This window comes from Colias philodice, chromosome 18, assembly GCF_061535455.1.
Source record: "Colias philodice isolate Cphi_HAF_F1 chromosome 18, ilColPhil1 Martin Lab GWU primary, whole genome shotgun sequence".
Taxonomy (NCBI): domain Eukaryota; kingdom Metazoa; phylum Arthropoda; class Insecta; order Lepidoptera; family Pieridae; genus Colias; species Colias philodice.
In genome coordinates this window covers 5,001,048-5,123,178 of record NC_143103.1, presented here as the reverse complement: position 1 = coordinate 5,123,178, position 122,131 = coordinate 5,001,048, and the positions used below count along the sequence as shown (strand labels likewise).

At 32.8% G+C, this 122,131-nt stretch overlaps 1 protein-coding gene and 1 long non-coding RNA gene across 2 annotated transcripts; both read left to right on the top strand.

The window, feature by feature from the left end:
* The first annotated feature begins 603 nt into the window (after positions 1-603).
* Positions 604-98,566, top strand: LOC149480418 (neural cell adhesion molecule 1-like). Its single transcript, XM_089706323.1, has 18 exons — positions 604-710; positions 6,088-6,733; positions 69,617-69,749; positions 74,640-74,848; positions 77,560-77,670; positions 79,853-80,059; positions 81,160-81,305; positions 83,023-83,173; positions 84,679-84,809; positions 85,528-85,687; positions 89,575-89,736; positions 90,342-90,476; positions 91,720-91,926; positions 92,391-92,540; positions 93,746-93,863; positions 94,364-94,491; positions 96,619-96,707; positions 98,367-98,566. Exons 2-18 carry the CDS (start codon positions 6,646-6,648, stop codon positions 98,475-98,477), a joined length of 2,436 nt encoding a protein of 811 aa, XP_089562449.1. The 5' UTR covers positions 604-710; positions 6,088-6,645; the 3' UTR covers positions 98,478-98,566.
* On the top strand, positions 34,032-36,404 carry LOC149480419 (uncharacterized). Its single transcript, XR_016317059.1, has 3 exons — positions 34,032-34,289; positions 34,725-34,861; positions 35,643-36,404. It is a non-coding gene; the product is annotated as an uncharacterized LOC149480419 (long non-coding RNA).
* Positions 98,567-122,131: the final 23,565 nt, after the last annotated feature.

The following is a 122,131-nucleotide window of genomic DNA, read 5'->3' as shown; positions in this document are numbered from 1 at the left end:
AGTAACCAGATATTCCTAATAAGTTTTTTGATTAAATTAGTTAACTCAGTAAAAATATGTAGCATGGTTTATAAAATAACGTTATTATTTTGCCCTTTCATTTAAATAAAAATTGTAACAACTACAGCATAACCCTAATACAAAGATAATATTATTATAATAAGATATGTATATTCAACCGCTATCTTCAAAAGAGACAATTAGTAAACCGAGGCTGCTCGTGTAAATAATTACTTGCAATCATTAAACATGAATGCGACACTAATTACATTAATCTTACGTTCGCGAACTGTTAATTAATAATTTATATCGAAAAATTGCTTCTACAGCATTAATTATACGCGTGTCGAGGTGAAGCGAAAGTCAAAACAACTATTAGAACAATTCTGGAAATAACGATTTATTCTGGAAAGCATTTTGACAAGGTTTAACGAGAGCTACGGTACGGTCAATGCGCTAATTCGGTTCGCAGCAATTAATATGTAGCTGGCAGTGAGAAAGCTTACCTGGAGGCGAGTCAGGCGTTCGGTTCGCGCACCGTAGCTCGTAGGCACTACGTAGCGAGGTGGCGATACGACGCGCGGCTCAGTCAACCGCGCGCCACGCGCTTTGCCGTACGCGTGTGCTACGAACTTTGTGCCTCATTGACACGCGATAGTGCGCCAAGTGCCGTACACATGTTTGTTTACCGGACTGATAGCGCTACTTAGGTTTGTACTGAAATAAACAAACTGTTTAAAAACTTAATTTTTAATGGGATTTTTACCCGACTGCCAAAGAAGGAGGGTAATGTTTTTTGAGTGTATGTAAGTATGTATGTATGTCTTTTCCTTTGTGACCACCTGTAGCCTAAACGGCTTGATGGGTTTTGATGTATGAGGTATCGTTAGATTTGTCTTGATTACGGGAGTGTCATAGGATACATTTTATCCTAAAAGTCCCACGGGATAAAGACATAATAATATTTTTTCTAAATTTCCCTTTATTTAGTGTGCAGTCGGGTATTTTGTTTTTTTAATAATAATCTTGTTATTTACTAGTAGCTGTTTGAGTCAGAGTTTTGAATGAAGTTATTAGGATGTAACTTCAATTTTTTCTTGGTACCTTATCATCTGTATTTAATTAAAAACTTTCTTATAGTTTAGAAATTAATTTCATGTTGGATTATTCCGTAATTAATGTAAAACTGTGCTACGTGTTTTCGTAGCGCGTGCTACGAAAGAACAAACAATTTAAACTTATGAGTTATTAGAGATGCATTACTAACCTCGAAGCCTTTTTTCTTATATTATTTTTAAAAGTTATTTTGGAACTCAAATAGAAATGTTCCTAAAATATAAGCAGCATGTAAATAAACCATAACCATCATTCTTTGCTTATAATCAAAGACATCAAAGGAACGTGACAATAAAATCAGTTTTATAAAATCATTCTAATGTCTTTTAAATTGCTGTTGTTGTTTGATTACTATTTACTACGTCATTGTTGATTCTATAGTTGGAAATGCAAATATAATACGGCAGTCATTTATTATAAGTATATACTTAAATAAATTATTACTATTTGTCGTTGTATTTATTCTTCTTTATTATATTTTTCTTTTCTTAATTGCTTGTTGTGACTTTTGTTTTTCCTTTCGTAAATGAAAAAGTGATTTCACCTGTCTATTTCTTTCTATAAACTTTATATAATTTATTATAGTGAGATAATTTTGATTCCAGATTTAATTGTGTTTACAAAAATATTTGTTTTAATAAATTATAATAATTGCGTTTACACTTTATGCATACATGATCAGAGCTTAAATAAAGCTTTCCGATGAATTGTTTAATTAATCACATAGCATATAGTTATATTAAGTAGTTCATTTTAAATATTTTAAATCTTTCATTATTTAGTATTGAGAAATATAAACATGAATGCTGCTACAAACATAAAATAAGGTAAGATGTACCTATATTCTATAGGCTTATTCATAAAATGCTTGAATTATTCATATCAATACATTACAAAAAAAAAAAAAAAAAATGTGCGAACGAGGCAGCGTGCAAGTAATAGTTTGTATTGTTTCCACTTGTATTCGCAAAATCTGTTCTCTGTTTATATGTATGTTCTACTAGTATGTTAATTAACATTATCGACATCTGTTATAATTAAATAAAAAGCAGTGCTTTATTGCGGGAGTTCTCATGTAATAGCTTATTTAGACCAAAGTTAATCTTTCGTATATGCGTAGTAATGCCAGCCTATAAGTAGCTTCTGCCTGATTGAAAACTATTTTTGTTTTTAAACTTTCCACTTTACAATGTTTGAAGGGCATGTTTATAATGTCTTAATTGACCTTGACATAGCCTTTTATTAGAATTGTAAACACTACTATTTTAATACTCAAATTCTTGTTTTCCTTTAGAAAAGTAAAGACAGATTCAAACATAAAAATAATTAATGAAAACACATTCATGAATTTGTTACACTGCTCGTTTTAAATAATGTATACGACGCGACGTGGTATTATTTTAGCAATTTTTGTTTATTTATGTGCTGTATCACAAGCTTGTTAATTAAAATTATAAAAATGCTTTTTCCTTTCATTCAATAATCCATTATGTTGCTGTCATCAGACAAATGCCAAAGAAGAAAATATACGATAGAAAACCACGCGGTTAGAATTCATTTTACGCTATTACAATAGAAAGTAACCGATTCAATGTACGAGCCAGTAATTGTACTAGCGCAGAACACAATATCGAACTTCATTTTCCTTTTACGCGGCAATTCTTGACTATATTTTGCAACACCATCACGTAACATGTTTCTTAAAAGCTATACAGGGACACGATGTCTCCTAAACTACATTAGCGCTTCGGCACTCGCTCCGGGTCGTTGAGCTGCTTTGATGAAGGATTTGCTTCTTGAAAGCTTTTGTTAAATTTTTCTTAGAGAAATTCCCTCTTTAAATAAATAGAAATGGCTTACTGGCGACAGAATTGTACCGAGGTTGTTATGGCTTCATAATAGTTTCTTTAGCTTCTCAGGTTTCTGGGAGCGGCCAATTACTTTAAAAGCAATTTTTGTATTTGAGACGTATTCCATTTTTGTGATGCTATATTAAACAAATGCAGAATAATATTTGTGTCGTTAATGATATTACATTTTTAACATTTTTACGCAATACAGAACGATTTAAATATGAATGCAATGTTACTTGCATAAAATTTTTCAATTCAACTAGAATGTTAGTTCTGCAGTTGTAAAAGAAATTTCATATTTCCATACTTTGTTTTGCTATTTATTACAACACAAATCTAGTTTTAAGATGATATTTATATTTCTATATTCCTAACTAAAGCGAAACTAAAAGCCCTTAATTATAACGAATTCAACGCAACAAGTATAGTTAGGGAGCCAGGTGCAAATTGGGTTCATTATTTCCTCTCAAGAGATAATTCGTCAGAAGCATCAGAGTATAGTATTATAAAGCCTCGTGAACGTCAGCTGGCGCTCGGTTGGGGGGGTGAGCGGTTGTAGCCTCCCACGCACGTAGGAAAAAAAAATACATTCATTCATTTCCTCTCAGCTAAAAATTTGTCAAATTGTAGCTAACCCAATATCTCAACGAAAAAAAATAATCAGCTGGTTACAGCATGGTGTATTATACGTCAGCTGGTGGCTCGAACATGAAAAAAAAAATATTATTTTCCGTGATTTCCTCTCAAACAAAAATTTACCTGATGATAGCTTATATGTAACTGTGGATAAATATATAAGTCAGCTGGCTGTATCTTGGTGGAAAAACCGTCAGCTGATACTTTGAAACTTATTACATAGGAGTTAGACAGAAGCATCTATTGCCAATTTATATGCATCAGCTGACTAGATTTTCCTCAACTTATTGCTAGCTGATTCTTTTATTTATCGCATCAATATATTTTTAACACTCTCACTCACAAATTTTCATCTGAGAGGAAATGACGATATCTTTAATTATTCGACATTACGCTTCAATATAAGAGTTGAGTTGAAATAAACATTCAGTATCAATATTTTTGAAACGAATAAGTATGTAATCAAATAATTTTATATATTTAAATAATTAAATAATCAATTAGCAATAAATGAACTAGTTACTCGATAAAAAAAAACAATATAATAAACTCTGCTCTTTTACGCATATCCAATTGGTTCACTGCTAATAATTTATTATTAAATGCAAAAAAAAAAAACAAATTGTGTAGAATTTATCCTTCCAAATGTAAAAAAGGTGAAAAGGGATATTATTTTAAACGGGGAGGTATTATACTTACCCTGTGGATTCCACTGTTTTTCTTGTGATTGGTTTGACACTAGATGAGAAGCTACAATGGGGGGCCCATGTTGCCACCACCGCTGCTAAGCTTAGTTCAGCTGCATATGCAGTTCGAAGAATAAGGCATCTCACCGATGAAGACACGGCTAGATTGGTTTATTTTAGCTACTTTCATAGCATTATGTCCTATGGAATTCTGCTATGGGGCAGGGCTGCAGATATAGAAACTATATTTATATTACAGAAAAGAGCCATACGCTCTATATATTATAATTTACGTGCTAGGGACTCACTAAGAGATCTCTTTAAGAATACTGGTATCCTCACTGTACCATCACAGTATATATTTAATAATATTTTATATGTACACAAAAACGCAGACTTACACACAAGAGTAGTAGATAAGACACCGTTATGGCACAAGGAACAGAAATAAAATTGAAATGCCATTTTACCGGTTAGCTAAAGTTAAAAATTAATTTATGGGCCAAGGTATACTTTTTTACAACAGAATTCCTCATAGTATTAAAGAGTTTAGTAGTGCTAAATTTAAAAATTATGTAAAAAACGTATGAGTTCAGAGAGCCTATTACAGCATTAAGGAATATATGGAAGATAAAAACCCATGGAGGGTTGTCAGAGCGAAAACGAATAAATCTCATTATAATGTTTTATCAAGTTTATATAATAAATATTATTTATCGAGTAACTAGTTCATTTATTGCTAATTGATTATTTAATTATTTAAATATATAAAATTATTTGATTACATACTTATTCGTTTCAAAAATATTGATACTGAATGTTTATTTCAACTCAACTCTTATATTGAAGCGTAATGTCGAATAATTAAACTCAAACTCAAACTCAAACATTTATTTATTCAATTAGACTTCTTCCAGAAGCACTTTTGAATCGTCATTACATTCTTTAAATTTACCACCGATTCGGAAAGCAGTATCTATGGAGAAGAACCGGCAAGAAACTCCATAAAGATATCGTCATTTCCTCTCAGATGAAAATTTGTGAGTGAGAGTGTTAAAAATATATTGATGCGATAAATAAAAGAATCAGCTAGCAATAAGTTGAGGAAAATCTAGTCAGCTGATGCATATAAATTGGCAATAGATGCTTCTGTCTAACTCCTATGTAATAAGTTTCAAAGTATCAGCTGACGGTTTTTCCACCAAGATACAGCCAGCTGACTTATATATTTATCCACAGTTACATATAAGCTATCATCAGGTAAATTTTTGTTTGAGAGGAAATCACGGAAAATAATATTTTTTTTTTCATGTTCGAGCCACCAGCTGACGTATAATACACCATGCTGTAACCAGCTGATTATTTTTTTTCGTTGAGATATTGGGTTAGCTACAATTTGACAAATTTTTAGCTGAGAGGAAATGAATGAATGTATTTTTTTTTCCTACGTGCGTGGGAGGCTACAGCCGCTCATCCCCCCAACCGAGCTCCAGCTGACGTTCACGAGGCTTTATAATACTATACTCTGATGCATTTTACTAATTACCGCTTGAGAGGAACTTGGTCATAAAATCTGCTTCTGGCTCCCTAACCAGTAATTTTAGTACATATTTATTGACAACTCTTGGCTTACACGCTCGTAAAATACGATCAAACGAGCAGCCGTTAAACTATAGGGTACACGTACAATCATCTCCGTCCATCCCCTAACTAATATCAATGTATCCCTTCCATCAATTTTATATACTACCTGTCAAAATATGCGCACATAAATGAGGTACTGTATTTTGTTCCAGGTGTCCATTTGTCGTGGAGCGCACACCGTTGCTAAAAGAGTCTTGAATTATTCATCGGCATATTAAGCCGGGACCCAAGCGAAGCCGTGCGTGTTACACATTACACTAAATAGCGCCAGTGTTGCCAGCATATTAAATAAACACATATCATTAATTTAATAGAATAAGGCCTCATTATTTTTATCTGGTAAAGATAATTGTGTGATCGCTTATTCAATTTTGGCGCGATGGAAACGTGCCCTATAACTCTAGCCGTTTTATAGTGTTCAAATAAAATAAAAAATGTGCTGAATCAGAGACTATTACGATTATATTGAATGACTAAAACCGAAGCCATTATCAATAGAATAATGAAAGTAACCAAAAAGCGAGCGCGGAATGGACAGTCAATTTTCGTTTTAAAAATTTTCCTACCATTGAAAACGATATCCTTTTACGTAAATTAGGCACACGGGTTGAATTTGAATCGACAATAATTAAGTTAAGTAATATATGCGCCAAAGTTTAATTAGTAAATAGTGTGTATAGTGGCATAACGTATATTATATACGTGTTAAAATGGCGCTAAAGTACTTTTTAGTGATTTTGACGTCTGCTGCATTAGTGCTGGGGACGGGCGAGTGGAGTGAGGATGCTGAAGATTTAGGTAAGGGTTTTTTTGAGTTATTATTCTTTATTTATGTCTATGTAATACTTATAAATGAGAAAGGTAAGTCTTCATAGTTATTAAATTATTTTGATTTATGTTAAGACACTGAACTATTTGCCAGTTTTCATTTATTTTAATTTATTAGTATTTTATGGACATTGTGGAAATTATATTTTTTCGTACTCGCCAAATTATGGAATGAATGAAGTACATGCCAATTTTTTACTGTTAAGATAGATGTATAAGTTGAGATGCGCGAGAGAATATTGATTGTTAGCTGCTATCAATCAAATTTAATATTTTACTAAAATTTTATACAAATAAAATACTTTTATCTCTTACCTCTTAAACCTGGCATGTTAAATCACGTATTACTATTAAATAAAAGAGAAAGAACTTACCGAACTTACTTATTATTTCAGTGAGAATGCATGATTTCAAATGAGTAGTTAAGTCTACATAAATAGTTACCTTCAACCGTCTTTTAAAGCGATCACGCAACTTCAAAGTGAAATGAAATAAAAAATATATTACAAGCTGTTGATTCTCAGAGAGCTTTTACAATAGAGCGCCAGATCTCGCCTTAATATTCACAAGATGTGCTGTTTGCAGGTGGAGTTGATTTGACTTTATATTCTTTCTTCATTGTATTTTATCGCTACGTGCTGTCTGAGGGTACCTCTAAATCAGGCTGAATTTCTTAGACGAAATTACCTAACGCGCGGAAATATTATATCATTTTTGTTTGAATACCAGAATATTCGCCGCACACACGAATGCCTTATCGTGAGTTTTTGTTACACTTCATTGTGCCAAAATGATAACAAATATAAAATACAATAGAAATACTAAGAATATGAATAGGTACGTGAATCCATACTAATATTATAAATGCGAAAGTAACTCTGTCTGTCTGTCTGTTACTCAATCACGCCTAAACTACTGAACTAATTTGCATGTAATTTGGTATGGAGATATTTTGATACCCGAGAAAGGACATAAGCTACCTTTTATTGCGAAATATGTACCACGGGCGAAGCCGGGGCGGACCTCTAGTTGTTTATAAAAGAAATGTTTTCATTTTTATAGAAACGTTATTTATCTATTTATATATGTTTCTTCGATATCATCACCAAAAGAAAAGTCGATTTACATAAACAATATTAGTTATCTTTTTAGTTGCGGTTCAAGATCTAAAAACGTATTAAAATAAAACCATCTAAATGATAATATGATTTCTGAATAAGCAACATAAACAAACAAAGTAAGAAACCAGTGGACTATAACATAATCCAGCAATTAACACGACATTCCTTGTTGTGTATAATCATGAAAAATTAGCTCAGCTTTAAATGAAGCGGCCTTATTAATCATAAAAACTCGTGCAGTGAACAGCCCTAAACAGTGAAATAAACAAAAGCGGAACTATTTAAATGTTTATTTTCGAAACTGCCGGTTTCAAACAAGAAAACTTTGCATTATTGTCGTTTTAAAACAGAACAATCTTTGATCGTTTCGCTTTCCAGTATTTTCATACTCTTTACTGGTAGGAACTAAGAAGGCTTCTTGCAGGAAACGAGTTGGCATATCGCCAATTTCTTTGTCTTGTTAAGGCTTTTTAAATGTCAGTGAGAATGTTTTTATTATGGAATTAGTTTAAACTTGTCTATTTGTCTGTCTAAAGTCGCACATGAGTTTTTGTTTTAAATTGGATAAAAACTTTAACAAATTCTAAATAAGTAGCTTTAGTAGTTCTGCCTAATTAGGCATTCAAAGATTTTACCAATTAAAATTTTAATATTTTTAATGAATATTTAATTGATCAAGTCTTTGAAACAAATATGATTTAAAGAATACACCTTGCTTGTGCTTCTACAGTATATTTATCTAAAACTTGAAATTCACTTAATTATAATACATGACCTTTTATCGAATGTTAATCACTTATGCATACCGCTTCTTGTATTGTATTTTACAAAATCATATTATAAATTCCGTCTATCTAGTTTCAGTGTTCCAAATTGTACCCATTACAAGGTGCGGCTAAACTGTGCAAGGTGTGGAATAAAAGGTAAAGATAGGAAATTGGATACCTTTTAAGTAGCGTTACTTAGCAATATTTTACGTGATTCCGAAATGCTCCGAAGAAAGATTGTTTTGAGTGGAATGTTAACGTTGAGTCTATTAAAGCTTTTGAATTTGTGAAAAACCATCAAAACAGAGCTGTTAGCAGTATGCCGGTTGAAGTACTTTACTTTTTAATTTAATGTAATTTTGAAAATGACTGAAAACTGATAATGAATTCCATAACATACCTATAATAAAAAAAAATATTATGTTTTAAGCCACATAATTTTACGTAATTAATATTTATTTTTATGTCTTCACTATTTTAGTGAAGCAAGCTTACCACAAAATCTAGGTCTTAGCCTACATGAAATTGTATTTAGTGTATTAACTATTGATGTTTCAGTACAGATGCAAATCTTAATGGGCGTGGGTGATTAATTGATTAAATGATACAAGATAAAACGCCTCATGATTTGCGTGCTATGAGTTATAGTCAGTAATTTGAATTCGTAGATTCATTACCGTGAAATACGTGAGTGATTTTCCATTAATTTATTTTAAAACAGTTGATAAAAACTTTTATGTATATTATCGAGCACAGTATAAATAATTTTTTTTAATAATAACAGCGTCGATTTAAAATATTATTTTTACGCATCACCGATTACTTAATATTTTTTACAGTTGTCTATCATTCTGACTATACCTCTTTAAATAGTATTTTTAACTTCAATGCCCACATTTCACATTTAATAAAAGTTACAGTTTATTAACAGGTGATGTGGTTGTATTATTTTCGTTAAACAGGATCAAAATATACGCTATAAAGTGGAGCGAGTAATTTACTTCAAGAAAGAGGCTCTTGACAAGACAAAGTGATAGTCTGGCGTAATGCCAGACGGTGATGTGAAATGGCAATAGTTACGTTAAACGTCTGACGAATGAAAACTTCATATATATTACTTTAAGGATCTGTTTAACGCCTGAATAAAAGATGAAATAATTATACGACGAAATGAAAGGGCTGTATTATTTTCGCTTGAAATATTTTATTTAATACTTTTGATATGAAGTTGTACTTTATTTTATAAAGACCAACGACTTGATACAGTGGTAAATGCGTGAGCGTAGTACTGAGAGGTCGTGGGTTCGATTCCGAGGCGCAGAAAATTTCGCGGTCTAGCGGCAAACAATAAGCTGATCACTTCTCTCTTCAATCAGTGACACAGATGGATGAATAATAAATCTGCCATAATATACCCAACAGGGTACATAAGATTTCGCTTTTCATATAAAACTATTATAAAAACCAGGATGATACAATATTAAAAAAATTATATCAAGTTATAACCCAAGAATGACTGAGCAGAATTTAGTCAAACTGTTTCAATGTAAATCACGAATACAGTTAATATCTGACCAAGTAGTACTACATATTACATTTTGATCGTATATTACTAGATTCTCGATCAAAGTAATTTTGTATTGGTTCTGTATTGTGAACTAAGTCTGCGCTTCTAAAGCAATCAAAGATGGCACTAAAGTTTAGAGGTGAACAACTGAACAAGAACGTGACATCTGGAGTTAATCACATATTGCCCATAGGTGTCCGTAATTATATGTCGGTTGTACATTTGTGTGTACGGTATGAATAAAGTGCAATTCAGTTTTTAAAGTAACAAACAGATTGTTTTAACTACCTGTTTTTATAAAGAAACTGTCCAAATTTTGTCAACTTTTGACTCTACCAATCCATTCTTTTTCTACAGTTTTCTAAATTGTTCGTATAAATTGCTATACCGAGCCATAAAAGCTTATCCACAAATAAATAACAATATCAAGTGGTAGAGCACGGCATACGAAAATTTGAAAATTGTAGAAAAAATCGTTTTTACACAGGAGAAGTCGGGGCGAGCGGCTAGTATAAAATAAATAGAGATGTCACGACTCACGACCCTTCATATAAAAATGTACATGAATTTTTTGCATACAAATATCATGAACCTCAACTTTAACTTGACATGCAAAAAATGCATATGGAACGTTTCTATAATATCAGCAATTACTTAAAGTGCATTTTTGCTACACTTCAATTTATTTACATATGCAAATGCAATTACATTAGAGATCTCTTTACGTATAAAATTTGAATTGTTAATAATGAAGCTCAGTATTCATTCGTACACTGTCTCCGGTAATTTGCAATGCAATATTGTACAATTATCGAAACTACATTATTTATACAGTGCTAATAAATTCTATCGTAAACACCTAGCGTAAAATTAGTTATGATTTATGGCTGATGTAAACAAATGCAATAATTAAACTAATTTACAGCTATTCAGTACACAGTACAACTGAAAACAACATGAAACATCCATTCCATCCAACAAATAGTAAAACTTAAATATAATAATAATTAATAATTGATTAAAAATGAATTTGTTGTTTATAGCTTTATTATAACTTAAGCACACTATCTTTTTTATTGATATTCCCATGGAATGTCCCTCTACAATTCGTATCGTCTACATATTAAAATAAAAAAACATATTGTGTATTTAATATTATAAAAATTATTGAAGAATTAGATTTCCGCCCGCGGCTTCGCCCGCGTTTTCAAATGAAAACCCGCATAGTTCCCGTTCCCGTGGGATTACCGGGATAAAACCTATCCTATGTGTTAATCCAAGTTACCCTTTATATGTGTGCTAAATTTCATTGTAATCGGTTCAGTAGTTTTTACGTGAAAGAGTAACAAACATCCATACATCCATACATCCATACAACCATACATCCATACATCCATACAAACTTTCGCCTTTATAATAGTATTAAGATAAGATTAAGATTAAGATTAAGATATTAAGATTAAGATAAGCGAGATATCATCAATCATCATCAATACATATAATAAAATTCTAGAAAAGTGGTGTCTGTACAATGAAAATATGTAAAAAAAAATTAGCAGGGGTTATTACTAAATCGATCCCAAACCCAAAGCTGTTGTTAAAAAAATTTTTGTCTGTTTGTCTGTTTGTCTGTTTGTCTGTATGTTTGAACACGCTAATCTCAGAAACGGCTTATCCGATTTAGATGCGGTTTTCACTAATATATTGTGGTAAGCTTCATTTAACATTTAGTGTTTATTTCATGTCAATCGGTTCATAAATAAAAAAGTTATGACCATTTAAGTAATCACAGCGAACATTTGCTAAGGCATTCTATACATGAATTACTTTATTACGTAAATTATACGCTAAAGTTATTCCTTGACATGTCCAGATGATCATATCGAAAGTCCCCAAGCGTGGGGGGGGGGGGTGGTTATGCTGAGGGGGTAGTAGGGGGGGTCAAAGGACCTTTATTTAGATTTTTGCTCATAAGTCTAAAACCTGCACAAATAGCATTATGGTTACTTCTAGGTAAATTTTCTATATAAAAGGCCTTTGAAATTATGTCGTAGGTATTATATTTTTAACCCCCGACGCAAAAAGAGGGGTGTTATGACCGCTATGTGTGTATTGCATGTCTGTCTGTGCCACCGTAGCTCGCTAACGGGTAATACGAATTAGATGCGGTTTTTTTGTTACATTAGTTGTTTATTATATTATATAGGGGTGAAAAAAACGCATGTTAGTTGTTAATAGAGGTTGTTAATGTAGGTTATACCCAAGTGATATATCAAATGAAAATAGACGACATGTCAGAAACAATTAGTCAAATTTTATCAAAATCGGTTCATCCATTTATTTGATATAGGGGTAAAAGTGGGAATAAATAAATGAATTTTATCAAATATACTCAAGTGACGTATCTAATGAAAGACATGACGTGTAAAGTACAATAAGACATATTCAAAATTGGTTCATCCATTTATTGGATAAAAGTGGCAATAAAAGTTGTCAAATATACCTAAGTGGCATATCAAATGAAAGGGCATGACCTGACGTGAGAAGTATAATGAGGCATTGGTATTTAATCAAAATCGGTTCATCCATTTATTATATAGAGGGGTAAAAGTGGGAATGAAAAAAACGAATGTTGTCTGTTATACCCAAGTGATATATCAAATGAAAAAGGACGACCTGTCAGAAACAACAAGTCAAATTATATCAAAATTGGTTCATCAATTTATTTGATATAGGGGTTAAAGTGGGAATAAATAAATAAATTTTATCAAATATACTCAAGTGACGTATCCAATGAAAGACATGACGTGTAAAGTACAATAAGACATAATATTTTATCAAAATTGGTTCATCCATTTATTGGATATAATATGTAGGTATAAAAGTGGGAATAAAAGTTGTCGAATATACCCAAGTGGCATATCAAATGAAAGGGCATGACCTGACGTGAGAAGTATAATGAGGCATATTTAATCAAAATCGGTTCATCCAATAATTATATGTAGGGCAAAAGTGGGAATGAGAAAAACGAATGCTGTCTGTTATACCCAAGTGATATATCAAATGAAAAAAGACGACCTGTCAGAAACAATTAAGTAGTCCAATGTTATCAAAATCGGTTCATCCATTTATTTGATATAGGGGTAAAAGTGGGAATAAATAAATAAATTTTATCAAATATACTCAAGTGACTTATCTAATGAAAGACATGACGTGTAAAGTACAATATTTTATCAAAATTGGTTCATCCATTTATTGGATATAGGTATAAAAGTGGGAATAAAAGTTGTCAAATAATATACCCAAGTGGCATATCAAATGAAAGGGCATGAACTGACGTGAGAAGTATGATGAGGCATATTTAATCAAAATCGGTTCATCCATTTATTGATTTATAGCGGTAAAAGTGGGAATGAATAATCGAATGTGGTCAAATAATATAATCAAGCGGCATATCAAATGACGTGTGAATTACAATTAGTCATGTTTTATCAAAATTGGTTAATCTGTTTATTACATATAGGGCACCTTGGGGTGATAGTGGGGATACATAATCCAAATGGAGTACCAAACGAAAGGATATGACATGTACATAATATATAGGTATGATTAGACATGGTTTAGAATTTAGATCCAAATCGGTTCTGCCATTTACTAGGGGTGAAAGGGAAAAGTTGAAAGTCTGTGAAAGTAGAAGGAATATGGGAGCGGGAGAATAACCACATCCTGGAAATTTTGAACTCTTCTGTACCTAAGTTTTATAGCTCAGTTTAGTAATAAATTTTACTAACAGTTCTTTTGTGTTATTTTTTAACTTTATAATAATGTGTAAGTACTTATAATTTAGTTGTAGGTATATGATAGTACGTGTTTCAAGACGTGTTTACTCAATAATTGTGTGTTAAGTAGTAACTACTATGCAGTCACTATTCCACGCGGACGAAGTCGCGGGCACAGCTAGTCTTAAATAAACTCATAAGTTCTAACTAAATTTCAATAAAATCTGAGAATGTAGACTTGAATACTCCGACAGAGCGTAGGCAATTATAATAAATCATTTCAAAGGATTTTCGTTTCTGCCATTGAAATACTTTCAAAATCCAAATAATCTTATCATGATGCTCTTGTACACTAATAAATTCATAATTATTTGTACAATTTGAATTCGCAGAATGAATACCAAATTATATGTATCGTTTTTTGCCACCTGATGTCCTAAAGTTTTTTAATAACGCATCGTTCAACCCCTACTTTTAGTTCGAGATCACGTCTCAAAGTTTTCGATTGGCTGCTGCTTTCCTGAATAATGTTCTCCGCAGTTCTCATCTGGCATGCTTGACGTCATTGCTCATGTATATCTGTAAAAAATACGTCTATATTTTGCAGACGAAATTTTGAAATAATCCTATGATCTGTTTATAAGTTTCTAGTTGAAGTATAAAATAAATTTTGATTGAAATTATATTTTGCTTTCTTTTACCTTTATAAGATTTAGATAAAAGACGAATGATGTCAAAAGAAAAGTTTTTGATATCCATGTAATACGCAATTAATAATGTATCAAACAATTAATTTGACAAACAATATATTTCTCAATTGAAATTATTGTATTTATAAACTCAGGGCTACATTAGGAATTTTCCACTAACGCAATGAACGAAACAACGAACGAACAAAAAATCGACGAAGGAGAGAATAATCCTCTTAATAAGGTACTATTAACTAAGTCTTTCTTTGTGGAAGATTTTATTCCATTTTGAATTAACGAACATATAACCGGTCAAATGCGGGTGTAAAAGAGTATAATAATATACAGATATTTAATTTATGATTCTATAATACTTTTTTTATAATTCTGTTTTGTTTCCATTGTATCATACGTATGTATACCTACTAGCCTGGTTGATAGATCATAGATGTAACATGTCATCAAACTTTTGACGTGACAACGTCTTACAATTCGATAAAGCCGGCTGCACGCACGAAAAAACATGATTCAAGCGGCGTTACCTCGCTCTGAGGCGTTCCATGTAAGGCTTGAAGTGCAAGCGAGAGCGCGGAACGAGCGACAAAGAAGCACAATCGGACGTTGTCACGTTCAACTATCGTCAGTAAACCGACTTTACAGACAATTATTTTTTTTTTAATAACTACTTCGACATAAACCGTTTCATCATAGTTTACATTTAGCTAATTTTAACTTACTTATGTGATTATATAATTACTAGTTTGATCCTTTGATGTGACATTCACAATCTGAAGCCTTTACTATCGAGCCACCACACTGAAACACTCGTGATATATTATGACAATTTTATAGTATAATTTTGCAGCATTAAACTGCAGTCAGTTTGATCTCGAACCATTAACCTGAAACTGAACAGCTATAAATGTGAAGAATACGTGACTGTATGACATTGTATTTTATTGTAACAGACCCGTGAAATGTCAAGAGGAAATTGTCTTTCTCTTGTAGGAGAGATAAAAATGAAATTGTAACTTTACACTCATTTATGTGGAGAAATTTAGTTTCTTTCATGTCGAAGAAACGAGTGAAACTTTATTTGATTCGTTGTTCGTAGAATATCACAATTATAAGTAGACTTTGTTTTTTTTAAACGTCGCAGTATTGAACTTATGACAATATAAGATATTATATGTACCTGATAGTATAGAGTCAAAGTGAAAACAACATAACTAACGATGACGTATCAGAAGAAAAAAAATTATATATATATATATATATATATATCATAGAATAAACAAACAAATGTTTTCGTGTGGAAATTTTTACGATAACGTAAAGTATATTTTTTTCACCTCACAATGATTCCCTCTCTGCACGCTCTTAAAGCACTTCTATTGTTTTAAATGGGGAAATGACAATACAAGGCTGAAGTCATGCCTATCAGTCTGTTTTTAGACACCCTACATTTACTATTGTTTTTTTATACAAAGTGATCCTTTAGGCTTTACATTCAAATTCAGGCTCGACGGGTTTCCATTTAGACATAAGCTTAAAAAATACGTATTTTACATTTTAAGTTTGTGATACCTTTCAATTTACCCTATTTTATCCAATGCATGGTAAAATGTAGTTTTATCAAATTATTGCATATTTTCACTTAGACTAGACCTGAAACAAACAAAACACGTGCTGTAAATCGTAATTTCATAATTTGCTTAGGATTAAAACATTCATTAAAAATTAATCCTTCATACAGTCGAGCGAGCGAAACGTAAATAATAATTTTAGACGGCTGTGCCGCGGAGTTATACAAAGTTAGTATCGAGTTGAGAGTGGCGTCCGTCGCCACATATTTGTTTGCCGAAAATACGTGAGTTTAACCGGCGTAAATTAATTACATGTTTGCCCTGCTGTAATTACGCAGTTCACGTGCTTCTGATGCAACTCAATATGACCCAGTTTTTACATAATGCGAACGAACTGGCGCATGTTAAACGCTGAATAATTAGGGAGATTTAAACGGTCATGGAAACAACGTAATTATCGGCGACGAGCCTGATTGTTCTCCGATTCAGATCGTATCTTTATTGATATTATCTATTGAGAAACTCGAAATCCACTTGAAATTCAAATTAATAATTTAGTATCGTATTTACGTACGCGTGAACAACCGCCGTTAATTTTATAGCCTACCTACTGTAAATTCTGAAACATTCAAAGCTAAATTAATTTAGTTAGTAAAATACATATTTACTTAATGGTATTCGACTAAGCTTACAACATGTCACGCGTGAGTATGTATTGTGTAATTTAAATGTTACTGAACGATCTAAAAAGAGGTGACGTTTGAAAAACGTCGCGGAGTGAGAGGTCACCGCATTTTGTTACCCGTCACTGCTAAAACCCTATTCTGCTCAATCCTTGTACAGAGTGACGTGTGACAGCGTTTTTAGTTATTCTCTGAATTGGGCGTATTCGTTTATTCTAACTGTCAATTTGGTTGTTAGTTAGTGCTTTTAGTGCAGAAAGGTCTATTTCGGCGACTTAATGATACGTCGAAATAATATTTTGGTGAATGTTGAACATGAAGATGTGTGCAAAAAAAAACATACGTTATATTAACATTCATGTTGCACATAATTATAGCACTATTTACTAAGACATTGATTTGAATAATTGTTTTAAGTAATGTGAATATAGGTACATAAAAGATGCAGTTATACATCTTTTAATAATAATTGTTAATACCCTTCGGAGCCGGGTATTATCGTATGTGGTTTGAGCACACGGGCGAATACATAAATATTTTGTGTTTACGAGGTAAGGTCAGGTCGGGATCCAGGATGCTTCCATGCATAAAAGGCGATATACTAATGCATTGGTATACACAGGTATACTACAATTAAGAACTTAATAATATGTTATATGAACCCATGCCCAATAAGAACCAATATTTAACGGGACATTACAGAACAAAGCATGAAAAGAAATTACGACAATTAATGCTATTTTGTGCATCAATACAGGTATGCAACCGGAGCATTTACCGTAATTGTCCATTCGCGAGTGCATTTCACGAGATAGCTACGTAAAATTACACACTCCGAGTTGTGGTCGAATGTTGCTTTTGCAAATATTTCCCGACTAAAGCCAGCCATTACCTTTACGCTCTTCTGAAGAAATACAATTGTTTTTAACTCGCCCTATAAACGTTATTGTTATTGCAATGTAAGTGTGGCAAGTTGAGATTTCAACTGCTTTACTGTGGGAAATGATCGTTAGATGCAAGCGGTTATAATGTTATCATATTAATGCAATTATTAAGTAGAATGGAGGTTGAAGTGGTTTCATTTAATGTTAGTATATTAAATGTAGTTCTATTAAGAAGTAAACATAAAAGCTATTCAATATAATATCTATTATAAATCTCATAATACAATATAATCAAAAGCTCTACTTACAAAATTTTGAAATGCTGTAATGAGTGTGCATTTACCTCAAACTGTAACGTTAACATAAAAACGAACCTAAATCACGAAATTTCATAGTTTCATAATGACAGTGCATAAAAATATTTCTAAATAAATAGAAACGAAGTGTTTCCAAACATTTCTGCACATTATGCTTCAAAGTAAAATCTCACATTCACGAAACTTTTAAAATAGCGCGGGAAATATAACGTGCAATATGGAAAAGATTAAAAAGAATCCCAACGTTTACAATCTTTTAAAAGTAGAATAAAAATAACTTATAGTATTTAAAAGTAGTGTCTAGACATAGTCGTAAAAGCAAGTATTTTTACGGGTCTTAAAATTCTGTTGACATGGTAAGAAAGAATTAAAATTAAGGGTTATCGAACGATATTTTTAAAGCACTCTAACTCTGTTATCGATCGCGTGGGACAATGTTAAATGAAAATCAAATACGACTAATAAACTATACAATGAAAGAGGTCAATTTAAAATGAATGGAGATATAATATACAATTATACATTTATTATTATAATATATAATAAACAATTACATAGACTTTATTCATCTATTTTTCTTAAAATACAGATAATATTTCAAATAGATATCGCTTCTAACTTTAAACTGGAATGCCACCTCGCAATTAGTTTGAAAAAAAAAATAATATAAATGCAATCAAATGATAATCATAATGATCATCTTTATCTACTAAAGTATTTTACAGTTTCCACTCAAAGTCTGAGTTTAAAGTTCTTTTAACACATAATAATTAATAAACCACTAGAGGTTTGAGCATTGCATGTCGGTTCACGGCTCACAGCGCGCCAGACAGACACAAAGTTTGTTTCGTATTAACCTGAATTAGCTTTTTAACGTTCACTTTGGTTATGCAAACATTTCTATTGAAACTTTAAATCCATGTGGTATAGAAAATAATCTTTTTTACTTTAAAAACTTTTTTCACGATCATTTAGTTAATACTTACTTGAACACTTTATGATAAGCATTGAAATCATTCAATACAATCTTAAGTTAGCTTACAGCTATACAAATTACCAAACAGTTTTTTGTCTTGCATAAAATACATTTTATTAAATTATTCTTCATAGTTTATCTTCTTTTCAATCAAAGCTAAGAAATGTAAAAGTTTTTCAACAACCATTTCCATTCAAATACTGAAACGATTATAAAAATATATTATTGCGTAAAAAATGTTACTATTAACGCTGTAAGAAGTGTCCAAATTTTTAAGTAAATCGAATGTCGTGATTACGGCTACATTTAAGTGCCGTAAAATATTTCAAACTTGAAAGCAATTTTTAATACAGACTATAGAAAACGTAAAACGAAATGAAAATGAAGATTATACAAAAGTGGCTTGAAAAAATCTGCTTTTAGATTATAGTAAAAGTAATCAAAGTATTTTCGTTGAGGTATTTTTGGATAAGATAAATATTTAATTGGATCTCTAAATTAGTTTACATAGTGCTGTAATGGAAATGAACATCAAATAATAAATTCTATCATCTGTTCAAACATTACTCTTTGATCACAGCGAGAGTTTATTATGATAATGTCAATTAAGAATTCTAAATTCAACTGTTACATTCGTAATTCGTAGATGAGAATGGAGTAAGTATATTTCTTAATTACAACATTTACATTGGGAGAGTAATATTATATGTATTGTATTATAGGTAAATCCATACTAATATTATAAATGTGAAAGTAACTCTGTCTGTCTGTCTGTTACTCAATCACGCCTAAACTACTGAACCAATTTGCATGAAATTTGGTATGGAGATATTTTGATACCAGAGAAAGGACATAGGCTACCTTTTATTGCGAATTATGTACCACGGGCGAAGCCGGGGCGGACCTCTTGTGTAAAATAAAAACTTTAAGTCGTAATATTCGAAAGAAATTTATATTGAGTGTTCACAAAGGATATTTTTTTACAATTCTCAAACTGCTTTTAGTACCTAATACAGGACTTATTCGCTTTTACATAGATTTGGTTAATACTTAAAAATATTTTGTACATTTGAACACTTCACTATATAATTTATTTTCTTCGTTTTCCATCATTGAATTAGTTCTGAAGTCGACTTACATCGCTACATATTCAGTACTTTCACTCAACTCCTTTGGAGCTTTGTAAGAAAGTGGGCATTGTACTTGACATTGTAAGAAACTACTCATAAAGAACTATTCAAGGTCAAAGCTTTACTGAGGAAAGTCGAACTCCCTCAGAAAATCGATATCAGTGAACACAGATTTAGTATCGCATGTTTAGCTAGTCGACTCAGCTCATTAAAATCTCCTTGAAACTCTAATTAAGCACTGTTTAAAGTATTCAGCCGCTTCGACGTCGACACAGACCGTCTGCATCTCAATTAAGCAATACAATCTCATTTTAATATCATCTCTTGAAAAAGCAATTAGAAGAAATTTAAAAGTGTTTCGGAAGCGTCCATCGAAAACTATTTTTGTAATTTGTCGCTTCCAAGAATTTAGGGCGTGTTTTTGCCTCATTAAATTGTACGTCTATTAAATTTGAGATGTTTGTAATTCATTCTACTTATATTACAAGTCGGAAAGTTTGTATAATGATAAATTGTTTTTCTCTTTCTTGAAAACAATTATTGATGTTTGCAATGCTTTTAGATTATGAACGGAATTAATACACACTACGTTTAATTCCTTAACTAGTACTAAATATATAAGAAATATTTATGCTTGGAATTTTTCTTACACAAATTGCGCTACGCTCACATTGGTATAAAGAAAATCGTTGAAGAATATTTCATATTTGTTCAGTACTTGGTTGGATGATTGGATGTATTTATTTGTAAATATTTTCCTTCTAATCCAACAATCAATTCTTTGATACAACATACTCGAACTTTGCAAGAAAATGTACTATTGCTTTTTATGTAAGAGTATGTTGGATTATATGGTTGTAAAAAATCGGAAACATATTAACTTGGCGGTTCTTAGTAAAAGAGATTAAGAGCAATTCTGCGTATTTTGCAGTTTATTCCATCACATACCCATTCGTTACATTACTTCACATAACTATGTATTAAGAAAATATATACACGATTTTATCATCGTATACTTCGAACAATATAGGGGCTTCATGCAAAGTTCATGATAGTAACTTTGAAGCCAAGTAAAGGAACTTTGTAGAGATACCTAGCTTTGTTCCTCTCCGCCATGCGTCCCTTACTTGTTAATCCCTTTAGAATCGCGGATCCATTGTGAGCTTAAAGATTTTTGGAATCAAGTTCACACCCACATTTAGCTTACGAGGATTTCTTTTGAATCTTATTTGCTCTTTCCCAAGAATATTTAAACAGCAAATAAAGATTTAGCAAATCATACTAGTAACTCGAGAACAACAACAATATCCAAGTAAATCTCTCGAGTTAAACGACAATTTGCAATATTATTTAGAAGAAGATTACTCAAGTGATATAAAACTCGGAACTTGTAACACTGTTCATTTTGTCCCATTTCTCGGTATTAGTAGCACGGAGCGATTAGCGTGCAAACTTTGTAAAACAATAAAGACTTGACTAATGTTAAGCAGATAGGAAGCCCTCCTGAATAGCCGACTCAAATATTCTTACTTCAAAAAGAAGTCATTAGGGAACTTTGGACTTTCCAACGCCCGCGGAGAATAAAATATATTTTCTGAGGATAGGGGAAACAATAACACTCCAATTTTGTTTAGTTTCTTCGTATCGAATTATTTGAAAGAATTCCCAAGAAATTACAAAGTTTTTATTGATGCCATAAAAGGTATTATCAAAGGTAATAATATTATGGAGATATGAAGCTTAAAGGTAAATGGTTGTTTTTGAATTTAAGTATGAAGTTTTATTTGCAAAGTATGGCAATCTCAGATAAATTGTTACAAAATTCCTTTGAACGCTACAAACATTTATCTGGCATTTATCCTCGATTGTTTCTATATTTAATCGTATTATACGGTTACAAACTTACACGTGCACTAATTAATTATGGATACATTTTTATTAAGGAAAAAAATAGAGTAAGTAAGTATAAAATACATAAAAATGATAAAAACAAATTTAATTGAATGAAATTTACGCAGCAGTGAATTTTACGCGCCATAATTCGTACACTACATAAATGCCCAATAAAAAAGGGCCTTTCTTGCGGGCCAAGTGTAACAAGGAGGAAGGAAGACATCGCCGTGACGTTAGTTTGATATACGAGCGGGTCCTTTTGTGTGATACTCGTTAATACGGAAACACAATGCGTCGCCGACAGCTCAGAGTTACGCTCGACTTAAGAATTCTGCGTGTGACAATGACGCGTGTCGCAAATGATTCGCCGGTTTTAAAACTGCCGCATAGTTTGAGATTTAAGCTCATTAGAGAAAGGTCGTTACACTGTCTATTTATCTTTTACGTTATTTGATTTATGGTTGCCCCTGTTATGTACACAATCTGTATACAAATATTAATGTTTAGGTACATTAATCAAGTTGTATTTTCTTTACGAGTAAAACAAACGTACGATTTATGCCACCTTTATAAGTATTTAAAAAATAAAGTTCAAAGATTATTTAAAATACAGACTAGAATATTATTTAATAATCGGATATCGTAATTTGTTCTCAACAAATTAAGATAGTGGAAATGGATCGTAATAACGCAAATTAGGTCATATGGCCACCGGGGACGTTACATGTTCACAGAAGATAGAAGAAAAGATATTTCAACTGGTGAATTTGATTAATGCATATGTGCAAAATACTACTATGTATAATTTCCTAATCTGCTTACATTTGATTATAAAGTTGAGTAGGTACAGATTCAAAAGCTCTCACTGTAAGAGCAATATAGTATATTTTATTTATATCTCATTCTGACATAGCGAGCCTATAACAAGAATGATCCGCGAATTATCCTTGTTAATATTATAATTTTATCATTATCTTTCCTAGAATTCTTCTAATATACCTCGAGGCTTAAATCGTCAGTTCTTTACAGGTCCATATTAAATGTAAAGAACACAATATTTTATTTTTTTATTTTTTATTATTTGAACACAGCTCGTTTTTCCCGGAACAAGAAAACTAAAATCTTACGTACCTCATGTAAAGAAGAAACTTACAACGTAAAATCCATACGCTAACAAATAGGCGAGCGTATTAATAAAAGGATTTCAAATTAAAAGGCTCCGAGCGTCTCGTGGTTAGGGAGCGTACAAACGCTTAGAAAATAATTGTATGCACATAATTATTTGTGCAACGCCTGCTTTGTACGGTCGGACACTCCGGAACAAAGCGAGACTTTGGCAAAGCTCTTACTGGATAACTGAACGCTAGAAGAGCCAGTATATGTTGCGGATAATCGTTTTACTTGTGATATAGTGGCTCCGGCGTTCATTTATAATGTCACTCGAATTTGGTTAGAGTAATTACGTCTTTGTGCTTACTTACGAGGTGGTTGCTCTTGGATGTTCGGTTGTTAGCGTTAAAGAGCAAATATTTAGAACGGGGATAAAGCCTTGATTTCGTTGTAAATACTAATGTTTTAGTTATCTACGCGTGGATGATGACATAACTGTATCAATTACGTCGCTTTCCAATGAAGTTGTAAACTAGTGCATACATTTGTGAATAAGTTCAGTTCTGGGATATCAATGCTCGTGGGTAGAGCGTAGCTGACTTTCATAGAACCAATGTAATTGACTAATTGTAACTCATTAGTTCATTTGCTTTAATGGACTTTATTGGACGTAAAATACACTTCATTTAAGAGACTTGTCTAGGTTTATAATAATCATGAGACAAAAAAAGGCTTCTGTAATCTACACCAAGGTTTCTTAATTATACGAAATTTTCGAGTTCTGTATATTTCAAAATTAGAACATTAATATTGATGCTTAATATTATGTATGCTATATATAGTTATAGCTGAAACCCGTTATTTCGTCCGCGAAAATATATTTTTTATGCGAGCCATCCTAATTTTACTTTTGAATAAAAATAGTCTACATTATTCTTTCAAAACGTGTATGTAATTTCTATTTTAATAGAACGTTCTTTACTTTAGTAAGCATATATTTATTTAATATTAAATTACTTTGAAATTACAAAGAGGCACTTGAATCGTATTTATTTATATTGATTTGAATACATGTTAAATCAACTAATTCCCTGCAGTATTGGTTACTCGAGAGGTCAAATATTACAGGTTACTTAGTGTAAGGCAAATAAACCGCAATTGAATGCTTTAATAGTCTGACGTCGAAGTAATTTCAATTGAAATATTTATAAAGCAATATCTTGGAAATGTTATAACTAAATAAATTTATTCTCTCGTTATTGGTTGAAGACGTTAATTTAGTTTCAGCTTACAAATTGCTAATAACATTTTTGATATCATAAGCTTGAAATAATTTTATAATACATAATATTATCCATACTAATATTATAAATGCGAAAGTAACTCTGTCTGTCTGTCTGTTACTCAATCACGCCTAAACTACTGAACCAATTTGCATGAAATTTGGTATGGAGATATTTTGATACCCGAGAAAGGACATAGGCTACCTTTTATTGCGAAATATGTACCACGGGCGAAGCCGGGGCGGACCTCTAGTATTGTATAAATCATTTGCTGAAAGCAATATATACCTTTTTAATATAAATACATACATTTTGCTTTTATTTTATTGTACAATTTTTCTTTCATAAAATATTCATTAATACATCTTTAAAGTTTTTATTAGTAATCTCTATACTATGAACAAGGAAGAGACTTTAATCATTACTTACCGCGTTTTACCGTGAAAGGTTCCCTAAACTACAAATTAAGATTGCTAGTGAAGGGTATGGTGTCCTATTTTGATGACGGTCTTTTACGCAGGGACCACGTTTTATGTACGTATCTTTTGCAAAGTGACCTTAATAACCCGTAAGCTTAATTTTTACAAGCCATAGAAACCAGTGGTCCCTTGTTAAAGTAACTAATAAATTGAAACGTAAAGACAAGGTTTTGTCATTAATTGTTGTTTGTTTTGTTATTAAACGTGTTTGTCGCAAGAGTTTGTTGAAATGGTTGATGTAAGGTTGATGTTGTGGTCGTGGACGATTTCTAAGAGTACCCGCGGCCCCGGCTAACTGCGCGGCTCGACGGAACACAGTGGGGTTTTAGTCGGTAAGAATCCGACATAACCCTGGGCTCCATCCCCGGGGGCCGTGGGTATCTTTGGAAGATTTCCCCACTATAAAAAAAAAAAAAAAAAGGTTGATGTTGTAGTAAATAATTATTGTCAATGTGTGTGTACAGTGTGTGAGGATTCATAGCAATTAGGGGCTTGTAAATAATAAAAGATTTGAACCAAAAACATTTTATACCAAAATGTCCTTTATTCACATATTGATTTTTAAACATCCGTCTATACAATATCTATACTTAGCAGCACTACATTTAAAATCACTTTCCTAGGAAATTGAGAAAATTTTGAATTCAATATTTCGTAAAAATGGTGATACGTTCGTGCCGTGTAACGTATTTACAAACCCACGCAAAATAATATTAACAAAAATAATGTAAGAAATAATGGGCTAATAAAATATTTTGTTAAGTACACAAACAACTCGGATTGAAATAGATTCTGAGACAAAAAGTTAGAAAATTGGCTGAGCCAATTTGGCTCTACATGGCATTTCAAACTTTAAATGACAAAAAAATGTCTTACCTTGTTTATTTTTGTGATAAATTTTCGATAACGAAATTATGCAGATTATCTGGAGTCTTACGTTACTGTTATCTTTAAATTAATCTTTCTCATCTTTATACACAGTTGCTTCTATAATATCCACCTTCAAAGTAAAATAGAAAAATAATAAAACTACTGCATCCATAAATTTAGCATCTTTGTGGACTCGCGACGAAAACCGCAGGTGTTTCATTATTCCGTTTTAATGGCGTCAACGGCATTGGGTTATACGTCACGGCACAAATAACGTTGCACGCTTGAATAGGATTCCATATATCAGTACATATTACAGGCGGTTCTTTATTAACCGCGGCGTGTTTTCGCATTACACTGTTCCATTTTTTATTTAAATCATGGTTAATGTAGTACATTGCTTTAATGAAATTCTAGAGCCATTTTGTGTAGGACGATGACAAATTTCTTGCTCAAAATAGCGTACAAATATTCCAAATATATATTGCAATATCAATCAATTTACATCCGAAATATGATAACGTAGAGCTACGTACTAAAAGCGATTCTTATTTATCTTTCCTTCTTTGGTATATTTACTGTTTTTGTTACTTGTTGTGAAGGTAGTTATGGCTTTATATTTTTCTTATAAAAAGTTATATACACGAAAGAACTAGACGAAAATAAACTAATAATAACTAAAAAGAACGACCACAATATTTTACTGTTATAATATTGTTTTGTGCGAAACTATTTTATAATGTACTTAGATATTTTGTTATTTTTACAATTAGTAAATAATATAATTTTTGTACTTATATAAAATTACAAACAACTACAGAACAGTAATATTGTACGTTTCTATATTTTTTGAGAATAAGGAAAAAATATATACAATTTGATAGAAAACACGAAGTTATTTCCCGTTTTCCCCTGATGCTGATAAATTTGCGAGGCGCTGTTAGGTATAGAACGAAATATTCAAGAACACAATATAAGTGAATGCAATAATAATAAAATTATGTAAATACGAACTTAGAGGGATGCCGCATTGAGGCTAATAACATTGTATACGAGTATGTTGCTTGGTTTAATATTTTAATCTTTGAAAAGTTTCCAGTTACTTTAAACGTTGTTATATAATTAAGGAAAATATAAAGTTCGCTTCCTACATGTCTTAGGCTGTCTTGTAGGCTTTGTTTGCGTTTCTGTATTTAAAAACTGCTCATTTCTTCATTGCTTTTGTAAATGCTCGATTTTAATGGGTATTTTGTTTATTGTTTTTACTTGGCGTATAAAATAATTTATTATTTAATTGTTAATGATAAGAACGAGTAAAACTTTAAAATTGCCTATGCGCAATCAAATTAATCGTGAAAGTGGTCAATAAATTCGCAACAGATTTTTGTGAATAAATCATTTATGAAATATATTCATAGCCCACCAACGGTATTTGGTAACCTAATAAAAAGCAATATATGATCATATTCACAGGAATCAATATATTTAAACTCATTTTACGATTCAGTCGTTCCTTTTTATTGAGCCTATACGTGCTCTTGTGTGCGTATCATTTGGTTGTGATAAAATTATTGGGAACACTATTTTATTGCATTCAAGAAGTTGATATAATGTTCTATATATGCCAAATAATAATTATTGTTTAAAAATATAATTGTAAATACTGTTGCAAGCGGTACTTAGTTACTAAATAGGTTTGATTCAAAATGCAGATATAATTGTACATTGGTTGCAATAAAAAAGTTAGATGATTGAATTTCGTTTAACATTTGCAAAGAACGTTAAAATTGAGGGCTAAACAATTTTGGCGCAATTATACAGAACGATGAAATCAATGGCCCCGCAAATAAAATTATAAACGAAGTAAGTGCGTAATAAAATGGAAATTGCCTCCATTACCGGAGTTGCCGAATATTTACCTACTGCGCGAAGACAATAATTAAAAATAAAAGATGCAAAAACTGACAGAGAAAAAGTAAAGGGCTCTGAAAAAGTTCCATTAATGGCGGGTTACAAATGAGAACAGAACCCGGCGTTATCCCGGTTATCTTCCTGGGAACAGGCCGATGTTGCAGATGAGAATATTATGAACAATCATTCTTGCTAAGTTTTAAATGATTATAAAATTTAAGAGAAGGCATTACTAGGAAAGAGACGCGATGATGCTATCATTTTCGAAATTGCTCGAGTCAGCTCGAATGAATGATACTGCAAAACTTTACCAATAAATACATTTAACTACTGTGGCGTATTCATAAAAATATGATTTATATAATAGAGGTGAAAGACAGTAATTCAGTCGACCATAATATATTAATGTGGAGTGGACTTTTGTCTAAAACATAATATAACCACAATTATTGTGTTAATTCCACTCCCAATGAGTATTGAAATATGATCAACGTTTGCCGGGTCTGCTAGTATAAAAAAATATATGGCCACGGTGCCATATGGTCCATCTTTAAATTTTCTAAAATAAGATTTTTTTTGTGTATCTGTTGTAACTGTATCAAGAAATTTCAAGTCTTGTTTGAAATTCTCAAACAATTTTAGTTTAAAATTAACGAAAAATTTGTTGAAGGAACAGTCTGGATGGAAAATAACTAAGACAATCATAAATAAGTGGTAAAGTAATTTCTCTTAAACTTTACACAGAATGCTACGCTTTCCAGAGTTTATCCCATTGAAGTGGTTATTTTAAAGTATTAAAGTCTGTTTTGAAAAACTCATGTAAGAAAATATCTACACATTATAAACACAAATAATTCAAGTTTAAGTACCTAGATATCGTTTAAAATTAATATCTAACAAACAGAAAAATGAAGCGCATGAGAGTAGATAAGGCACTATCTATATAATATTATAACCCATAGTTTTATATTAGGTATGTTTTGTATAATAGACAAAAACAAATATTTATCCGAAACTGTTGGTGCAATTTCGACAAGACATAATAGGTACCTAAATTGTATTTTTTAAGCTTTTTAATATTAAGTGAATGAATTATTTTTTATAAACATCACTTGATTTAAAATATTCGTAACGCATTTTAGACTAGAGTAGATAATTTTTGAAACAAAAAAAATCGCAGTCGGATGAAACCCATAAGAAAAGGAGGGGAATATGATAAAAATGTAAGGAAAAATAAATTACGGTCAATCCGAGTTCGGGAAGTGGGAGGGGGGAGCTTTTAAGAGAAAAAAATGGTCTCTCTCGATTTCCGACAAAACTACAAGTCCTACGGAAAAAAGTTCAATGGCAAAGTTGTAGGTAATAAAAGGATCTACAACTTTTGTATTCACAATTTTTTCACATAACCTCAAAATTTAGGTGAAAAATTCAAAAAACCAAGTTTTTGGTTTTTTATTTTTATCTACTTCAAAATTTATTGTTTTTCTACGAAATTTGGTGAAAACTTACTTTATTATGTCCCAAATACACTGTAATTTATTTGATTGAAAATATTAATTTTTTCGCCTTATTTTGAATTAATACCAAAAAAACAACCTAATTTTCAATTGAAAAGTCCCCCGTCAAAATATCAGCTTTTTTCAAAAACTTGGGGTGCTTTTTATTCATTGAAATCTCTACTTTTATATGGTGTAAAAAAAATAAACACCACCATAGTAAATGTTCTCAGGAAATGCATACAAACAGTGTGAAAATTAGCTTTTACTAAATCAGGCACACTTCTCGAACTACCTGAAATGTTTTTATCGTCATCATTTTGCTTTTGAATATGCTGTAAAATATTAAACTTAGAACAGATAATTATTTTTCTTTTGAAATATTACCGAAAAGCCGATACAAGAGAAGATATAGAGTTCGAGAAGTATGCCTGATTTAGTAAAAGCTCATTATCACACTGTTTGTATGCATTTCCTGAGAACATTTACTATAGTGGTGTTTATTTTTTTTTACACCATATGAAAGTAGAGATTTCAATGAATAAAAGGCACTCCCAGTTTTTGAAAAAAGCTGATATTTTGACGGGTGACTTTTCGATTGAAAATTAGGTTGTTTTTTTGGTATTAATTCAAAATAAGGCGAAAAAATAAATATTTTCAATCAAATAAATTACAGTGTATTTGGGACCTAATAAAGTAAGTTTCCACCAAATTTCGTAGAAAAACAATAAATTTTGAAGTAGATAAAAATAAAAGACCAAAAACTTGGTTTTTTTAATTTTTCACCTAAATTTTGAGGTTATGTGAAAAAATTGTGAATACAAAAGTTGTAGAACTTTTAATTACCTACAACTTTGCGATTGAAATTTTTTCTGTAGGACTTGTAGTTTTGTCGGAAATCGAGAGAAACCATTTTTTTCTCTTAAAAGCTCCCCCCTCCCACTTCCCGAACTCGGATTGACCGTAATTTATTTTTCCTTTTATTTTCATCATATTCCCCTCCTTTTCTAATGGGTTTCATCCGACTGCGATTTTTTTTATCTTTTCATTATTTTTAAAGGCTTCTACCCCAGTCTATTTAATTGTATATTCTATGTAAGTATACTGTTCGTGTATTATTTTTATGAGCAACGAAACAGTCAACTTTGCACGAGTTCAAAGGGAATATTTAAATTAACATTAAACGTATGTTAATTACAAAACTGTATGCGTTTCAAGTATCCTTTAATTTACAAATAAACATATTTCATGGGTCATAAATGGGTTTATATTTGTTCGTCTTTTATTAAACTAGTCTTGTTTATTTAAGAGGCAGAATAAATATTATTCTGTATTAAGCGATTGAGAAAATAACAACGGAACTACGATTGTTTTTAGAGATAGCATACGCTCGTTAAAGTAGATAGGGGGCGATGATTTAGGAACAATGATAATGTTAGCGTTTACAAACGTAAATAACCTGCTTTCTTGGCTTCAACTGTGCACGTTGTTTGCTGTTTTGAAAACATAAAGAATATACCTACGGATAATGTTATGCTTTCAGGTTTTAGCTATTTCATTTCAACATTTCATATAAAAGTGTATCTTTAGAGTTCACTATCGGAATGCAAACAAAATGTTTAATCATCTATGAGATAAATCGGTGGTATAGGTTAAGTATATTTTGTTTTGAAAATGTAAGAAGCAACATCTAGATTACATGTACAACTGAAAATACAAGGGAAAATCACAAAGCACATACAAAAAGACACACACCTTCATTTTATTGTTTACTGTGTGTTAAACATGCTTCCCAAATAAACCATGTCTACACAAACCTCAGACTAAAGCAATACAAAGTCCAAATAGCGGTGTCCCATGTATTTTATTTCCTCAAATTGCACACCCTGTGAATACCGTGTGTTCAAGCGTAATATTCTGTTAACGTGTAATTAGGTTCAGTGTTTCCACTTCCATATGGTCAGTTCTGCCGGTAACTGCTCTCATGCACGTAAAGGTCACATTTACTGCTTCGCGTTCCCAAATGAGCTTTAAATAGATATAGCGTATAGTTTTCAGTGCTGTAATTATACAGGGTGGATTTTTTTGGTGGTGTTAATGGATTTTTTGTGTAGCGCTTTAGTGATGGTTTAATTGATTTCTGTTGAATGGTTGTTCAATATTTGTGTATTTGTTTGGATGAAAATTAGTATGACAAAGTTCGTTCAGCTGTTTACCAAAGAACCTACCAAACATTAAATATGAACACTGACATATTTTTATAGTTTAGTAAGATAATTTTCTTTTTGAAGTTTAATTACTGTTGTTCACTTGATATTATTTTTCGTTAAAACACCCACATCACGTTATGTAAGAAAACAGCGATAGTCGGGTTTTAAAACGATTGTCTCAGAGATGTGGTGAAGAAGGTTAAGTGTGGAGAGCTCGTTAAACTGGCTAACGTTTCTTGTGGAGCCCTTATTAAAACTGGCAGAACGTGAGCGACCTCGTAAAGGACAAAGGGCACACAAAAAGCGACATACTATCATACAATGATACTCATATAATCTTGTAAGCCCCATACGTTCTTTAGAATTCACGTTAATTGTACTATTTTTTGCTCTCAAATGTTGATGGATATTTGATGACCGAAATGTTGGATGAAATGCGATGTTTAGTGGGAGATGAAGTTATTATATTATGTCGTAAAACTGTAATAATAATTTACATAATTTACATATTAGCTTTCAGTTGAGCACATTTTATTAGAGAAAATGTATGTGGAAAGATATTTATTTCAAAAAACATTTTCGTATGTGAATATACTTTTAGAAATGAAATGAAAGTCTTTTGCATTTCAGTCTATCAATAAATCTGGTTTAAAATAACTTGTAAATACATAAATTTGAACAGAAAACAGAAATGTATTTATAAAGGGATATAACACAAGTAATAAATATGAGGGAATGTAACAGAAAACTGTAATTAACCTTTATATTCCGTTTTCTTTTGAGTGTGACCCAAACCTTCAGCTTAATCCAATTCGTGTCGGAATAAACTGAAATCTAGCTATACAATCTCAATGCCCTCTTTAATTATATTATCCCAGGTATATAAGAAAACACGATGTAAAGCTTAAAAGCGATTTATAACATAATTTCCGTTAAATTTAAGGAAGGCCCTAAATTACACCTTAATAAGATTTTAAAGATCTAAACAATTGCGATTTCATTCACGTAATTCTATCTTTATTAAGTGAAATTTTCTTTATGGCTTCCGAGACGAATATTTTAACCCGAATAAATTAATACCGCCTACATTTGTTGAACGTTATTAACCTTATACAATACTGGTTTGCGAATTTCTTTATTTGAAAAGGTTTTAACATTAATTACGGCACGCTTGAAAATACATTCACGACATTGAATAATAACATTGAATTTTAATGATTGTTGCTATTGACATTTTTAATATCGCTTTATTAAATTAATTTACTTATAATCTGGTTCATCAACATCACAATTTCATTTGTAATGTTTCTATTTCAGACGTTAATTCAATATTGTTTTTAATACAATAGATACAATTCTTTCAACTTTGTATTAGGTACGAGATTGACAGAGTCAAACGTAATATACTTAACAACAAAAAACAAAATATCCCGTAGAAATATAATAAAAACAGTAATTCGCAAACAATCCCATCACCGCCAGTCGGCTGGTCGCCCAATATTTTGGAAATGCGGACATAATTCCCCGTACACCGCTAGTACAACCCAGATGCTTTATGATCCGGACAGCACACAGCTATGTGTAAATGCTGTGGCATGTGGACAGGAGTACATCGAATGATTTAGAGTTTTCATTTCACTATTGTTTATTTTACAGTACATTTCGGTCCGCTGACCTATGACGTAATGGACGAAATATTATGTGTTCAATCAATATGTCTAATTCAAACAGTGGTTTGTATTTAATGAATATTTTTATTGGAATTGACTGGCTTGGTGGGTAGTGACTCTGTCTTCCAAGTCAGAGGTCGTGGGTTTGATTCCCACCCAGGGCAAATATTTGTGTGATGAACATCTGATAGTTGCTCTATGTCTGGGTGTTAATTATCTATATAAGTATTTATTAAAAATTATATAATAAATGTATGTTTATCAGCCACCTGGTTTCCATAACACAAGCGAATGCTTAGTATGGGATCGGATTGTGCCGTGTGTGAAAATTACGTGTATAAATATATTTAATTCTTATATATAAAGTCTCTGTTGATATACTTTTATGTATGTGAAAGGAAAAATAATAAAAAGAAATTTATATCGTATCCTAACTTCAACAAAGAACCAAATAATTTATTCATTTTTAATTTCAATTACAGAGATCTCGTTAACTTCTTAAGGCGAAATGAGACCCAAAACAGACGTTTCGAGCCCACGGAGAATTAATTTTTTTCTTCAAAAACTTTGAATTAGATTTTTTTTATTTATCGATTTATTTAATTGAAGAGTTTGTTTAGTGGCGTTTGGGAACCGAAACACGATTGACAAAATTTGTCTCGATAGAAAAACGTTGTGAAGTTGCCCAAAAATTAAACGGAGAATCAATTTCATTTGGACAATAGTAAAGTAATATCAATGAAACTTTATCCACATCCACTTCCATTCAATTCTTGAGGGACGTGCGGGATTAGATTTTTCAATTAATACATCAGTAATTTAAAAAATATATATTTATTAACTATGAGCAAAAAATTGCGCGCAGGCCGGTCGCTTCCGCCGTTCCGCCTCCTGTTAGTCGACGCCAACGCGTCTTAGAGAGCAGTCCTGTACAACTTTTTCGCGCGGTGCCGTTGTCTACTCGCATACGTGATTTAGTGTTAGTGTTACTAAAGATTTTCATAAACATGGTGAATTTTGGTGGCCAAAACATTGATGGTGAGAACATTAGGAAGAAAATGTTGCGAAGGCAGATGAAGAAACTACAGTTATTGAACCTAAATAGGTAAGTTTAATGTTTATCATGCTTATTTATATTTATTATGTCTTTCGGTCGCTACAAGTCCAAAGATTTCAACTTCCAATATTTTGATTACTAGGTATATGTTTACAAGTCTAAATTGAGAAACGCATAAATGAAAATTTGATAGTTATCTTATTTGTAATAAGTAATATTATTTTAGTCATATTCTGAGATTTCATCTTCCTATAATTTGATTACTAGGTACCTATTTATGATTTTTGTACTAGTACATATATGTTTACAAAGTTTGAATTTAGCAACGCACAAATCAAGATTTTATAATTTTATGCACTCTGTCTTTATTTTTATTTATAATTTTATTATTGGTATAAATAGGTAATGTTTGAGTTGTTTTTTGAGATTTCATTTTCCAATAAATATACTACTGATTTGTGTATGTATGTTTATTTCTAATAGCGAAGCGCGACCACGAAAAATCCGATGTGCAGCTTGCAAGCCAGGACGCAATAAAGACACGTTGGTCTTTTAGACCAACCATGATTACCAGAAACTGATGTGGATCTTCAGACAGTTTCACATAGTACTTTTTTTGTGTAAGTTTATTCTTATGTCATTTATTTATAAGTCATAAGATTGAAGATAGTGGAATATTTCAGACTAGTGAAAGTTATCACTGACGGGTAGGTAATTACCAGTGAGATCAGAAACAATTTTTATTTCAACCCTATTGCGTATAACTTTTTTGTTTTTTCACTGCACCGGTAATTGTAATTTTTTTACTTATTAGATATCATGCTATTTTAGGCTTATTGCTGATCTACTAACAATTCTATGCACATGTGAGCAATCCCAAGACAAGGATTAGATCTAGACAGGACTAGATAAAGGATATTTATTTATACATATATCAATTCGAATGAATGTATGTATGAGTAGTTTTTTAATTTGTTTTTATGAATACTATTTGCATATTATGCATAAGCATACATAATTACTTATAAATTTTATATAAAAAATATTTGAAAAATTTGTAGTTATGTAAATATGATGCCGACAATCGACTTTTTTACGAGCTAGGACAATAGAGCGATAAACGAACGGACACAGCTGCGAAATTTTTTACTAATTTTTATGAAAGCACTTGTTATAATAATTGCGGTCAACCGTAAAATTTTGCAAACAAAAGAACGATTTTCTCAGAAAGTTTGCTATGTATGACGCCGACAATCGAGTTTATTGCGGGCTAGGATAATAAAGCGACAAAGGAACGTACACAGCTGTGCAATTTTTTCTAGTTTTGATGACAGTATCTTTTTAATAAGAGGTATTATCAATTAATTTTTCTCCTATTATAACTTATTATGGTTGTTTCAGCACCTCATTGTACAAGGATAGCTCAAAGTAACGGGCAAGAGACATATTTATTTACGGAACAAGGAGAAGAAGTCGTATCAAGAAGATAAACATTGAAACAATAAAATGGTAACAAAACCAGCATTCGAAAATATCTGATGTTAAGTATATCAAAATGTCGGATATATTTATTCAAAAATAATCAAAATTGTACTTAAATAATATTTTTTTGTCTATTATTGTTTTTTTTTTCAATAAATATGATATAAAAACAAAAACCCGTTTTTTTAAATCTTTTAAAACCAATAATAATGTAAAAAAACAAACGTAAATAGCATTATTCTATTATGTATTTTTATTATCATATTGTACGTAAAGTCCCCATGTCGAAAAACTATAAAATTTGTTTACAAAGATTTGCAAATAAGCTAGTAACGTAGGTAGCGACAATTCTAACAATAAAAAATAATTACATCATAAAATAATTTAGTCACAAGCTCACTTTTTGTAACCAGATTTGTACCAATTAAAAATCGACCTTCGTGCAAAGGAACAAAGGTCGATTTTTCTAGTTCGATGGGCCCGGCAACGAAAAGACGTTGCCGGATCGCTTTACTCAGTTTTAACCGCGCGAATATAAGAATATAAGTAAAGTTCATTGAACCGCCGTTAGTTCCGTATGTTTCCGTCATCTATTCAGTTGTGTGGCGTGGCGAGGGGATTTTTGTGAAGCGTCCCGCGCGCTCTTATGCTCCACCCAGGGGGCGTAGCCCAAAAGGTGCACAAGCATGATTGTATTTCGCCTTAAACGGAGTTTATTTTGTAACAGAATGTCCGCGTCAGTGAATTTTTCGTCATAAATCAATTGTTTTAAACTAATAAAAGAAAATTACGGGCAAAAATAGCGTAGGAAGTTTTATACGAAATCCTAGCTACACTTAAATATTCTAATATAATGTTACTTGACTACATGATTTTGATTAGCTCTAATTAGGCTCGTAGCATAGGTCCTGAGGTAAAAAGGGCTACTTAATGTCATAGATGGTCGAGTTTTAGAAGCCACACACTAATATGTTTTTACAATCGCCCAATGGTAATAAAACAGGGATGGGACTGAGATTAAGCTCGTTTATCATTCGCTTTGATGGCCCTTTTTGCAGTAATCATTCATTTTCCTTCCGCCGGTTTTAGCTTTCTTTGCGTTTAAATAACGCTTTGTTGTGTGGTTAACTTTTTCGTTTTTATGTACCTACCTTTGATTAATAAACCCCATGTGTCAGTATTGATCAATGTTTAACATGAGCTTTAAAAGTTCGAACAAACGACACGCGAGTGAATAAACGACATTATTTATTTTCCGTCCTATTCTCTCTGAGTACGTTTTTGATAAAAAGCTTGTAAGAAGAACGTGAAGTGGTATAAATAATATGGAACAATAATTTATAGCCAGTTTCATTCACTACAATTATCACTAGACGTAAGTTAGAGCGCTCGCAATAAAAGGGAATGACCATAAATTCTCGTCACGCCGAAGTGGACTCTAGTGTGGTTATAATAAAAAAAATCCCTTTAGACAATTTTCCATTACCGTCGTCCATTGTTGGGTCAGTCGGTGGACAGCGTTTTATGGCCCAGAGCTGTGTCGTAAGTTCTTATTAAACCGTAGGGAACGCACTGCCTCGCTTAATTGATTTAGAGACTGGAGGATCACTTTTTGTACCCTACCAATTATTTAGACTTAACCTTAAAAAAGCTCCCATTTGTTAGAAGAAGGCTGAGAAAGAAATAGCACTGTCCACTTATAAGATTTCAAAGTGCTGTATTGATTGTGACTGAAGAGACACCATATTCTGAAACCACTGCTTTTGATGTTTGTTAGTTGGTTTTAGCAAGTCTGCACATATTTGTCAATAAATTAATATTAAAATCATGTTCATTTAATATAAATCAAACAAACAGTTCATGTGATAGGTATACATGGAATATGTTAAAACATACATGCTGTAGCTTTTTGTTCAAAATAATGTTAAATATAATTAATGAAAATTGATTAAAACATAAACCAAATATTACTATGTTAGTGAAACATAAATATGTGTTCATCTAAAAATAAATTTGTTTCGGTTCAGTATCGTTTTAACGAATACAGAATTGTTTATTTACGAAGTGTATTCTTTACTATGAAGGTAATAAGGCAGGTGAAGTCTGTAGCTTAGCTACGGATTATTATTGTCAGTCAAAAGTCAGCTTATACTCTTCAAGCTTAAAATTTATTGTTATAGTAGATACTTGTTTTAACAGTTAAAAAAAAAAGTGAAGTCCCACGTCCCCTAGTGGGGTAAGGGGCAGCATTATGCCTACATCTGTTTCACTGATCGATTTTCTTTAGGGACAAGTAGGTGATCAGCTTTCTGTCTCCTACCAGACCGAGACATTTTTTTTCTTTGTCTCCACCGGTCAACCACTATACGCTATACGCTCACGCGTCAACCACTGTACCAAGGAGGCGGTCAAACAGTGTTTTAACAGTGCTAAATAGTAATTTTTGTTAGGTCCCATTCTAGTAACACTGGTGGCGTTATAGGTACTTTGCCAGCCTTTGATAACAAATATTAAGCAAACTTGATTTTAAATTGATTTAATACCAATAATATGTTCCATACCACATAGGTAGGTACATTTGTTATTATCTATTCTAATATTATAAAGCTGAAGAGTTTGTTTGTTTGAACGCGCTAATCTCAGGAACTACTGGTCCGGAAAAATTCTTTCGGTGTTAGATAGCCCATTTATCGAGGAAGGCTATAATATATCATCACGCTAAGACCAACAGCAGCGGAGCAATGCGGGTGAAATCGCGGAGCACAGCTAGTTATAAAATAAAATTACAATGTAATATATTTTTATAACTTGCGAATTTTGTTTCCTAATGTGTCGATTTTCACATCTTTTTAGTTTCGTATTTCGCGAAAGAAATTGCAAACGGCTTTTAGTGATGAATTCGAAATTTAAAAATAAATAGCAGCAGCTTCTTTTTAGCATAGAAAAGTTAGTTAGTTCATCTCTCTTAGCTTTACATGTAGATTTGTTTACCAACTTGTATATCACAGCTCTACGCTCATTTCTTATGCCGTGGAACGCTACGATAAAAAATAAAAACTATTTCTTGTTCGTACTTGTAAAATGTATTTAAACCGCAGTGGAGCAAGGAAATACTGGGGCCCCATTTTTGTTATATTGCTTACTTAGATTATATTTTGTGATATTTTGTGTCTCTACATTATCTTTGACAATGCAATAGATAATATGTTACGTGTACTAAAATAAAATAAATAAAATATACCTTATTAAAGATTTAAAAAGAAACAATTCCTTATGTGTGCGGACAACAAAGTATAAGATTAGACTGAAAAGGGGATCTTGATATTAAGCAAATATTGTAATAAGAAAAATAAAGCATTTAGACTTTGAAGTTACCATTATCAAAAATGATTTAACAGACATCATCACGTTAGGTTTTATAGCACAAACGTGACGGTACTCTAAATATTCAAATTTAAAGGATTTTTGTGAGCATAATCCGATCCTGCTTTCAGAGTTCTTTCGAGAACTGCAGAAATGTTTGCTTATTCCACAGCGTCTACGTCAATTGTAATTTTTTATAGCCAACTAGTGTAAGATTGCCAATTTAGATGCTATTTTTAAATGTAAAATTTAAATTGCATGAGACGTTTACGAATGGCTTGTATAAAAGGTTCATTGTTGTTCGATCGAATTAATGTAATACGTATCGTTAATCTACGAACTGATTTTGACTGTCATTTGTTTCTAACTGCAGTGATTTATTATGATCATGATTTATTTATTTATATCTTCACTCGTAGTCAGTCAGCGGCCCGTACTACCATTTTAAGTTTTTAAGAAAGATATTTCAATCATCTGGATGGAATCAATCAATCACAATATTTTACAATACAACAACAATAAAAGTACAATACAATCACTATGGAAACTTCAAACTTTTATAGATACAAGGGAATTGGAATTTGTTGATGAGTGAACAGTATGTATAAAGAATTTGCCTTTATACATACTGTATATAACATATTCTCCAAAAATACTTAACATTATACAATTTTATAGAGTAAAACAACACAGAGAATAAAAAAGACTAAGATGATCTCTTATTCAATGTGTGTTTAATATAGTGACAAAACAGTACTTGGATTAGTAAGTTTTCTTAACTTATATAGTCTTACGACATTTAGTTATATGGTTAGCGCTTAAGCCAGTTCTGTGAAGCCCTTCAAGCTACGTGCAAAGTAGTATTACTTTACTTAGATGCTTAGTTTGCTTCCAAGTATGAAGTAGGTGATGCTATAGGTAACTTCTACACGTAAGATTGACCTACATAATATAATGTTATTTGAAGAAAATGGATGTTATAGTTTATACACATTTTATCAAAACTACATTAGTGATTTTCATAATCAAAATAAATAACTATTATATTATAAGCAAGGCGTTAATTTGTAACACGGTTTTATAAAATTATGTAATATGAGTCTGTGGTCTGCGGTAAGCATATTGTATTACATAAAAAGTTCTTAATTTTATGTAATGTGTATGTTCCTAAATTATGTATGTGTTTTTAAAATTAATAAATAGACCGCCTTCTTGGTACCTACAGTGGTTGACGCGTGAGCGTAGAACCGAGGGGTCCTGGGTTCGATTCCCGGTGAAGACAAAAAAAAAAATTCGCGGTCTGGCAGGACACAGAAGGCTGATCACCTACGCATAATGCATCTACACCTTACCCCACTAGGGGGAATGGGACTTCACTCACTTCACTTTTAAAATTAATACGATAAGAAAAATACTCTTATAAAAGAAATTGAATAAACTTATTATAGACCAACGTGACTAATCCCTTTTTTTGATGTTTACACAAAAAAAAAACAACTTACATTGACATCTTTAATTAAAACTGTATTCAAACGTTCTCAATGTCACCCAAGACATGTAATAGTTAGTTTTGAATGGAATATAGGCAAGCCGTCACCGTGATCCACCCTTTATAAGGGCTCTTTCGACCCTTCCTGTCACAGGTGGCAACTAAGGACGTAGCCTAAAGATATTTTGGATTTGCAATTGTTCATAGGGACCTTGACGTGTGACACTTGAGCAAATGCTTTTAGCAATACGTCCAAATTAGCAGAGTGAGATGAGAGATGTTATTTCTCATTTGTTTTTCTCAAATGCTTTGAAGGGATACGAGTGTTGTTAGTGTTGCTAAGACTGGACTTATTTGATCATGTTTTGAGCTTATGGTATGAAATATAGAATGAACGTAGAATATGTACTAATTGCATAGGCTTCGTTTTAGAACAATAATGCATGTGCTACTTGTAAAAAGTTTTTCATTGAACAATGTGGATAATACGCACGTCGTAAGAGATTAAAATTTTAATGAAAATATTAATCTAAACAAACAATTTTCCATTATTAATGATGACAGTGTTATTAAGGAACTTTCTTTTTTAATTAAAGTTTTGTGTCATTAATTAAAAAATACAAGAGACAAGACGAGTACATTGAGGTGCATTCGCCTCAGTTCAACGTAATGTAAAAGAAAAGAAATTAAAACTATACGATTTATTATGTATGAAAATAGCCAAGGAGTTTCGTAGGGTAATTCTGTCTGGAATCCGTTTCGTATTTAAATTAAAAGTGGTAAAAAGTGTAGAGTTTGTAACTGTATAAAATAAAAAGATACAAAAAGCAGAGTTGCAGTCTCGCAGCAAATACTGGAAATAAAGTTATATTCAAATGCTAAAGCACTGTAAAAGGGGATGAGGAAATTTATAAGAAGTGACAAGTTCTATTGAAATATTATTTATTTAGTTTTGAGTCATTGCGGGCCAAATTTCGAAGATTTATTTTAATCGTTAAGCTATATATCATAAAATATCAGTGAAGGGTGTCATTTTATCATCACCACGATCTTTGGATGTGGGGACTGCGACGCTTGCAAGCGGCAAAAATGTTGTTTTCGGCAGAATTTTTTTATCGCACTCCAGAGATAAGTGCGAGGGAGTTTTATTAACGAAAGTTCAAAGAGAGAGAAAGATTAGGCCTCCCCGCCTGTACGGTTTGTTGAGTTGCTTGTTTCTAAGCTTTTGAGACATGCTGTGTTTAAATATGTATACAATGGTAAGTGAATGCAGTAAAAATGGGGATTTCATTTAGGGAAATTCCCTATCGCTAATTTTATTTTTCAATTAGAATATGATATCCCAAAGAGCAATTTTATTGAAATAAAATAAAGAAAAAACGATTTTTTGTAAATACAACTGACTTTTTGCTTTATTTTCATTACTAGTCAAGATAAAAGTAAAAACGATTTACATTATAAAAAGGTTACAAATTGCTCAACATTTGTTAGAAAGAAAAGCAAACTCAACAATCGCTATAATTACGAAAAATAGTTCCCATTAAAACATAGCTGTGACCTCAATACTTTTGAATAGGTAGTTAGGAATGCCGGCCTAGAAACGGTAGTGAATGCCCAGGAAGATGCCAATTGAAAGGGACAAATATATGGTTGAAAACCTCTATTTTAAGGAGATATATTTATTTCTTTGAGCAACCAAATTTACAATCAACATTGGGTTAGTGAAATTCAATTTTGGTTTAAAGGACGTAGATGATCAAATTAAAACTTATGAAACAAAGTTTTCAAAGACTATTACCAAAAATAGACAGCGTATGTTCTCATTTATCTAGAAATATTTTTTGATAAAAAAATTTGTTGTACCTTTTTTTAATTAAAAACTATTAAAGATTTTTTTTGGTAGAAATAACATTGTAAATTGTAACGTCGATAAATAAATACAGGTAAAAATATAGGAAAATTTGCTAAAAATGTAAGTAAAAAAAAGTTACTGAGTATTCCTTCTGTCCTTTTTTAGATGAATTAATCGAACTCTTAGAAAGCTTGTGGGCGACGATTAAAATAAATTCTTATTTATGATAGAAACGTGTATCAATGAATACAATAAGTTATAATAAATTAGAGTTATTTCATACTTGAAAAGTACATATTTTATTATTAGAATGTGACATATATAACTTTCTATATTTACAAATGACAACGTTAAACTTGGTTTCGATAAAGGCCGTAGCAACAAGATATTTATATGACTAAACAATCCATACTAATATTATAAATGCGAAAGTAACTCTGTCTGTCTGTCTGTTACTCAATCACGCCTTAACTACTGAACCAATTTTCATGAAATTTGGTATTTTGATATTTTGATACCCGAGAAAGGACATAGGCTACTTTTTATCCCGGAAAAATGATGTAATCCCGGAAATCCCACGGGAACGGGAACCATGCGGATTTTTCTTTGACTGCGCGGGCGAAGCCGCGGGCGGAAACCTAGTTGGTAATAAAATAGAATCGTTTTATAATTAACATTTATTTTATTAATATCATATTAATATTTATTCAATAATAAAATATGTACATATTTTGTGAGTTAATGCTTATTAAGATTGAAAGTCGAAGATTATGGGAATTTCCTTTAGATAATCTCATACTAGATAATCGTTTTTATTGAGAAAAACGTGCATTCTGAGAATAGCCCCCGTAATCAGCTTATTGTTTTAACAATTTTTAAAAAGACATTAAAGAAAGCAATCTATAAAGGAGCGAAGTTTTATTGTTTTTGTACCATCCGTGTATGGATGGATGTACCTAAGTGATATATTTTTCTATTTCCCAATTAAGCTTTACAATCGGATCAAGTAAGACAAATTATAGAAGACGAGGAAAAGCAAAGTGAAAGAAAACCAACACCGCAAAAACCGTGCAATTGCAACTGAGTAAGAAACTTATGAGATTTTATTTGAAAACATGTATTGCTTTTGGATTGGTTTTATATTTATTTAACGAGCTGAGGAAATATGTGGAATTATTTTTGCGAACCTTGCGGTTATTATGTATTTTTTTTTAATGATCGATCACGTAATAATCATGTTATTTAAACTCATAAGTTAGGAGAAAGTTAATTTAAAAAGTACTTGTTTGATTTGAAAGGTGATTTTGTGTGTTAAAAGACGCAGGTGGAAACGCACAGCTACGTTCAAAGCATTACTTTAAGTAGACATCAAACATTAATATGGTTTGTTAAGAATCAATAGAAATAGTTTCGTATTATTGGTATTATCGTACTCAAGTTAAAATTATTTATTCTTGTCGAACCTTTCAGGCTAGACCAATATTTTTTCTGATAATTCGTGATCTAAAACCATTAAGAGTATTGGTATACTTAATGTAGTTGCGAGGAACCTTATCAAATATAACAAATGAATAACTAGGGAATGTCATGCATCAAGTACAATAAAATATGAATGGTCGTTAAAAATCTATTTTCTCTAAGCCCAAATGCGAGCAAAATGTTAATTTATCGTACACCTAGCCAAGTTTCGCGAGTAGTTTATGAGATCAGGTACGTTAATGTTCTGTCCTTTAGTTTATTATCCCTATTAATATACATAGCACATGTACTAAATGTACATGTGTGACGTCGTTATGTGTTAAAGCCTGGTTTTAGTGCTTGGTTAGTTTATAGCGAAGATGTAGTGAGCAGTAATTAATATAACATGATATAATATTACCTCAGACTGTATATGATATTGGTGTAACGATTTTTATGTGAGAATATTCCATCCAATAAATGTATGGCTTTACAGGGCAGGTTTGGAAACAATTTATCGTTGATAGACCCTTGTCTACATTGAAACAAAAATGTACTTTAAATTTCGGTTGATGACGCTGAAAAAGGTGACAGGATTTGATATGACAGATTATGCAATATTGTCGATTTCAAAATTATTTTACCCTAGCGGTCCGCCCCGGCTTCGCCCGTGGTACATGTTTGCGTTTTCTCTACATAAGAACCATCTTTGTACTTCAAGGAATATAATAAAAAAAGAATTATCGAAATCGGTTCAGCCGTTCTCGAGTTATGCGCTTACCAACACATTTTGCGATTTATTTTTACATATAAGAAAGATTACGGTATTATAACATATAAGTTAAATAAACCAAAATAAAAAATAATCTGAATCAAGCTGATTATATAATTCGATTTATACCTTACAAAAGGCAAGCCTCAATGTCACACCATGTTGATTTAATAATGTTTTATACAAACATTCGACGGGTGTTAATCTAAGTGTATTTCAGTTCGTGTAATATGTGGGAAGGTACTGCAGGAGTTTATATAATGGCGTTGGAAAATTGCCGTACTTAGGCCCAGGTGCCAGAACCCAAGGGCAGGCTCTTAAACGATTTCCCTTCGCTCAAGGGCTGTCTACGAAAACTACTTTTTCGGCAGGGCAGCGCCATGAATATTATAGGCATGAGTGAATTAAATATCAGTTGATGTGATGTTTTTCTGACTGTCTTAATTATACTTTTACGAAAATTATACTTTTGCGTGTAAACTGTTGGTATAATATCTACATAAAAAAAATTGGAGTTGATTGTAAACACTTTATTATTTTATTTATTTCAGGCAACAATGAAAGTTATAAGTACTTAAATTACATAAAACTACCGCTCTAAAATTAATGCTACTCAATTGTTATATTCCATTTTGTCGAAAGGTACAAAATGATTTACTCATACTACCACAACATCATAATATATTAATTCTAGTTCGTAGTATTGGATCAATTATATTGAGGCGTTATAAATCTCACAACCTTGAATAGTCACGTTTGCTTAAAAGCTTAGCTTCGTTCAATAACCTTAATAATGAACAATACAATTTAATTTTGTTATATGTGATTTTAAAGCTATTTTCTCTAATCGTTTAATAAGGTTTATGAAGAAATGCTAATATTAATATGTTTAATATACATACAAACATAATATAAAATGTATAATGTATGTGTACAAAAAAAATGTTGTAGCTAGTCGTAGCAGATACTTTTAAGCAAGTCTCTACATAGAGTAAGAAAAAAATCTATACTAATATTATAAAGCTGAAGAGTTTGTTTGTTTGTTTGTTTGTTTGAACGCGCTAATCTCGGGAACTACTGGTCCGATTTGAAAAATTCTTTCGGTGTTAGATAGCCCATTTATCGAGGAAGGTTATAAGCTATATATCATCACGCTACGACCAACAGGAGTGGAGCCACGGGGGTGAAACCGCGCGGAGCAGCTAGTATATAATAAGCATAAAGTTCACATAAGTTTATATAATCATGGCCAATAAACATTAGTTTTATATAGCAAATAAAATAAGGGCTCATGTGATTGGATATTTTGCTATTTTTGATATTTATCCAATTAAAATTGTCTTCATTAAGTCGAATAAATAGTACTATAAACTGTAGGGTTTAATGTGAAGCATGTGAAGGAAGGTTTGAAAAGTTCAAATAAATATGGGTCAGGTGCATGAATCCAGATATAAATAGTTTAGGTCATTGAAAGAGAAAGGAAAGTTACTGCTCGGATATACAATTAAATGTTGTGTGTCTAATTATACTATAGGGTTCGCTTCATTTGAAAAAGATAGTGTACGTGATAAATGCTGATGCAAAACTACGCTGCCTTGCAAAATTGTAATTCCATTAATTAAAACGTTTTTAATCCTTAGTATACTGTATAGTTGTAGCAGTCGTCACTACCATGTTTAATATTTTTAATCCAGGCATTAGCATGATCTTGATTCATTCCAATTGAAAAAATTAGTTAAACTTACCCACTTTTTATTTTTGAAATGAGGATCTCATCATTAAACGCTCCTAGTATGGTCTCAGTGATTGGATCTCAAGGCTTTAAATATAATCTAATATTATTCCAATAGACACTATCACGAGGTGAAGCCACAATTTCAAATGTAAATTCTAACGTCACGTATATTGTAGAGAAGGCAAAACACGTCACCTGAGAGTAGACGACGCCACCCATCCACAACAATTAGTTTTAGATGTATTGCCAATCTAATAATGGATTCAGAACTCAGAAGTACGAATATGTAAGGCAGGAATAGTAGGAGCGAAATGGGCTCTTCACCTGTGGTACGGAATAACATTGTACTTCTGTATTCCGCTATGTTAAAATAGCTAAGAAGTCTAACCACATATAGAGATATAGATTGTTTCTTACATTATATGCATCGTAAAACGCAATGTTATGCTTATTTTCGTAAACATACCTACTCAAATCATTTAAAACAATATGCTTTTAACTGAAAGGTAATAAAGCACGATAATTCTTATGTTCCAGTGATTTCAGATAAAGAGGTTTAATGATTATTGTGCGAAACAATAATAACATTAAATTACTTAATCCAACTTTCGGGATATATGTGTTTAAATTAGATGTATGCATTCGTAATTAAATAATTGCAGGTTTAAAACAACACGCCGATTTATCATAAATCAATACTTTAAACTTTGGGAGCCTTAGAATTTCTCAAATTGTAAGCTATTACTATAATTGGTCTAATACTTGGCGGAATATCATGTCATCTCGGCTGACAGGCGTAGTAAAATTGCATTAAGCCGGTAACCAGCTTAGTTGGCGGCCGACGTGGTATATTCCAATCCATTTGTGAGACCAAACTACTATTTGGGAAATTTTTAGTTGCATTTTTATTTCAGTTTTCGTGAATTGCCCACGTGTGTAAATTGCGTGGATGTATTTGCTAAAGGGAGTATGCATTTTCTTGTTATGGTGTAGGAAGAAAAGCCGCCTCTTTTATTCCTACATCATTTCAGATTCAAAAAGAATTTTAATTCTCAAAACAGGTGATACAAAAATATTTTTTTTTGTAAATGTTTTGGTGTATCTAATGAGTAGGTATTTTCTGGACAGTGTGAGTGTGACTGTCTTAAATAATATAATGAATGATCAATGAATCGTGTTTAAAAGCTGTTAACTTGTTAAGTCTAAAGCGCGTCACACACGATGAAGATACTATAATATTTTATCTTAAGATACTGTTATATTTTATATTACAGTATCTTAAGGTATCCGGTATCAGCGTTCTGACCATCATTTTTCTTTTTGTCATTGCGTAGGTACTAAGACCCCTGTAGAACCGCCATCCTGTTACAAATGACCCGAAACACTAACACAAAATTTCGGGCGGTTCTACAGGGGTCTTAGACCTTAGTACGCAATGACAAAAAGAAAAATGATGGTCAGAACGCTGATACCGGATACCTTAAGATACTGTTATCTAATCTAATATCTAATATCTAATATATCTAATATATTGTAAGGATGTATGGATGTATGGATGTTTGTTACTCTTTCACGTAAAAAACTACTGAACCGATTACAATGAAATTTAGCACACATATAGAGGGTAACTTGGATTAACACATAGGATAGTTTTTATCCCGGAAATCCCACAGGAACGGGAACTATGCGGGTTTTCCTTTGCAAACGCGGGTGAAGCCGCGGGCGGAAATCTAGTATAAAATATAACAGTATCTTAAGATAAAATATTATAGTATCTTCATCGTGTGTGACGCGCTTAAGAGTTAAAGGAAAAGCATTAGGTACCTATATCTACAAATATTTTTATTTCAATGAATTCGTTTTAAAATCTATTTCATAAACTCATATTGAACATTTATTTATTTTGTTTTATTTTAAAAGCTTCTAGTTGCAGTATAACTATCACCGGTGGAGCGAATATTAAATTATTAATTAGATTATTAAGTCCCGAAATATGATCCAATCAAATACAAATACGCAATAATTAGGCCAATTTGCGTTTCAAAATTATTCAGTTTGAATTTTAATGCACGCCAAACAAATGTTTGCAGATGTTTAAATATTATATTATGCAAAAACAGGCTTAGTGTTTTTACATTGCATTGTATCAATATTTTTTGGGCTTTTAACATGCTTTCGTCAGTAACAATTACAGCTATCTTCATTTGAGAACTGCAGTAGCATAATTGCTTGATATTTAGTTTCATTGTTTGTTTGACAATGCTGTATGGAAATGGACCAAAAACTGTATTGATGCAGCGTCGCGCTGAATGTTAACATCAAAAGGCAAAGGGAATGCGGATTGCGCGACGCAAGTGTTAATGGACATCAACGCTACAACCCCAATTTGATTGTCCATTCACCTAAACTAGGTTAGCTTTTGTGGACTTCGAATAAAACTCTTCTCGGTTGTTACTTACGCCGTGAACAATAGCATTTTTTGCAACAGGGACTTATTACCCGATAGTTTAATGGTTTACAAGTGCGCAGCTCCGAAACGTTGGAACTATGCAACAATACGAAACAATGAAGAGAAACTAGTGAACTATGAGCAATAATTGTTGATGTAATTCAAGAACGGTTCGGTCAATCTATGGCCAACCGATCCTATTGTTGGGAAAATAGTAGTATCGGGATATCCATTCCAATTATTTAGTTTGTAACATTGTTGGAATTCGAACTTTGGTATTGATTCCATAAAGGAGATTTTGGGTCTTAATTAATTTCTTGTTATATTATCATGACATCGATTTATTAAATTGACATTGAATATTGCTATTTACACACACATTTTAAGAGCACTTATCAAAACCAGAACTTTAATTAATAAGGAATTCTAAGTTATTCCGGAATTTTAAATAGCTTAGGATTAGTTTAATAAAAGTACCCCGAATTTGGATGAATTAAAGTCGCGCCAGTCTTTAATTTATCTTTCTTGAATTATGATTTGGATGGAGTTAATTACATTAATCATTTTCTAACGCTAATTAACCTTAATTGTCGCCACGGTTCATAAACTATTAATCAAAAACTGAGATTTGAATATTATGATTATATTATAGTGTCGCTTAATTTATGATAGAATAATTAATATAAAATATATTATATTTAATGTTTTCCTTAAAATTAATGGCATGGATACAATTTATTAATTTCCGTTTAAATTTTTAGTTTTAGCAAAAATATTGTTTATTAAAGGATTAAAATAATATTGAGATTGTAGACGATATATATTTGCCACCTGTGTAATGCGTAAAACATTATTTATAATGTAAACATGGACTCCGTAACGTTAACTTGTTGAACGACGATGAAATACTGTAACTTCATTCTTGAGACGCAAAGTTGTGAAATTTATATTTAAGATCGTACAAAGTTAAACTCGTTTCATAAACTCCACAGTTTTAGATACAACGGTAGCGAAAACAAGCGACGGTAAAGCGAGACATTCTACAATTTTAGAAATTTTCACACAAAAGTTTGTAATTTCGTCGGCACTCGGACGTACGGCGCCGTAAATCACTGAAATTGTCCTTCCTCAGAAGATTGTAAACTTTCTAAGTTAAAAGAGGCGATTATTATAATTACAATAGCAGCTTTTAAATAAATTAACTACAAGGTCTAGTTATGTAAATAAGGCTTTGCTCAGCGCTGCCGTAAATTCCAATTGTGTGCTGTGAATTCAAATAAATATTTTATGGGCAATTAGAATACAATTTCAAATGCGGTGTGTAAGAAGTCTTATGATAAATGTTAATTAAGTGGTGTCGTATTGTAGTTGTACGTCTATCCTTCATTGTACAATGTACATTAGATATCTCAAACAGCGTGCAAAATGTATTTTTACCTATCTACCATAAAAAAATTCTTTATTTCTATTGATAAAACTGGAAAAATATTTTACACAAATATACAAGTATACATTTGTACAACATTATCCTCATGTCTATGATACTTGATAGCAATAATAAAGTGTTCTAAAAATAAACGCGGCGATCCCAAGTGTCATCCCCTATAATATATCGAGTGCATAACTCGGGGCTCAGGTGCCATGACATAAGTATGGTATCACTAACCAGGGATTGTTGCCATAAACCATAGAATTTAGTGCCGGTTACCGCGCAAACTTTGCGGTCACCGCGACACAAAAAATGCTTTTAAGTTCCGGATTATTTTGCTGAATTCTACACGAAACTACAGTTATTTTATATAATTCTAGACGTTTTTCTTGTTTTCGTGCTCTGAGAATAAATATTTACACAGTTGTACTGTATAACTGTATAATTGGATTCAGAATAGGATGGATTCCAAGGAAACTATTGTATTTGGATAAATTGGATATGCTTACTTATGAGTCTATACGATTTCCTGTACCTTAAGTAAACAAGAAAATGTATTGTTTCTTACAAATAGTGCTGTAGTCACGGAGTCAGGAATAATTTTCTGGGAACAACGACACATTTTATTTATTATACCTACTGTGTTTTATATGTAGGTACTTTTACCTCTGATACACAGAATCAAATCATATTAAATGTTTTGTATACTAAATTTTTTTTTAAACAGCCATTCAATTATTATCGAATCAGAGTGCCGAAATTACTAAATAAAACGTATTTTAATTAAAACGTATTTTAAATCGCTGTCTTTCTTTAAATAAAAATATGCCCGATAGTTGGAATAAATATTGAGCACTCTAAAAGTAATCCACGCTTGTTGTTTGTACGTGATTAGAGATATATAGTGTGGGCGAAATAATTAAACATCTATCCTTCTTAATTGCACCCCATTAAAACGGAGATGTTGTGAGATTAAAGTTCAGATCGAGATAGAATCACCTGCTATATGTTTTAATGATGGGGCCGATATGTTATTATACAATATGGTTATACATTCATACCCGATATCTGGTGTTACAATCATAAAAAAACATTGCATAAAAGCAGTAGTTTTCAATTAAGTTTCAGTATGTTTATACGGTTTATACATACTTCATACATTCATTTGTTACTAAAATGCTGATTACAAAATTGATAAAATTTTCGCAGTGTAAAAGTGTTATATATACAAAATTTATAGTTTACTAGCTTTCCGCCCGCGGCTTCGCCCGCGTTTTCAAAGAAAAACCCGTTCCCGTAGGATTTCCGGGATAAAACCTATCCTATGTCCTTTCTCGGGTATCAAAATATCTCTATACCAAATTTCATGCAAATTGGTTCAATAGTTAAGGCGTGATTGAGTAACAGACAGACAGACAGACAGAGTTACTTTCGCATTTATAATATTAGTATGGATTCGTCACTTTTAACTGAAATTATGGAAAGGATTATGCCTATATTAATAAAACTTGTAAGTAATTGATAAATAGACAGATATTTAAAGTGTAATTTAGATCTCATTCTACAATTTAATTCCTAAAATGAGTTATGAAGGTCGCAAACTACAGCTATCCATACTAATATTATAAATGCGAAAGTAACTCTGTCTGTCTGTCTGTTACTCAATCACGCCTAAACTACTGAACCAATTTGCATGAAATTTGTTATGGAGATATTTTGATACCCGAGAAAGGACATAGGCTACCTTTTATTGCGAAATATGTACCACGGGCGAAGCCGGGGCGGACCTCTAGTATGATATAAAAAGCGCCAGAGAGCGGTCACACATCAATCTATGTCGCGTGCAATATCAACTGAATCATTTTACCAAACTTTTTTATCGCCACATTACTTTTATCGTCTCCGTAAGTTTATTTATAACTTTTCCTAATACTCTAGAATATTGGACAGGACCTTATTTTTAGAAGGCTTACATTACAAATCATTATTTCATATGATTTTTAACAGTAAAAGTTTGCGTAATCTGCGTTAAGCTTTGATGTAGCCAAAAAGTTAATTTAAATACTTTCCTCATATGTGTATTTTACACACATTTACAAATATTCCAGTTTCAGCTAGATGTTTATGAGATGGAAAATAGAATTTGTTCTCCTATCATACATGATACATCGACGTTTCGTAGAGAAGTTTATTTTTTCTAACTAATATGTAATTGAAAATAAATACATATGTAATTATGGTACTTTAATAATATAATTTTATTATTATGTAGATAAATGCTGTCGTATCATCCACGTTTAAATAAGTTATTTTATTTACATAATTCCTTTTTAAGTTTTTCGTTCTGAATTAATTAAAATCAACCCCAAACCCCAAACTGCAACACCGATCATTAACATCGATATAAAACAATAAAGAAAATAAAATGAAAAATTAACTAAAAATGAAGTCTGTAGTGGAGTGAAAGATTAATTATGAAATTTTAATCGTATGCATGAAATATGTTCAACACGCCTATGATTAAAAATAATAAACTGTTGTTCGTAACGAAAAATATAATTTAAAGTTAATTTCAAAAACAACTGTTTTAATTGGAAAATATTTAGACGTGAAACATTTCGCGTTTTGCTTTTAATAAAAACAATGTTTGTACGCAGTCTTGTAGAGTTATAACTCTTGTTTAAATTTAATTGTAATTTTTTAACAATAACGTAACGTAATTCAATGTTAGTTACCATACTACTTCAAAACGGCTGCATTGATTTTCATGATATTTTGTGTGCATAGCGGGTAGGTTTGAGAATCGGTCAACATCTTTTTTTTATACTCAACGTTTGCTGGGACAACAAGTTATATAAAATAGCATCTTTACAGAAAGCTACTTACAAAAAAAAATAAAAATAAAAGACGTGTGGAATTCGGGGACTGCCGCGGTAAAGCTATTGCATAGCATTCCTTCAAGCCACACCTCCACAGTTCCCGTCGGAGTGGGGAGCGTGAGGTTTTTTCGTTACGGAATTTCTGGATTCGGTCCCTGCGCTCAAGGCCCGCGATAGAAGCTATGCAATAGCTTAAAACATTAGCCGAAAAGAAAAGGCTAATTGTTTAATGTTCACTACATTTCTTAAAATAATTCCGTCAAATGTTTCAAAACTTACTACAAATTATCTTTCATAGTAACCGTGCGAACATGACATGAATACAGGCAAACTTGTTAATACAATAGGAGTAAAAATCCAATTACGAAATACAAGCGCTTAACTCGCTTTGTTAAATTAAAAATTAACCTTAATGACATCGTAATTACTTATGTTTGTTTAACCAGTGCGATACTGGGAGTTTTTGTTTTATTTCGTTTATTTAGTTTGCGCTTTATTGTCACAGTTTCGGTCGTTTGTTCTTATGTTATTTAATATGTTTGTCATTTTCTGTTGTGTTCATTTTGTTCGTGACAGTTTTTTTTGGTGGACGGTTTATTTGAGCTTAAATATTTAACTGTCACAATATTTGTTTAATATTTTACTCATACAGAGAAATTATTACACATTATTGAAAATCACAAAAATCAAAGTATAAACTAAACATCCACTTGATGGAGTAATCTTGGAATTATTAGCATTTATTAGCAATTGATACGACCTCAATTAAGTATTATTTAATGTTAAAAGAAAAAGCTAATCAATAATGAATAATTCATTCTGAACTTGGCGAAGATAAGTACCTATGCTTAATAAAATGGATGAACTTAACTATGGAAAAGAAAGTTTCAGCAGATCGGTTTTAAATCCGAAAAGTACAAATTGTGTTACATGCTATTAACAGCTTTTGATTTTCTTTAATTAGAAAAATCATTTAGAAATGAGTCGGACTCGTATAACAAGTGAAATATTATAATAACTATCAAACTTATTTTTAGTGTTTCAAAGTGGCCTATTATTTAAGACTATTAAATGAAAAATCTTTTAGTGTTCTGAACATTATGATTATGTATCGAAAATAGCCGTTGTTTGATCTGAAATTTTACTATAAATGTTTTATTATATGTATAGATAAACATGAAGTGCAAATCAACAACTGAAATTAAAATATTTCGTTAGAGACGTCAATATACTCTTTCGTACATTCATAGATTACAACTTAATATGTAACTAACATAGAATATAATATTATAAAAACTTTGTAATTGATAGTGGATTAGAAATGCAGCGCCGAAATTTACCGTTGGACTCAATCGCACGGTCCCAAATTAAATCGCATATTCGGCTTATGAATGGAATATTATGAAGTTAATTTTGTTTAATAACTAGAGTTTCTCCCCGGGGTTAATTGGTTCGGGACCGGAAACTTTGCGAGCCATTTGTGGTTTTCTGATTTGACTTGTACAAGCGCAGGTTAACGTCCCAATTGGACCTGTGTCACACGGGACCTTAATGAGTCATTTTCTAATAGATTTAATGAAAAATTATAATGTAGGTATACTGTTGAGAGTTAATCGAGCAACTTTTAAATTTTCTTTCTTAAAAGTGCTTAAAAAATCGAAATTTATTGCAGGTACGTACCTACGTTATAGAAGCATAATATCCTGGCTGATTTTTAAGTAAATTTATCCCGTTAATAAAAATATTATTATAAAGCATCACGTGATTTAAATCCTAATAATATTTATGAACACCTACACATACCGTCATTAAGTAGTTGAAAATCCAAAGATTTGTACCATCTCTACCAATAATTATGAAACTTTTCATTCATTATAACATGACACAATTTTAAACGCGATTCTATTTTAAAACTACGGTTATTAAAATTCACACGAAACATTTTAGTTCAGAGGTGATATAAATTTACATTTTGTGCAATCTATTTGCAGTATAGAGCTCCCAAATTAATTAGAGAACATATAGTTTGGGTACAGACCGTTGTAACTATTCTGATGTTGTGATTATAATTAAAATGAACCTCGTTCTCAAAGTAAGGATTAATTAAGTACAGTTGTCGACAAAATTTCGGTTGCTACATACAGCCGTCCGTTTGTACGCGTAAATGACAAGAGAAATTAAATAATTTCGCTATACAACGTTTCGAAGGTTCTACGCTGAGCACAATTAACAACTGTCAAAAATTTGTAAGGTTTTAATTAAATATATATAATTGTGTTAGAATTTCCGCGTACTTCTAATTTTTGCAAGGGAAGCTGGTATTACAAGGACGTTAGAACACCCGGCATACATTTTAATAAAACTGTTTTTCGTCAAAACAATAATTATGATAATAAAAACAAATAAACATTTGTAGGTCACGTTTTTATTCTCTAAACACTTGTATAATTTATTTTGATTTATTTGACTTTCTAAAAAACTAAAATAAATTGAACGTATTTTTTTTTCAGGTTTATCTTAATGAAATGAACTATAAATAAGTTACAGAAGGGTAACAGTAGTTACCCTTCTGTCACCTTAGTAAAACATAAAAAATAAATCATTAACTTTAAATTCTAAACACTATAAAATATAAAACACGTTGATGTGAGTTGGTATGTGAGTAAAGAGTACGAGGAACCACATGACTCTACAATATGCAAATTAAATATACTTAAATTCCATTACACAAAAAGCTCGTAATTTATTTATCCTTATAATCTAGTAATCCATGTTAAACAGGCATGAAGAGATTAAGTCGCAATTTGTTAAGGGCAGACGACAGAGGGCGTGGATCGCGCGACACCTACGTGTGACAGACATGGGTTCAACATGTTGCTAAATCATACTTCGGTCACGCACGCTTTCGCACGCTTTTATGAATTCATTATTTTATGCTCAATTCGTTATACTGCCCTTAATTAAGCGAATCGCTTTTGAGTTTCAATTTTGATGTGGGTTTTCTCGCTTTATGAGGTTACGGCGCTTGTCTCCTTTATAATTTACCATTAGCACGTGTTGCGGTTTCGAATTTAATTTTGGGTTAATGTTTTGCGTTGCGTGGAATAAATTGAAACGAACTATTATAATTATTTCGGAACGCGCTGTCGATAATAATTTGTGTGATGTTTAAGTGAATGTAGATTTCATCAGCACTGAAATGCCTTAATTTTCGTTTCACTTACGTTTGAGACGATTTATGCGGGAGTAGTTCGGTAAATCGATACGCTAGTGAGGCAGCGATTCGCGTCACATCACTAACGAACCGTACCTTCACCTAAGTTTGTCAGCTCTTAACAAGCTAGGTGTAATGACATTAAACTAGGCGTACGAATTCCGTAAGCCAATATTTATTCTAACGTATAATTTGCTTATTATTTGATATTTTGAATGTGTTACTTTTCTCGTGTTGGAAAATATCTTGTACATTTAATGTAAAAACAACATACCATTTTTTTCTCATTAGATACCTACTACAATCTTATATGTATATGCTACGAAACAAAAGTGTCTGCTCTTAAGCTGACACATAATTTTATGAAAGATCTAGTGTTAGAGTTCTTTTAAGTATATCGTTGTGTGTTAGCCACATCGTCGTATTGTATTAACACTTCTCTGAAAATGATTAGAATTGGATCACCTATACTTTCTCCTATTTCATAATACCGTTTGTATCTACAATGATTTGCACAGCCCGGGCCCTTCCATAATTTTGGAGTTCAAAATGTGTACGCATCGTATTTTAGGACAAAAAATTCTCATAGGTCTAGTGTCGTAGCAATATAACATTTCTGAATCATGCCTTTAGAACCTCTACTTCGCTCCGCTACATCTTATGTAGCCCACATATTATTCTTTATGCTTCGTTTACTACGCTTATTGCATGCAGCAAGCAGCAGACTGCCATTAATTCATATGTTTAATGACGTAAGCACAAATCTTGCAACCTGCACATGCATGTACACCTATGCCGGTCTATGTGGCAACTGCAGTCCATAAGAGAAATGCAAAAAAATCATTGTTTAATTTATAACTGGTTGAGAAGATTTTCATTCAATAAAAAATTGTATTTCGGATAAGAATTCAAATATTATTAAAATTAAACAAATATATTTCGTTGTTTATTTTTTTTAACTTATCATAGAACGCATTCAAACATTAAAAAATATACATCAGCACTATATTATTATTTACTGCGTGCCATAAGCCATTTTTCCATAATGCACAGCGAAAGCGATAAAGTATCATAATGTAAGTAATAAAAGAAATAAACCAGCTGAATAGCACTAAAAGGGAAAACATTCATATATCGAATAGCTATATACTTCAATAAAACTTGCCAGTTAAGTGGAAGGTGTATTTTTATATCGCATATGAATAAACTCTTGAGTCACGCTAAGGTTCGATTCTGTTTAAGCTCGGTGCAAGGGATTCATTTTGTAATACAGAGAGAAGTCGCTTTATTCTAATAGTTTATGTACACAATATATTTTGAACCAACTGATTTTCTTTTGGAACCTAGTTTGATTTTAGCAAATAAAAAATCTAAAAACAATATGACGCATAGCTTTCGGCTCGCAATTTACTTGCAATTTTTTTATGTGAAAACGTCTTTGTGACAATAACAAATACAAAAAAAAAAAATAAGCAAAATCGATTCACGCGTGAAACCATGGTCAAGTGAAATATGGATTTATTATTATATAAAACTTTTACAAGTAGCTGTACGTAAACAATGTCACTCTGTTATGAATATAAAATACAAATACACAAACACGTCTAATCGTAGATGCTTGTGTATTTTATGTTTCAGCTGTGAAAAGTATTCAGTAAAATTCCAATCAAAATATTCAACAAATAGATTTCGTAAACATTCTCCACATCTGGTTAATGTAAACATAACCTTTCCAAACGGCGTACTTAAATTAAAATTATGTTTGAATTTATTTTTATTTTATTTATATTTTTTTCTTTTCGATTGGTTATTGGTTATTTTGCATAACAGGTAGAAATAATAATATCTATACAAATATTATAAAGAGGAAAGGTTTGATTTTTTGTTTGTTTGTTTGTTTGTATGAATTGAATAGGCTCCGAAACTACTTGGCAGATTTGAAAAATTCTTTCACTGTTGGAAAGCTACATCATTTCTGAGTGACATAGGCTAGGTTTTATCCCGGAAATCCCACGGGAACGGGAACTATGCGGGTTTTTTTTTGAAAACGCGGGCGAAGCCGCAGGCGGAAAGCTAGTTATTTATAAAATAGGTCTCTTCGTAAATAATTTTCTAATGCTAAAATGGTTTTATAGATGTTGTTATTTACTAGTAATTAAATCACGTAAATTTTACTAAGTAATCCTTCAAATACAAATTGCTTTGATGCCGCTTTTTAAAGACTAATGAATGAAAATGACTACCAAATCTTATCTTTATCTAACTGGTTTGAAAACAAAGAAGCCATGGTTTATTTTTGTTCTTTTTTTGCTTTAATTCTTTATTATTATTTGGCTGCATTTTTTAATCATTCAATTTATCATTTTAATTGAGTAATAAGCTAAAGAAAGCTGCGTATTATCCTGAAATTGTGAAACTTTATACAATTATAATATTTAATATTGTTACAAATTATAACATATTTATAAAATCCAATACATAATAATTTGTACTTGTGAGCTAATTTCGCTTCATTAGTTCTTGTTATATAAGTGAAAAATACGGCGCTATGAATTAACTTGAAACACGCGAAAAGAATGTTTCTCGGAAAAGTACTTAGAGACTTTCCTTTATTTACACTTTATCTTATAGTTTTAATTCATTTCTTTCTTATTTTCTTATATAATAACGATTTACAGTGAAATATACAACAGATTATTGCATGAAGAAGAATATTGTGTCTCAAACAAATTGACCTTTTAGTACTAGGAATTACTATTTTCATTTAATAGCAAGGAAAATAATTGAATTACTAGACAAATATGTATACAACATTTATGTTTGGCGCTTGTTATTCTGTATTCTCTTTTCACGTTTCACCCTATTTTCAGTCAATTATTTTAATTTTTGATACAAACTTGTAAAGCACGTTTCGTGGAAATTACATGTTTACCGTATTCAACTCTTTCCGAAGCCAGCAATTATGAGCGACGCTTAAAACTGCGTTATAGAATAGCTGATGATATTATAATAAAGGCCGATGGCTAGTCGAGTCACGTGCCTTCGCCTCTGGGAGCGCTCCCTCGCTGACTCTCTGACCGATTTCGAGGCTTCACGTGAGATGGATTCGAATTGAATAATCTATTTTGGTCGGCGTCTGTTCCACGTTATGATTGAACATGCAAGCTTTGATACCAAAAAAGGTTTAAAATCGCTTCAATTTTTCAACGTGGGAACAAAGGCGGATTTTATGATATCTATCAAAAATAATTAGAGCAGGCTCCAAGGAGATGTTCGTTTGCATAAATAGCGGACCTAAATCTGACTTCTGATATATATTGTATAGATCCCAGACATCCTATAGACAGATGTTGCCAACCAGTTTTGTGGTCCCCTTCCCCGCCACCCGGTAATTAAATATGGCATACAAAGAAAAAAATAAACATTTCCAAAACATGCCGCGTGGGGTACCAAATGAAAGAGCTTATTGAGTAGATCACGAATATATAGCATACTATAACATTTCTTACACTTTCTCTAAGATTTTTTAGAAAATTTACGAAAATGGTCCATTTTTGAGTTAACTTTAAATCACTATAGATTGAAAACTCATCAATATATTTTTTAAATTATTATTTTAAATAATTAACAATAGTCCATTGTTTACGATTCAATAGTTCGTACAGTGAAATAGTTGCATGGGGGAGTGGGGGGAGCATCCAAAGATGGCGAGTATATTTTCAAGTTTATACCACAGTACCACAAAACTGGTTGGCAACATCTGTCTATAGGATGTCTGGGATCTATACAATATATATCAGAAGTCAGATTTAGGTCCGCTATTTATGCAAACGAACATCTCCTTGGAGCCCGCTCTAAATTGAACGGGGTGAAATAAAAACTTGTAATCGATATGTCATAAACATTTTGTACAAAATATAAAATGTAATGTTGATTCAAGCATACATTTTTAAGATGAAACAATTAAGGTAGCCGGCTAATTCAATTAATGTAAATTATCTTTTGAAGAATGGATAAATATTCATCAGAAATCAAACATCGAAAAAAGAAAAACAAAACCATCAAGAAACCTTTTTAAATATACATGCAGTATATTGTAGCGTTTCAAATTTGGTAATATATTATCGAAAAGCGAAGATGGATTACTTTTAGAACAGTCTCGCAAGTTATGACCGGCAGTTTGGTGGGAGGGTGTGGTGGAGTAACCAAAACTATAGAGTGCAAGAGCTTTTGCCTATTTTGTTGGTGGTTGATTAAAGGCAATTGAAGATAATATATTATGTATAATATATAAAGTGTTTTACATTAATTATTTATACAATAATTATTAGACGTGATTACAAAGCTTTGTTGGATAGTGACTGGGAACTGAATACAATATCATGATTCGCAGATCGGTTTCGAATCTTAATATGGCTACACAAATATTGCTGAGACTACTAAACATTATATTGGTAGGCACAAGCTGCTCGATTGATTGTTAGCGAAGTTTTGTCCTTTAATGCGAACTATGATGTACATTTTGTTTAATGTTTTTATGTACTGTTAGTCACATCTGATAATATTAAAAGAGCAATATTTTATTTTAAGTTGAAAATTGGTCTATCGAATATCTTTTAAATAACGCGGTTGAAGTGTATCCTAAAAACGAGTAGGATAAAACACGCTTTATAACTTTAATATACGAACAAATAGACAGTTTATTAACTTTTCGGTATCAGAAAGGCAACGAGTGGAAAGGGCAACTTAAAATAGTGAAAATACATCCCTTCTCAAACTGTTTTATCCAGACTGATGTTTATAATCTCACGTAAGAAGATAGAAATAAAATTAAAATTAATTTCTCTAATGACCTCTGTACTTACGTAAGTACTATAATTTACTTACACGGTACTAAGTATAATTTTAATTAAGGATTGCGACTGCTTTAACTGAAAAGAAGTATTTTACACTCTTAAGTTACACTCTTCTTACTTACTCTTACACTCTTCTTATCAAACATCTGACTAAAGCCTACTCGATGAAAAAATATAACTCATGTGATAAGAAACACATAGTGAAATCGAGGTAGTCGTAAGTCTTAAAATTGAATAGGAAGTACATTATCTTGAAGTAGGTATAAAGCAATGATTAAAAGCTGAACGCAATCTGCTCAGAAGACTAGCAATGGAACGAGATTTCCTGTTGACCTTTTTAACAAAGACAACAATAAACGCACAAGTTGGTATCCAGAGGGTGTTCACAACAACACTGTAATGGGGTCAGGAATCGAGTCTCAGACGCAATATAAGCTGTAGAAACTTGACATAAATTAAAAATATTTACAAGATATCGCATAATACAATGTATATTAAGTAATAGGGTTAAGTGTCTCATTAAGGCTGAAGGCGATTACATAATATTGGAACACTGTTTCCAATGAACTGCAATAAAATATAAAAAGAAATTATTTTATATTGTAATTTTTTTAATTGTGGCTGACTTTTCTATAACATCCTTAATGAAGTAACAATAACAAGGACGAATATTCATTATTTGCTTCATATTGAATATCTGGGTATAATACATGTACTGAATATACCTATTATATTGCGTTATTTCAAAAGTAACCTTTTCACCTATAATACTGAAATTCAATACTTGAATTTTCCGCAACATTCTCTTCGACTATTCCGCTCAGTTTTTCGGACGTGAATCAAACGGTTCGCGTGATCGTACTCGTTTAAAGCAACCTACTCGATGCGGCAACTTCACTATGTATGCGAGCTTTTTATAGCAACGTAATAACTAGCTTTTCGTTCGAGACACCTCCGTAATTTCAGTTTTGATTCGTTTACTAATGGTCGTGTACGTAAACGCCGGTTGAATTTTAACTTTTTGTAACGTGTGATTAAATATAAATTGTACAATGGCTGGCTTTAGTTTACAAATCAATATTACTTACAAGCGATGGAACATCACATAAAATACAATATTTTATCATAATTGGTTCAAATCTTTTAAATTCTTTTGATCCAAGTATTTCTTTAAGTAGGTTGTATGCGATCATCTATTAATATTATTATTTATATTAAATAATTTCAAAAAGTAATAATAGATAATAGATAATACTATTTTTGTAAATATTCTCTTAAGAATGATATTTAATAAGACAGTCCAAGGTTAAAACTAAACAAACAGCGGGGTCTACAAGATTCAATTAATATATTTTGACGATGCTAACATGTATAATTATTGTTTATTAACCCGGCGTCATTGAGGTTGGGTCAAAATGACCCGGCTTGTTTATAATTTACGATATCTTTGTAATTACGTGCACGATTGTGCTGTTCTTTGTAGTAGCTGGAGCTAAAAATGTGCATTAAACGTTTTGGAAGTGAAATCCTTTCGACGTCGAGTGTACTGGGAGCTACACGCGTGTATTTTCGAAAAAGGTAAATATGACCCATCCTCACAATTGATGTAACAATTTCGCGCCATGGCTAAGTTATCGATTTTTACTGTTGTGTATGATTTCTTGGTGTCTGCAAACATTTTTTTTGCTTGTTTCTGTGAATTTAATGTTTTTGTTTGTCCAACAGGTACTTATTATAAAATAGGTACTATAAACGGATATAACAGAAAATATCACGTATCATGGCGGGTTTAGACTCTTGTCTGACTCAGACTTACCTTATTATGATGATGAAGTTGAAGAAGAGGATCATGTTAGATTGCAGAGTGTGTTTTAAGGGGAGAAAAGCGAAAACCCGAATTCAATACCTATTACAATAAAACTAAATATGGGGTTGACGTCGCTGATGAACTTTGCGCCTCATATGATGTGAGTCGTAACTCCAAAAGGTGGCCCCTGACAATTTTTATGCCATGTTGGACACACAGGAATTAATGCGCTTATAATACGTCGCATAAATAAAAACAAACCAAGCGATAAGCAACGTAATTTTTTGAAAAACTAAGGTCTGCTCTGGTCTGAACATTTGAAAATTCGCCAGGAATTGAATCGATAGCAACGACAAATGGGCAAAAGAATCAGAGAATTTATTAGTGGATCATCAGAGGAGCCACCTTCAATCCCCGCAAAAGATGTTAAGTGTGTCCGGAAAAAAAAATAGTAAAACAAAACATTTTTGTCAAGCTTGCCCTAAATTTATTTGTTCTGAGCGCATCATGTCTTTCTGTATTGATTTCATTTACAACGAAGATTCTAATAAGCTTTGGTAAAGTTTTTTTCGAATATATTAGACTTATGTTTATAAAAATACTATTTGTAACCAAAATTACTGGTTAATAGCGTAGTAATGACATGAAAACGTAAGATGTCTATATTTTGTTCCTATTTTTATGAGTTTATGTCAAAGTTGATTAAAGTGAATAAAACGTTGGTTAATTATTATTTTTATTTTATATTATCAAAACCAGAATACCTTTATCCTATATTAATAACACAGAATACTAATTTTCTTAAAAAGTTTAGAAATACCAACTATAATATATATGGGTAATTTTGACCCACCTCAACGTTCGCGTATCTGTTTTCTACCACAATGACGTCGGGTTAAGAAAGTTATGCTGGTGGGTGTACAAGTAAACAACATCAAGCAGATGCCAAATCTCTTAAATATTCCGAGATGAGAGAGTTTCCAAGTAACCCGTAATTTCATTATATTACTTCACTTCGTACGTTTAATTTTTGTTTTTAATCTTTTGCATAATTTACCATAACACTGAAATAAAACGAGATAGCAAATATTAAAGCAAAAACACAATTGCATCGTTATCTAGGCAACATTTTCGTATACAAATTGAATATCTGAGTGTCTGAGCGCAATGATGTCCCAATGCAGCGATATTCTGGATACAATTGCAACATTCAATAGAAATGCAATTTTTATTTATACTTGCTCTTATACGCAGTCGAAGTACGTATATAGTGCACATAAGGGTGAATTTGATATCGTAAATGCACGCTCGAATCGTACAATTTTTTCCTTGAACTTCCTTGAGATTGTGGAAGTAAAAGGTACGCAAATAGCACAATATTCAAGGGATTCGAATCTATCTTCCATTCTTATAGAACTAGTTTGAATTTTATTGAACAAAGCTATTAATTTATATCTCATATTAATTAACGATTTTAATTTAATTCAGTGAAGCAAAAGATCGTGTGGAATCTGGTATGTCCAAGAATGACATGCTCGCACTTGACCAAAGTGGTGTATTATAATAGATAATTATTATAACTTATAACAAAGCAATGTGAGGCTTAAAATCAATTCCCATGTCCATTGTCTAGTGTTTAAATAGTACGCACAAACGATTTCTTTGAAACAGTGGGTAGATGTATTCGTGTACATTATGTCAATAATGTCTGTCTATACAATTAGCACTCGATAAAGTCTGATCTGTTTCCGAGAATCTCTGTGTCCCAATCACATTTAGTTAAATACAGGTATCGGACCCACTCGTGAACTAGCAGTGTTAAATGCTAAATCTATAATATAAAAATGAATACCAAAATGTGTTGGTAAGCGCATAACTTGAGAACGGCTGAACCGATTTCGATAATTCTTTTTTTATTATATTCCTTGAAGTACTAGGATGGTTCTTATGTAGAGAAAACGTAAATATGTACCACGGGCGAAGCCGGGTCGGGCCGCTAGTATAATATATAAATTGCGATCTCTAAACCACCAACGCGACGTAAAAAAAACACCAGTATTTTAGTACAGAAAATTGTACAAATGTATATTTTTTTATTAGGCTGCTTGTTAAGCAGTCTATTTTTCCTTCCAATTGTCTTCATAAAAGTTATTAATTTTCAGTTTATTCACCTTGATTATTGATGGTATTAGATTTGAAATAAATGAAATACAGGTAACGTTAATTGCTACAAGATAATATTTTTTAAACAATACATCAATCAATAGATATTTTAATATTAATATCACCTTACATAAAATACTATATGATGCTTATGATTGACACCGAGAAGCCCTCTAATGACCAAAATTAAATCTAATTATAAATCAATCACGATTTTCGGTGTCATAGCACCAATTAACTATAATCCATCATTAATTGGAATTTTTGACACGCGGCTTCTTAACGGTCTCTGTTGAGTTTTGAATTAACATTTTGTAAAACGTGGTTTGGTAGTTAGTCACCTGTGCCATATAACCGTTGATTACTCTAACAATAATTTATTTGTATTAGTAGTTTGTATCTAAAAGTATTTTTGCATGTTCAAAACCAAGAAAAGTTTAATATACGTAGACTAGGTTTGGGTAAAAGGTACCTTACCTATAGGAATTTGCCATACATAATTGAGATTACGATTATGATAATTAACTCATTTATGAGGAACATACTGAACACTTAAGAGGATCTTTTATAAACTGAACTAGCTGCTCCGCGCGGTTTCACCCCCGTGGCTCCACCCCTGTTGATCGTAGCGTGATGATATATAGCCTATAACCTTCCTCAACAAATGGGCTATCTAACACCGAAAGAATTTTTCAAATCGGATCAGTAGTTCCCGAGATTAGCGCGTTCAAACAAACAAACAAAATCTTCAGCTTTATAATATTAGTATAGATTGGAAGATTTTTTTCTATATAAAATGAGTCATCATCTATCAAGTCCAGCTTTTTCTAAATAAAAATTCACCTATATTCATTAACTAGGTCACATTAGGTAAGCGCTCCAGCTGAATGGAGAAGGTCAAAAATTATCATAATGCATGCCTCGTTTCCATGATTTTGAGTATAAATTAAGGAATATGGAGGCTCAATTTACTGAATACATTTTCAAAGGAATATAAAAGACGTTATACCCTAAAGCTCACTCAATGGTAATATTAACCATAGAGTAATATAATATAAACTCGCTGTTTGTATTCTGTATACAAACACAATTCGTTAATTATATTAACCGACGGTTTTGATCACATAATTATTCCAGTGTATTCGCTATAGAGTTCGGGAACGAGTTATTTGCAAATTTATGGTGAAATTTGCGATAAATAACGACAAAATTATAATTGGAACGAAATTGAAAAATGGAAGCAATAATAAAACCAAATTAAATAAATAAAAACAGGAAAAGAATGCTGCCATTGAAAGGTAGATTTAATTACGCAAATCATTGACCTGTATTCATTATAACAAGATGTATAAAATCAACGATGACGGCTCTGAAAGTAACTAATGTGATTGGATGTTGTCAATCGAACTTGTTATGCATTCGGCAGAGATGGAAATGAGCACGTCACAATAGAATTCATACAGCATATAACTGAATACTGATGTTAAGGCTTTGTGCTGGGGATTGAGTTTTGCTGTTTCGTTTAGTCTTTTTGAAGTTGTACATGCTTTACATACTTTGCGCCTTGCGGTGTTCTAAATTTTGAGATCTACGTTTCTTGTTTTGACACGATGTATCGGCACAGCTTTGAACGGTTATTAAGAGTTTAGATATAAGTATTTGTGCTGGTTTTTATCTTAACGCTATTTAATATCCGACTAAGGTCATAATGACGCGGACGGAGCGAAGTGAATATGTTCCTCCTGACCGAACTTCTCTAGAAAGCTTATGCACACAGCACAAATAATACCTATTATAATGAACAATTACTGTGTTTCCCATATTTCAACAAATCCATAGGTCGACCGTCGATATGACCGGGAGAGATCAGGCGCAAAACGAACAGTGTTCCGTTCTCTTCAAACTTCATGAGTCATGACTGTTATTGAAATATAAAAATTTCAAATTACATTTTTACTCATACATCGTATATTATTGAAAATGGTAATCATACTAAAACTAGGTTACAATGGATATAAATAAACATAGCTGTACATTGGCTTTATTTACGCATCCAAAATGTACATTTATCTCCTTCCGTTGAAGCGCCTTTAAGAGCAATTAATAAAATATTAATTCGTTTCACAGATAACATTTATAAATTATGTATAGAGCAAACAGAGAAGTCCAATTAACTGAGCCGAGATAAATGTTGGCACTAAACGGGAGCCAGTTTAGTCAGTGGTTTTACTTCGTTATATTTTTTTTAGAATTCCGCTTTGCTTTTAAACGTGAATGTTTAAATCATTCATTATTTTATTTTGTAACAGCAGTAGTATATAGTAATTACTATCTGTATGCAAGATATAATATTATATTATTAAGATAAGAATTAACGAATACTTATCGCGAGTGTGGTTACAAACCTATTCATTCGCTGATATTTTGACGAAGATAATAATCCGAGGTATCCATTTTGAAACACTCTAATATTAAATTATTCAAAACTCAGAACAAAAACATAAATAGGTAATTCAGAACGTAAAATCAATCAAAAAAGTATCTATAATAAGATGTACCATTTACATATTATGAATATGATTAGCATGGACGTATAAAAAAAGACGGACGCCGTATTACGAACAAACAACGTGAAGCCACCATAGTAAGCTAGCGATCGTGTAAAGACAATAAACAAGCACACACTCTCACCATAGTAAGCTAGTCGGCCGCCATTATGTCGTGAACTACCGACTGATTAACTGCGTCACTGTTTCACAAAAAATATTTAAAATGCCGTCTTGCGTGGTTAAATGGTGTCGCAACAGTACAATTTTAAATAACAAAACACGAGGGATTACATTCCACAGGGAAGCAAGTTATTTCTTTTATGTTTTAATGCCAAAATTATTACGGCAAAATTTATAGAACAAGATACAGCCGCCATTGTCAACAGGACAGCTGTTGACATGGCAACATGGCACACACACATGGATGTTTCGCCGCCATTACTAGGCTTCACTCAATCTTTAGGCGATATACCGTCCGTCTTTTTTTATACGTCCATGATGATTAGATAATATTTGAAGGTAGCAAGATAAAAAAAAATTCGCCCGTTTTTATTTAATCTGTCAACGTTTAACATACAGAACCACAATTTCGAATCACCCGCTACCGTCTTCGTTTCATTAAATTACTTTTGTAATGAATAAATGTATTACACGGGGGATTCCTTTCTTTACTTTTTTCCTTCCTTATTTTATTATAAACCGTAGAAAAGTGTCTTATGCTTTAAGTTATTTTTTATCTAGGGCGTAATAAATTTCATCCCGGTTCTCCCTTTATGAATTAATTTTAAATGTAAATGAACTGGCTTCAGTATCGTGTCCCTAATCGTATAATGAATAGAAATGACAAAGAGGAATCTTTAATAACTAAAGCAAACAATTTCTGTCTATGTAGGTTCCATGTCAAATATTTAAAATGAATTATTGCCGAAATTGAGAAGTATGTAACATCATAATTATTACCTATCGTATTAACTTGCCAAGTTAGGTGTGAAAGGGATAAAAACATACAGGCGTCATTCAACGTCATATTTTCTTGTTACAAGTTAATGTTCATACTGAAATCTCCAGTGTATTAGATATAAGCTTCTTGGTATTACCTATTACAAAGAAAACATCAAAACAATGCACATATATTTGTTAAATTGTATGACATTTAAAAATTATTCTTATATTTAGATAATATTTTGATCAAATTAAAAAAGTTTAATTATTACAATGTTATTTATTTGAATTATAATAATAATATTATAATCTGTAGAATGTCATGAAAATTGTCTATAGTCTGTGGTCAATAAAAAAAATGTGCGGTGCGCGGGAAATGAATAAAGATGTGTCAAATTAAATTAAAGTTTTTTGTGTATTTAATAAAGCGTTGTTAAATTAAAATTGGTATGTACTTTAAGGTTATTAATTTAATAATGCGTCACACCAATGATTAAGCGAAGAAACGAGGACGGCGTGCTATTAATATTTAATTCTACCCGTTATATAGAAGTGAGTGAGTAATGTTGCCAAAAAGTTAAATGATGGGTAATCAAAGTTCGTATTATTTTAAATAAATAAACTTTCGTATTAAAAATTACTTCTACTTATAATATATAATAATCAGTTTAATTAAAAAAAAACAAAGACTTTTCTTTTGTTTTTGCACATACGTTAGGTTACATAGAATGGAAAATAAGTTGTTGTTGCGCTGCATGTTTTGATTTTAAACGAGTACTTAAAGAAAAAGAAGTCCTTCCCATATTTATTTCATACTGTATTTTATGTCCATGGCAAACATTTTTTGTTCGAAGTAGCTCGAAGTGTCACTTTGGTAGTTTTGCCGTACTAACACTTTGCTAGTTGACTTGACACTCATATATTTTACTCTTACAGTATCAACAGTGGATGTGGACGCAGTGCTTGGTCGGACTGCTTCTCTGCCGTGTGACGTCACACCCGATGGCAACGAGGACAGAGTCTACATGGTGCTATGGTTTCGGAAGAGTGGCGGGAAACCGATATACAGGTATTTCAAATTATTTTTTTTATAAAACCTTTGGTAAAACTGTACATTATAGGGCGTGGAATTTGGGGGTAGTGGGGGGTGGAGAGAGGGGGGGTGGGTACTAGGAACTTCCCCTGTAAAGGGGGGGGCGCGAAAATTAATAGTTTTCGAGATATTTACAAATTAAGTTTTGGTCCGCCTAAAGCAAAGGGGGCGCAAAGTAAGGACTTAGAAAATTTTTGATCTAAAGTGAAAATTGTATAGGAATCATAAAATACATAATTTTTATTCAAAACGCTAAAATAAGCATGTTTTATAAAAAAAACTTTTTCTCTAAAATATAAAATGGCCGAGATATTCGCCCTCAAAGATTGATGATAAAACCTAACCTAACCCTTTCCCTATCTCCTCATGTCTTTTTTATATTGTCTCAGACACTGCCTTAGCTCCGGCGCTACGGGAAGTGCAGCCCTTCCGCCCTTGCGTGACAAAGCACGGTCGCCCGTACTCCACTTCGCAGCTTCAGCTTATTGGTCGCCTTCGGCGACCAGCCTCAGCCGCTCCGCTCCGCACGGCTCCCGAGCTTTGTCACGGCGGGCGAGGGCTGCTCTCCCTCCGCGCCTCCGGCTTTTTACATACACTCTAGGGGTAGGGCAAACAAGACCACGTGGAATTCGGGGTTGACAGCTTCGGTTCTGTGGCAAGTCTTATGATAATGCAATGCTTATTTTAGCGTAACGTTTTTTAGCTAGATTCGGACTTTCGCAGCTTAATATTGAATACATAATATTCCATCATTGAAAAAATTTACATTTTACAATCCGTCATGTATCTTGGTAATTATCAAGTTTAGAGAAAAGTTGCCCCAACAAAACATGCTTTTATTAGCGTAATCTTTACGATAAAACAATAATAAATAGGATAGTCCGCTAAACGGATGAATAAAATAAATTAGTCGTCCGATTACCGGATGAATAAAATAATTTAATCGTCCGATAACATCTATTTATCTATATAGTTAGGTTATCGGGGTTTCTTTAGAGAACTGCCGCACGTATTATAGGTTTTTTGTGGGGGGAGGAGGGCACACGTAGGTATTTGATTTTTTTTTGCGCGTCGACGGAGCCCCGCTTCGCGGGGCTCCTATTTCTGTGTAGTTTTTTTTTTAAAGAAACCTAACCTAACCTAACCTAACGGCTAACCTAACCTAAACTAGATTTTTTTTGCGCGTCGACGGAGCCCCGCTTCGCGGGGCTCCTATTTCTGTGTAGTTTTTTTTTTAAGAAACCTAACCTAACCTAACCTAACGGCTAACCTAAATTATTTTTAATGTTGTTGTTAAAAAATATACAAATTTCATAAATAAAATTTAAATTATAATATTTTTTTTGTTAGATAGAAATGTTTTACCTGAAATGAAACGCGTTTGACAATCGCTGTAGGTCAATTTGACACTGTCATAACAGTAAGTTCGCGTTTCAAAGATAAAATGGAGTAAAATTTTCCGATTTTCAAAAATTCGTGACTCAAAAACAAAAAGTTTTCGCGCTGTGAAATTTCAGATTTAGGTTCCATAGGACAATAGCTAACCACAAAAAAAATTACGACTCTCAACTCCACGCCCTATAATGTACAGTTTAGCCAAACCTTTAGACTGAAACTACATATTATATTAGTTATGTAAATTGTATAATAGACGACTGATATGATATTTTTAATAGAAAGGCATAACATAACTGGGTGTTAGGACCAATTTCAAACATTTTCATTCTTGTCTCAGATTACTGAGAAGACTTATTGTGGTAAAACGATAGTTTGTTCAATTCTTCCAATTTATTCTTAAGTATATAAATTGTATGGGTGTTTCAATATAATTGAATAACAAACTTCGCGATTTTTAAGGAAATTCGATTGCGAATGTTGAATACACATTTAATTAATAATATTAAGACGGGGCTAATGAACCGTTCGAACACCTTAAGTGGATGAACGGAAGCCGAATAGAGTCGATCCAATTAGCATTTAGAAAATAACAAGGAAACACACTTAAGATGTTTTACAATGAAATTACACTTGATTTGAACGGACTTCCATCCTTTATTAGAGCACCTTTGTCCCTGACTGAACCGCGGGCAGCGTCACTCAATCGTAAACAGAGAATTAGCCCCTGAAAGCTCTTAGGAAATCCATTACCCATTGTCCTGTTAAATTCTAATCTTGTGGAGAAAATGTGGACCGTTTAAATAAGATACTGCAGGGAAAAAAGTGTATACCGTCCTTTATACCTACACGAATATAATGACTTCCAATTAGGATTATTACATCGTGTCTTCAGGAAAAATAATGTATTTTATCCTACTAATACAATATTATACGACGTGGATTACGACCTCCAATACTTTAGAAAATAAATACTTACTTTTAATATGTTTTTTTGTAGTATGTTTAAAATCGTATATTATTGATTCAATACATTGATATCACATTGATATAAAATTTTATGAAAAAGGTCTTGTTATAAAATAAAACGCCAAAAATTTAAAGGTATGTTAGTGGTTGCGTAAGTTATATCGTGAAAACATTATCGACCACCCATTATATGAAACTGGGATGAAATCTATTGTTATGGATATGCGTTTGGTTTTAAAAGTCGCGTCAGAATAATTTTTCATGTATATACGAAACATTTAGTATGACATGATACCCTTAAAGCTTTTCTGTCACTTTTTTAGTACATGTACTTATTGCCGTGTAAATCTTGAACGTTCCAAAAAATCTAGAAAATTGACTACGTTGGAGAAAGTACGATAACAATCCTTTATTTTTCTCCTACATGCCAATTATAGAGAACATTTCGTTCGTGTGCTAGGTGACTGTTGAATTTAGGGATTCCCGGAATTAGTGATGGTTTATGTTTCTGGTCAATAATAGCTTTAATGAAATAGTTTCCATGTTTGATTGCTATTGATTTAACTTTCAGGTGAGATAAACTGTTGTTTTTGCTCTAAAGATTATGAAATATTCAAATAATTCTAAGACAAAATATTAGAAATATAGCTGGTCCGTTTTTTGGGACAGTGCCGTAGATACAGGTAACTAAGAACCCATTGGCATGTCCCAAGAAACGGACGTTGCCATGATTCGTACTTTAAAAAAATATCACTTTTATGGGAATTTCTTGCTTTAGAGTCTTTAATTATATGTAGAATTATTTTTAATTAAGTTCAAAATGACGAATAAAATCTAAGACCATTTAAATCCAACAGATTTAAATGGTCTTAGATTTTATTCGACAATAGAACCGGGAGTTCCTCAACCTCCACATGCATTTCGTCTAAATGTCCTAATTATCGGCCAAATATCACTTCACATTTTAGAAAAACCATTATTATTTGTATTAAATGAAACCAAAGGTTGCTTGACACGAAATAATAAATGTTATTTAACATTCCACACAACTAAATAGTATGTTTGAGCTCCAAAGGGCTCAATTATCATTTGTTAGGTATTTAGTTAAAATTGAAGAATTTTTTGTTATAATAGATAGTGAAAATACTGTGATACAATAAAACAATAAAATGCTACTTGAAATTGTTTTCAATTGTGTTATATTAGGTGAATTTTATTTTTTTTCATTCTTATTTTATAAGCTGTATGACAGCGTTGTCCGTTTTTTGAGACAGCAATGAAGACGGGGTTCTTGGCAAAGGCCGTTTTAACGGACATCCTGAAAAACCTACTTTCAGAAAATTTGTTTTATTTTTTTCTCTACTATAGTATTTTTTAATCAATAACTATCACTAAAACCAATTCAGGTCATATCTGGGTACATTATTTCAGGGCTTGCCGTGTTAAGGGTTAAAAGTTGCAAATATCCCTTCTATCTAATTTTTGATTCGTTGCCAATACACTTATACCTACGTATATTATATTTAAGAAATATACCTTCTTGTTATGGATTTTATTGTTTCTGAACGACAATTGTTAACGATGTAAATATTGCTAATAATGCAGTCTGCATTGTAAATAATCTACTTATTAAATTATGGAACTGAATTTTAATTGTGCTGCATTTCAAAGGCGCAGCAGTATTATTTTTTGCTCTGAATTATAATTCAGAGACATAATATTATATAGGATATTATAGACATAATATATCGTATTGTCTATGCAAAAATTATTATAGTATTTAGTAGTTGGCTTTTTGTTGTCATTTTATGCATTAAATCGTTAATAATAAGCAAAAATGAACGAACAACGATGTAACACATTCGTTTTTATTATTATAAGAACACATTTTTGTATATTACCTACATTATATTGCAAACAAATATGGTAGCGAAAGAAAAACCTTATTTTTCGGTTAAGACATGATGTCACATTTTACAAGGATAATGCCTCCATAAAAAGCGTCATCTTTATTGTTTTTACCTAAAAATAATCTCGCAAAGCCCATTTCTGTATAAATTAGGTAAAGGTTGGAAAAATGAGAAAACGTACACTGTCCGGAAATTGAAAAACTTCCCAGTCTCCTTATTTTATCCTAGAATTGGACAGGTATTTGTGTCTGTCTGAAAATAAATTGATCACGCATTATCTGACCATTTACGCACCTTTATTGAGAAAGCGTTATTTTCTTTATATATTTTCTAGGAATAACAGATAAAATATACTTAAAGGGTTGCAATATGGTTGCAATTAAACGGTTCCAATGTGTCAACGGCGCATTTCATATACCCCTTCTGGCTTCTGATTATATTAACAAAGTTTGTACTCATTCGACGGGTATGGTAGTTGACTTACCTAGATTAAACTTACAAACACGTCCAAAACCTTCTACAATTTTTTTGCACTTAATAATAACGAAAACTAATGATTGACATGCATATTTTGTTAATATTTTGTTAACAGTTTCGACGTTCGAGGGCGGTCTTTCAACAAAGCCTTACAATGGTCAGACCCGGCTGCATTCGGTCCGCGAGCCTACTTCGCTACCGTGACGCGCCCTGTGTCCCTCACTCTTAGTTCTGTACAGCTGGATGATGAAGGAGTGTATAGATGTCGAGTGGATTTCAAGAACTCGCCTACTAGGAACTTCCAAATTCGATTGACTGTTATTGGTAAGTGATTTATATAATAACGAATGTTTAGAAGTTTAAAGTCAGTTCCTATTTAATGTTCACTATGATGCTGTTTTACCACTACGAATACGTATACGGAAACCTGCTCCTTTTTATGGCTATGGCGTATTAGTATTTTTTATTTTATCTTCAAAATTTTCTTTGCAAAATTAAATGCATCCCACGAAGTCCAATCATTAATTCCAAACATCGACATTATTCATCAAGGTCAAGTAATATTCTCTGTCATAACCATTCCGCGGCAATTCAAAAAACGCTCCCTAATTGCAAAAACAAATTTGAACGAAGCGACACAATAAATAAAATTAGGAAAAGTTCGAAATGAAAATTTTCCAAGGTGGCGAAGTGGAATCAATTTAGTCATTATGGATGAATCGTGGGTAACATCCCGTAGACATTTTAATTATGAACTGTCGTTCGGGATTCCGGGCTTATTCAGACAACGCCACGATCCTGGGAACGATGACGCAGACGAAATCTGCGGGAGACAGCCCGATTTTGAAAGGAAATTAGATTTGAATAGATAAAAATGTTTCTTAGCTATCAATTCGGGTTTTTCGTTAATTTAGTCCATGCGCAGACGACAGACTATCCGTGACGCACTTTTTAGTCTGTGAAAATAGAACCTATGAAATTATATGCAGTAACGCACACGACGCGCAAAAAGTCCGGCGCACAAAAAATCCGTGTAATTCGGGCAGACCGCACCGCGCCGCTCCGCACAAAAGTGTGTGAAAAGAATTGAACGTTTGCTTCAACGCGCGCTAACGCAGACGGCGCACACTTTACACGATTTCCATAGCGTCTACGTCCCTACAGCTCTGCCGACAAAATGATCGAAGATGTGCGTCGTGTGCGTTGAGTCTGTGAAAAATCCGCGACCGACTTTTTGCGCGCCATGCAGACTTTTTGTGCGCCGCAGACTCGATCGCACAAAAAGTGTGCCGTCTGCGCAGGGCCTTATCATTTAACTAGATATTTATTTGATGGCTATCAAAAACAGTTAAGTTTTAAATTAGTTTTCTAAATATTATTTATAAAAAAAAATATTTTAATTGCAATATTATATTCGTATATTAATTAAACGTACTTCTAATTACGGTTATGAATATCTCAGAACGATAAATAGCCAGCGAAATGGCAAGCTGCGCCAGGTCTTTCAAAAGAATTACCCTATTCAAAACGAAAGACGCAAAGAGATGGGGAAGTAAATTTCTTAAGAACAAAGAATTTTAAAAGCCTACATTCCATATATGCAACTCCATTGAAACCCATTAAGCGGCCTGTACCAAGAGGTAATTTGCGAGGATCTTTTGTTAGTAAAGAAACGGCCCTCACAAAGGGAACTTGGTAATCAGGTGTGTTTATAACGTCGTAAAATTTTCATTTCTGTATAATTTGTTTGGGAGCTTCTATTAATCGTTTGTAATAAAATCGAATATTGTTGTAATGTGTACCTTTATTGATGGTTATTAGCGGCGAACATTTATATTCCTAATGAAGTTTATTAGGTACTTTTTATTGAACAAAATTGCTATTAATAAAATTAATAACCCTCAGTTATTTAATCGGAGGTCTCTATCTTTAGGAGGAATAATTATTTCAATTACGAAGAGGTTATTGAAATAAATTAATACTTATTCTAAAAAGAAATAATTCATCGATATAATATTTTCCCTTTAATTTTTTTATGGGGTTGACCTATTTGGACTGATAAAGATCCCAAACAGACAATCTCATTAAACAATAAATTTACGGCGTTGTAAATCTACTTATTAATGTCGGCTTTTAAGCTTTATTCAGCCATAAGTCCTCATCGTTTCAGAAATTACTCGTACGTGCATAATAAACCAGCTTATTTTGGTAGCCGATGCATTAATTAAAGTAATACTTTATCATTCATTATAGCGAAAATCACGATGAATGTGTGATAATATTGTAGTTGGGAATTTATGCGATAGTTTAACTGAATAACGGATTCCTTTTGAAGGAATCGTAAAAATATCTGTGTGGATATTTACGATTCCGGGTAATATAAACAAGTTTAAGGCTTTATTGTAAAATTTAATTGTTAAATAAAAAAAGACGTGTGGCACTCGGGGACTGCCGCGGTGAAGCTATTGCATAGCATGCCTTCAAGCCACACCTCCGTGTCCGTCGGAGTAGGGAGCGTGAGGTTTTTTCGTTACGGAATTTCTCGATTAGGTCCCCGCGCTCAAGGCCCGCGATAGAAGCTATGCAATAGCTTAATAATTATCCCAATGTATCTAAACCACATAAAACTCTGAATCGATTCTTAATAAGCAATTTTTTTTTATAATAATATTTTATTATGAGTGAGGCATGTTTGCAAATTTAAATAGTGCAATTCATATTAAATGTTTGTATTTTTTCTCTAAGCTAATAAGGCATTCCTTTCTGCCGTCGAATAACATTCCGGCTCAATTTCATAAGGCGCAAGATGGGAGTTAGCCTTGTTATTACATTAATATTTTTGTACCTTTTTCAAGTGCATTCCGAATTTATGAAATAGTTTTCGTTTACATCTTTATAGCACATTTTAACACTATTAAAATAGCTTTAGACAAGTTCTTTGTAATAAAAATCTGGTTAAAATGATATTGAACTTGGATAACAACTATATTATGTGTAAAAAATCGGAGGGTAGTTTAATAAAAGTTTTGTTGCAGTACCACCACATCAAATGTTGTTATACGATAAATCTGGTGCCGACGTGTCGGGGGTTGTTGGTCCTCTCGAAGAAGGTTCAGCGCTGGTTTTAGTTTGTGAAGTACGCGGAGGTAAGAGTTATAAGATAAGAAATGAATGTATAGAGTATAGACCAATTAAATAACTTGTTTTAATTAGTCGGGAGTAAGACAATTCTCTTAAGCTCCATTTTCCAGACGAGCTGTAGGTATCTTGCATAATTTACTAAATGGACTTATGAAAATTACCTATGTCTTACAAAGTAATATTTTTCATTTAATTAAAACAATAAACGAACAAATGAAAACTGAATATTAGTTTCAGCATAATTCTTGTATTAAACTAGGATTACATTGTCATATAAAAATCCAAGATATGCGCTGTGCTAGTACGAATGTTATGGTAATATGAATTTTTTTTCGATTTTTCCATCGATGCATAATATTGTTTTTGACAAATTTAATACTGGCATTTCCAGTTAGCATTAGCACAATAAATCGTGTAGATTGGCCCATATATACACATTGAATTCAACTGCTGTGAATCGTATTGGCGTTGGTAACGATTAGATCATCAATCACAGTTTTCATTTCACAACGAATGCGGTGCAAACGATGTATCCGATAATAGTTATTGGTAGTAACGAGTCCCTTTCACATTCTATTTTAATACCTACCCGCAGGGAATAAGAGCTATATTTGTATCCTGCAATTGTTTTTGAACATTCATTGTTCGGGTTTATGTAGTTGTACACAAAGTACATTTAAATTAGTAAAACATGAGAGGGCTAGAGTGATAACACCGTTAATGTTGTTTCAATCTAATAAACATGTCATTGCCGCTTTACAAGTGCAATGAAACTAATAATGAATTGGAATAGAGTTAGTTCAGCAAGAAGTTGCAATTGTTTTCAGGCTGTAATTCTTATATTGAGCCTTTTTTAATGTTGTTGTTATTTTAAAGAGCGTATAAAGCACTTATAGCATCTGTTCAAAACATTTTTGTGTTCAATATTGTTATAATAATACTTCCGTGTGTCTATAAATGGAATAATCCTGTAATCCTTTGTAAAGCTACCTACGCATTTTGTTGATTAAAAAGCTTAATAATTAAGTAATCTATAATGTTAAACCCACGTATTGTTTTACATTAAAAATGATGATATAAAGTACATTTTTAATTAATTATATATCTAGGAACAAATTTAATTATATTGTTTTCCAAATATTTTCAACATGATCTTAATTCAATATCCTAGCCAATACTGAATTAGTTACTGGCAAACAAGGAAAAACTTTAGCTATTATACTAATACCAGCAAGGATAACGTTCCAAAAACAATTTTATTCCAGTCCTAGAGCACAAAAAGAAATTACCATACTTGGAGGGATCTGGCGTTTTAAATTTCAATAGGCAACGCTCGACTGCATCTGGCGCATCACAATGTGAGCTAACTGAAATTAGGATCTGCTCTTCGATTTTTCTATTACTTGACTCCTTTTATAGAAACATTCGGAGAGATATTCCATTCCAATGAGTTCATTGAAAAGTCCGCAGTATGGCAGGCTGGCGGAGCGCCAGTAGATACTACGCCGCACAGATTATCTTTGCCCGTGTGCCCACCGATTGTAATGATGCAGTGGGCCAAACACATACCCTATAAAATTTCCTACGTTATCGAACACTGTTTTAAAATTCGAACATCATTTGTTTATCGGATTTCGCCGCACGCAAACAGATTTTACAAAACGTTTTATTTCATATTTCGAAACAAGATTTCTCTTTTAATGAACATCAAACGTATTTCTATTATTTTATTAAAATTGAAAATAAATATATATTCATATATTGCAATCGTGTAAACTGTCCACATGTGTGAATGTTTGCGTTAATAATCACTTTGTTTAAAAACTTATATTACACAAAGCAAAATTTACATGTCTAATAAAAATTATTTCTCACTCAAACGGATTGTTGTTTTTGTTGTTTGTTTTTTGACATCGATATACTCTGTGACCAAATTGATTTTGATAGGTATATCCGAAAATATATTGTTGACCCGATATAAAAGCAAGAAAATATATCCAGTCAGATGTTATGTAAATTTTACTGGCGAAATAATTTTCATGGTTCACAAAAATATGATATTTCCTCAATACTTATTACATACCTTTGATTTTAATAAAATATCGTCATTTAAACGGCACTTTCGAAATCGTTACTTATTTGACAATTATCTATCTACTTACTTATTTACTAATTCATTTAACACAGGTCGTCCAGAGCCCGTAGTGACGTGGCTCGTAGACGGGAAACCGGTACAAAAGTACATCGGAGTGAAAACCGATACACATGTAATTGTGAATCGGTTAGAAGTCCAACATCTAAGCCGGGAGCACCTCAATACAACGTTCAAGTGCCGAGCCACGAACACTCATCTCGTGCCGCCTCAGGAGAAATCTGTGCGATTAGAAATGACTCGTGAGTTAACAATTTTGTTACGAACTTTTAATCTTTATTTTCTTTCTGGAGCTTATTAAGATTTATTATTTGCGTTTGATGTTATAGAATGTGAAGGATTTTTTTGCTTTTAGAGTATATACTTGCTGTTGCTATGAGTTGTTTTGAGGGCACTAACTTTAACCAAATTATTGTCGATATATACTTAATTTTACATTATGCATTGTATTCAGACCATTATTTCAGAAAATTATACAACTTTCTATAAAATGTAATTACCGGTAATGAAAAGGCACATTTTCCTACCTTACACATCAATAGAATATAAGCATACTACACCGTCTGCTATAAACCTAATTTCTAAAGGATAATGTCCAGAAAGCTGCCGCTTCATAAAATTCACGAAGCTAATGAGACGCTCCTATCCGATATCGAGCCATGTTAACGAACCAGGAAAATGATCGTTCAATTCACATGCTCAATGTTCGAATTTATTTACCTTTTTACTTCGATATAAAGAAAACTACTTCACTTTGAAACTATTTGTACACTCGTGTATTAAAAATTGAGTTAGTTGATTGCTGTGTACTGATTTAAACGCTCCTTTGATTTTTAATCTGGACGTTAGGGCAATTTGTAGATGCAATATTTATTTAGCAAGATGCCCCATTTAAGTTAGCTTTTATACGATGAAGAGTTATATTTCATTCAAAAATTGATAATTATTACTCCTTTAATAATAAGATTGCTTATAATAAACACAGATTAACTATGATCAAAATAAACGAAATGTAAAAGGTAAAAACCTTTTTAAAAACAAGCTTTTACTTTTTATTATGATTGGTTATATTTCATTCCATAATAATTGGCAAATATTACTCAAGAATTAGATAGCTTCTTATTAATACAGCTATTATTCATTATAAACTAACATCAAAATAGAAAACTTTGAGACGCTTAATCTGTTTCAAAAAGCAACCCTGACAGGTTCAACCCAGCCTAGGGAACAAGGTATATAGAGACAGAATTTAACAGTAAATCCCATTTTTTCATATCAAGCAAATTATTTAATTTATTTATCAGGGTTTTACGTATGCCTACAATATAAATATTATTTCCAGTACCCCCTCTCTCGGTATCACTCCTCTACCGTCCACAACAGCTCATAGCGGGATCAGCTGCGACCCTCCAATGCGTGTCTGAAGGCAGCCGACCGCCAGCTCTCATCACTTGGTATAAGGACAATAGAAGCTTCGAGAAGGAACGGGTGAGGGTTTCAATCCAAATTAAAAATACTATTTTAATGAACCTAAAGTATTTATTCAATAAACCAGGTTGATGATTATGGAGATATTAATTGGAATTTTTAATACAATAACACATAGGATAGGTTTTATCCCGGAAATCCCACGGGAACGGGAACTATGCGGGTTTTCCTTTGAAAACGCGGGCGAAGCCGCGGGCGGAAATCTAGTCCACTATAGTAGAACAAGTTACATTGTAAGATGTAAATATTGGTGCAATGGAATTGTGTCGGCACGTAATTATACATGGTGGATAATAAAGTTATAATACAATAATTATAGCGTATTAACTTTTTAATTTAATTATAATATGGTTTTTTATTACTTGTTTATGATGCCCTAGTAAAATATGTTAAAGTTTAAAGGGTTGAATAATTAATATTAACTGCTAGTTGATTTAAAATGGTTTAAAATAATGCTTTCTTTTAGATTTGTCTGCTTTTCAATGTGTCCACGATGAAATATTTGCACTTCATGTTTTGATCAATATAATGAAAACGTCATTATATAGACAACATAAGGATAAAATGGTCTTTTAAATCCATGTACATTTATTTTATTCCTTAATGTCCCCATAACATTCGCATAAAATTTTAATTTCTAAGTGAATTGAAGGTTCCCCTTGGTAACAACATGCCTAAGAGCTTTCTTTCTGATCGTAAACCTCAATTTGTGTTGAAAAGGCCAGAGCCATCTCGGTTGGGCACTCTGTCTCTGGTCTGTTGCTAATTTATTAAATTATTTTATAATAACTTTCCGCCCGCGGCTTCGCCCGCGAAGTCAAAGGAAAACCCGCATAGTTCCCGTTCCCGTGGGATTTCTGGGATAAAACCTATCCTATGTCCCGGGGTAAAAAGTAGCCTATGTCCTTTCAATCCAAATTCGGTTCAAATTCGGGTATCAAAATATCTCTTTACCAAATTTCATGCAAATTGGTTCAGTAGCTAAGGCGTGATTGAGTAACAGACAGACAGACAGAGTTACTTTCACATTTATAATATTAGTATTAGTATGGATTTATGCTTATTACCAAAATTCCTTATAAATATAAATTGCCCAAGTAATTTTGAAAATTATGGTAGATTATGACTCAATCTCAAACGAGCAATGTCCTTGCATCGAATACCGTGTAATAAATTTATACCTAGACTAGCTTCCGTCCACGACTTTGTACGTGCATCCCCGTTTTTCCCCGTTCCCGCAAGAATTTCGGGAAATCCTTTCTTAGTGGATGCCTACGTCCTAACATCTACCTGCATGCCAAATTTCAGCCCGATACGTCCAGTGGTTTGGGCTGTGCGTTGATAGATATCACTATATGTTGCAACAGCTGCGTTGCAATTTATGCTGAGTGGCTACCATTTTGGCTCCACTTCTTAATTTTATATCTTTTAATTTAGTTATATATATTTTAATTTTACTGTGTTTGAATTGTATTGTCTTAATCTAATTGTATTGTGTGCGTGTTATTTTTTTGTGGAGTCAAATAAATGATCTTTCTTTCTTCTTTCTTTCTTCTATATCAGTCACCTTTAAGTTTTATTTATATATAGGTATAATATGTATAATGATGGTGATGACGATGATGATGATTCTATTTAATGATAATGATTATATCTAATGACTAACTATGATAAATTCTCACATATTATTCAAATTATAAACATTTCTTCCCACTAGGTCACAGAACGCGCGAACGAGACGTGGTCAGTTAGCACCCTTATATTTCACCCGACACCGAGTGACAATGGAGTGTTTGTCAAGTGTGTTGCGACCAACCCTAGACTGCCTTCGAAAGCCATCGACGATCAGTTACAACTTAATGTTGTATGTAAGTATTTATTTATTACTCTTTAATTGTACATAATTACTGTGTGGATTTCCCTGCTGTGTTAATTTACTACTTGTTTGAAATAAAATACAATGAAAAAACTATATTATGTAGTTACAATGATAAAGTGCAAATAGTTTCAGTGTCTATCAAATCCAGACTATCTTTATAGTATAGGCACAGACTAATAATAATATACTACGTATATAGGTATAACAATTTTAAAATACATAATTTTCACAATTTCACGAATCCCCTTAATTATAACATTCAGTTGAAACTGAAGTCTAAGAAAATTGTATGTTATTTTCCTGTAATACTTGAAACGTTTTAAGAATTATCAATAAATGGGAAGTATTCTTATCTTTGCTTGAGGAGAAATAATCAAAATATTTCCAAAACAAATATTTTCAGTTCTACCCACAACATGCTTTTATTAATAAAAATGGAATAATATTTCCATATATAATTAATCTGTAATCAATAAAACATTCATAGGAAAATTACACGTGTACGTAGTCAAATTTTGAGCCTAATTGAAGTGAAACTTCTTTATCGGGGTTGGAAAAAAATTTAGTGTAACATTTTTTCGTTACGCGTGACATTTTTCCATTATGCGCCATCCTGTTCTTATCCCTACCACGCGTGATTCGACGTATTTCTGTCAAGTTGCATATAGTAAATTATTTTTTGAAAAATAAGGTCATAAAGAAGTTTCACTTCTTACGTGTGTACACTGTACACTAGTAGACTTACACATTTTTTGTTTTTGACGTGACAACGTCTTATAATTCGATAGCCGGCTGCACGCACGAAAAAACATGACTCATGCGGCGTTACCTCGCTCTGAGGCGTTCCGTAAGGCTTGAAGTGCAAGCGAGAGCGCGGAACGAGCGACAAAGAAGCACAATAGGCCGTTGTCACGTTCAACTATCGTCAGTAAACTGACTTTACAGACAACCAATTTTTTTATCACATATTATCATTTCTTTTGCTTTTAAAATTAGTAGTATAGGTCGCGTCATGTAAAAAGAACGCTGACGGTTAAGCTGCGCATTGGCGATTTATTGGTCTATTTGTTGTTATGAGGTGGTATAAGAATAACAAATATGTAGTTGCGAAGCCACGACTCGAGAGCCTACTTCAAAAATAAAATAAGCGGCAAATAACTTTCGTGCTAAACTCGATACATGCCAAAACACACCCCATCACTTTCATCTAGCGTTCTTTTTATATAACTACTAGCTGTTGCCCGCAGCTTCGCCTGCGTGGAAAAGATAAATAAACATATAGATACAAATTTTTATCCCCTATTTTATCCCCTTGGGGGTAGAATTGATCAAAATCCTTTCTTAGGGGACGCCTCCATCCTAACATCTACCTGCATGCCAAATTTCAGCCCGATCCGTCCAGTGGTTTGGGCTGTGCGTTGATAGATCACTATATCAGTCACCTTTGAGTTTTATATATGTATAACTATTAACTAGTAAATCATTGGAATGCAGACAGTCCGCTAGTGACCCTAAGCCTGGGCAGCACACTGAACCCGCGCGACATCAAGGAGGGCGACGACGTGTACTTCGAGTGCGGCGTGCGCGCCAACCCGCGGGAGTATCGCATCTCGTGGTACCATGATGCAAGTCATTTTTGTTTTATTTTTGATAAAATTTTTATTGTACTATATGGTGCTAGTAGTAGTAGTCTTGTATTAAATATTTGTAAAACTGTAAATGTGTAAATATTAAAAACAAAGTTTATAAGTAACACAGTGTGCAACCTCGCGTCAAGACTTGTGTTATCATTTTCCTTGGTCAAGCCACGTTCTGTATAATTTTGTAATTGTCTATTAATGTATTATTTTTATAATTTGACTGTATTAATTTGTAAATTTTTGCACGCCATTTAAAATGGCAGTATATGCGATAAAAAAAATTTTGTGTAACACCCTTATGAACCATATACGAGCAAATAAATATATTTGAATTGAATTGAATTGAATTCTTACTGACCGAGCTGTTTCGCAGAGCAATAATTGCTTCGCGAGGTTGATCGCTTTGTTGAGACACGCTTATTGGCTATTCAAATAAACTTAACACATTTTTCTTTATAAGCATAGTGTCTTTGACAAACATCTGTATATGTTGAAACCTGTTTTAAAAGTTACTTTAAAACAGTCATATAAAAATAATTTTACACAGGTACACAGAAAAAAATCGATAACGAGGCTGGATGGTGGAAATTTTTATATTCTTCAAAAATTTAATGAATGCCACAAAACCAAAATATCAAATTCAATAAGTACACTTATTAATGCTATTTTCTTGGCTCCATCAGTACTCAAAGTTCTCTTGCAGGACAGACCCGTAATACAAAACATGACGTCCGGTATAATAGTCAGCACTCGGTCGCTAGTGTTGCAAAAAGTGACGCGACAAGAAGCCGGCAAGTACTCCTGCAGAGCGACCAACGCAAGAGGAGAAACTGCTAGCGAACCGGTCAGCTTGAGGGTGCAATGTGAGTATTAAATTGTTTAGAGTAAAATGGATAAAATAAATTTTTTAAGTTGGATTAAAAAAGCTATTGTTGGATCATTTCCCTTGATAATATATAATCTTGTGCGAAAAAAAATAGGAGATATGAAATTTTGATATCTAAAGAAATATTTTTTACAAATATTTATCATTGGGCGGATCCACACAGCGAGCCGCTTAGCGACGAAAGTGCTACGCGAAATAGATCTGTCAGTGTGGACGTTTCTCTAGAAGCAGTGTGCTGCTACGCTCCTCACCCGAGAAATGTTCAAACTGACCGAGTAGACTTGCAGGGAAAATACTTCGCTAGGCTGCTCGCTGTATGTGTACCAACCTATAAAAAATATTTTGACGTTATTATTTAAAAAAAAATGCACATCTATCAAACAAAACAATATTATGCTCTGCACGATCACTCTAATTACAGAACATGATACCAATACCATTACACAATGACTAACTAAACCAAGGTTACACAAGATGGATGTAGCTACTCTAAAAACAATTACAACAGCACCGCAATCTGATGTAAGTTAAAGTCGGTTAACCCTATACGCTCGCGTTTCCACTATCCCTAATAAACATATCGCGATTGTAAACTAACCCTCTTTACATATGAAATTACAGCTGTGGATTTTCTACCCTCTTATCTCGATTTCCATTTTATACACGGACCATACAATTTTTTTTACGTCACAATAAATGATGTTTTGATCACATTACTGCAATTCTAATTTAACGTTCATAAAACCACATTCATATTAATAATGGTAACTGGGAAGATAAGCTAGAATTCGTGAAAAAATAATTTTGGGAAAGTTTTCATAAAATTATTGATCATCAGACCAGCTTCGTTAGAAATATTTCGCGCAATCATCAAATTTGAGTTGAGAGTGGTCTAGCAATTCTTCAAAAATAGATTCGACACTATGACGAAGCAATTTAATGAAATCTTTCATTTAGAACATTGATAAAAACTAATTCATCTTTTGAATCTGGAATTATTATGGAAACTGTACCCCCTATAGGTATAGATATTTCCATTCTTGTAAAGCGCTTTCTAATATATCTAATATCATCCAAGGACGCATTAGAAAATTACCTCATATTTACATAACGTCTAGTTTCGGATGCGACATATAACAATAAAACGTCACTGGATATGAATTACGGCGTAATAAATACCGATGTGTCTGCGAGTATTCAAATGATTGCGGTCGGATCGACGTACCGTTTCCTTCCGTTGCCGACCGACGCAGTAATTGGCCCTAGAAGGCGTTGCCGGCAGTAAATCATCGAAATTATTGCCTAATATTACTACGATTGTCCGGGAACTAGCAATCTGTTGTTTTGCGGCTACACTTTAATTCATAGAGCTTTGTTTTAGTTCGCCCGACCGGAATAAATTTCCTTTCAAATCCCGTTTTGTGTCATGTTGCGGGTGCAGGTAATGTGCGTTTAATGTTCTAGTATGGGCTTCCGCGCTAAATGGATATTAAATACCTACACGGGGAATATAAAAATGCTTTGGGCTTTTAACTTTACTATCGGCTTTTACGTTCTATCTACGTGCTGTTTAGTTCTACTTTTACAATGTTTTCAATATATTTTTATAAGGTTTAATCTAACTATTATAAAGGCGAAAGTTTGTATGGATGTATGGATGTATGGATGTTTGTTACTCTTTCACGTAAAAACTACTAAACCGATTACAATGAAATTTAGCACACATATAGAGGGTAACTTGGATTAACACATAGGATAGGTTTTATCCCGGAAATCCCACGGGAACGGGAACTATGCGGGTTTTCCTTTGAAAGCGCGGGCGAAGCCGCGGGCGGAAATCTAGTGTAGAATAATTTAAACTGGTATTTTATTTTCATTATTACAATCCTTATTTTTGTAACATGATTTGTAAATAATAACATTGACCTTAAGGAAAAAACTAACACTTGAATCTTTTAAAATGAAATAATTCTCAGTCTTTATGGTTATCCCAGTTTAATTTTTTTGTTATAATATAATAATGTTAGTCAAAATAATAGTTACTTATTATTAGATAAAGAAATAGATTGGTAGATATGGAAGTTCATGATATGGAATCATTTATATGGAAATGAAGCTTTACCTGTTATACTTTACGGCTTGTAGGGCAGAGCCAATTTTCAATAAATTAGAAATCACATTTGGTTTACCAAACCACAATTGAAGCTTAACCACAGATTCAATATTAAACAAAAACCGCATTTTAGTAACCAACTTTGTTGAATATTGATATTATTATAGTTTGATGGAATCAGTATAGTAAGTATGCTTGGTTAAAGAAAAATAATTTTCAAATTGTTAGAATTTATTTCAATACTGAAGTTTTAATCGAACCTCTATCTTACGTAAAATCTGATCTAAATGTCGGCATTTCCACGTAGATGATCCAAATGTAGGATACTGTTAGAACATAGTTATTGGCAATATTAGGTAGATACAGTCAAATGAATACATTTCAACCTGATAGAGATTCTAATTATAATCCGCCTTCTATATAATATCTCAGAGACCGTTCTAATTTCAGCAATAGAGAATCTATAATATCAAATCTATACTAATATTATAAAGCTGAAGAGTTTGTTTGTTTGAACGCGCTAATCTCAGGAACTACTGGTCCGATTTGAAAAATTATTTCGGTGTTAGATAGCCCATGTATCTAGAAAGGCTATAGGCTATATATCATCACGCTAAGACTAACAGGAGCGGAGCAATGCGGGTGAAACCACAGAGCACAGCTAGTATAATATATTTCCAATCCGCTACATAAATATACATACATTTTATGTCACCATAAGGTCTCAACAAAAGATCTAGAGTACGCATTCCAGTCTATTCTAGTTTGTGGTTACTGCTTTATTACTTCACCTCGTCCCACATCTTGAGAATACATGCTCAGTAGGTATTTATTTTGTATTCATTTGTAGCAAAAATAAGTCCTTGCTGCATGTAGCTCTAAAGTGGTACTATTCCTTCACTTCATAATTTATTTTCGGTACATATTCTCAAAGAATAATCAGTAATCAGATATCGTGGATTGGTAGTGTTATAAGAATATTGTCTCTATATCATACTTCTTAGAACTAGAACGTTTTATGTCCCTTTTTCTCAGAATGCTCTTTTTGCTAAAACGGTCCACTGATATTATAAAAATGGATGGAAAATATTCGAAAATTCACAAAAAAAAACCTTAAACATTTTACAAAACGCGGTTTATTGAATGTATAATTTAATAAAACATTTCGAAAGTATTTTATAGGTGTCTAGAAAAAGTTAGAGCAATTTATTCAATTTCAACAATGTCCCTAATTTTATTGGATTTCTACTAACAAGATAATTGACTACCAGTTATTTTATAAATTGAGATAGATTAGTGTATTATTTTATCTAGCATTTTCAAAGACTCCTAAAGTAACTTTTCTTTATACTATTCAAAGTAAACTTTTTGGCAATTAAAGACTAATTACTGGCATTTTGCGCGTGACCGTACTAGTTCTATAGTGTATGAAAGGTGATAAATAATATTGTGAATAAATCGCGTTTACAATCCACTTCTAATTTTGTAATTTTTATAAACTCGTTAAAAATAAATACTAGAAATTAATAAGGATACTAGTTGTTACCAAAAGATATTACCATGGGAATGAGATATTTAGTAGTCTAGGTAACTTTCCAGACAATTGCGTATAACGGAACGTGTAAGAAAGACAGATTTACAAAAACAAACACACACACACACACACATTTATAATATTAGTACAGTTTAGGAAACATATTTGTAAGGAAATATGGATTCTATGAAATAAAAAAAAACATTGTATACAATAGATGCGCCAGTTTGTGGCATGCCGTCCCCCCGGGTAGTGGGCGCAGCGCTCCACGAGGCTCTGCGCGTGCGATGCGCGGTGCGCGCTGATCCCGCTGACGTCACCTTCCTGTGGCAGTTCAATAACAGTGGCGAGAGCTTTAACGTGTCGCCTGCGAGATATGGTGAGTATTGGAGGAGGTTTTATTTATTTATTTATTTATACTTCATTGTACAAACATGAATGGACAAAGCAGAAAAAAAGAACAAAATTACAAAAAGGCATCATTTGTACAAAAGGCGGCCTTATTGCTGAACAGCAATCTCTACCAGGCAACCTGGTCGGAAAGGAAATGTAATCTAGGTCGTGGGATAGCGCAAAATAAATGACTATAATTACAATTACATATAACAATCAATACATTGCAAATAATTTGAGGTTGTGTGTGACTGGGAAGAATAGTGTGTTTTGTGTGTGAGCGTACGTGTCGGTTCATGTGTGCGTGGCTGTGCTTTGGCTCGGTCTGTGGCGTGTGTGCTTCCCCGGGCTCTGGGATGGGACTATTTGTGTGTGTGAAAGGTATTATTTGTATTCTGTTTTTGTGGAAAATGAATAAATAATATTTAATCGGAATGAGAAATATAAGAACAACACTGTAAGTAGGTTTCTAATTGTGACGACAGTATAAATAATGAAAACAATCATATTACTTTTTGTATCATTTTCATGCTTCACATCGTATATACGTACACTCCTTCATATTTTTGTATAAATAAGTACAATTTCAAGGCACACTAAATGGCAGTACAAGCGAGCTTCAATACACGCCCGCGAGCGAAAGAGATTACGGGGCTCTAACGTGCAGGGGAACTAACAGCGTGGGACGGCAGTTGCAGCCTTGTGTGTTCCAGATTGTTCCAGCTGGTGGGTTATTTTTAAATATTTCTTATAATGTCATTTTTATTTTAATTATGTATATTGTGAAAAGCAGTTTCATGTTTTAAAAGACGAAAGCAAAAAAAATATATATATATTGAATTTTATAAATAATTAATTTGAGCACATATTTTTTTGTTTTAATTAAAATTCTTTAATTGCAGTAATGATACTTGCTATTGCAATTAATTAACCAAGGTTTTATAGTGGATTTCCAATCTTTTTATTATTGGATATTATAAAATTTAGATAAATTTTAAAGGAACTCTTTTATTCATGAAAATATTTCCAAAATGTAGCAATTTTCAAGTTCTTTGAAACAGAATCTGGGTTCAGCTTCTTTCAAATTAAAACAATGTTTTGATGTAATTTACGCAGAGTTCAAAATCCTTGAAATTCTATAGAAAAAAATATAAGTCATTAAAATAAATTTGTTTTTGTAATTCTATTCAATATATTGGTAAAAATAAGCAATTCAGATTAAATAATACATCTTTTTAAAGACGAGGTAAAAATCAAATAATTTCATACAGCAAAATAAAAACACAATATTGTAAATGATTTAGTATTTTCACCAATAACTTCATCCCGAACCATTTTATTAAATTAACCTCTCGTATATTTTATTATTTATTTAAAAACAGTTTTCCTTCTGAAAATAATAATATAATTAACTGGAAATTGGTTTTACATAGTAAAAATGGATAGAATGTACTTTAATTTAATAGATACATGCATTGATTGAGTACAATCTTTATATGAGTTGCGTCACGTATGACGGTGGTCTCATTATTACACGCTTTTTATTAGCTTCACCTGTATGTTTGTTTGTAACCGACTTCTTTGGGCGCGATTTTGACCCACTTTAAACGGCCAGATTTCGTTCAAACTTTTCAGATTTATTGAGGACCGATGACAATAAACTAATTTGATAAAATTATTCCATTTTTCAATTTGCAAAAAGCGTGTTTTTTAGTTTTTTTAAACTATTATTATTATTTACTCGTATTAGCTCAATGAATATTAAAATGAAACATAAATTTATAAAGAATAGAATGTCTCTGATATAAAATTTTTTACCAGCACTCCCAGCTCGATTTCCACTGGAAGAGGAAGTTAATGATTCTTTTTTTGTTCAGAATTAATACGTCACAGGATGTGACGGTAGTCTATCAATAAATTTAGCATATTTAAAGCCTTAGGAAATATCAGTAGTATATTCTTTTATCAGCACGTCCAGCTCCACCCCGGAACTGCTCGATTTCAACCGGCAATGACTCTTCCTGGTTAGAAGACGTGGCTCGAGAGGAAGTGACTGACTCTCTTGCTGTGAGATGCGTCACGGGGTATGATGGTGGTCTGCCGCAGTTGCTAGTGTTGGAAGCTCTGGATTCTACTACTGGGATAACGAGGTTTAATGTGACCACTAATGAAACTAGTAAGTGTGAATTTTTTATTATTCCAAACTAATTATTTTAAACAATTTTGAAACTATTGAAGCAAATTAAACTTTGTGTAAAAGAACATCCACTCTTTCTCGTTTTTTTTAATTTCTTTTTAAAGTGAAACTTTTATTACATCGTCTCAAACTGTTTGGTCTGTGTAGCGCATGTCGCGTGTATCGCGGCTGCCGAGTAGGTATACCTACTCGGCAGCCGACCGTCACGCGACATGCGCTACACAAAGCAGTGTTCGGAACCGTTCGAACAGTTTCACTTTTACCGTGGTTTCATAAAACCACACAACATTTTTTATCTCAACTTCTCATTTGAAGTATTTTTTTACAGACCATTCACGTAATTATATAATATTTTAATTCCTTTGTTTTAAAATTAACTGTTTAAATGCTATAAAAAAATTATTTGCTCGATTTTTTCCATTTGTTGTTATATTTTCCAATAGATGGCGTAGCAATATTCCAAATACCAGCCATGGTTCTATGGACAAGCGGCAGTTCGCTTCGGTTCACAGTACATTCGCGCAACGACAAGGGCGCGTCCGAACGGATCGTGCTCACAGCACTCGCGTATACCGACCCGGAGAGACGTACAGGTAATAGTAGCAGAAATAAAGAGAAATTAATAAATAAATACCAGCCATGGTGCTATGGAAAGTGTAAAAGTAACCATCAAAATGCACACGAAGCCTAAGTGTCGAAATTGAAAGGGTGCATTACACACAGAGGACAAGAGTCAGCACACGAATCTTTGCCACAGCATATCGTTCAGCTGCGTACAGTCAGTGCGTACTACGTGTATCAATGGTACACGTAGTAGGTTCTTTGTGTCCTGTAACGCCATTTCCGTACTTGCAACTTCGCGTACATTCTTGTGAAATGATTATCAAGCGAGCCACCTCGCAGTGCTACAGGCTACTGTCATGTAGTGGATTTTTGATCACGTAGCAAGGGGAGTAAACGCCCCGGTACCACCCGGTACACTATTTGGACTTAATAGACAGGCATAATGAATAGTCACTATGAACACGCAAGTTTAAATAGTGAAAATGTCGATGTCATGGCGTATGATTCCGTACAAGAGCTGTACGCGTATCCAATGCACGCGTGCGCTCTGTATCTGACTGCGGGTAGTACAGGAACGCGCTATCGGTACGCAGCTTGAAACGTTTCTAATATAAAAACACTCACGCATTGTGTGTGTTTATCTAACATTTACCCATTGTTGAAACATGATTCTTATTTACGGTTATTGAAAACAACTCGACAAATAAAACTTTTACAAAAATTCGTTAAATTTAATTGTATTGGTTTTCATGTGTTTTATTGATAAACGTGATGGTTTTCATGCAAATTAAAGCGACGTGCAGCGACGTTCATTGTTATAAATTATGTTATTATAATTATTGAAAAGCAATTAAAACATGACGTGTCTCTTAAAAGATTTAATTTTCGTTGTTTAAAATATATTTATCCGTACAAATTTAAATTATTTATAATCTCTTTTGGATTGAATGCCACAGTCAGACACGTAGACAATATACACACATATACGTCATACAAACATGGTAAAATAAAATATAAGCAGTCTATTGAATAAGAATAAAAAATAACTTTTTTTATTTCGTAAAGATAAATAAATTTCAGAATTAAAAAAATGTACTATAATCACGCCACACAAAAAATGCTTTATTATTACTTTATTTTTAACACTTCATTGTTTGTAACTTATCCTTTCGAAACAATTGTTAGTTACACCCCCAAAAACAAATTATCGAGGGTAAAAAAACATAAAATCCAGATGGTGGTCAAACCACGGTGGGCGGTATGTCTCGCGGCGCGCTGTGGGCGATCATTTTCACGGCGGTGCTGTGCGCGAGCGCAGCTGCATTTGGCGGATATTTCTTGAAGAAAAGAAGGTATACTTTTTTTTTTTTTTTTGTTTAGATTATTAATAGAATTTGTAAAGTTACAAGTTTGTAAAAATTGTTAGGCTTTTTTTGCATCCAATGTTAAATTTTTATTGAGGTATGTTTGCTTTTAGTTGTGTTATAATAACTCAATAGTGATCTAAATTTTTAATGTGTCAAAAATCATCCTTGCAGTAAAAAAATATATAAAACTTGCACAACTCGGCTTTGATAGCAATTTTTTTTCATTAATTCATCTATTTAAGTAACCAATATACATACATAACATTAAAGTTTAATATAGACCAATATAGATAAATAATTTTTGAAGTGAAACTTCTTTATCGGGGTTGGACAAAAATTTAGTGTAACATTTTTGCGTTACGCCGTACGCGTGACATTTTTGCGTTACGCCATACTCGTGACATTTTTAAGGTCATAAAGAAGTTTCACTTCTTACGTGTGTACTCTAGTACACGCATACATTTTTTATTTTGACCCATTCTCAGAAGCAGCCCACCAAACAAGCAACAGTCTCCCGAACTACAACTGAACTCAGGCGACGGTCAGTACATCGTCGCATACACTCTGAAGCCGGCAAAACATGCACAACCTGATATATTAAACCCACCCCCAGGTAAAACTTATTTTTGGTATGAATAATAAATTTAAGTATTGTTGAGTTAGTGTACTTTTATTGACGTGACAACGTCTTATAATTCGATAAAGCCGGCTGCACGCACGAAAAAACATGACTCATGCGGCGTTACCTCGCTCTGAGGCGTTCCGTAAGGCTTGAAGTGCAAGCGAGAGCGCGGAACGAGCGACAAAGAAGCACAATCGGACGTTGTCACGTTCAATTATCGTCAGTAAACATGCAGTAAACCGACTTTACAGACAACCAATTTTTTTTTACAACATGATTACTAGTCTTGATACAATAAAATTCTTCAAAAATTACAGTCACATTTTCTAGTTTAACTCAGCTCAGTAATAATTTCAAGAAATAGCCTTAGTATTTATTTATCTGTGACTTTCTCTTTTCTGATTTCCAAATACTATGCTCTCATAGACACACATCGCTCAACTAGCAACCCAAAAGCCCTAGAGTATGTCTTCCGCCATTTTGTTTATACGTATTTCGTATAAATATCGACGATCCCATATTCAAACATTATGAAATACGTAAAGTGAATAAGTACGTAAACGCATATAAAATGTTTACGCCTCCGCGTTGGGAGTTTACGCGAAACATTGGACATAAAACTAAAGTACCCATGAGACGGTGTTAGACGTTACAATAAAATGCACTAAAACACGAACAAAGAACTTTCGTATTTTCCTCGTCAATTGTTGTGTAGACAAGCGGAACAGTTGGTTGGGAATTATAAAATATTTTACAGTAGTGGAAATTATTTCTGCGCACTTTGAAGTAACGTATTTGTGGGGAGAATGCTTTTTTAACGTCACTAATGAAGATAGATAAGATTCGATATTGATCGAAAGTTATAATTCTAGTTAATTCGTATACCTTACATACGAATTAACTTTGTATAGAATTAAAACTTTTTTTGACTTGGTAAATAAATGCACTTGCTAAAAATTTTATAACCTAACTAAAAAAGGGTAAAATTCAGAATAAATTTTGGTTAGCCTATAAATCTTTTATGGAAAATGTTCAGCAAAAATAATTTTGACTGTAATACTGATTTTAAAATTTAATCGCGATATTTTTTTATAATATTAAATGCTGTGCATGAATCGTGAATATGAAAATTGAAGTGAAACTTCTTTATCGGGGTTGGAAAAAAATTTAGTGTAACATTTTTTCGTTACACGTGACATTTTTCCGTTACGCGACATCTTTTTCTTATCCCTACCACGCGTGATTCGAGTATTTCTGTAAAGTTGCATATAGTAAATTATTTTTTGAAAAATAAGGTCATATAAAGAAGTTTCACTTCTTACGTGTGTACATTTTTTTTTCATTTATAGAATCATACAAAAAATGACTGCGAACCTAATCCAATTGAAATATTGTCGCATGTTTTAAAATTATTTGTATCGTTTTAAAACTGCCGATATTTTGCAATCAACCCGGTTTACACTTCTCATAAATGCGTTAGCTACGTTTACTCTGTTATATCTAAATGGGACAGTTTTTGATAATCGAATCATAAAATGTTTTGAAACATTCGAAAAACATATAAATTCATCAATTTTAATGTCCAATAGGCCATATTAATTTAAATTTCATTTCACACATAAAAACTATTTACTTTTTAGAATGTGAATAAGTACGTAAACGCATATAAAATGTTTACGCCTCCGCGTTGGGAGTTTACGCGAAACATTGGACATAAAACTAAAGTACCCATCATCAATCCATCTCAATGTCAAAGATGATTCCTATATTAAAGAGCTATTAATGTTATTAGTTTTCTTTATTCTAATAAATATGTAGAGCTAAGAAAGCTAAGTTTTTTATATGAAGCAAGTAAATAAATAATAGAATTTTTAACTATACTAGTGAGAGCTCTAGTGAGAGCCTACTTATAAATAAATATCCCTTACTGAGATATTGTTTTCAATCATCTCTGGTCTCATAAAAACAATCCGTTGAACAACCTGTTCTAAAGTTCCAAATTGACCAAAGTAGACGAATCTATACATACCACAATCACCCACACAACATCGTATAATAAAATGAAAAAAACGAATGCAACTAAATGGCAGAAGGGTCCTCAAAAATAAACTATTTTAGACGGCAGCCCTCACGCGAGTTTGGAGGCCGTCAAAAATGGCGCTCTCCACCAGTGTGACGAGTGGCCGAGCGAACAAGAACAACGAACTGTAAGTTATTATTTTTTGACTTTATTCCTTTATTGTTTTGTATTTTTATGTATTTGGAAATGCATTTTAAGGATTAATGTTTGTGTGAACTTGCTTTAAAAGTACTTTCAAAGAAGTAACTTGTTCTATAGTTGTAAATTTAATGAAATTTAATTCATTTATTCATTGAAACATCATTGGTCCACTTGTTAGTAACAATATTTTTATACCTATGTTGGTAACAATAGCAAATTTAATATATAATTTGTAAAGTTCACAAGTTAACCAAATACCAATACGGTTATGTTTAGGAATTGTGTCAAATTCTGTATTAAATGCCGTATAAGTAACGGTAGATTAAGTACTTAATACCGGTAGTAGATAAGGTTGTATATTACTTTATCATTTCTATTGTTTTAATACACCTTTAGTAAAACAATGTTACTGGTTGTTACTTGTTATTCCTTCATAATTTAGATATTAAAGACTTACAAAGGATTTGGCGAGCGGTAAAGTGTTCCAGCGTCGGGATTTATAATATTAAAACTAAATCGAGTTTTAATTCGTTTTAAAGCCCTCATTCGAATTGTATAATACTTGTACAACAGCAAACCCAAGAAAATACTATTTCTTTATAAATAAAGAGATAGATCCTACGCTCTATGATACTTCGTTGATATAATATTAGCGAATTTCCCGCAATTTCGTATTCCAATTATAACGAGAGATTTACTCAAACACATTACATTGGCAAAGCTTCTCAACTTCAGGCAGATAATAGATAAATCAATCGTTAAACCCACATTTATAATTGGCGTTGAAATTTCGCTTATTTATTGAATAAATGCGGTAACAATCAACTTTCCGAATTTGATTCACAACTAAATGAAATATTATTTGCCGTATCGACTCTGAATTAATTACAAGTATTATAATATAATGAAGAGTAAACTGGAATTTGCATATTGTTGTTTATTTTGACGTAAATTTTGTAATGAAAGCTGGGTTATAAAGCTATTTTATCCAAGACCTTGGTCGTTGATATTGTTTCATTGTAGAGGCAATAAATAATGTGAATTGCGAGCTGTTTATTTCTATTTCATGTGTTATTCCAAGTGAATTCTAGGAATCGTGGAATAATTTTTGTACTAATATAATAACATTTTATAGTTTTCGTTATAACTATTGTTGAATGTTTTATAATACAAAATGATTAAAGATGAACAATAAAGGAAATAATAAGATCATGATACTTACTTTTTATTAATAATAAAAATAAAATACTAATTTATACAAAACTAGCAAACCCGGCGAACTCCGTTTCGCCACCAGAGACACCTTTTCTTTGCTATAAACCTCACGGAGCCCGAGACCTTTCCAACGAATGCAAAACCGTGGAAATCGGTTCGTGCGTTCTGGAGTTATAGCGTCAGGAAGGAAAACCCGACTTATTTTTATATAGTAGATAATTCATAATAGTTGTAGTTAAATAAAAATGAATTGCAATGGAATACTTTTATTAAGGCAAAGATATTGCATTGCTGTAAGCTTTTAATTTAAAAGGTTACAGCAATGCAATACCTTTACCTTCATGTTTCTAACCAAGGTCCCAATATTTTAACCTGATTTCATATAAATTACCAACCCAGATATAATACATTATAATAAATTTCCTTACAGTCACTATCATCACCAAAAAGCACGTCAAGTAAAGCAACATTCAACACGACGTTAAGTCGAAGAGAACACCTCATAGCTGAAGAGATACCGGGCCCGGAGAGTTGTGTATAAATTGTATATAGTAGATACTTTTTATAAATATTGTATGTATTGACTGTGAAAATTGTGATAAAATGTTAAATATAAGTGGAAATAAAGATATAATGTTATTTGTTGTTGTTTCTTTTCAAGTCTTTTAACAGTAACATTTTTAAGAGAGAGAGAGAGAGAGAATATTTTTAAGCATATTATAATAACTAGTAATATGATATTTGAATTGAAGTAGATGTAACTTTTTTACTATACTCGGTGTACACACAATTAAAAATACTGCACATTTGTTTTAGGTTTCAAACCTTCTCTGATAACTGTCATTTTATCCACCTATACCCCTAGGCGCTGACTCCACGAGCGAGAGAATCGCGGCGATATTATCGTCGTGCCACGTATTTCTATACACTCTCTATGGAACCGTCTCCACACGGCGATATTATCGCCGCTATGCGACGAGTGGCAATGAGCGTGCGAAACGTCATTACATCGTCGCTAGCCCGCCGCTTCTAGCAGCGGGCCCGCCGCACGCTCGCGACGATCGCGCAGCGGGCGCGCTGTCAAACGCAGCGTTGCCTCTGGTCTTCTCGTAGTTCTCTTCAAGGAAACGTGGCGATACCGTAACGAGTCGCCGCGGAAACGCTGCGATTCCGTTACGACTCGCGACGATACGCGGCGGAATTATCGCTCGTTCGTGGAGATTATCCGACGATATAAGGGCGGACTCGTCGCGATTCTCTCGCTCGTGGAGTCAGCGCCCTAACCATAAAAGCACATGAACCATAAAACCGCATGAAATTTTCGCAACATGTGCATTCCTATGGCCGCTTCTGTGGTAAAGAACCTTCTTTTTGTAGATTCGCCGCTTTTATAATTTATGCGTCATTAATGAGGCCGATCTTTAAATAAGCTAATCAATATAGGTAATGTTTGATTTAGAAAGAAAGAAAGATTAAAAGGCGGGTATAAATCAATGTAAACACTACTTAAAGCATTTTGACTAATAACTGCCAATAATTTATATTTTAAATGTCAATGACTAACAAAACATTGTACTGTTTGTTTTCCGTGTATCTTTATAAATTTTCAGCCTAGTTAAAATATAAATTTAAAATTAGGTAAGTAATTACTGGAAATGTTTCGTCTGTAATTCCCTTAGCAACTATTTAATTAAAACGTCAGTAAGACAACCGTCCCTTGATACCTGTCCTTGTTAACTCTAGATTTTTATGAGAAAATTTTTAAAATACCAACATTTTCAATTAGTAAATGGCAAATTTTAACCTGAAAGTTTTTAGTAACGAACGCAGTACTTCAAGTTCGCTCAACTTATCTCTATTATATTTTCGGAGCACTGATTGGTCTGATTCGAATTTTTTGTGAAATTTTTTATAAGGTGTTTGATTCATTCGTATGGATCGCATAATTGAGAGAACGTACGTTTTTCTCATAACACATTTATCATAAAGGTCATACCAATCTTTTCAATGGTACTCATAAATAATGATAATGATTTAAGATCTCGATTCAATGCTATTCCACAGATTTTTTATTTTACTCCAATATGAGGTTCATTCGGCATTTTCTTTTATAGACTACAGGCCCGTGTTGAAAAAATTATGGGTCATTTGACCCACCACCTGACCTATCTAGAATGATATAAGAGCATAAAATAATAAGATTCAGCACTATGACGTCACTTGTAAGCTGTCCACCTGAGTGCAGATGAGAATTCGAAGGTTCAGGTAGAGATTTTCTCCCCTTGTCTCCATGATTTTTGTACGGCGTTGCGGAATAATTGATTAAAAGTAGTATAGAAATAGTATGACACAGATGCCGTACAAAATCAAATGACCAAATTTACCCCGGCAACTGTCGAAAAATAAAAATAAATTCCGACTTTGTGGACCACCATTTTTGTACGGCATCTGTGTCATACTATTTCTATACTGCTTTAAAGCCATTATTCCGCAACGCCGTACAAAAATCATGGAGACAAGGGGAGAAAATCTCTACCTGAACTTTCGAATTCTCGCCTGCACTCAGGTGGACAGCTTACGAGTGACGTCATAGTGCTAAATCTTATTATTTTATGCTCTTATATCATTCTAGATAGGTCAGGTGGTGGGTCAAATGACCCATAATTTTTTCAACATGGGCCTGTAGTCTATTACTTGTATTTTTGAATGAGAGTGAGCAAATAAGCTAGTGGATTGCCTGGTGGTCAGTCAATTCACCGCCTATAGGCAATTACAAACACATCTAAAAATGTTTTACTGACATTTAAAACGGGAATGAAAACACATAAATACGAGGATGCAATTATTTATTTTTAAGATAATATACATACACATTTATTTTTATAAAATTACCTTTCATCTTTTTAGCAGTAAGCATACACATGTATGTATAGACAAATGAGCGGTTTGCTGCAATATCGCAGGTGATATAATCTGTAGCAACACACGAGCTCACGAGTAGCCGCAGGGACTCCCAGGAGCGCAATGAACTGCTAACGTAATTCGCCGCCGAGTTGGTTAACCAATTAGAAACGCTTTCTACCTCATTTTCTATTAAATACGAAGGTGTAATGTTTACTTGTTCTAGAATTATTCAAGATTGCCCACTTTAAATGTTAATGAAATGCATGAAAGCTCTTTTAAAAGCTACTTAAATGGTTACCTACACGTTTTATACCCTCTATAATCTGTAGAATTTATACCTGCATTGTAGGATTGTTTATATAATAACGATATTATAATGTAAAACAAATTTGTGTTAATATTTACTTGAGACGCTGCTGCATCATGTATCTGAGCAATCAAAGACACGACGACGTTCATTACCAACATGTGCCCATTTATTTAAGAATGCTTATGAAGACGCGTAAACATTTCTTTTGCGAAGCGTCTAGAAAGAGCATGAAATTCCCGAGCGTGTGCTCGTTTACCTCATAATTTTTCATTGAGCCTGAGAGTCGGCGGGAAAGCCTCCAATTAAGTTTCTCTTTACCGTTTGCTCCGGGTAAAAGGGAAGAAAAATGAACAACAGTGGAAAAGGACAGTCCCTACATGCGTGCGACGTTGAGATTCATGAGCCTCAAATTTATCCATGCCTTAACAAACCGTTTGTGCGAGCTTGTTGATAGCTGCCTAATATTAAATGAGATCTGCGCGAGTGTTTTATATGAACACATTGTTTTAATTAATTATACGTATTATAATAAACAACCGACTTTAATTAAGTGTTTATGCTTTTACATACAAACACATGTGACTCGTACATGAAACATCTTTTCCTTATTCATTTAAAAAGTTTCCTCAAACATAATTTGATGTAATCTGAGCTAAAGGAATGTTTATTAAGGATAACTCATTATAAAATCACATTGAGCAATGAGAGCGCGTATATATTAAGTCAGTATATGAGCGAAACATAAATTGTTTCTATTGTGCCGCTTTGTGGCTATAAAACCAATAATATAAGTCCCGTACTAAGGCAAGGTGTAAATGAAACATTATTTTATTGGAATTCCTACAATAAATTCACTCACCTACAAACGCCCGTAAAATTTGGTGGGTTGATTGAGTCAGTATTTTTATTGTTTTGGGCCGTGAATCAATGGTGAATGTTTGAGTAATAAAAGCATTTTACGATTGTTTTCACGGGAGATTTTGTGGCCCGTGAAATGCTCTTCCACAGTCATTTTCTTACTAAACGTTCGAGTCTGGTGACACACTTAAAACGCTTTAAGATATATTATTTTAATGGTCCACACTTTTTACACCGCTCTTGAGGCTAAATCATGTGTTCCACTTTCATAATATGCTCGGAAAGCGCTGCTTAATTTGATGGAGAATAATCTTATATATGCGGGTTTATTCACTCATCTATGCACCCATTCCACTCATGTTATATGGAAAAGATTTAATCGTTTTGCATAAAATAATTTAGCTCGCTAAAAATGACCAAAACAGATCTTTTAAATAGTAGTATTTCGACGTTTTCATACGCTCTCATTTTAAATGTAATGAGGATTATTTGATGACCTGGTTGGCGCAGTGATTTTATTAAGCGTAGGTTTGATACCAGTTACTGAATAAATCTGGGATCTTACAAAAATATTTGTATTGTGCGTTCACGCATTTGAATTCGTAAATCATACAATATTGGAAAAAGTTGTAGATGTTTGGGAAATGTGTCGTAGCCGAAGTCGTAGCACTCGTAGCAAGGGCTGGTTGTAGTGACCGTTGTTTCTGTAGCAGACGTAGCGCATGTAGTCTACGTTTGAGAAATGAGTGAAACGTGGTGAGGTTTTTGAACGTCATATCAAGAATATTTTCAAGATAACACTATGTTTATTTGTGCCATTTTTATAATATGATGTTAAGTATGGACTGAAGTAGGATATAACGAAATTGTGAAAGAAACATTAACAATGAAATGTTTATTGGAGAAAAATTAACATCATTGAATGATAATCAACAAAGAGAGATTAAATTTATCGCATGGATTCTGATATTATATTAATGTAATTGTGCCTTTATATAAATAAAAATACGATAAAACATTAAAATTGACGACACATTGATTGACGATATGTACACTACGTCAGTAACTTTAAACCAATTAATTAAAATTTACAGCGTCCAGTTAATAAAGAATATTTTAACATTAATAAAACAACCTTTAAAATAATACGATTAAGCGTTGCGTTGCCTCCATAAATCTTTTTGTGATATTTTACCTCACTTAACTGCGTTTCGTGATTGAGTTAATTCGCAGCGAGCGCCTACAGCAGTTCATCATCTGGCCAGGCTAATAATCCCGTTCAAGTTAATTGCTACAAAATCAGCTGCTATTTGTAGCCCACGAATTGTTGGCATCGATGCGTCTGCGTTATAATTAAACTGATACTTCATGTATAAATCATTAGCGATGGAACGTGCTATCGTGAATTTGTGGAGTTGCATTCCTTTGACGCGTGTTTGTATTTGGATGTGAATTGATAACTTCGATATTAACTATTCGAAGTATGGGCTTCAAATATAATTTACTTTTGTTGTAATTTTATTACGAATTATCAGCATAATCGATCTTACGCTTCCACTAAAAGACTATTTAATAAAATAATAACATATCGTATTCATTATTATTAGGGGCAAAAAGTATTCAGGGATATTACAGGCCAACTACATAATCTTATACATAATAAAGTATTAATAAACGTGTCATTAAAACAAAACATCACAAAATATCAATGTGACCAAAATGTCAATAAAGTTCATAGTTCAATTTATTTGTACTAGTCTCTGATACAGACCCACGCACAATAATTAGTAAGTTTGGTTGACCTTTATGGCAGTAAACTACTATTTACTACTATTTACTTCTATGTACGTGCTAGTTAACAAAACTTAAATATTACTAAAATAAAATATAGGTCTATTTTAAATTGTATAAAAAGCTTATATACATATAGAACTAATGTTCTAAAATTAAAATAAAATTAGGCTTCAAATATCTACCATTTATTTATGATTTTATGCAGTGTCATTATAACAATGAAAACGAATATAAAACACCTCTGGTGCTTGAATCCATTAAGCCGTTCACGCAACAGAGCGTGCAAAAGTAATGTACATCCTATATACAAACATACATACACAAAAAGGTGGAGCCGTATGAAGAAGTAAGTATGTATATATACCTACCTACACAATACCCTAAAACTATAGAAGCACTTGAAACTATTCAGGTAGCACTATAACAATAAGAAATATATCGTGATGTGTAGGTAGCGGCGAGCGGTGACCGGTGGCCGGTGTCCAAGGACCGGGGAGATGATAAATCTTCATTTGCCTTGTTCGCACATCCGACCCGCCCCACCCAATTAGTTAACCCGCGCCTGACATTACGCTCCTACGTACTGGCTCGGATTTCCGCTGTGGTCACCTACATCCATTTTCTCTTAGCAAAATTGGACAGGTTGCAAGAAGGGACAGAATTAAAAACGGGGACCTTTTGACAAGTCGTGTATTAACGGCACAATACCTGATTTTACGGTCCTCCGATAATTCAAGATTATGGATCCTTTGAAGTGCCATTCGAGCGCTTTAGTGTTAGAAAAAGGGAAAGAAATTCACGGCGCTCCTTCGCTATATATAATGTATTTAAGATCCGCTACTTTGAGAGCCTTCGACAGCTGAAATAATATTTCATTCAGAATTATTACAGTAATAAGAGAAATATTAAAATCAATGTTTCCAATACTCAGGTTCATTTCAAATTACTAATATTTACTGAAAATAATCCCTCGATTACTTTTGTGTTTTAGTATCATATTACTATGCTTTGTTCATCATTAAATAATATACCTATTATATGTTGAAATAGGTATCATAAATACATAATATATTAATTAATAACGAATGAACATCAATACAAACAAAAACATTGAAATAACATTGTAATAACACAATGAAAAGTTTTGGTAAAACAGGTGCTGCATTTTCCACATTACTTTTTAATTTGGGTAAATTATTTCCTTAATTAAGTTTTAATAAAGTTTGGTTGAAATAATTATAGAAATAACGGTGCATATTGTGAGCTATTAATACGTACCTTGTATACTTTAAAGTTTCAGCAGTAATCGTTGCAATGATTTTTGTTTACAATTATTAAAAGTCCTATACAAAAATTATTACAATCAGTCTTAAAGAAAATGGTGCATTATGTCCACTAACATAAGTTTCGAAATAACATGAAACTATTTTTGAAGTAAATGTATTTCGTCCGTGGCTTACCAGACGCATTCAAGTGTCTATGCCCAGACCAATTCTGAATAGTCTAGGCCTTACATGTCACTATAATTGGATTCGGATAGACCTCTATTCGTCTAAATTAGTTAATTGTACAAGAAACGAAACAACTACGAGTATATAATATGTCTGCGACAAAGCCTCAATTGGTTTAACGTTATAATAATTGTGAGAGTATTGTTTTTAATAAAAGCTATTTTAGTAAGTTGTTACATTCTAATTCAATAACGCATGTTGGGTATATTGTAGCATTTTTAATTCTTGCATATTTTGACTCCACAGAGTGACATAGTATTTTGGGCCTCCGACTTATTGAGGTAGGTTAGCACATCACACTAGAATCACGTCGTATTGTAGAGATCAGACTGGTATCTTAACTGGTATTTTAACTTTAGATGTAAATACAATACACATACAATACATAAGGTTGTGAAATTTGATGTATGAACAGATACTACACATAATAATACATTATTGTCATTTTTGATCGATATTTAATCAACTAATAAAGTATAACACAAGCAGGCTATAAAAGAGAAGAAAGAAATAAATTTTAGGCAATATAAATACATGCAAATGTGCATTCAGACTAATTCTCTACAAATTGGCGTTCGCATTGAAAATAAATCATCTAATTATATATCAATGACCATCACGGCCACGTGAGCTATCGGTTTATTGGTAACTCGCTCAATTATGAAGGACGACTGCGAACGTTGATTAAAGTTTTACATTATACGTTACGCCATGAATAAATAACTGTGAAAACAGTGAATCGGTTGCATGATTTTACTCGTAATTCAGATATAACTTTGGAGGTATTAGATTGGTCTAATTGCGTTGCTACTATTTTTGGCATTGCTTCGATTTTGGCAAATTTTATTTACGTAGAGTTCAAAAAATATATTTTCTTGATAATGAAAATTTTTTACCATTACGTATCCATCTATAATGTGTATAAATTATTAAATAAATTCCCAAGGACATAAATAAAATGACTATTAAAACGAAAATATCTAACAAAGCAAAATAATAAAAGTCTAGGTCAATTACAATAAAATTTAATCGCACCTCGAAATATAATTACTTTGTACGCGCAATTTCAGCAATAAAAATAGTTGTTATATGTTCCCAAATGCGGTCATTAAGATTACAAGTCTGTTTTACTGTTATGTTACTTGAACTACGATAATAATTTGTTATATCGTTACGTTCAGCCGATTTGTAATTTATCGAGTTTCGCCGCTTCAAAGGCGAATAAAGGTTAGCTTGAAAAAGAACTCGAATTTTCGACCGAATACGTCGTGTTTAGTTCCGAAATTGCATTGGATGAATGCCAATGTAATAATTGGGTACCATAAATACGTGCCAACTCATGAAGCCTATTCTTTTTTCTAGCTGTAATGAGAACACAGGATGAATACGTGGCGTGCGTGCGGTTGACATGTCTTGGTTCGGCGTGTACGGCGTACGCTAACAAGCACACATCGTCATTATCACAACTCTTTTAACTTTTAATTAGAGAACTATTCCTGTCCTGTGTAATTTCACTACTTGTTTAGTACCTCAAACATCAAAATATTGTGGAAAATGGATGACGGAAAACCAAAAGTTATGGGTGAAAGAACAGTCTACATGGCTGTAACTTGATTATTCGAAGCAGGGTTCAAGCTTATTTTAATAAGATTATAATATCAATCTAAGCAAATCTATCCGAATTCGTCTCTATACCCTGCAAGAATTGGGTTTGGCTAGCCAACATCAAATCCAGATCTCGATTACACAGACTCACTTTCCACCAGTACAAGTACCAATAAGCGAGAAATAAAATAATTATTCATTAATCTGTACTCCGGCCTCATAAATACATTTAACACCATACCATTTTATAATTAAACATAATTAATTAATGTTCGTACAATCCGCTCAAGCCACGGGCCGTACCGAATATGTATCCTATAATTAAACTATACCGCAGTAGAACATAGCAAACATTAATTTAAGTAAATATCAGGATACAATATTTTACTCATTTCAGCGGCAAACAGCGAGTCGGTATCTCATACAATCTATTAAATCAACATCAGAAACCACAATCGTACATTGATATCAATCAGATTATCGCAACTGGCGTGGATATAATCCACTTTGTAATTACAACAAATACATTTTATTAAAGCTTTTGTTACGATTGCGAAGTTATAATGTAAATCGGTGATTGAATTAGCGAATGTATTTGTGAGTATCGAATGTACATTTGTATGGGAAGAGCTTTTTGTTAATGAAAAATTTTATTTTAAACAAGCAATGATAAGATAAATCAGCAATGCTACATACTAATATTTAAAATAATTGTTGCTTAATTAGCAAAGGAGAAGTTTGATATCAATTTCATGAAATATTGCTTCCATCCTCCTTTTCAATTAAGATTTAACAAAAAAATGTTTGCAGAAAATTGTGGAAAAGTGTCTTTCTTACTCTTAAATAAAATCGTACTGAGCAACAATAAAAATAAGCTTCTTCTATAATTTCACAAATAGAAGATCACTGTCATAGTGGACATTTTCTGAAAATGATTTATTTCCAAAGAAAAATGTCTTCTGAATTAACACAGTTCTATTTTTATTTATATACGAAGTTATGTACCTACCTACGAAAGGCACAGCTTACATACCTATGTAAGCTGTGCCTTCGTTCACTGAAAAGTGAATAGCAACCATAAAGGAAATGAAATATACTAAATGCGGTGTCATCCTAAACAACAATATAAATCACTTTACCGTGTATGCCACGAACCAACAATGTGAAATTGCGTTAGTTAGCCATGCGTGTTAAAGATTAAGCTCCAGCTACCCCAAGTCGTAGAATAGTAGTTGAACTAAACTCAAGTTCGAGATTATAAAGTGCACATAAATTGGTCCCTGGGTAGTCTGGAATTTGCTTAATCATAATCAACTCCAACACATAACTCAGAATTTATATTATTACCCTCACTCGAAACTATATGTTCCCATACGGAACAACACCAAGTTATAAGGTGAGTTGCGAAGGTAATTTAGTACATTAGGGTCACGAATAACATTCCTATGAAGTTTACCTTAGTCTTCGTCCAGGTCAAAGGGGCTTGGAACCCTAAAAAGGGTTGTATCGATCGTTAATGACTTCCATTTCTATGCTAATGAGATTTGCCTATTGAATGAGGTCGCCTCGAACCAACAGCAACTACTGCAAATTTATTTTCTCCGTCTGCGCGTTTTGTTTTTCTATGATGAATGCTAGCATTTATGATTTATTTTAATTATGCTTGAAAACTAGCAGCTTTATTCCACGTCCTATCATACTTTGAATGGGCCAATACTGAAGTATGGATTAAAAATTATGAAAGTTTTTTTTAAAGATTTAAATGTATGATGAATTAAAGATGAATTAAATTGTACAATTGACATTATATAATAGAATACACATATTTTAGCATCGTAGAAATCAATAACAAAAATAAGAAATATATTGCTAATGTCTTCTACATTAAAGATTTTATAACATAAAAAGAAAATACTTAAAACCTATAAATTTGCTGAATGATATAACAAATTATGCGTTTTTATACGGTTTTTGCGCATTGAAAAAGACCTCGTGCAAAAGCCCTTAAAGCTTTCATCAAAATATTATATTATTAGAGCTCTCCTTATTGTAAGCTCCCGTAGCATTTTTTCTTAATTTACCAACATGTTTTTATATGAACATGTCTTTTGAATTTATGAAAAAATCAGGGGCGTGTTCAATAGTGCTTGTTTTCATCAAGAATAAGTCAGTCTTTGCTTTCAAGTGTACTTTGAAGTGTAATAAAAAGCGACTTAGTAACATATACGAGTGTATGATAGATTTGTAAAAAGGCCTCCTTTCATGCTTTCGTGGGTCTTAGAGATCCTTGGCAACATTTATTTCAGTTTTTTGTATGATAAATACAGTGTTTTTTTGAAATAATCAATAGGTAATATAAATATATTACCTATTTAAATAAATATCAATAACGAAAAGGTGATTTAATAAATGTGGATATAACAAAATTGTAATTTGAAGGAATGTCAGTTTTTATGATTAAATAAATTAAAATTAGAATTGTTAAACAAAGTCAAACAGTATCATATTACTCCATTTACCTATTTCTCTTTGATCTTTGAAAATATGTGTGGTTTAATAATGTTTCTCTTAAGATATTTCTTGCTTCAAAGATTAAGAATATCCTTGTATATTAGATCAAATACAAATTTGCCATACAAGGCTTAAATAAAGAAAAACCGGCCAAGTACGAGTCGGACTCGTGTACCGAAGGTTCCGCACAAACCTATGTATAATTATTATAAAATGTAAAGAAATATTTATGCTTTTCAAGATTCTGAGTTCATAGGCAATGTAGGTTTTGTTCCTTTGCGAATATCGAATATATATTTTCAGAAAAAGTGGCTGTTGGCTTAAAAGTTTGATTATTAATTCACAGCTTCTAGGTAAACTTTAGTCTTTTATATGAATTTTAGCTTGATACTTATCTCTACGCGTTCCTGTGAAAAAGGACAGGCAGACGGATAACATTCGTCGTGGTTCGGAACCCGAAAAAGCTAAGGAGTTATTTTTAGAAAAAAAAAAATTATAATCAAATAATATTCGTAGGCACATAATAGATTAGTGACGATATTGAATTTCGAAGAATAAACATAATAATATATATGAATTTCGATAATAAAAGTTTATAGCAAACAACGTATTGTGTAGGTACTAATGGTCTGCTGGCGTGTATGGAATTCAGCGAATAATTGACAACAAGTAGTTTCGATGAATCGGACGATACAAAGACATGGTTAGTTATTTTTTCAATAAAAATAAAAATACAGCTATACATTATGAGTTTTATTTTATTTTATTAATTATACATATTATATCAAATTTCCAACTACGCAGATTAGGTATTTTTTGTGCTTGTATTTGCGATTGAGTTACAATTTTAGCCAGATATACTTATAATTATTAATTATTATCTAATATACAGTACTTCAGAATTATTTAGTCTAATTTTCCAACACATTTTTATACTATACCATTAAGTAAAATTACATTATACAATTACGTTATTTTCTATGCTATTTTCTACAAAATATCACTGCTTGACCCTTATCGTTAAATATTTAAAACTCTTACACTTCACAACATACAGCGTCTCAAACTCATACACAGCTATTAACTTCCAGAACGTTCTAAAGTTCCACACGAAAAGCACGTACTCGGCGACAGAAGACAGTAACATCTCTTATGGCTTTGGCCATATAGAACGTGTACATAGGGCGCATAAAAGCGCTAACCTGACGTCGCGCTATGTCAGATTACTAAATATTACGTAAGGGATAAATCACTACATACAAAAATTTCCTGACCTACCGTTCTAATCACCTACATTTTTCAAGGTGTGTGAAAATGAACCTTCTATGACGTCTAATGGTGTTGTATACTATGCGGTACAACATCAAACAGAGTGCCAACGCTTTTACGCGCTCTAAAAACGCCTTCTATCTAACAAAGCCCTTATTCCCATCCGGATATTATACGCTGACCGATGTAGTGCATAACATTGACACTGACTAATAGATCAGACGTGTCCTTGCGATAATTATAGTCGTGTTCCCGTATATTACTCGGCTACGGGCTTTGTGATGATCTTGACCATATAACATCGTAATGACCTGTGATTTTACTGCATATATAACTTCGTAGTATAAGTGAACAAAGTGTAGGTACTATCAAAGAAGTACTTGTTAATACTTGAAGAAATGTTCATGAATTGCATTTGAGCGTTTTCTCTTCATTCAAGCTTTTTTTCTATAAACGGAAATTTGTGTTCATTTTATGCAATGCAATATCACAGCTTTTTTTAAATAAGTACATAATATAAACCACATTTAGATACGAACGATCTCAAAACGTAAAAAATACAATAACATCAATATAAAATTTCAATACATGTGAAAGATCGAAAAGTTTTAGCTTTCAGTCCTTAAGCATTAAACATGTTCCATTGTATTTACGAAGGTCGAGTGTTTTCTCAGAGAACCGTTTGATACTATTGTATGTTTGGCTCACCGATTATACCCATGTCAACATTTTATCATAAATTCCGACAGAATTATTTATAACTGGCTTCTGTCGGGGTTATAACCGCTTTACAAGATCTTCGGGTGTATGAATTTCCCAAATATCACTGATAAAATCTTACCATTAAACCGGTCATGGGATTATTTTTGAAATGGGTAGTGTGACCGATTTGTGTGTATTTTATATTGATATGTTGATATTTATTTAAGTTTGAAGAATACAATTTTATTTTTAAGCTGTTTCAGTCACAAAAAAGCTGCAACTATTTATTGGATAATTTATTGGATATTTAATAATTTGGTTACACTAGATATGTACTCATTTTTAAATCCTTTGAGAAATACAGTTTCTAGTGTCGAGATTAATCCGTTTTCTAAATATTTATTTTCCTCCCAATATGTAACAAAAATGTCATTCTCAAAAAATCTGTATTCCTATCAACTCTCTATAGTCATTACTAATACCAAAAGCGCTCATTCATGTCAGTAAAAATAAGAGGTCGTTAAGGTGACGTGGAGACATGGCGATACACACTTCATATCCGGAGGAAGTAGGCTAGCTAAATGATGGAGCATTTTCCACTTCCTGTATCCATGTGGTGTAGCAGTGTAGCGACAATGTTTGGCGATGATTCATGCCTTCCTGCTCGTCTTGCCGAGACGTTGAAAGTCTCCAGATTAATGTTCTTGTCCTGGAACAAGGGATTAGGTAACAGTGTAGAGCACGATTATGTTGAGGTCTAGAATTTATAAATAATATAGGTAAGGTAGAAATCTAGAGGATTCAGATGAATCTTATAGAATATTTTTATTATCTATAATAATGGGATGGTTGATTCAGAACTTCATTGAGAAAAAACACGCAATAAATAAATAAAATCATTTATTTCTTTCCACAAATAGTATCTAACATGTACAATATTTTTGAGTTACATTTACAGGCTTTTGGTGTGGTAAGCTGGTACCTATGCTACCATTATTAAACCTGTTATATAGGTCACTGCAACATAAAATATCATAAGAGTATTATTATCTTTATTTTTCCTTTTCAATTAAACAAAGTCTTCAGGAAATAAATAAATTATACATTTTTGGCCAAAACTATGGTGTAAAATATAGCCTTTGGTTTTCATATAAATATGTATTTATAGCATATGCCTACTTGTACGGCACTTTATGCTTTTGTGGTTGAGGCTTACAATTTGCCGAAGGGTATCCTCGACCCTTCATGTAGGTTCTTATAAGAGAAAACCATGGGCTGACTTATGGTTTTGACTGTGTAGGACATTAAATAGAAACAAAAGGATAATAAAATAACAAGTAATATAATAAAACAACGATATAGCGAAATGAAATGTTTATTGTAATTCTTGGGAATTGAAAACTCTGTAATCTGTTGAGAGTTGAGACTATAAACATTATTCTAGAATATGCCTTACTATTCATAACTTAAACAAGATTACCCTGAAACTATTATTATAATAAATATACACGTTCGCTTCGTTTATTTTCTAAGCGTTTGAAGTGACGAGCTCGATTATCATTCACATTTAGTTCAAAATGTTCGCAAACTATGTTTATAATCACAAAACCACCTTTGATGTTAAATTACTTTATCGTGTTGAATACGTTCACTTGTATCAATAGAACACTGTAGAGTGGAATGTAAGATAATGCGAAGCAATATGCATGCAATAAAACTAGAATACCGTCTTTAATTGCACCACAAATCGAATAGTTCCGCACAATAGCGCAGAGGTATTCGCAGAAGTTGTATTATATGGCCATCGCATGCCCACACTAGTTTCATACTCAATAATCACAGCACATACCTCTTAAGGGCGCGTATAAAGTCAAATCACCAATCAACTTTTAGTTGATACGTGTAATATTCAAGACCAAATATAAAAAATAAAATATATGTAAAACTTGATGATATTTTCGATTATATTGTCAGATCAAAAACATAAAATATTGAAATTGACTCGATAGAAAAAATTCACGAAGTTACCTCTAAATTTCACACTTTTACGTTTTTTACTGGACATGGTAATACTTATTATGATTTTTTTTTCATAAACAATTATATTAAAACATTTGCAATATATTTGTCAGAGCATTTTGTGTAATTACTTTTAGTTTTGGTTTAATCACGATAAAACACTTTTGGCGCTTACTATATTTTTAATTACGCAAGAAATCATCTTCCATCGCACGTTCCGGGAGCTAAAAACATAATTCTATTTCATACATCAGACGCTATCGCTCCGTTGAGACGAGTAGACCACGCTAAAATTGCTGCGCCGTGTTTTATAATTACGCCGAATATTGACTTGTTGAAAATGGTAAACAACAAAATGAAAAGACTTAAGAAACGAGAACTAAAGAAGATTCAAATTGAAAAGATAACTAAATGTCGAAGGTAATAATGTATATAATGTATAATATAATAGTATTGTTATAATATTAATAAATAATAATTATAATATAAAAAGATAAGTCTTGATTTACCTATTTGAGAAAGTTTAGTTAGGTAAATAAAATTCATAGTGGTACCTAATTCTTACAGTCGCGGTGCAATCAATCAAGTCAAGAAAGATTTATATTATTATTATTACTATAGGCAGATCCTATGTTCGCTCCAGTAAATAATAATATCAATAATATGTAAACCGGTTGTGAATAGTACATATATATTATATTTACAATCTGTATTAGATAATCATACATAACATCTATACATAGGTATAACAAATTCGTACGAAAGTCAAAATTGTACTTACATTGAATAGGTATTTTTTTTATAATATACATATGTATATGTATATATATAATATATTCATAATCTGTATTACATAGTAATATGTAGTACATATCTATACATAAATATAGTTTTTAGAATTTTTGTATGTGTGTCTGTATGTAGGTATGTCTGGGCTCTAATTTTGGTGCAGATATAGCTTGAGACCTGAGAAAGGTCATAGGATGAGTTTTATCCCGTAAATAAAAAAAACTGTCTGTGTTTGTCTGTTTGTTTGTACACGCTAATCTCCGGAGCTACTGGACGGATTTGAATGAAAGTTATTTTGTTGTGTAGGTACTATTATATTATCCGGGAAATATAAAATAATAATTTATTTTGAAAACTGAAACACCTGATGCAGAACCGCAACAGACCACCTAAACTATAGATTCATTTGAGAAAGTTTATCCAGGCGAGTTTGGATATTATTATTTGTGTAAATTCTGTAAATTCGTTTCCGCGAGTTGAGTATTCATGCGACGATATTTATAGATACCTACATTCATAGTGCAACACACTGCCTTGCCTACAATTTACAAAGACACTTTTTATACTTAGTTATGTAGGTACCTAATTCCTACGGTCGCCTTGCAAATGCAATCAATCAAATTGACCCTGTTTGAAAGTAATTTACTAATTTCACAGAACAATTTTAAATTTGGAAAATGTGGACCCTCACTCTCAACCTGTGTCTACTGACTATTGCCACGCAGAAAAAAATACTCCAGAAAGGTACCTGCTAAAGTTACCAGCTGTCGGTAAAATAATACGTAAATTTCGAAGAACTTTGTAATATTTTATAAAGGATAATTTTTATTTTTATTTTTAGAATAATTGCTGAGTCGAAAAATGTCGTACAATCTAATAGTCCATTGAATAAAAAGTTCTAGAGTGCGTGAGTTAGTAACGTAAGATGTTTCTTCGGAAACATGTCAAGAGTCCCTAGGTAATAAACATACTAAAACCCCGGGCCACTAGGAGGAGCCCCGGAGTGGGGGGGGGGAAAATGGGTCCATTTTTTCATTTTTCGCTTAAATCTCAAAAACGGTACATGTTAGAGAAAAACTTTCAAGGAAAAGTTGAAAGGCCATAAAATTATCTACAAGTTGTACCTGAATCATTTTTTCCTATATCCTACCGTTTCTGAGTTATACGCAGTAAAACATGATTTTGGCTCAAACAATTTCCACATCAATCGATCAAAAAATATTTCTTTCTTCCAAAAAACTCAAAAGTGCTACTTGTGACCGGTACTGATAGATTGCTCTTAATTAGGTCTATAATTGGTAAAATAAACACATTCCTCCATGGAAGCCTTTAGGAGGAATCGATTGTCAAAATATTATATTATGGTAGTTTGAGTTACTGAACTTGATCTTTTTATTTTTTTCTTCCAAAAAACTCATAAGTGCAACTTGTGACCGGTACAGATAGATTGCTCATAATTGGGTCTATCATTGATAAAAATACCAGATTCCACCATGGAGGCCTTTAGGAGGTATTGAATTTTATTAGGGTAGTTACGATACATGAACTTTTTAACTAACTACCCTAATAAAATTCAATTCCCCGTAAACGCCTCCATGGTGGAATCTGGTATTTTTATCAATGATAGACCTAATTATGAGCAATCTATCTGTACCGGTCACAAGTTGCACTTTTGAGCTTTTTGGAAGAAAAAAAATAAAAAGTTCATGTATCGTAACTACCCTGATAAAATTCAATTCCCCGTAAACGCCTCCGTGGTGGAATCTGGTATTTTTAGCAATGATAGACCTAATTATGAGCAATCTATCTGTACCGGTCACAAGTTGCACTTTTGAGTTTTTTGGAAGAAAAAAATAAAAAGATCAAGTTCAGTAACTCAAACTGCCCTAATATAATATTTTGACAATCGATTCCTCCTAAAGGCTTCCATGGAGGAATGTGTTTATTTTACCAATTATAGACCTAATTAAGAGCAATCTATCAGTACTGGTCACAAGTTGCACATTTGAGTTTTTTGGAAGAAAGAAATATTTTTTGATCGATTGATGTTGAAATTGTTTGAGCCAAAATCATGTTTTACTGCGTATAACTCAGAAACGGTAGGATATAGGAAAAAATGATTCAGGTACAACTTGTAGATAATTTTATGGCCTTTCAATTTTTCCTTGAAAGTTTTTCTCTAACATGTACCGTTTTTGAGATTTAAGCGAAAAATGAAAAAAATGGACCCATTTCCCCCCTCCCCCCACTCCGGGGCTCCTCCTAGTGGCCCGGGGTTTTAGTATGTTTATTACCTAGGGACTCTTGACATGTTTCCGAAGAAACATCTTACGTTACTAACTCACGCACTCTAGACCCCCCTTGGAGGGACTCATTCAATGGACTATAACCAAATTAATCAAAATAAAGTTCTGGAGGAATGTGTGTCGTCGACTGCGTATGTTTATTTAAAAATAGTATCTATACTCGCTATTTCGACAGACTTTTTTTACGGATTCGTGCTCTATACTGTTTCCCTAATATTGTTTTTTTTTTATATATTACATACAGACAGTTTTTACTTTTTTTATTGTTTTATAATATGTATAGATTATCATTAATAATTATAAACAAATAATAATAAAAAGACATATTACATAATTTGTGATGATTTCAACTTCACTGTTTTATACAATTATTTTAGACAACATACCTACTAACTACCGAAAATACGCGTTGAACGAGCGAAGAATATTGTGTATAATTTAGCGTGCGATGAACTTTACGTACGTTGGATGAGCCGGGTGTATGAGGGTATTGTGAGGGCGCGCGGCATGGCGCGTAATGTGCGGGGCTTAATCGTAGAATTATCTGGCTTTATACGCCTTCTTAATTGTCGCTAGACTATTGGGCTGCTTGTACCTAAACTGCTCTATTGAAAACTACGCTTACATATTGTAAATTGGCACCGAGCCAGCAGATTATCCCTGCCTCCGTTGCAATATTTGTGTCTCACGTAGCCAGTACTATTCAGGCGATCGAAAAACTTTTCTAATATTCCTCTGGCTCTTTATGCAGATTCGCTTCTGATCAACAAGAATGCACATCAATTTAATTGTTTTGAGGGCACGTAACTGACGAATGAAACTTTTGTGATGTTTCTATTATTTCAGTTTTATATTGAAAACGGTGTGTTATGGTCACCAAATTACTGAATTGTAAGTAATTTATTGCTTTGGACGACTATTATGTTGTGGTTTTATTGTGATAATGATAGCAAATCAATGTGATTGTTCCCTTTGGTTGTGAGCCCGTAATTTGTAATACAAGTTTATAATACTATAATGATTGACAAGGTTTATCTATTTATTTCTAATAATCTCGATCTACCCTTAATAAATCTGTTACAAGGCATATCTATTGTAACATCAATCGAGAGGATTCGGAGATCAATACTGATAGGTACTGAATGGATCCGTTAATTATTTATCCTTTAACAAACTACCACTAATTTGCAAGAGCTGAGGTAACGTCTGACCGTTTGACAGACAAAAGGCACGTTAAACTCTAGCCAATTACCACTGGTATTCACCGATAAGCCCAGTTGGAGGTCTTAAAGGGGACTTGAATAGACAATTAATCTAACTCGCTTCAATAAATCAAGATGCAAACAATATAGGAGCGAGGCTATTATCACAAAGGCTATTGAATCGTTTTTAACGGTACGACAGTGTGTAAGATTAACAGACTTTAAACTATCGTATACAGTAACAGTAAGTAAGGTTTATTTCCAATAACCATGAATAATTGGGCGTTATGTTACTAAACTCAAACTCAAACATTTATTCATTCAATTAGACTTCTTATAGAAGCACTTTTGAAACGTCATTACATATTTTAAAATTTACCACCGAATTTTACATATTTTAAACTAATTGTAGAAACTTAACTTGCGTTTGAAATTTGAAAAGAAAGTAAAATGAGACTGAAAATTAATTATGAGCTGAACCTGTAATAATACTATATTAATTGCCTAAATGCCTGTCTAGAATGTAGTTATCGTCTGAAATAATAACTAGTTAATTATCTCACCTGTTTCGATCTTTTTATAGCTATTTTTTCTCGTGCTCTCACGCGCACAATTACATTTCAGAATATTTCAAAAACCACATTAAACTTAATTAATCATATCCAACACTTAATAATAAACATTTCGCAGAGACGCAAGGACAGCTAAATAATATATTTGCGCCACCATGCGTTAAACATTCAGTAGGATGCACTATAGGTGTTACGCAGTTACAGTGCACAACAACTTCGTAATCAAACAACTAACTGAGAGCAAAGTTGTGATTTTGTTCCCGTATGAGAGCTCCTTGCACACGCCTTGAATCACGATCACGGGAGGCTCTTGTTAGCAATGTATGACTTTTGTTTCAGCCAGTTCGTACTTTAGGACGTGTTTTCAAACGCAAATCTGTGTCTGTAATAATTGAGTCAGAATATAAATAATTGTCGCAGACAAGTATGAGTCCTATATGGTATCACAGATAATAATTGCAGCTAGTGTAATTATTAAAAACCTTACTCATCTCTTCAGAGTTACAGTGTACACTACTCTACTATGTTAATCTCTAGTAATCATATTAAAATTGGAACAGCGAACAGCGAACAGCGAACAGCGAACAGCGAACAGCGAACAGCGAACAGCGAACAGCGAACAGCGAACAGCGAACAGCGAACAGCGAACAGCGAACAGCGAACAGCGAACAGCGAACAGCGAACAGCGAACAGCGAACAGCGAACAGCGAACAGCGAACAGCGAACAGCGAACAGCGAACAGCGAACAGCGAACAGCGAACAGCGAACAGCGAACAGCGAACAGCGAACAGCGAACAGCGAACAGCGAACAGCGAACAGCGAACAGCGAACAGCGAACAGCGAACAGCGAACAGCGAACAGCGAACAGCGAACAGCGAACAGCGAACAGCGAACAGCGAACAGCGAACAGCGAACAGCGAACAGCGAACAGCGAACAGCGAACAGCGAACAGCGAACAGCGAACAGCGAACAGCGAACAGCGAACAGCGAACAGCGAACAGCGAACAGCGAACAGCGAACAGCGAACAGCGAACAGCGAACAGCGAACAGCGAACAGCGAACAGCGAACAGCGAACAGCGAACAGCGAACAGCGAACAGCGAACAGCGAACAGCGAACAGCGAACAGCGAACAGCGAACAGCGAACAGCGAACAGCGAACAGCGAACAGCGAACAGCGAACAGCGAACAGCGAACAGCGAACAGCGAACAGCGAACAGCGAACAGCGAACAGCGAACAGCGAACAGCGAACAGCGAACAGCGAACAGCGAACAGCGAACAGCGAACAGCGAACAGCGAACAGCGAACAGCGAACAACGAACAACGAACAACGAACAACGAACAACGAACAACGAACAACGAACATCGAACAACGAACAACGAACAACGAACAACGAACAACGAACAATGTGAATGTGAATGTGAATGTGAATGCGAATGTGAATGTGAATGTGAATGTGAATGTGAACATACACAAACACGAACACGAACACGAACACGAACAACGAACAACGAACAACGAACAACGAACAACGAACAACGAACAACGAACAACGAACAACGAACAACGAACAACGAACAACGAACAACGAACAACGAACAACGAACAACGAACAACGAACAACGAACAACGAACAACGAACAACGAACAACGAACAACGAACAACGAACAACGAACAACGAACAACGAACAACGAACAACGAACAACGAACAACGAACAACGTACAGCGAACAGCGAACAATGTGAATGTGAATGTGAATGTGAACATACACAAACACAAACAACGAACATCGAACAACGAACAACAAACAGCGAACAGCAAACAACGAACAACGAACAACGAACAACGAACAACGAACAACGAACAACGAACAACGAACAACGAACAACGAACAACGAACAACGAACAACGAACAACGAACAACGAACAACGAACAACGAACAACGAACAACGAACAACGAACAACGAACAACGAACAACGAACAACGAACAACGAACAACGAACAACGAACAACGAACAACGAACAACGAACAACGAACAACGAACAACGAACAACGAACAACGAACAACGAACAACGAACAACGAACAACGAACAACGAACAACGAACAACGAACAACGAACAACGAACAACGAACAACGAACAACGAACAACGAACAACGAACAACGAACAACGAACAACGAACAACGAACAACGAACAACGAACAACGAACAACGAACAACGAACAACGAACAACGAACAACGAACAACGAACAACGAACAACGAACAACGAACAACGAACAACGAACAACGGACAACGGACAACGAACAACGAACAACGTACAACGTACAACGAACAATGTGAATGTGAATGTGAATGTGAACATACACAAACACGAACACGAACACGTAAACGTAGCTTTAATCGTAATATTATCATTGTTAATTTCTTCAATTCAGGCATGGTACATTTTGCACCGCAGAAATATCATCTGCCAACCTATCATCTAACTCAAATTTGAATATTATATGACACCTATTAAGTATGAAGAATTTCAAATTTAGGCTGGAGTTACTGCAGTGGAAATGGTTATGCCGACATTAATTTTAAGGTAATAATGTAAGGTTAGTCACTGCGGCATGAATGGCCCAGCTCGCGCTGAGAAGTGTTGACCTCATGTAAAAATATGTGTCGATACACTAACATGCAATCTTATATATAAAAATGAATCGCAAAATGTGTTGTTAAGCGCATAACTCGAGAACGGCTGAAACGATTTCGATAATTCTTTTTTTATTATATTCCTTGAAGTACGAGGATGGTTCTTATGTAGAGAAAACATAAACATGTACCACGGGCGAAGCCGGGGCGGACCGCTAGTTATTTCATAAATACAACCATGATGGTATTATTGTAATATTAGTAATCATTACAATGTTTCATACTCAGACTTATAGTTTTCCAATAATTGTATCCCTACTGAATTCCTTGCATAGTTCGCATTGAGTAAATTTTGCATATTTATGTAATTTTGGACATGCAACAGTTATTAACTGGACCTCATAACCGCCAAAATGCCTAAACAAGTGTTCAGGCATTTTTGCGGTAGAGTAAGTACTCTATCAGTATGAACCGGAATTCTCTACACAAATCACACTCCAGCTAAGTATTCTCATGGACCAAATGCATTCAAGCATATTGTACGCAACAGATCGATACAAACAATCGAAACTGAAAGCTGAACAAGTCTAAGGCTGGCGATATACGTCAGATTTTTTCATCCGATGATCTGAACCGATTGCCCGATCAAACTATACAGACCGCACCTTCAGACATTAGGACTGGTATTAAAATGTAAACGCCCTGGCGTTGTTTTCGACTTGGAGGTCTGATCCAACTCTATCGGATCGGACGATAACAAATATTCAATCGGTATGGTACGAATATCTTTAAACAGTCTGATCAGACCATAGTATCAGACTATAGCATAAAAAAAATCTGACGTATACTCCCAGCCTAAAGCTTCACGTCATCGTGTTGACAAGCGCCATGTGCCGTACAAGTCTGATATTAGCCGAAATGTAAATCCGTGCTGACAAGCGTGGATCAACCCTTATCCGTTTTCTGACTGATACGTTTTGCTGATGCATTCAAGGAAACCGTCTTTGTTTTGTTTTTGCAAGTATATAATATTGTAAGGAATCGGGTAAATTGCGTATGAGGCGTAAATATTGAATATTCATATAATGTACGTATATCACTACATAGTATAAAACAAAGTCGCATTCTCTGTCCCTATTTCCCTATGTCCCTATGTCCCTTTTAGTCCGTTTTCTTATGGGAAAAGGTATACATTT

Coding starts and splice junctions, on each gene's coding strand:
- LOC149480418 (XM_089706323.1), top strand. CDS start 6,646: ATGGCGCTAAAGTACTTTTTAGTGATTTTGACGTCTGCTGCATTAGTG. Junction 77,671..79,852: donor AGTTTGTGAAGTACGCGGAG/GTAAGAGTTATA, acceptor CATTTAACACAG/GTCGTCCAGAGCCCGTAGTG. Junction 81,306..83,022: donor GAAGCTTCGAGAAGGAACGG/GTGAGGGTTTCA, acceptor TCTTCCCACTAG/GTCACAGAACGCGCGAACGA.